Source organism: Lathamus discolor, chromosome 3 (genome assembly GCF_037157495.1).
Source record: "Lathamus discolor isolate bLatDis1 chromosome 3, bLatDis1.hap1, whole genome shotgun sequence".
NCBI lineage: Eukaryota > Metazoa > Chordata > Aves > Psittaciformes > Psittacidae > Lathamus > Lathamus discolor.
Genome location: NC_088886.1, coordinates 13,298,541 through 13,421,210, shown reverse-complemented (window position 1 = coordinate 13,421,210; position 122,670 = coordinate 13,298,541). Strand labels below are relative to the sequence as shown.

The window sequence follows — 122,670 nt, the reverse complement described above, 5'->3', positions numbered from 1 at the left end:
TGAATTCAAATTCAGTAAGCCTGGACAAACACTAGTGGCAGAGCAACTCACTGACTCATGGAAATATTGTTTAAAGCAAAATATTTTGCTGCTTCTATGTGACAGTTTACCTTCACCTTTCAGGTCACTAACTTAGAGGGTAAGTGGAAAGGAAGGGTAAAGCAAATAGAAACTCAAACCCAGTATACACTTTCCCTTTCTCTCTCACAAGAGAAAGCTTTTCCCATACAATCATAAACTCCAATAGGGAAAGAATTGTGATTCAGTGACCTCGAAAGTTCAAAGCTACTAAAGCAGCGGATCAGCACAAGTGAGCCAGAATCAGTGCTAACAAAGAACACATGCTACCAGTTACACACTTGGAGGCTAATTTTCAGTAGTGCTGAGCACTCACAATGCCAGCTGAATTCAAGTGGAATGGTAGGAGATCTGCACATCAGAAGATCAGGCTCTTTGATTTAAAGACTATATGGAGGCAAAGAAAGCCTACTAGTGGGATGAAAGAATGGAAGACAATGACTGTCAGTAAGAGTCAAGTATTCTGGGAAAACAAATCGAAGCCAACAAAAAAATCTCCTCCATGTCCCACTCTTCAGAAAGGCTTAAAACTCAGCACTCAAAGAATCCAGGGGTAAGAAATAGTTGTAGAAAGTAAAGAAGTAGTAAGTGGTGCAGCAGCATTTCAGAGCTGGGTTTTCAGGGTGACTGCTGAACAGATGCTTGATGGGAATACCTAGGGGAAGGCTATCGTTCTCCAACAGGTAGAACCCAGCTCTGCAAAGGGATGGTGTAGGAATCCTTCTGCTCCTGCAGGAGATAAAGAACAAGCAGATACCCACATACCCAGCCCTGTAACTTGATTGCCCAGCTGTTCAGCAATTTCCAAATCTGCATAAATATAATAAATTATATTTTATTATGAAATATATTCTCTCTAGTACCTATAAATATGACAGCTTATTGCAGAGTCTTGATTCAAGAGTATTTCTATGCCCTCATTTAGTAATTGCCTTGCTCACTGAGAGCTACAGCTCTATCAAGACGATTCTAGTGATATTCATTATGCAGCTTATACAGTATTAAAATACTAAATGCTTACTAAATACTAAAAACATGTCACCCTCTACTCTTTCGCCTTCTCTACCAAAAAGGAAATGTGAATAAAGCTTGATATTTTTGGTAACCACAAAGGAGGACTTGAATACATGTATATTAAACACCAGCAAAAAATCACAAGCGCTTTCAGTTTGTAAATTAGCACGTTCCCAGTTGTGTCAAACTGCAGGCTCAGGACTGGATCAACAGTCTCCAAAAACATGTGAAAATTAAACAGAAAATGAATGTTCCAGCCTGGTTTGCCAGACCAGAGAGATTAAATGCTTAACCTCTTTTTTAACTTTTCCTTTACCCTCCCTCATCCTAAAGACCATACACAGCAGGCATGGCCCTCAGTTGTATCCTTCTGATGTTTCTCTATCATTATAATCTTTTCCTACTTCTGAAAGTGCAGAGGTAGTCTGGGTGAACTGGGCCATAACCAGTGTGGGGCAGTAACAAAGCGACTCATTCTATGGAATGCAGAACATAAAATTGTGAGATACAACCAGTTTGTACCTCTTCTAATTTTAAGACTCCACCTCTCCTATCACTTAATAAGTAAGGTTGGAATCTACACAACTGGGAAGTGCGATGATCCCAGAACCTGTGAGAATCCACACAGAACTTTGGTGTGGGTTTGGTTTTTTTTTTTGAAGCAGGACCCACACTGTAAATGTTTCAAGCAGTAAATTCCCAGCGCTTCCCTGACTGTACCCGCCTTCTGAATGCAAGCACCTGCTGTAGAGGGAGAAAAAGCACAAGTTAACACAGCCTCAAACCTGTTTAGATACACAGAAGCTCTCACCTGGCTGGAGAAATAGATGGAGGCAAGGCATTTAACCTGGGAGAAGAACTGCAAGATAAACTTCCCCTCGGAGACTGGACAGAGGAAAACAAGGAGATTCTAAAAGGTAAGCAGAATATTCAGAAAAGGCTTAAAGGAAAGAAAGTGGAAAGGACATGTCATTTTCAAGTTCTTCAGGAAAGATAATCTTTAATGGCTCCCTAGTCACTGAATCCCAAATACTAGGATTGCTAGATTCTAGTGTACTAACCCCGCAATTAATAGTTTATCTCATCATGCCAATGTCCAGTCAAGTCTCATACACCGCAGTAGAACATTTTGAAAGAACATTTTTCAGTTCTCTGTAGAGAGGGGATGGATATAAATATGTATCATTGCTTTGCTGTGCTATGCATTAATACTAGTTATCAGTTATTACCAGAACCAAGCAATGTGTGAATATGTTATTTTAAGCTACCCCTGCTGCAACATGTAGATGCCTTGAGTTTTGCCTATATTTATGCAATTGAGCTACATTTAAGTTTCTACTGCAATGTGTTGTGAGCTTCTCTCTGGAACAGGCTTTCAGTAATACAGATCCTGATAAAGCTTTAGTGTAAACACACTGCTGAATATTGAGGATGAAATGCAGAAGATTTCAGTGCTGAAAATAAAGCCAGGATGTCTATGTCTTTTCCATTGTTGATAGAGCAAGCTTTTCTAAACAGGAAGTGATCTTGTTATGAATTTAATTGATGCTATGTGCAGTGCACCCTAAGTTCCACATGTCTTTCCATACGTTTACTGGCTATTATTATTTTCAGTAATAAGTGAAAAAAGCAAGAAAAAACTATATTCTGATAGTCTAACTCTTATATAGAGAGTGCTTCTCACATGCTTTAACAAAAATTTGGATTATATGGACTATAGGTCCTACTTGTGCTGCCTGTTCTTTGTAAGAAACTGAAAGCAAATGAATAATCAGAAAATAAACATAAGATACCTGGAATAAACAGCTTTCTCTTGGACAAAATAGAACTTAATAGTGTTGCCATTAAAGTTTGTACATGATTAATATTTACTGTGGATCATTAAACTGCATACAAATACTTGTGTGAAATTCCTATTGATACCTACAGAGGAACTAATCAGTAAGCCAATAAACTAATTACTTACTCCTTAAAATATTAGGTAAATGTCTAAGCACTAGTTATGCCTGACCAGACTGGAGATAGTGCAGCTTACTCTGTGCATGCAAGCTTTCAGTTGTAGTCCGGACCAGTCTGATTCACCTTGCCCAGTAACTAGAGCCCCAACTGAAACTCAAGAGAAGGTATTTGTCTTTCCTTAAGTTAATTAATATGACTAGTGCTTAGGAACGCTTGTAACTGATGTGTTTGAAAATGAAATATGGTAAGAAAATTATGTTCTTCTCCAGCTAGCATACAGGGAAAATTTCTGCTAAATATGAATAAATTTAAGATGCATCATGTAAAAAAAAAATCTTCCAACTGCAGTTAAAGAAACCAGATGCAAAATGTTTGCAGGGTTTTTTTGTTATGTGCAGTAATTACACTTGTTGTAGCTATGTCAATGTGTGCATTTCAAGGATATTGTAATCTCCTCTTTCAGGGAAGGAGGTTACAGTTTGCCAAAAAGTAAAATAATTGACAGGAAATCTGCCCCTTTTCTCTCAAAAAGCATCCTTTCCCTCCATGAGACTTGGATGGGCATATTTATAGAAGGGTAGCCTTTCATTCTCTGAATAACCCAATTATAGAACAGCAAGCACTGCTAAGGGCAAGAAATCAAACTTGATGATCTGATGTGACATTATTAAATCTTATTTGATCAAAAAAAATAAAAGCCCCAGCAGCTTCCAGGCTGCTATCAAAGTTTATGCAGCTAAAGTAGGCAACGCAGTTTTCTTCTAACAGTATATCACTTACATGGCATTTAAGATTAAAGTAGGCACTCTCCCCTGAGTTTAGCATCAGTTATCTCCACTTTAATGAAACTGAATGCTTTACAGACAAGAAACAGTTCTACTCTTCTAAAAAAGTGAACAGAACAGAAGCTGTTTCGAGTGTTCAATAACATGTGATCAACTTTTCCCTCCAAAAGAGTAGGCAGGTTTTAAGTCTATTCCCTAAACAGCAATATTCTATCAGAATACTTGTTAGGCAGGGATTGTTCCCCCCTCAGTTGTTGGAAAATATGCAAAACAAATATTGAAAAAAAACCCATAGCTTTCTTTTCACTACAGAGTTTACTGATTTGAGGTTTTAGCACAACTAAATTCTGTTTGAAGTATGGAGATGTCTCTCATTGGAACTCCAAAATAAACAAGAAACCCACAGCCAAACCTTAACAAAAGGAAAAAAATAAGATACAGAGCAGTTATCTCCCCATTAGCATGCTAAGCAAAGAATGCACCCTTGATTTCCAGCAAATATTTCAGCTAGAGCAAGATGTCTTTATGTACTGTGAGCTAAAGAAAAAATATGCTCCATCGACTGTGCTCTGGAAACAAAGTGAAAGGGCTTCATGCTTGTAAAAGTAAGCTAGATCATTTTGAAGAAAAGGGAGCATTGCAGAATCTAAGCTCATTTCCTTTGTAGAATCCACTCATCTATTTAGGCTCCATGCTTATTGCTATCTTTTTCCTTTTCGTAAGTATTGTCACATTTTTAATATCTTTTTCCACTTGTTTGGCTTTCAATCTATTAATACATAACCAGGTTGTGGACATATCATCATTGTATCGTGTATTCTACATGCCCACACAGAGCACCTAACTTTTGTCACCTCTTAAATGTCCTGGAAATACCTTTCTTTTTTTCCCCACCTCCTCTTCAAAGAATGTATTGTAGTAAAATATACTTCACAAGTACCAAAAAGGCATACTGAAGCACGCTGGCAGATGTTCTGTTATTCCAAAAAGCTGTCTACACTGTAGTCTGGACAGCATGTGCAATGAACCTGCCCTGGCAATGACCTTCTGGGAAGGCTGCCTTACCTTCACCTTATGATATTAGTACGCCTTTAGCAAGGGTTGTAGTCATTTGGCTGCCTTCAGCACTAGCTTCACTATAATCTGATGCTCCAAGGTGTATTGACAAATTTATTATGCAGCAAAAAACATGGCCAGCAACTCCTTTTTAATTTTAACTCCTTGCATTCTATGCTCATCAAAGCACTATAAGCTCTACTTAATGGGCTTTGCCTCAGCACTGCTCCTAGCCCTCCTTCTTAGGCACCTTTACGTCCTGTAAGTATTGTTAATACTTCTAGCCATGCTACAGCAACACTGAAGGTACTAAAGGATGGTACTGGTCTTGTGACTTCCCCTGCTCTTTCACATATATTTTGATCTTAGGAGCTCTCTAAACCATCACAAAGGCCCACAGGTGTATTGAATCTGGAAACATACTTGGTAAACATTCTAGATCTATGGCACTAGCATGGCTTGAGCTGGATGCATTCCTAATGGTTCAGTTTCTTGTGTTCTAGACAGAGTCCTTCAGTTTTTTCGTAGTTTCTACCTTAGCTTGATATCCTGCTCTCGTCACCCTACTTGGAGTTGTTACAAGTTGATGCAGCGCTGAATTCTTTCTTCATGGAGGCCTTCTGCTGATGCAGGAAAAGCAGTATCGAATGCGGTCTTTGTGCTTGAGACTCCCTCTAGCTCTAGTTTCTGTTGACAGTGAAATGCCTCCTCAGCCACACCAATGGCTTGTTGTTTGCGGGGGGGGGGGGAGGAGGTGTTTGTTTGGTGCAAACAAAACCAAACAAAAAGAAGACCTGAAACCCATAGCAAAAGTTGTCAAAGGGCTGATACTTATTTTTCATATTAGTGCCGTGCTCCTGAAACTTAGCACTGTAAAATTATCTCTACCTTATGGAAGTAGCAAATGAGCGCTACATTTAGGACTTTTTGCCTGCTATTTCTGACATGTTGCATTTTATGGAGGCCCTTGATGACACTCCCAAGACAAGGGTCGAAATGTGATTATCATTTCTTTTGGCAATATTTCTGTTAAATTAGATAAGCCATCAGCAGCAATATTTTTGACCTTGTACTTTTGAGATCCAAGAGTGCACAAGACTACACAGCAATCTGTCAGAAGTAATATTCTATCTGTAACATGAGATTGAAATTGTTTGTACATAGAGTAATTTTTGTCGTTCAATTTTAAAACAAGAAGAAGATGGATAATATTTATCCAAAAGTTTAACAGACAGCAATAATTATGGCTAATGGAGACAAAGGGACAATGTTTTATGAGAGTTTTGTATTTTGACCCAATTGAATCATATGATGTGTTCTAGTTTCAGTGTGGATTTTATGTTATAATAGCCATAGCTTGCTACTATCACAGGTAAAATGGTTGAGGTTATTGTAAGGTCTCTTTCATCTGGAGAGAAGACATAAAAAACCCAACTACTTCCAAACTTGGTCTTTTAGTACTAAATTCATGCTGGTAACATCCTTCTGCCTACTGCATTATGCATTGAAATCTAGCAATTAAATACTAGCTCATTGCTCAAGATTCAAGATATGTTTTAAACATTTACTTTTTATTATAGGTTGAAAGTACCTGGTGTTACAATGGTCAAATATTTTATTACAATATGTCCCACTAATCCAACACAAACATGAATGTAGCTTACCTGGAATGTTTTCACAGAACAACTTTAAGACCAAGACAACATCCAAGATCAATTATAAATTTTAAAAGCTATTTTTCTTAACAAAGTTATTCTTAAATTAATCCACATAAATGTTCTTCATATTTTATTTATTATATTAAATAAGTCTGTCAAGCCTTCATCTGGAGATATTAAAAAGATATGTGCTGCCTCGCTTTTATGGATTATTAGTTACTGGAATAATTTTAAGAAGCTTTACTTATGTTTTTAATGTCTGCCATCATCTGCAAAATACATTACATTCTCTCTAAGATGGTATTTCATGATAGGGAATTACAGATCTTTCAATAAACAAAGCAGGATCCAGAATCTTTGAAGACCTGGGCTAAATCCCAACACCAAACTTGCTGTACAACGCGGGGAAGGAAGAAATATGCATGAATATATGTACGTATAGAAAACTGATATTGCCTAGTGACTTGGGAAGAAAAGGTAGAAACTGTGATTCATTTACATATTTACCTACCTGTAGATAAAGACACACACATGTATTTTTAAAAATAAAGAGAATAAATAAAATCCAAAATGCCAAACTTTATATGGTTAAAAAAAAATAAAAAAAATAAAACCTTAACCAAATTTCTGTCAGGGGCATCTTTATCACAGCTCTGCCTTCTTACAGAAATATTGTAATAAACACATTGGTAAAAACATGTTAGATTTGGAACATTATAGGAACATTCAGTTGCCCATACATAGGCACGTGGTGCCATTCACCATGCTCTTGGTGCCTACTTAGCCTCCAGCTGCCATTCAAGAAGGCACCTCAGATTCTGTGTCACATCTGACAGCCCCTCTACGTCAACACCTGACATTAAAAAGCAAAATCAGATAGTGCAGTATTCACCAGTTATTACTGAAGTTTACTTTTAGACCTGTTATCATCTTGTTTTGCTTCCACAACCAATTTCATTAATTATATCTTAGTCAGTAGCTTAGCTAAAAAATTCCATCCAACATTCTTATGATCTTTAATAGAAACAAACATAAAATAATCATATAGGAAATAGTGAGATAGAGATTTTACACATCTAAATGCAATCTCTAGTAATCCAGGCCTTTTCCTATGCTAACAATAGAACTGCTTAGAGTTAGCAACAGAAGACAACTGCATGTCAGAGAGGCATAGTACAAAATGAGAAACTTTTAATACCTGTGAAAAAATGACATTATTAGCATTCATAGCATAGCCTATAATATACCACATTTCCATTAGTTAACAATAACATCTGTTTGATCTATACAGAGCAATTCTGGCTAGGAAGATCTAATTCATGGGCACAATCTCATTACAGCATTGAAGACCAACAGGACTATTCCTGCCCTTCCTGCACACCACAGGAATTCCAGGGACAGACTGTAAGGACACATTCACATTTAATTATTATGAAAATGTGACATAAAGAATAAGAAAGCAGTTAAATCAATGTACAAAGATTTAAACTAGAAGCTGGTAAGGCTTTAATAACACTCTGCATGTGAATTATGCTTCCAATAACACTCAAACGTATTATGAAGCTTTAGCTGGTATAAAGCAGTTTCTTATGGCTTACTGCGTTTGAAAAAAGAATGGCTGTACTTTGTGGTAACAGAAGTGCCAACTATAAATCAAACCCTCAGTTTAATTCACTTAATTATAGCTGCAGTTAAAGCAAAAAGCCATGTTTAAATATTTTCTCTTCAGCTGGTGGAAATGGAAAGACAACATTCATTTCCTCATATTTAGTGGAGCACAGTAATGGAACCCCAGCCATTCGTTGCACAGCCATGCATCCTGTTGGTGCTCCTTCCCCAGTGGTCATCTCCCTTTTTACCTACTGCAAAGCCTCCAGCCTTACCTCTGTGTTCCAGGACACACAACCATATCAATGTCACAAGCAACTACAGGAGAGGGTGAAGAAGCTAGAGAAGCAATTTTGGAGGAAGCCAACACACTCAACACTTGGTGTATCGGATGCCGGTGCCCAGGTGTTGGTGGGAGCCGATGAGGGTAGGGCATGGCTGCCCTGTGCCCAACACAGCCAGTTCCGACAGGTTCCACAGCAGCCCCACAGCAGGGCATGGCTGAGCCCATCACCAGCACCGGTGGTAGCAGGTTTGAGGAGGGAAACTGCATGAGGAAAAATGTGTGAGAAATGAGCCCTGTGAGCACCCGGGTTGGAGAGGGGAGAGGAGGAGCTCTGGCTGCCTGAGCCCACTCCCCTGGACACCACGGTGGAGCAGATGTTTCCCTGAAGGAGTGCAGGGCAGCCTATGGAGAAGATCCATGCTGGAGCAGGGGAAAACATGAGCTCTACATTGCATAAAGCCAAGAATAGAAAGTGTACTTGCTCTGCCACAAGCCATGTAAACAGCCCCTGAAAAAATCCACCCCAAGATTACCTTGCCTCAGCAAGTGCAAGCAACAGCATCACCAGCCGTTTTGAAGACAGCTTGTGGTGGCCTCATGCAAAAAGCTGCTTGCTCTTCAAATTCTTCATCATTTTACTTACTGATGACAAAAGAGTGAGCAGCTCTGTTCTTCCAGGATAGACACTGCAATAAACTAAAAAAACCAAAACAAACCGCAATACAAGTCATGTTTGTGTGCTAGGTTCTAGCTGTAGACTAGTTAATAGCCCTCTACAAGAAAAATTAGCATGCTACAGAGTATTTGGAAGTAGGGAATTTTATTGTATTACAAAATTTTTACCTCATATATAGACTCATAGAATGGTTTGGGTTGGAAAGGACCTTAAGATCATACAGTTCCAACCACTCCTCCATGGGCAAGAGCACCTTCCACTAGACCAGGTTGCTCAAAGCCCCATCCAGCCTCTCATTGAACAGGGATGGGGCAGCCACAGTTTCTCTGGGCAACCTGTGCCACTGTTTCACCACCCTCGTAGTGAAGAATTATTTTCCTATAGCTAATCTATATGTATGGAAACATTGTTCCATTTAAAAAGAGGCCTCATCACAATCTCGACTGCCAGGAAGCCATGACAGAACCTGACAGCTCAGATTTGTCCTGACAGCTCCTTTTAGGATTTAAATAGCAGTCTTCAGCCTCAGCCCTACATCTGCTTTAGCTGGAAGCTAGCAAAAACATCCAAAATTTACACAGATGGACCCCTTTTGGCCTCAGGACAGATGCCAACCCTTCAAAAGCCATTGCTATTCTGTTCCCACTGCTCCACCTCCGAGAAGGCAACCATGACATTCCATGTACATTTAATACCAACATGAAATATTTATTACCCTTTCCAGCTTTGAGTTCTATTTAGTGTTTCATCTCAAACCTCAAATTAGCACCAAAAAAAAAAGGCCCTGTACACCTGGAAATATGTCAGTCCCTAAACCCATGAATGCTGCAGTTAAGTAAGGTGCTTCACAAGATCACAATTAAAAGTTTATTTGCGTGGTACATAATCAGCTCTTACACTTGAAATTTTCTTGTCATTGCAGTGATACAGGAACTTTCTAAGAGATCTTAAAGGATTTGAACCTGCATTATCTCATTATTGTTACATAATCTGTCAATAAATCAGTACATTCTGTATAACTGGAAGTGCCTGAAATATTATTCTTTACTGTCTACCCCAACAATAAAACTCAGTCCATCATCCCCAAGCACTTAAAACCCCACATCTCAACCTCCAATGCAATACAAAGCCATTATACTGCAGCATCCCATCTCCAAAAAAAAACCCTACAAGAGTGCTAACTGGCCCCAGCCCAGCCCACTGGCCAAGCATACAGGACTTTAGGTTACCCATGGCACTTCCCTTCCTCCATATAAAACCTTGCCCTTGACATTTAGGGCACCCACAAGATCTGATCACCTGCACAAGGTGAAGAGGGACATGATGTCAGCAGCTGGTCTGTAGGACAACGTGAATGAAAGCAAAATCTCAACCCACAACAGAAGTGGAGGATGCATGCTGAGACCCAGCTGGAAGGATGCAGGAACATTGAGTGGCACAGAACAGAGGCTCAGCCAGGGCACCCACCACAGAACAGTGACATGACAAGAATGTTGAACAATGGGGACACTTGTCAGGGTAGAGCTGATGTGCAGCTGAGGGAACAAGAGCTGTTCAAGGAAAGGCTGTCAGCCTGCCACAGCTGCATGCCAAGTGTGGTGTCACAGGAGGAAAGGGCAGCATTTAGCCCACAGCCACCCCAACTGAGTGATGAGGGGGCACAGCCTGCAAGCTGACTGGAGGCAGGCCCTCACCCAGGTCTGGTAGGGGATCTGGGAGACACATGCCAACGAATCACACCTCAGTACACATCTGCCCAAGCAATGCTGCTTTAGGATGTCAGCATCCTCCTTCCCAGGCCCTCCATGTGGGCATGAAAGGTCAGGTTTCAGTTATTCCCCAAGATGGCCTAAGAATTTAATTCCAGTTCAAAGGAGCGGAAGGTGTTTTATAAAAATAAAAGGAAAATTTACAGACACACAGAATCTGAAAGAGCAGAGGTAATGCCAGGAACAGCCCGCAGTGAGGGGAAGGGTCTCACCTTCCAGACTGTAGCTCCAGATTCAGGTACTTGCACCTGCTCCCCAACAAACCTCTTTGAAGAAGCAATGTACTGATATGTTAAGAACTCCTTCTTAGAGTAAATATCTCAGAACAATTCTTACACTTCTGCCTTCTGCTGCTGCCTCCTCCAAAACTCTACCCCTCAAGCCCAGGGGAAAAAGAGAAAAAGAAAAAAGAAAAACCAAAACAAACAAAAAAAACCACACACACACAAAAATACCACAACAACAAAAAAAAAAAAAAAAAAATGACAACAAAAAAAAAAAAAAAACATTTAAAAAACTACACTTTGAAATCCTACCAAAGTCCATTTTCTGTTATGTTACCCCCTGGCTATTCAACATCCTTCCATGGCTTTAACAGTAGCTGCCGAGAAGTGGCCTTCAACTTGCTCAAGCTGCAGAGGCGAGTTCCAGCTGGATGTTGATATTTTACATCATTCCTGCTCATTAAGCATTTAAAAACACAAGTTATTTAAGCTTTAAGCAATGTGTCAAAGACCAAAGCTTCTCCTTTACTTCAAAAGGATGGTACATTAGTTCTGCTCATCTCTGCTTTTGCTGAAACAGGTGAAGTTACAGCTCACTTCACATGTCCTTGGCTATTCCCTATTGCACATTCAACTTCCACCTTATTAGTCAGACACAGTGTTTCCAGCAGGAACTCCTTCCCATTTCAGAAAGCCTCATGTGTTTAAACAAGAGGAGGCTCCTGCCAACACTCATATCCTCTCACTCTCTTCTATCTAATGGGGTAATACATCTTAAGGATTCTTGTAGTTCCATAATTATGGGTATAAGATGTAGGACTTCCTCCTATTTTTAAACAGTGCCAGCTCATCTCAGAAGGTTAAAAAAAATAAAAAATGTATCTTATTGCATGCAACAGACTGATAAAAAGGCTATGTATCAGCATAATAGGCAATGTATAACTGTTACAGTTCTGCTTGTGGAGGAAGTTATGCAAAGCACCCTGGCATTAAGCATCTGGAAGACAAGAACAGCCCAGCATACTATGAAGTGATAGCCCAGTTCCTGGCAGCTCTCACTTGCAGGAGAACCAGGCACATAGTCCAGATACTCAACACTGTTTTTCCCTTGTGCCAGCAGTGCTTGTGAACAGGTCCAATCCATCCAGGCAAACAGAACACACTCCTTCCATCTCTCAACCATTGTATACTTGAAGAAAGTCACACAAGTTTCAGTCTACACATGTGGAGAATAAAACACAACTAGGCAGACAGGATAGAACCTTGGGAAGGTCCCTCAGGCACACCTTGTTCAGTCATTTTGTTTGCTAGTGTTGCATCTCTGACATAGAAGTGCTCAAGACTGTAGGTACAGAAAGGAGCTACAGAAGCCTCCCAGATTTCAGAGACGTGAGACAAGGATATTTCTACACATCCAGAGTCAGCTGAATGAAGCAAACATCTAAAAAACAATTCCTTTGACTTCATCTGTGTTAGCAAATATACTCAATAGCATGATTGCTGCAGCTCAGCAGTCTGTGCTGATGCCTCAGAGGCCAGAAGAGCATTCTCAGCTGCATTTCCAGTTCTCAGTTTTCCTTATCATTTAGTGAACCCTGGAGGGGGAAGAGAGAGCAGAGAGAGAAAAATTAACGGAGGAGGGGGAGATTTCCCCATGATTTCTTGTGTGCCCATTTCCCCTTCAGTCCTTACTCCAAGGGAAGAATCGAAGACTCTCAACCACCCATTTTACCCACAGGGCCAGGCAGTGCTATATAATCCCAACACTACAATAGGTATTTTGCCACAAAGAACCGCCCCACCACATTCCCCCTCTGCAGTTTTATCTCTCCTTCTACTACAAGTTTTAATTTGAATGATCTTCCTTTGGAAAACAAAAAAAAGAAGCATCTCTGCACAAACATCTCTCCTCCTACCTGCACTAGGCAGGGTTTGCTAGCATGAGATATTTTTCTTTACCTGGGTTAGGAGTTGATGACGTCTCAGCTGTCTATAGAACTGCAATACAGAAGGATCGGCTCTCACTACTTTTGGGTCAAAATCCAGAACACGGAGACCTTCAAGGCTACGTGCTCGGGAGAGAGCTACATAAGCCTGCCCGCTTTCAAAGACACGAGACAAGGAGATTTCCACACAATCCAAAGACATGCCCTATCAAAGAAGAATACAGAGAAGCTTGTTACAGAACAAACAAAAAACACTGTGTTGTATAAACACTAACCTGCCCTGTGAGTCTGTCAAAGGTACCATCCTTGGTGTACAGGTTTGATAAAAAAAAGGAAGTCGCTTGTTTGACTAGGTCACTGATTAAAAGATGGGAATCTGTCAAAAAAAAAATTACAGTTTTCTGCTGTCACATAATTGCTAGCAGACAGTAGGGTCACCTAACTAGCTCCACAAATCCCATATAATGAATCCTGCTATTTTCATTCCTAGCACTTAGCTGGAGCGGCCACCACTCCCAAGCAATACTCAGGCATCCAAGACAGAGTTTGGGTTAGGCCTGGCCAGCCCTGTTTGCACCCAGAGACATTCCAGGAGGGAGCAGAATTTACAGCATGGCCTGGTTTAAACAGCAGCATGTGAACAAACTCACAGATCTCCAAGTGTATGAAGCCTTCTGAAAATGTAGGAACTGTATTAGTTTCACTGAAAAAAACAAGTGTGCACCACCAAGGATGCACAGATGTGACTCCTGCAGCTTGCACAGGTACACTGCAAATTTCAGGGTCACTCATGCTAATGACTATCAGGGAAACACTGATAAGCCAACAGTGGTAAACACCACTGCTTGAGAGTCTAATATTGACTATGCAGATGGCAGCACCTTAATGGAAACTTTAACAGTATTGCTAGCCCATCCTTGACCCTATAGACAAGTATCACAAGCAGAAGAGGTGCTGCCTTCTCTGCAGCTAGACACATATTCTAGAGGTCCCCCACAATGAGACTGTCAGTTTCCCTTCTTGTTTCACCAGAAATGGAAGCTCTCCCATGAAATAAGGCTTATGATGGTGTAAAAGTCTATCCACAGTTGATAAAAACACTCACCTGACTCTTGTGAATGGAAATGGCCCATGCCAATTTTAAAGGCAGCTGTTGACGAGTCAGATGAACCCCTGATGGTCCTTTGAAGACCCATTTCTCCATTTTTATGACTTGTGTGATCCCACAGAGAAACCTCACCTTAGGCAGCCCTGTAGGAGTGGAAGCAGGAAAGAAACAGGAATGTATTCCTGCCACACAACTGCCAGGAAGCCAGCAGCCTAACACCACTTATGTTTTTCCTCCTTCCCCAAGTCAGTCTTTCACGAATTTTAGAAGTACATTAAAAAATAAAATAAATAATAAAAAAATACCACACCAGAAACAAAAAAACCACATCCAACCAAAAAAAGGCTAAACCTACACACAGTAAATAGGATGTCCTGAAATTATGTTTGGGACCCACTTAAACAGGGGAATTAAAGTCAGGAGTCAGGTAATTTGTCAGTTGAGATGCAAAGAAAAATACACATTGCAGGTAGTGGAGCATCACTCTCCAAGTAAAATAAACAAGGAAAAAAAACCACACCAAGACTTGCTTCAACAGAACAGACAGGAAACATAAATGAGTACACAGCTAGAGAATAAAGGAAAGCAAACACAAGAGGCTCTACAGATAGCTACAACTGGTACAGCACATGACATCACAGCTCATAAGAGCCCCAAGCCTCTCACTGCAGAAAAGACTTCCTCCCTGTTATCCCTGAAATTATTCTTACCAAGCAGTAAACAAAATTAACAAGTCATCAGATGTCAATGAAGTTATTTTGGGTTCCCCCCCCGCCTTCTCCTTCAACAAAAGATCAAACACTTACCTTTCTGTTCATTTTCAAATCCTACAACAACTCCTCGTGCCCCATTCACCAGCCCTTGAGACACATCCAGATTCTTGGCTAGCATCACCTACAGAGAAAAAGAAAAAATCCCTTGGTGCACTGGCTTTATAAGCCTGCTCAACCACCTGCAGCTAAGCTTCTAGCCAGCAGGAATAAGCACAGCAGGCTGATATGGCCACGGCCACATCATCCTATTGCAGGCTAGGGCACCACCTCCAATTTGACTGAAATTCGCAGCCTTTCTTCCCAGGATTCCTAACTACATCATTCTGCAACATCGAACACTTCACTTGAGCTGCTTCTGCCCACAGTTGTGAGCTCAGGTCCAGGGAACAGATTGCCCTTCCCTAAACACCAACCAGCCTAGACATAGATTCTGGAAACACCCAAGGAATAACTTCCTGAGGCAAGCAGTGCTGCTGCTAGGCACAATCCTTTCCATTCCAACAGCCCTAGCTCGCAGCAAGGTGCCCAGTCCTGCAAAATTTAGCAAGCTGTGCTATACCCTTTCAGGTCAGGAGGGCTGCTGTACCTGGAGCTGAGACTGCAGGTAAGGAATGCCTGCTTCCTGAAACCTAAACCTAATTGGAAATGTGCATCAAAGTCATAGCAGTCACCACTGTCTATAAGACATAGACCTCAACTCAAATGAATTCTGTTAATAAGATTCAAAGCAGAAAGAACACGAATATTGAGATAGAGTCATCTGTCACCCTGGCATAGCCATTCTAACGTATAGAATGCAGATTCTGTACAATCTACTCTATACATTTATCTGCTATTCCTTTATTTTTCTTAGGCTGTTTAATCTGCTGGTCTTTCACAAACGTGCACACACACCTACCTGAGCTCCAGCCTTTAGCTCAACTCTACCACCCACAGGACATTGAGCATCAATGAGCTTCACCAGCATTGGGTCACTGTCCAAAGCCTCAAAAGCGTGCACTTCTCCTATTAAGAAAGGACATATCAAATTGCAACCATTTAACACACTCTACCCAGCATCACAAGGTGCTCAGCATTTATTTCTAATAGCTGTTCCTCTTTTAACATCCATTGTGTTCTGCTGGTAGGACATCTTCACACAAACCTTGTCACATCTAACAGCACAAAATTCACTATGCCTCTCTTCCCATCATAATTCCCAGAGCATGAGAAGGCTTGTGGATCAAACACCAGCAGTAAATAAGAATTGAGCAATCACCATTTTGAGAAAGTGACCCGTTTCACTTGCAGGCAACACCAGATCTCCCCAGAGGACTAAGAATCCTAGCGCCAGACAGGGAGGCAGAAATGAAATAGCCTTTAATTCAAGTTCTGGCTGGGTAGAGCATGGCCTTCCTAAGATGCTAGAGAAAGAAAAACCAGGAGTATGGGGGCAATAAATGACCCAGTCTACCTCTCAGCAAGCAATGAGTTATTTATTACACACCAATAAGTAGTGATGTGTATTTTTAAGCAAAAAGCTGTGAAGTTTTTCCCCAGACAGCTCAACTCCAACACACACAGCTTAGACTGATGCTGCTGCACATGGCACAACACCGGGTTCTTCCTGGCACCACAGCATCCCCATGGCACCCATTCAGAGCACAGCCCCTAAGCCAGCAGTTTCCTCCAAGGAGTTCACCTGATAGCTGTTGCAAGCGTCTCTCATTAGTTATTTCTACATCATCTTTATGGGTGCAGAGCCGCGTGGCCAGGATCCCATCACGCTCAGACCTGTTATCAGCGGTCTGCATCAGTTGTCTGGTAACCTCCTCTGTACATCTGGTAACCAGGAAAAAGGGGTTATTACTTAAAGTGATCAGGAACAGGTAATGAGCAGCAGTAACCTACATACACCTGGATCAGGCTGTGCAAGCCCCAGGCCTCTAGACAGGAGGACAGGGAGAGATAAACACACAAAGATGGAGAGCTGTGCCACTGTGTGAACCAGCCCTGCCCTGTAAGCAGCCAGGTGGGGACCCATTGAATTCCTATCACAAATTCCAAAAAGGAACCCTAGAAAGAGTCCTTCCTTACCAGAGCAGCATATATGAAGCCTCCTTACATTAACTGAAGGATTAATAGCTATTGCCCCCAGCAGTGCATTCCTGACAGAAGACAGAGAAGTAACCAACGCATTTTCCTCTGCTCCATCAGTAGGAAGCAGGGATTACAAGAGAGACTTGCTTCTCCTCACCTGCCTAAACGGATTGCACTCAGGAGCGAGACAAAGGTCTTGTCAGTCTGCCTCCGCACTTCAGTCAACTCCATGTTTATGTGGATGCATTTCCTCCAGCTTTTTGCCTGGCAAATTATTCTCTTGTTATAAAAGAAGCAAACTTGAAGTATGAGAAAGAGTTTAGGGACAATTTTGTACCTGGAAGCAGAATGTGGTTTCTTCATTACCCTTGCAGACTGGGGGTAGCTGCAAGAAGTCCCCACAAATGATTAGCTGAATTCCTCCAAAAGGCTCATCCCGTTTCCTGACTGCCCTGAAAATGAGGGAAGAGAGAAGTTCTGAATGCCCTCCTGGACATAGTCATGTCTTGGAAGTTACATCTTCACTTGTAAATATATTCAAACATATACCACTTGCAGTAAAAGATGATTCTATTCCCCTCTGCTGTGTCAGTAAAGCTCAAATAATTAAGCAATACTACCACAAGACATTAAACGTGCTTTGCTTACCCACCCAGACATCATTACCAGACTTGGCTCTTTAGTAGCTGTTATACTACAGCTGCTTCTCTGCAAGACAGCACTGCTGGCCACAGCACAGACAGCTGGATTCTGGACTTGGCTCTACAGACAACACTTAGCTCCAAAGATGGAAACCCAGGGAATGCAGACATGATCAAAACCTATCTAAAGATAAAGATCTGCCTGGATGCTGGCTATGATTTCATGCTTCCTTTCAGCCCTATGCCAGTGGTTATCTTACACCCATTCACATGAGCAGCTGGGATAGTTAGTATAATTTGTTTCTGTTAGTTGTTTGACCTCACAATTGCTCACCTTGCTACTGCCTCCAGCCTGTCAAAGAATTTGCCATCCACCATTGAGATTTCATCAATAATCAAATGCTGGCAGGACAGCCAGTGCTGGCGCACCCCAGGCCTCTCTGCCAGCTGAATACACTGCTCCAGCGGGGCCTTCCCAGAGCCGATCCCTGGCAGAAGAGAAGAAAGCAAAGCTTTGGGAAACTCCCGATTCTTTAGGAAGGGAACAAGAGCTCCCAGACCCACTGTCAGGCAGATCATCACCTGCAAAGGCATGGAGAGTGGTGCCACCGATGTGGCAAGCTGCCACCCCTGTGCTGGCTGTAGCATAGGTGGTCTTCGGAGGGAGGGAGCCCACTATCTTCTTCAGCAGGAACGACTTCCCAGTTCCTTGGAGGAGAGAGAAGCAGCAGGTCAGTGGTGATGCCAGAGGACTCCAACCGGCCACAGCCGCCCGGCCCCCTCACCTGCACAGCCGGTGAAGAAGATGCTTTTCCCACTCCTCACAACTCCCATCACCGCCTCCTGCTCCGCCGAGAGCCTCGCTGAGGGCCGCCTCTCAGCTCGTGGAACCTGTGGGACAGGAGGCGGCGCACCGTGAGAGCAGGGCCGGTAACCGGACCCGGTACGCAGGGCCACCCTCCTCGCCCCAAGACTCACCTCCACCGGCCGCTTCCCTTGAGCCTCGCCGCCGCGGAGGCTGCCTGGGGAGCGCAACACGTCCCGCTCCTGCAGCGGGCTGATGGTGGCGAAGGCCGGCGGCGGCCGGTCCAGCAGGCGGGGGACACGCGGGGCGCCCCGCAGCCCGGCTGCCACCTTGACCCGCAGGAGACGGAGAAAGCGGCGCAGAGTGTCTGGGGGGCAGTCGGAGAGGAGGACCTGGGCGCCGCTCGGCCCCACACGCACCGCCGCCCGACCCTCACCCGCGAACCGCGTGAAGAGCCGCACGCCGTCACCGGCCAGCACGAAGCTCAGGGCCGCCGCCCCCCCGCCGCTGCCGGCGACCACCCGCAGCACCGGCTGCCGCAGCTCGTTGCGGCCCAGCAGCACCAGCGCTCCCCGCATCACGCGGCGCCTCGGGGCCTGTCCCCCCGGCAGCGGCTGCTCCAGGGCCACCGTGCAGCGCAGCTCCGCGTCCTCCATCCTGCCGCTATCGCCGCCGGCCTCGGCCGTTCAAACTCGCCGCGAGCTGCCGGCGCCAATCAGCGCCAGGGGCTTTAACTCGAAGGCCAATGGGAAACGCGAAGGGAACAGCAAAGAGAAAAGAGGCGGAGCATCATCCAGACCAATCAGCAGCCTCATCGGGGACCACGTGAGGCGTTGCCAGGCTACGGAACGCTACGCAGCCCCCCCGGTTACCATGGCCTCCCGCAGCGCGACCAAGGCACAGCCGGACCCAGTGCGGCTGAACCAGCTCCTTTGTGAGCGGGTGCGGAAGGAGCTGAAGTGCCAGCGGCTGCACACGGAGTACAGCGTGAATCCGCTCCAACCAGGTGAGGCGGCGCACGGGCTGTCGCAGGGTCACAGGGAACTGGCGTGAGGCCCCGAGGGCAAGACGAGCACAGCACCCAGAGGGGCTGAGGGAAAGCTTGCGGGCCCGCCGGCCCGCGTGAGGCCAGGGCAGGCCGTGGAGCAGCAGGCTGCATGTCAGAGACAAGCAGCTTCACCCGAGAAAGCCAGCATAGGCCAGTGAGAGGGGCAGAGCTGGAAGGAGCAACCCCGTGGGCTTTTCTTTTGCCTAAGTGAACAATCTGCACCCTCAAAGGCAGATCGGCAGCATGACAAATTTGCCCGGATTAGACAGTGCATTATTAAACACGCAGAAGTGAGGCAACTATCTGGGATCCAGAACCACGGATCCTGAGCAAACACTACGGAGCTAAGATAGCGTAGCTAGCCTCAGCACTATACCATGTTTCTTCAGTTCCCGGGCTGATTTCTATCTGTCAATTCAGTTATACCATACTCTGTGCTGGCAGATAGGTGACATGAATAGATTCACACAGGTATAGCTTTTACAATAAACCAAAACCAAAAGAAAGAAAAGTAACATCCTGAAACTCTGCACTCTGCAGGCCACCTCTTGAGCAGAGTGGAAGTTTGCTGTGGTGAATGCATCCAGCACAAAACAGTAGGACCTTTAGCATCCTTAACCCCCTTCCCTTTTTAGACTTTAAGTCTCTGACCCACTTTGTTCTGTTCTTCCTTTACAACTTCAGTGAAGTAGCTGGGCCCAGGTTGGGGAATAACCAAAAAGAACATTTGCAGCGACAGACAGACTTACTTGGCTGTGATGCTACGTTCACATTAAAGTAATTAATCTGCACCATTTCTTTCCAGTTCACACGATCGCCAGGAAGCCTATGTCATGGCATGATAATATAGAAGAGCCAGCAGATGGTAAGAAATCTCTTAACAGCTTGTGTTAATTACATAAGAAAATTACTAATAGGATTTTAAAATTCCAATTAGTCTAAAAAATGACAGGGAAACACCACTGTGTCAGTGTAAAAAAGTGAAACTCATTTATGCTTTTGTTAAATGTAAGGCAGATTTTTTCCAGTTTAAGGCCCTTTCCTGTTACTTTTCATTATGAGTACAAGCTTGCATTCATGTAATTATGCTTTTGTTCCAGTTAGAAAATTCTGCTTGAGAATCTAAACCTCTTTCAGAAAAAAACAAATCTAGAAACATGTTTTATACATACATGTTGCCTGTTGTTGCAGATTCTGCCTAACCACCAACTGCTTAAGGGGCTGCCAAGTCTCATTTTAGAGCAGTCGTTAACAGGAACTCCTATAGCAAGTGCTCCCTTATTTCTAACATGCCAATTTTGTCTAAAAACCTTAACAGCCAGTTAAGATTGCCCTGCCCTAGTCAAGGACTGGGGGAAAGAGGAGAAAACCAAAACAGGGGAAACAGCAGGTCTCAGGCAACCAAGAAAGATGAGAGCTAACATGAAGTGCTGGTTGATACTAAATGTGGTGTAAGAAAATTAACATGCTACAATGCAGCAGATAGGGATGACAGAATTAACAGGACAGTATAGGCAGACAAATCTAGAAATTTCATCAAGATAAATTTGAGCAGAAATGTCTCCATCACACCATCATTTGCAGAAGCACAGAGGTTGCCTCCAACCTTGGCTTTCTTGTTAGTGTTTGGATAGCATTAAGATGTCCTAATGCACCCAATGGGTAACTGGTTTTTAAACATACTTTCATTTGTATTTGTATCTCTTAAACCAACAGAAAAGTTTCTGAATCTTATTCACCATGCAGCACTGGAACCAACAAAGAAATATTCAGAGCCACAAACTGAAAGTCAAGAAATTGGCTGGAACACAAAACCTTTGGTAAGGTGCTTAAGGACTCAGATCTTTGCAGGATTCAGAGAGGTCCAGCCCATCACAGTGGAAAATATTCATGTAAGAAAGTAACCTGTGACAAACATGGGAAACAGGAATGAGTATGATGAGCACAGCTATTCATGGATAACAATCTTTTAGAATTTACACCTAAGCTGACTCTTCACAATGGTATAGGCTTGTGAACACAGAAACAGTAGACAACCCCCTGAGAAACTTGCATGCAAAATACCTAGTCACAACTAACCCCAAGCACATTGCCAAATGCTACATACATAGTCATTAAAGCCTTCTGCCACAAGAAACGGCATAGTGAGCAATGTGAAGTGACATATGAAAGTACTATGAAAAGAAATGTGCTGCTGTACAAACAAATTGCAAGCAGAACCGTAAAATTAATAATCAGCTAAGTATACCTCAGGCAGAATACACCAGTGAGGATTCATTTGGGGAAGTGTGAATAAACAGGAGGAAAAGAAATCTTATTAACAAGCTGTATCAACCATATCTGACAAATGAATAGCTGTGACAGTAACTGACTTCGTAGATTTGTGTTTCAAGAAAGGCAAATGAAGGCCTGACTAATTTTGGCTTGTTAAGAGGAAAACCAGGATAAATGAGAAAATAAGAGTCTTCTGCAACTTTTCATACTGTACTTCAGGTAAACTACTGACTCATGACAAGGCTAGAGACAGACATCCCCAGCAGGGCTTTATGCTTCTAGATACTGCTAGTAAGATTAGACTGGCAGGAAATTCATGCTGGCAACTAAATTCATATGTAGAGAAGTAAGTTAAATTGAGAGAGTCAGGACTCATGATGCTGTTTCATAGTTTTCCTTTTTCCCCAGGCTCTACAATAACAAAGCAGTGAACAGTATAGTCTCAAATAAGCAGTATCCTACTTGTCACTTGGGCATTTCTTAGCAGCAAGAACACTGTATATCACTCTTCTCAGGAGAGACTACCACTACTACTAATTCTAGTAAAAACATGTGACTATTCACCATTTTTCCTTCCCAGGTCCCTATGGACCGTACTGATTGCAGATTCTACTTCCCACGCTGGAAAACTGAGGTCACTAAATAAACAGCTGCCATGAGCCATGGGGAGAAGCAGTCTGAGAACCTGCAGTAGTACAGTGGCAATGCCACACAACTTAGAAGCAGTTACTAACATCTAAGATATTAGGCCCTGCTTGTCATTAGCTGAGTCTGGACATTTCTGGCAAGAGAAAATGTGAGAAAAGGGAAGAGAGAACCTTAGTCTGTCCAGAGTTGCAGCCTGACAATAGCTACAGAAATAAACCTGTTTGTAAGATTGCTGCATTTGCCTTGCTGCTGTTTCCAAGCCCATCTATATAAATAGTCTAAAAACCACTTCAACATCTTGACAGGCTTCAGACTTCTTATTCTGACCATCAACATGATCCAGGATTCAAGTTCACCAAGTACATGTCAGCAGTAGTTGTGGAAAAAGTTGTCAGAACAAAAGGAACAAAGGGCAGAGTTCGGCAACCATTTGTAACACAGCTAAACATGAGTTAGACTTAGTTCTGTGTAAACCATTTAATGTGTACACACACCATAGGTTTAAGTAGAAAACAATCCTTCCACAAAACAGACAGTAAGAAGAAATTAGTGATAAGGCACTAGTTTCCACTTCTCTTCTTGCCGCTTGGAAGCATCCAGCTTGCTCCATGGTTAGCTGCTTGATGAGAACAGAAACACATCTTGCAACACACAGAAACATAGAAACCCCACTGGGGAGCAGAGTCCTCTTAGCGTGCTCGGCTCTTCATTTTCTGCCTTGCTCTCTTTCCAGGTCTCTTCTGCAAAAAAAAAGGGCAACATTTCTTTTTGTGTCCTCAATATCCATTCTAGCTCGATAGCTTGGGAAGGATACTTGTCAATAACTCTGGAGAGGGACATTTCGAGGCACAGATAGCAACAAACATTACTTGCTAATTCCCCCCATTCACTTCCCTTCCGAGATACGAAACCACCATCCTCAACTCTGTCTGCAATTGAATCAAGCTCAGCTCCCAAAGACAGGCAGTATCACTTCCAGATGCTGGAGGCACCCTTCACATACTCAGCTCTCCCTCCCAGACTAAGACGGGCTTCAAAGCCCACTAGGATCATTTGCATGCAACATTTTGCTTACATTGAGGGCCTTTTTTCCTCTTTTTCCTCCTTTTCCTGGGCCCTTGTTGTGAGCCACTTTTGAACTGAAGCTGGATACATCATTAAAACTCTCCTTTGTGTTCCACTTTGAGCCTTTCTTCTTCCCACCAAAACCAAACTTCTGATTCTTGTATCGTCTTTTGGCATTTGGTCTGAAAAACAATCAAACAGCATCAGTGCCTATATTCCTTTCCCCAGGAATACTCAAGAAGACACATGTATCTGCTGATGGACTCCCATCAGCCACCATAAACCTTTTCCCTCTTACTGAAAGGCAAAAAATTGCACATTTCAGTCTCAGTTCCATTCTAGACACAGTTTTCCTCTTCTGTTGGGTCCAGAAAACCACCTTGGACTTGTTTCAATGAACGTTAATCAGAACAGCTTTCTCATTCCACAAAATGATCCCCCAAAAGACTAAACAAAAAATAATCGGAGATTCTGCATTTGAATTTCTTTCTTTTCTGGTCTCACCCTTTCTTTGTCCGCTGATTTGCATTGCCTTTTTTATTCCCCTGAGATGACGTCTGCTCTTCATCTAGGAAATCCAGCTTGTCAGACAAACCTGCAAGAGCGAAGACATGAAAGCTACCACCACAGGAAATACAAATCTTCAGCTGAAGCAAGTAATAGTAACAAGTCACCCTCCCTGAAGAGCAGCTACCTGTGAGAATTTTCACTGGCATAGAATTTTGCACAGCAGCAGTCTTTCAAGCTCAGTGCCCAGCACTACAGATTGACACCACACATCACATGGCCATAGGCTTGCTCTTACATTGCTGCTCCTACTACACATTTGCTCTCTTAGACAACTTTACCTTTCTGGTATTTTTTGACTGCATTCAGCATATTCTTTTTCTCCTTTTGTCTTCTCTGCAGAACCTCAGTTTGCACCTGGATTAGAAGCAGAATGTTAGTGTTGTCCTTAGTAGTGTCCCACACTTCCATCCCCACCCCACACACACTTTTTTTTTTTAAGGTATCCCATCTTTTGCTCTGACTTCCTTCAAAGCAGCCAGACAGATCCCATATATTTTAGCCAGCCTTCTGCAGTCCCACTTTCTAATCTCTCTCAGGCTCTAGATAACTGACATAGATAAGTAACTTTAGTAGTTCCTCCTTACCTTCTTGCCATATTTTCTCATTGCACGGAGCTGTTTCGCTTTCTCAGACCTTTCCATTGCTTCCTGTTTACTCTTCAGTTTCTGTCGAATCTTGTTGGGGGAACAGAAAAAACAACATTTATCAGCAATGCAGAAGAAAATATGCGAATTTTATGATTGCTGTGTATTCCTGAAATCAATAATCATATGTGAACTATTAATGTGTAAAAAAAGAAAACATCTCTCAATCAGATAATGCGCTATAGGGCACAACACTGTTTCAGCTGAAGGCTGGAACAGTTATTACAGAACCTCCTGAACTGATTTGTAGCAAAATCTCATTAAAAAGACAAAACCTAGAGACAAGACAGAGCCTTATAATGGGCTCTACTGGAACCAAAAAGCAAGTGTATCTTGTCACATCATGGCAGCCTACTAAGGTCTATGTAGAAGATTTGAAAGTTTCTTTCTTGTCATTTAAAGCACTGAAGAAGAATCAACAATCTTTCCATGCTACATCTTTTTCGTTCCCTCCCTGTTCACAAACGTTTCTATAAAGATGCCGCACTACAAGGAATTACAATGATTTCAACCAAGATCATGTGGCTTCAGTCTGTGACTCCATTAACAGATAAAAACTCTGTTCTTGCAATAGAAGCCACCAAAAGAACAGTAATGTGCAGAACTGATTTAAGCCTCAGCACAACCTAATTATTAATATTCCTCTTTTCTAAGAGTCTATCAGCCATCAAAACAGTGACCAAGTCAGACACGAACCTCCAAGTTAGCTTCTAGCTCATGTATGTTTAACTTATACAGTGTAGTATCTTTTCCAAAACTAAAACAAGAGTTATGCTTCCATTTTGAACAAAGATCACAATCGAAAAGCAAGTTCACAAAATTATTTTCTATGCAAATCTGCCTTACTACCCAGGATAGATCAATTCAGCTGTGAACACACAGTTCAAAATCACAAAGAAACAAAACAGGCTGACTATCAACAAAGGGTGATACTTACTTAAACAGGTGAAAAGTATCATGTTAATGCCACAGTCCACCGCAATCTTGGGACAAAGAGCATAAACACGACCAACTTCACTACCACTGTTACAACTTCACTACCACTGTTACGTGTATGGAGAATTTGCCTCCACTTTTAATATTAAATACATTCAGGACAGAATATAGTAGAAAAGAATATATGGTTTTCTACTTTATGTTCCAACCTGTTATGGAAGTCCACACACTGCACTGAAATATCTATTCCTGTCACAAACAAACTTTCAAACACAAACATTGTCACGGGCACTTGTCAGAGATTAAGTATTCACACATCACACCTTCAAGTAAACTCCTAACACAGGCTAAAAGCAGCATGTAACACAGGACAGCAAGCCATTATTCACTGAACATACCTTCTGCATTTGTTGGTCTGATTTGGCCATCTCTGCAAAGTAATCATCCGGCCTTCTAGTAGGAACCTGGAGCTTACGTAGCCTTGGTAGGGCTTCCAGGACTGCTGCCTGTGCCTGCCGGTAACTGGAGAGACAGCACAGCACCAGCTCTGTCACTGGCATTGGGCATCTCACAGCGTCAACAGAAACTCTGCTCACATAAGCTAGCAGATACAGGGGTCTAGCAAGCATTGATCCAGAGTTATATCAACATTCCATGCTACTATAAGCAATTTAGGTGCCAGTACAGTATTAACGCTTATATCTTGCATATATACATTTACCTAGTTTCCAGTTACAGTTTGTATGGTGAATTATAAAGGCAAGGCAAAACAAGAGAACTGTAATAACACCAAAGCAAATTCACAAAGAAAAAGCCACACCCTGTGCTAAAACCACAGTGTTGCAACCAAGGAACTATTTAAATAAACTTTTCAGTAAAAGATGGGAGTCTGCTGTGAAGAGAGAAATTCTTTCCGGTGACAAGTTAAATACACTGTCAATGAAAACATTCAGAGCCATAAAATGTAAGATATGCGGCCCAAGAGTGCCATAGTGACAGCCAGTGTGGCAGTCGGCAACACACCTGCAAAACACAACACCCAAGCATGCAACAGTATGCCAACACCCTGCAAGAAACCTCTCTTTTTGGCACTTACAAGCTCATTTCTCTCTGGAAATCATTCTCAGGGTCAACAGCGTCTTTGTTAGAAGAACTCTGTGAAACGGGGTCCACGACCTGGCCCAAAGTCACATCCAGCCTTTCCACCCAAGCCAGATGCTGCCTGAATTCGGACAGGCACTGCTTCAGGCCTTCCTGCGAAAGAAGCACAGCCCTGCACACCTCCGCAAAGAACCAGCCCCCCAGGCCGAATGTCCAGGTCACACCCCGGAATGCTCCTCCAAGGTGCTCCCCCCCGATCCCCACGGCAAGGCTGGCATCCTCCAGGCCTGCCCTGCCCTGCCCCAACACCCCGGGCCCCAGCACTGGCGGAGGCTCTTGTGCCCCGCACCCGGCACTGCCCCGCCCCGCAGGCCCCGCTCACCGCATCGTTGCGCCGCTTCGGCCGCTCCTCGAGCACCACGTTGAGCCCCGGCTTCAGCTCGCCCCTCAAGAAGGCCTCTTGCAGCTGTTGGAAGGGCACCGTCAGGCCGCGCCGCCGGGCTGCCCTACACCGCGGAGGCCGGAGTAGGCCTCACCGCAGGGCCCTCGGCCCGGCCCCGGCCCCGGCCCCGCCACCGCGGGCTCACCTCAGAGTCCGAGAGCGAGGAGTCCTCCGAGTCCGAGCCGGAATCAGAGAGGGACTCACGCCGCGCCATGCCGCCACCACTGCCCCGACACTTCCGCCCACGTGCGAGCGCCGCAGGCGCCACTTCCGGGGGTGCCGGCGCCGCGGTTGCTACGGCGACGGCGGCGGCGTCGGCAGCAGCAGCCCCATGTCGGCCGCGGTGGCGCAGCCCGTGGCCGTCCTCGGCTGCCGGCCGGGGGTCGCCGGCGGCGTCTGCTTCTTGGAGGATCAGGTCGTGCTGCACGCCGTGGGGGCGGGCTGCGTCCAGCTGCACCTCCAGCAGAAGTGGCACAAGTTCATCCCAGGTGGTCCCGACCCCGGCCCCGGCCACAGCCCCGGCCCCGGCCCGCCCTGACCCTTCTCCTCCCCGCAGGCATCGAGAAGACCCGGGGCATGCAGGCGATGGCCATAAGCCCCGACCGGCGGTACCTGGCCGCGGCAGAGACGGTAGCTGATCAGCCGGTGCTGACGGTCTATGACCTGTCGTCGTTGCCGGCGCGGCGGCGGAGGACGCTGTCCGCCGTCGAGCTGCAGGAGCGTATAGCGGTGTCTCTGGCCTTCTCCCCCGACTGTCAGTACCTGGCTGCCGCCACGGCCCCCCCCGGCGGGCACCTCACCTACTGGCTCTGGGAGAAGCAGCGGCTGATGGCTGCCGTCCGCCTCGAGGCTCCGGGCAGCAGCGTCTGCCAGGTAACAGTGGCGGCTCTCGGGCTCCAGCACACCCTGCCAGCCCCGGGGCCGTTCGGGTCCCCGCAGCCTTGGCACGGGGGTGCACTCAAACACCTCCGCAACTGAGCTGGGCCAGCGTCTCTGCGGCTTATGTTTAACGTTTTGATTCCCAGTTGACTGGTTCTTTGGGAGCCTATTGCACGCTTTCAAAAATGTGGATAAAAAGACCAAACTTTAGTCCAACAAGTACTGGGTGTCAAGTAGGATGAGTTCAGCCTGCAGGATACATGCCCAGTACAATTTCCTGTGACCATATGGCTTCTATCCAGGGCAAGACAGGAAGGAGCGGGCTCCACACTGTAGATTTTATGTAGTTTCCATCGCCTTTCTTGGCATCTGCTGTTGGCCTTCGTCGGCAATAGGACACTGGGCTAAATAAATTTTTGCTTTTGACTCATAATGGACATTCTCATATCCTTGTCTCTTACATCACATGAGATCTACGGTGTGGGGCCAGTACAACTGGCCAGTGTGTGTGCAGCATATCCTTTGTCTCTCTGCAGAAACACTCATTAAATGTATTGTCTGTGTTCAGTAGGCATAGCACACATCTTGAAAGCTCTCTGCATGCTTGCACACCTTTTCCTTCTTGCAGTCTGTTCTATGGGCAGACCAGAGCAGTAGCCCAGGAAGAGTGCCTAGGAGCAGGCTGACAGCACTCAAACAGTTCCTGCGTCCTTTGGATGAGCTTTTTAGTATCTTTCTTGCAGGGAGGTAATAGGCTTTCAGTACCTGGATTGGCTGGACCCCAGCTGCTGTTTTTTCTGGGGTACAGCTACACAGAGAGTTTGTGTGAACTACTGACTTCATGAACTCAGTTTCTAAGAGGAGGAGAGTGACTTGAAAGACAACTACTGTCTGAAGTCCTGTTAAGCATGAAAAATGAGTTCTAACTACCCCTGGATCCTTTGTGTTGGGTATTAAGACGGCTATCCCACTTTCTCTACCAATAAACACCTAATTATGTGAATTAATATGTATAATGGGCAAGGTATGCCAGAAATAATTTATTCCTAGCCTTTAGGAATGAATGGTCCCACTTCTCATGAAGCTTGCCACTGGAATTAAAAAACATGCTACTCAGCAGTAAAGAGGTATTTTTGCCTTACTTTTGGCATTTAATCCTGAAAGTCAGAGACAACGTTTCCCTTTGGTATTGCATTGTGATTCAGATAGCAGCTTAATAGAGTTAACTTATTTGTTAATATCATGTAAAATTGATATAGACTGTTTTGAAAGGGGGGAAACTGCAATATGTGGTTATGATGCTTATTTCTTATTCTTTTCTATATTCCTATGTGTTTCTAAGAAACTTCTCCCCTTGTTTTCTCCCCTGTATCTATTATTGAAAGTCTTCAGAACAAGTATCATATTTGCTTATTTGTGGATATAGTTGTATAAAATATTTTCTCTCTCTTTTTGTTCCATAGGTGAGTTTTAGTCCTCAAGACAATGCACAGGTTTGTTTCACTGGAAATGGCTTTTTTAAACTTTTTAAGTACAGCGAAGGAACTTTGAAGCAGATAAATTTAGAAAAGGGAATGCCTCAAAACTACTTGTGCCATACCTGGCTGTCCAAGGAGGAAGTTATATGCGGCACTGACACAGGCAAACTTATCTTGTTTGAAACTGGAGATCTGCTCTGGGAGACAAGTGTAGAGTACAGAAAACCACACAGGGAATTAGAAGAAGATGCAATGACAACAGAATATGAGTGGTAAGTCTGTTAAATACTAATAATCTCATGCTTGTTCATGCAAATTAGTTGCAGGCCATTCATTTATTTCCTTCTTGTCCAGTTTGTGAATAATATTTTAATTGCTGCTGATAAGCATTTTTTTGGTTGTCCTTCAGCATTCTTAAGTCTTTATGCATTTCCTGCTTGCAGTTGTTCTGTTGGCTCCAGTGTTGATAATGGTTCACAACAGGATTCTTTGCCTCAAATATCTGCAATTGCAGCTTATTCCAAAGGATTTGCATGTTCATCTAGCCCAGGAATTGTTCTGCTGTTTGAGAAGACCAGGGAAAAGGAACTCTACAAGGAGAGTCAAGAAATCTGGGTAGGGAGAAGAAAAACTTTTCCGGGCAATAATGCAGCAGAGGCCTGTTTAGTGGGGAGGGGCACTTCCAATTCAGTTATTTATGATAAGTTTTAGCACACCTCTAAATTACATTTTATGCATTAGCTAACTTTCCTCATTGAAAGGAAAGGAGTTGCCAGAGGTCACGATAGATGAATTTTGTGAGGTAACTCAGCATGTTCCCTCATCTAAAATCTGCTTTGAGGCTGCTAGACATCAGGAAAATTTTAAGAAACTTTTATTTGTTGAGACTCTTGGAGCTAAGAAGTACTTTACATCAATTTTGAAGAACTAGTCTGCTTAGTTTTTTTCCAAGGCGAAGTTTCTGTCTCTTCAGATATTTATGAGACTTTTGCACTATTAAGTAATCCAGTAAGATTTGTAACTGTTCTATTGTGAGCTGTACGCATTGACTTATTTGCAGCTTCTGGATAAGAACATTTAGCTCTGACGACCTGGTCAAGCCAAGATGACTCTGGGCCTCAGAGGTCATATCTTCCCTATGTACTAGACTCTGTAATAAGGCTGTTATCAACCTGAACGATGCATTGCAAAGAACTGTTACTCTGACATCACAATTTTCAGGCCATTTTCATTCTGACACTTGCTATTTTTTTTCTCAATGTTTTTCTGCCACCTTTTTCGGTTTTGTTGAAAGCAGTGCTTAAGTTTACGGCTGAAATGTCTGTTGATACTTTTTTCAGCTGTAATGCTATAGATACAATTAAATTATCTTATCCTCTGTTCCCTGCCTTGCAGTAGTTAGATACTATTAAATATCTAAGTTTTCTCACTGATACTAAGTATATGCTTATTAGAGTAGCATTACAGCAAAAGTTTGTGTGTGTGTGTGCGCCTACTACTAAAACATGGAGACCTGAAATATCCCATGGGATGCATTACTTTTGCAGCTTCCTAAGGACCGATTCAGCAGTGATCCAAAAAGGTCAGGCAGACAGAACATTAGATGTATATGCTTCAGCCCCTCTGAGGAAATGATGGTTGTTAACACACATAAGAATCAGCTCTATGTGTTTACTATGCTCACCACTGATTTCATGAAGGTGAGTGCAGTCCTATCACATTCCACATCCCTAATGGCCAGTAAGAGGTATTGTAATGGCACAGGCTGTTCAGTGTCACTTTCTATAATGCATTCTCATAAATAGTATCAAACAGCATCTGAATCCTTAAAGCTCATGATATGATGAGTTCTGTGTGCTTCTCTGAGAGCTGTATTTCAGCAGCCCCTTGCTCAACCATCACTCCATATGAATACCTGATGTTATTCAGCAGAATGAGAGGGGACACTGTTAAGTCTGTTTAAGGGTGCTGAACTAGTTAAGTAAGTGTTGAACTAGTTAAGCAAAGCTTTAAGAGAGAGACTTTTAACAGAGAGAATTTTAACATAATAGTTTATGCTCCACTGTAACATGCAGAATTTTTAATCAATGATAAAGCTGGAACAGCCATGGGAATCTGATGTGACTCCAAAATAATAGTTGTTGAAGTCCTAGTTAGAAGTGAAACCTTTTTGTGAAGGACAAACATAATGAAAAACGTTCCCTACTCTGAAGGAATTAAATAATAAAAAGACAGGAGATAAATGTATTATCACGAAATAGACTGGCTTGGAGTTAAATACCTACACTGTGTACAGGCATATGGAAAGATCTTTACAGGAGGGGGTTTTGTAGTTATGAGTCCTTTTCCTGCATGTAGCCTAGAATTTTATTGGTGCTTCACTTCAGGATGTACTAACTAAACATTCTGGTTAAGCTGCTTATCACTCAGCACTGGATGTTTTTCAATATATGTCTGGCCAGGAGGTCTTAAATGAATTCTTGCAGGTCCAGTTTTATTTATTTATCCAACTTGCATTTCTTTGTACACCTAAAATTACATTCGGCTCTCACTAGTGTATGAGAACTGTGGAGCCTACATCTTCCCCTCCCCTCCACTCCCCATCACTTTTCTTGATTATTAATTATAAAGTCAAAACCAATTCTAACACTGTTATGTTTTCAAGATTGTTATGTTCAGACCTGTGCACTGAAAGGAGTAAGTGGTTTACTCAAATCTATTTGATTACTGCATGCAAAGAGCAATGATAGATTTCTTACCTGACTTACTGCTTGTAGTGAAATATTTGTGAATTTTTATGTTCTCATTGCTTCTCAGGAGAGGATTGCTTATTTTAAACATCTGACTTTCCCATTGCATTCTGCTTCCATTACTGGTCTGGACATCTGTGTTTGGAAATCCATTCTTGCCACTTGTTCCTTGGATAGATCCATCCGCATCTGGAATTACCAGACAAAGTAAAGATTTGTTTGTGTTTATTACTACCTTTTGCTTTTTTGTACATTGTATTTAGCAGGCAACAGCAGCAATCTCACATGAATGTGTTGTTTTGCTAAAATTCTTGTGTGGTGTGGGGTGTAAATGGTCTTACTGACATTATTTGGGGTGTGTGAATATGCAGTGCCTTTAAAACCAGTGCCAGAAGACTCCAAAGCCTTTTCTATTAAGCCATTTTTGTGTCAGACTTCTCGTGTGTATTGAGGAAAAAATCTTCAGGAATGTTTCATTCAGCTTTGCTTTAAGTTACTGCTGTCCTATCTCCTGCTTCATGGCCATAGTTCTTAAGCAAAATGACTCTAGTTTTTAAGGTTCTGTGGGAGGAGAGGGAGAGAAAAACAAATCTCAAAGAGATATTTGTGTAGGTTTGCAGTCAGCAGTTCATTTACCTTCTTAATCATATTACAGTAAACAAGGATTTGCTATTGACCTTCCACACTTTCTCTGTGAACCAGAAAGTTCAGATTTGCCTTTGTTTCCTGTAACATCTGTGTGATGATTACTTAACTGAATGACAACACACTTCCTCAAGGACAAGGCAGAGTCAGATTGTAGCTGCAGGTGTCCTTGCTGGGCCAGATAATGTCCCCTTCTGCATGCACAGGGAGTTCATACTATTCCATACTGCGTGGTGGTTTTCTCTTTCAGCACTTTGGAGCTGTATAAGGAATACTGGGAGGAAGCGTACACAGTATCACTTCATCCCACTGGCCTTTTCTGTTTGGTTGGATTTTCTGACAAACTACGATTTATAAGTCTACTGTATGAGGACATGCATGTTTTCAAAGAGCTTGCTGTGATAAAGTGTAGAGAGGTAAGGAGTGATGCAAAAATGAAATAGAGGAGTTATAAGAAGCAGAGTGGCAAAGAACATAACAAAATATAGAAACCTCTCTAACAGATACTGTAGGATTTAGGATACCAAAGCATAGAGAAAAGGAGTTTAACTTGAAAAATAAGCCTGGAGGCTGATGTGTAATGTGCACCTAGGAAGCAGCAGAAGGGGTAATTTGCTCAGAAATGCTCAAGGACTGAATTTTACAGGGAAAAGTACCAATTAAGAAAGCAGTAAGAGGCTAATTATGTCATGGGGGTTTCTTTTTGTGTAACATTCTGATTTTAGATGATGTCATTGGAATTCAACTCATGAATGTTTTTATCCCCTGCATCGGCAGTAATGGGTGGTTATGTTGTTTTTGTAGTGTTCATTCAGTAGCAGAGGACATCTTTTTGCTGCAGTTAATGGAAATGTGATTGAAATTTATTCCAGCATCACCTTTGAGAATATTAGTAATCTGAAAGGACATAGTGGGAAGGTTAGTAAACAAATCCTATGCAATACAACTCATTAAAGTATGAACTAGTTGGTAAGATGCATTTTGAAAAGGTAAAGTACAATTTTGGATCAGAAATGGGCCCAAAAGTTAAAATTAGAAATTCAAAAGTCAGTTTTCTTTAGTCAGAAGTCAATGTATGCATGTATTAGATGCATCTGAAGAGTCTGTTCTTAAACTGGAAGTGAGTGACTGGCAGGTAGCTGAACTAGGAAAAATATCCCAGTAATAAATTTTAAAAATGAAATTTACTACTCACTGTTGAAATGAGCTTTTTGCTGGCAGTGGGTTCATAAAGTGGTTGTTCCTGATTCTTTTTTTTTTTTTTTTAATATAATTACTTGAGAAGCATCCAGGGTTTTTTAAGTAAGTCTTAGAAATAGGATTATGAAGTTGACATGGATTTACCACTAAAATGACTCCGCACTATGTGTCTGTAATGTACATATTAGGCTCCTTGGTGTGTTTTGCTTTTGCCAGATACGTTCAGTTAAGTGGAGTGCAGATGATACTAAATTTATCTCCTGTGACACACATGGTGCTGTGTATGAGTGGAACTTGTCGACAGGTGAAAGGGAGACAGACTGTGTGCTCAAGTCCTGCAGGTACAGCAGCATTGACCTGTCTTCTGATGCCAAAGTCATCTTTGCTGTTGGATCTGACCAAACTCTCAAAGAAATTTCAGAGTCTTCGGTGAGCTAACAAGAACTCTAGGATTTTGCTAAGTTTTTGGGGGGAAGGTAGTAGTGCTTTGGTTTTCTTATCATCCATTTGATAAGTAGTAATCAGTCAGGATTTGAGAGCCGCAATATTTACTGACACTTTTCTTGTGTGTTCTTGTGTCCTTTATCATGAAACCTGAGATTTTGCTGTAATTTTATATTTTCATAAATTTACTCCAATTTACCTAGAAATCTTCTAATCCTGATAGCAAACTAACTTAGCAATGTTATATCTACAGTTTTGCTGAAATCTAAGTATATTGCATTTCCTACTGTAGGCTGCATGCGTTTATTTTTTTTGTCCAGAGAAGTAGTAAATTGTATTTAATAACCATTACATCTTTCAGAAGTGATCAATGTGTGGAACTTAGCTTGAAATTGTGCTTATCTATAAAGCTTAATATTAATGATAGTTATGGCTTTACTCCTAAAGGCATGTCGATTCTTTTGACTGCATTATTTGCTGCAGACAGAGATATGACAAATGCTCATGCAATAGCTAATCAAATACTATTGGGGAACTTAATGTAATGTGAGGCTTTTGTGTGGTGGTTTTATTTTGTCTTTTTTTTTCAGATCCAGCATGAAGTGCCTGCTTTTGGTGTTGTTTATACTGCAGTAGCTGTTTCTCATTCTGGGCACATGGTGTTTGTTGGTACGTCTCTGGGGACAATTCGAGCTATGAAGTACCCTTTACCTTTGACAATGGATTTCAATGAGTATCAGGCCCATGCGGGTGCTGTTACAAAGGTAATATAAAGTACTTTCTTTCCCCTGCGCTACAGGCTGCACATGTCTCCTTTAACACTGATTCTTCTTTGCATTTCATAGCATAATAAAACTGTTAAAACTGAGGTTTTAACTGTGGAGAATGAATATTACAGCATTCATGGAAGTCTTCTTTCTAGAAATAGGTGTCACTGGGTAAGCTGTTGTTGGCTAAAAAGTGGCTGGCACCAGGATACGTAACATGGCATTTCTCTGATGGTGAAGTTTAAAATATAGGTCTTTCTGGAAAGAGGGAGATAAAGTTATCGTAGAATCATAGAATTGTGGTAAGAAATGACAGGGAGTATATAGGTGGCGAATAAAATTGGGAATAAAATCCAACTGCTTCTATTCTTCCTTGTCTCTGCTATTACTTTGTTGTCTTTTCATTCTAAGATGTCCATAACAAATGATGACCAATTTCTGTTGACTGCCTCAGAGGATGGCTCTATATTTATCTGGAAAGTATACGAGAAAGGAGGTGGGATAGTGAAATGGCAGAAGGAAGCTGAGCATGCTGAGGAAGTGTTGATCCTGAGGTCAGATATAAAAGAGAAGGTAGGTGGAACAACTTGTGAACATGAACCATAGAATTCCTAGTGTACAGCTTATGAATCACATTTGCATGGTGTTTGTGACTAGCTGTTCCTATATGGCCTTCTTCTTATTAGGGCTTGCATGCCTTTCGTCATGAAAGAGGTTACAGTAAGTAGCTGCAGCTGCTTGTTAACATGCAGATTGCACTGTATGAACAGTGAGTGTGGATAAAGGTTTAGTTTTTTCTCTAATACTTTTCTGAATCTCTTGAAGGCAGTTTTAATGGAGTAGAGAAGTCAGAAGCTGCATTTCTATAAACCATCTTGTAAGATAACAAAGGAACCTTACTTCTAGAACGTCATCTTGGTCTGTCTGTCTGTAAATTCTCTGCAAAGACTGTCTTTTATAAATACATGCATGTAAATAATGTATCCTTAACAAGCTGTTGCTAAAGGTAAATAATCTCTCTGTTAATACTGTCTTCTTATCCATGTTCTAACAGAGTCAGGCAATGCTGGACCTGCAGATACGTGTGAAAGAGCTACAGACAGAAAATTATTACCAGCTAAGTCTCAAGGACATGTATTATAATGAAAAAATAAAGGAATTAGAAGATAATTTCACTCAGGAAATAAGCTCCCTTAAAACCAAACACCAGGTATGAATCATACTGCAGAACCAAATACCAAGAAATCTTTCACTGAAAGGTTGTATCCAAGCTTGCATTATATATGTATGAATGCCATAAAGCATCTGAAAAATGACGCATTCCTTTCCAATACAGATGTTCTTGATATTTGTAAAGCATGAAGCTACCTTTGAATCAACTATCTTGCAAGTACAACAGGATGCAATAGTTATCCTAGGGAGCCTACAAGTATCTTTACATAAAAACAGTTCAAGCAATAAATGCTGACTGGGACCAAGGACCAGTAGAGTAGAAATGGGACCGTGCCTTAAAACCTCCATCACATATGAAGCTGCAGCTGCTGCAGGATCCTACAATTATTCTTCTAAATGCTGCCTTTATGGTGCCCTGGCTGCTTAACATTTTTGAGAACATCTGCTGAGATGCCTTGAATGCTTTTTGAAAATAGAAGTAAAACACACTCCCTGAATTTCTTCCGTTTATGTATTTATTGATTTCTCTGTGGTCATGAAGCAGGAGTTCTCTGAAAGGCAAAAGCCACAATAATTCTTCCCAGTGTCTTATTTATGTGTGTCTGTTCATTCTATTCTGTCCATCTGTCTGTTGCACGCACCACATTTCTGACCTGTAATTCGCTATATTTCTGGACCCTTTTTAGAGTTAGAAGGCAAGTGATGCAGTACAATTTCTCTGGCAGTACGATGGCTTAAGTGACAGATTACATATCACATGATTCAATTCTGACAACCTCATGTTCTTTCCAAGCTTTTGGATGAATATTATCCTATCCTGGTGATTTGTTAGTGCTTATTTTGTTGAGTCGTACATAGTCCCTTCAAGCAGTATTTCAGTTTGACTCCACAGAAAGAAGGATTCCAGTATGAAAGCTTGCCAAGTTACTTACTAGATTTATTTTTTAATGGTCTTGTCATTTTCAGGTGCTCCTTTTATACCTTTCTTGTCTTTTGGCCTTACAAATGTTCTGGCAGGTTTCTGATTTTGATTTTTTTTTAGGAAGTTTAATTATTCATTTTACTGCTTTTTTCAAGTAGTTCCTCAGGCTCTTCGGCTTTTCTCATTGTAGTTTTTGCATTTAAGTAACCTGAGCTTTAACCTTTCTATTTCTCCTCATTTTTGTACAGCTTTACCTTTTACAATAAAACCTTTTCACTTCTTACAGATTCTCTGTCTTTTATCTGTGCTGGTTTTCTCTTCTGTGGTTCTTCAGGTCTTGTCATAGAGTTATAATAATCTCAGCTACACTGAAACTTCTTTAGGCTTGTTGATTATAAGCTTGCAAGCAAATGAGTTTGAAGGTGAATAAAAGTTTCCTAGGCAGGCAAGTTGTACTTTCCATCCAAGTATCGGTACCTGTTAAGATTAAACTGAATGACAGGCTTGGGGCTAACCTTTCTAACTGTTGTGGCCAGCAGGCAAATGAAGTATTTCCGCTTATACAAGACCCACAGAGTTGTTATGAGAAGAAAGTGAAAAAATTGTACCTATGGTACAATTCCCAAGTTTTCTAGGAAATTTCTCACCTGTTTTCTTGTTCCAGTTCTTTGTGATTTCTTAGAAGATTAAGTCATTTGTAGTTGTAATCGGACATTCCAAGCAAATGGAATTCAAAACTTGCTTTTGCTTAGGTATGTGTCATTCTGTGCAAATGACAGTGGTTTAGGCCCCCAAGATTGCTTCAAATGAGGCAGGGAGCAGCCTGAACTTTAATATCTGGACAACAATTTGTGGAACTGCAAATTCTTTTCACACGTTCACACACAAGAAAGTGGAGGCTTTTGTAGCTCACAAACTTTTCTTCTTAGATTAGTATCATACAGTACCCTCAATTATATGAACTACATTTGCTACTTCCCCTTAGCTTTCCATAGTTTTGCAACTTACAAAACTTAGCCATAACAAATTAATCTCCGGGAAGACTTGGCTTAGTGACACGTGGCATCTAAATTTTGGCAAGAGATTTCAAACGTAACTTCTTTCATGTATGTGTTCCCCAACAGGGGCAAGAGCACAGATGGTTTGGACACTGCTTTGCCTAGTTTCAAATTAAAATGTATTTGTCTTTTTCTTTTTTTCCCCCCAGAATTTACAGACAGAGAAAGAAAACCAGGAACAACAACACCAGTTGCAAGTGTCTGAGCTGATGGATAAACAGGCCAGGGAGATGCAAAAGCTAGGTTAGACTGCAACAAGTGTTTGTAACTAGAATCTGGAGGAAGCCATTAGGTTCATAGCAAGTAACGTGACAGGGAGGGATTACTAGAGTACAAGGACAAGGAAAAATGCATGAATATCATATAGGTATTACAGACCAAACATTTGCCTAAACTGCATTTGTCTAAACACACATGACCATGAAGAGAACATGCACTTGGGCACTGTATCTTAGATATTTGAGTTTTGAGATTAGTAATTTCTTCATTTATCTTATAGCTGACTGTGCGAGGATAGATAGTGAAGTCATACAGTTCAGCAAAGAGGCTAATATACAATGCACACAACATGGAAATACCTGGACCATAGATTCATAAATAGTGTAAGACAGAAGTATTGCAAATGAGTACCATAAAGCAAGTCCACCCAAAACTGAGTCCATTTCCTACTTGTACTCTGTAGCAGTTGTGCTTATACAGCTCTGTCATGGCTGTTATCTCAAGGGAATGCCCAAACTAGCTGTTATTAATTTGTTGTAATAGCAGAGTGGGAGACCTTGGTATAGATTTGAGACTTGTTAAAGCTGGAACAAACCACCATTCAGCAGGGATATAGCAGGATATTCAGAGATACAACAAAGAAAAGTGGATGGTAGCTTTGGAACAGGCATTATTAGTGAAGTGGTAAGTTAAAGGAAGAGCAGGAAACTCAAGAGATGGTTTCCTGATGTAAAATTTTGTATGTCCACAGAGTCTAAAACCCCTGTATATCTGAAGAAGAAAGTGATGAAGTGCATCTAGTGTAACTTATTGTAACCAGCTGCCAAAAAGATAGTACAGAATTAGACATTGATGACTGTAGAAGGATAGGATACACCTCTTTTCTATTAGTTTTATCCATTCTGTATGTTTTCTGTTACCAGAATCTGACAGTAATCAGAAACTCTTAATGGAAAATGAGAAATACCAGGAGCTGGATGAGAAATCCCAGAAGATGCAGGAGGAATATGAGAAACAACTACACAGCTTGGAAGAAAGCAAAAGCAAGGCTGTGAAGGAGCTAACAGAATACTATGAGGAAAAACTTAATGAGAAATCTGTTCTGCTGAAAGAGGTTGGAATCTTGATTTGCAGTTTGAGTTATTGACCAAGTTTATCTCCAACTCCAAAGATAAAATGTTCCCTAAGGCAGCAGAGGTGGGGTCCCTCCGTGCAAATCCTGATCTACCTGTAACACTGGGGAAGTATGTTGACAGGGAGAATAGTAATAAGGAAAAGCCATCTGAGTTACCAACTTCTCTCACTTCATACCTTGAGTAAGTAACATGCTAAGATTGATATCCTTGGGAATTCTCAGCTTCACCTCTCTTTCTCCTAGATCCCAGAACTCCTGTTTATTGATGTGGGCTAGATGATACATTTACTGTAATTACAGAATCATAGAATAGTTAGGGTTGGAAAGGACCTTAAGATCATCTAGTTCCAACCCCCCTGCCATGAGCAGGGACACCTCCCACTAAACCATGTCACCCAAGGCTCTGTCCAAAAGAAGGCTCTGTCTAATTGACAAAAGAAAGATTCAGTCACCTTGTTCTGGGGAAGAGATAACATTTCTAAAATGGTGAATTCTATTCCCAAGTCCCTGAGGTTCTTGCCGGCATAATTTGGGGGATAAAGAGAAATACCCTGAGTACTTCAAAAACTCCTGCACATTGAGGTAAGGACTTGGCTTGACAAAGGGCAGCTGGATAACTGATACCTATGTATCTAAAGTCAATAAATTCTACGAACATTCTGTTTGCAGCCCTATATTGCAATAACAATTTGGAAAGAATGTGAGGAATGACTGTGAGAAGCATACAGAGACTGATGCAAACCCGAGTGGTTATTTGACCTAATGCATCAGAAGCAGCAATTTTAAAAGATATTCTCTAGTGTTACCCATATTTGCATTTTCTGCAGCCAGAATGTTTGCTGCTGTTAGTGTTTGGGCCAGGTTCCTACCTTGAAGCATCCAAGCCTTAAGAATGAATTTTTCTTATTTCTTTTTTCTTTTTTTTTTTTAAGAAGAATCTTTTTTATGTTTGTCACAGCAGTCTTTAAAGCTACTTTAATCCCCTAAGAAGTTACCTTAAATGATATTGCTGCAACTGACAAATCCACAAAATATAGATCCTCCCAGAAGAAACTCAGTTACAGATAAAGAACCCTCTTCTTCTTTGTCCTTCTTCATTGTCTTCTCTAATGTTTGCTTTCCCTAACTGCAGACAGAGGAGGATATGAGGCAGCAGCTTCGAGCACATGAAGAAATTAAGAAACAAATTTATGAAGATGAAGACCAAGAAATCATGGAAATCAAAATTAAGTATGAGCGACAACTCTGGGAAGAAAAGGAGTCCAACATGCAACTGAAAGGAGAAATTGGAGTCATGAATAAAAGGGTATTTCTTATTCTGTGGTAGGATCAGACCTGCACTTGGAGACTTATAGCCAAGGATTGAATATGATGAATGACATGTCAAATTAGTCTGTTAATTTAATCTGTAAATACATGGCATTTTGTACAAGAACAGTAACCTCTTCATGTATCAGTTTGAATGTTTAGAATATTTGGGTAGAAGAAGCTGTGTGCTTATCATATTGCCTTCAGTTCCATTGTCTTCTAGACAGCAGGGGTTTCTTCATGTGTCCTTACAGTCTGAACAACACCATTCCTTGGTTCTGAATTTCTTGGCTTCAGATCTTAGTACTGAGGCAGAGATTTTAAGGGTACCCAAGAGCTATGAACTAGGCAGCTTTCTCATCTACTTTTGAAACCTCTAGAGATGCATGACAAATGACCACCTTAAAATAATTTTCCATGGCTTGAGCACTATTTGAAGCAGATGCTTGGGTATAATAACCATACCTTTCTTGTCCCGGATGCACATTTCTTGATTCCTTGTAGTGCAGTGAGTATTCTGTCAGAATATACAGAAAATGCAAACACAAATACTCAACTCCCTTTTGAGTTACAGGTATTTAAGTGATGTGATGCTCCATCAGATCATAGTTTTGTAGGTATATTTTATTTCACACTGTCTACAAGGTATCATGCAGAGTAGGATGGCTAAGTTGTGCACAGGTTTTGGAGACTGTGTTCTTTGGAGTTCTTACTTGTTTGCCTCTCTAGTTGAACAGCCTACAGAAAGAGCTCAAGGAGCGGAACAGGTGCATTGAGGAAATGAAATTGGCACAGCAGAAGCTGCAAATCTTCACTAAGTCACTGGAAGATGACATCTTGTCACTGAAGAAAGAGATTCAAGAGAGAACTGACACTATCCAAGACAAGGTGAGAAACTGGACAATTGTCTGAGATCAAAATCACGCTCTCTTCCTTTAATACAGGTATTTATTTTAATAGTATCATGTTGTGGCAATATCACATGACTGGAAACAGTTTTAAAGAATTTGGGGTCTTTAGTTTGGGATTTTAGTTTTTAGCTAACATTCTAAGACTTTCTTGGGGAGCTCAAGTTCAGGATGTTGAGTTTCTCGTGCCCTGTTCTGGGATCTGTAGATGGCTTTCTGCATTATTTGTCCCTCCCTTCTCACCCAATCTGTATGGATGTGCAACCGAAGTTCAGTCTTCCACTAGATCTGTGACTGCTGGTCTTGCCTCTATCGTATTTGTGCCTATGCCTGTGGGTCTGTTTGAGATGCTGTGTCTGATTCGCATCTGTACCTGTTTCTCCCAGGAGAAGCATATATATGACCTAAAAATGAAAAACCAGGAACTGGAAAAGTGCAAGTTTGTACAGGATCACAGAATAGTGGAATTGAAGAAGCTAATAGAGGCACGTGGAAATGATGTTAAAACAATGAAAAAGCAGATCTATGAGGTGAGTAGCACTCTCATTTGGCCTCTGCTACTAAGTCCTTTGTCTGAATACAAGTCCCGTGGAAGATTCTACCCTCTTTGTTCCTTGACATCTTTCAAGGATACACAGCATTGATTCAGTATCTTTACAGCTAATAAAAATATTTGTGCACAATAGCTGATATTTAATTTTCTATCATACGCTACCAGTGATCAACACAGTTATTTAAACTCCTGTTTCAGTATTTAATTCTAGGCTCCAAGTAATATCAGTTTAGCTTAAAAAATAGATCCTGTCCACTGTAGAGTTTGTAAGACAGTGCCTGGTTTACTGATATGGAGGAAGAGAGAGTGAGCTTTACTCAGAAAAGCTGCAGATTTATGCAAACATAACTCTGTTTAGGGGTTAGGTGCATGGACAAGTAACAGTTCACTAGCTGATCCATGGAAAAATTGCATGTATTCATACTTAGCTTACGGCAAATTCATTAAAGCAACTTATTTATGACAGAAACTTACTGTGACCTCTCCATAAATGTAGCTATAGATCAGCTAATCAGTGACTTCCTAGTTTTCATAAATCTGTTTATTCAGAACAAAAGCCTTTTAAATAAAATGCAAACTAATGAACAATTTTTATGTACATCAGACTATCATGATGAAAGCCCTGTTCTCTATTCTGGTTACCATCTTATGCGAGTAAATGCTGTAGTACCCTTATTACTTTTTTTCCCCCCTGTGTTTTACATAAATACGCACAGCTTTTCAGTGCATTTGTTTCTTTTCAGTATCAGGTGGTTCCTATCGTTGCACTTACTCTTTCCAGCATTGACTGTTAATTTCTATCTCAGGCAAACGTTTTTATTCAGATGGAACAGCAAAGCTCCAGTTCAGCGCAAAGAAACAAAAGGGCATCCCATCCCTTAAATGCTTGTTACTCAAAGGGGAGTTAAATATCCTTTTTTGTTTCCTGTATATTCTGACAGAGGGCAGTGTTGTTCCAAAATTTCCTTTTTTGTGTTGTAATTCAGCCTGAAGGGGGATCTATTCCCTCAATCCTATGTTTCCAGTCCCTGGTTTTCCTGTTTTTTGTTGGTTTTTTGCGTCTCCTTTTAGTCCTGATTTCCTCCTCCTGCTTCCTTTCAGACGGAGGGCGAGCTGGAACGATTCCACAAGGACAGCACAGAGCTGAAGCTGAACGTCACGCAACTGCAACAGAAACTAAAGGCAACTGATAATGAGATGCATAGGGAGAGGCAGAAGGTATGGGGTACAACCACTGTGCAGGTCCTACATAATGAAGTTTGTGGGGACAGAACACTGCAAACGCATTAATCTGAGCAAACAGGTACCTCAGGGATACTGTGTCCAAGGACCAGGAGAGTCTCTAGTAAGTTGGGACAAAGAAAACTTTCAAGCCTGCAACCAGCTTAGGAAGTTGATGTTTAAAAAATCCTGTTAATGATGTGTCAGTTTGTTCAATCAACACATACTCTCCAGGGTTTAACAGAGCAGTGAGGCAAATGTTTAACGCACTACCCTTTCATGCCCAAGCTTGAGATCTGGGAACACTTGGTCTAGGGAGCAGCACATAGGCTACTATCACTTATGTAGGTATTAGTAGGATGAAATGAATGGTGGGCTTATTAATGGGGGAGATAAGGGGCCCTTCTCTTTGACAGCAAACACATCAGGTGTGAGGGAGGAAAAGTGAAGGGGAAGGAGTTTAACAGGCAGTGCAGGACTGAGAAAGCAGGTAGAGGACCCTGGTGAGAAGGAGAAGGCAATCTTGATGTGAAATCATCAAGTTGTGCATGTGTCTGATAGGTGTTTAGTGCCTTGGATTCTCTTATTAACTGTTTGTGTGTTGTTTCTGAATAAGAATGTAGGTTGTTTTGGACAGGACAGTGAAGGGATAGCATGCATGATAGTCAGCCACTGGTTTTCAGATAAGATCTATGGATGCTGGCACTTACATTACCTAATGCAAGTATCTTGGATTATTATTGCTGCTAAGACTTATCACTGCTATTCAAAATGTAGTGCTTATATCCCCAGCTGTTATTTTAATGACTTTTTTTTTTCAAGTAAGTGGAAGTGAAGTATATGAGAGCTTTCACCAGCTCTATTAGACTTCCTAGAAAATTGCACATAATGGAGTGCTCTGATGAGCCAAATAAGAATGTACCGACATCATTCTTGCAGAAGCAAAATATGGAAGCTCTCATCAAACGATTTAAAGCAGACCTTCATAATTGTGCGGGCTTCATTCAGGAACCAAAAAAGCTGAAGAGTGGGATCCGTGAGCTCTACACCAAGTATGTGCAAGAATCAGACTTGGTGAGTAGGGGCCTTCACCTTCTCCTTGCAGATGAATTTCTCTGGTAGTGTAATTACTAAGACAACATGCTGTGCTCCCTCAGGAGGAGATTGAAATAGCACAAAAAGATTTGCAGCCCGAGTGCATGAGACAGCGAGAGTATCTCGAGAGGAATTTGGCAGCTTTAAAAAAGAAGTTGGTGAAGAATCAGGAAACCCACCGAGGTGCTTACATGCACATTATGCAGGTAATAAGCCTTTTCCTTGTGGTATGGAGAGGGAAAAAGGAAGCAGCTGCGCTGAAGATACTTCAGAAGCCTTACCACTATGGTTTCTTAGGACTTTGAAACAGTTTTAATTTGCTCCCTCAACAGAAATTCCTAAGTTTTTCAAGTGCTTCCATTCAATGATAATGTTCATTGAGCTACTCAAGTTCTATGGTTTTCTGGGCAAAAAGAGCAAGATCTCTGAAGTCAGAAATTGCTGCGCTTTCGTGGATACTTTTTGTTTACCTCTCACTCCCTGATATAAAAGGAAATGGAGAATCTCTGCTGCCCGGATATTTTTTAAACAGTTTATTTCCAACAGTATTTAGAATTGCCATTATAGTCACTTGGTAGCTGTCTGAGTGGCAACCTGAACTTGCTGTGTGTTAGTGTTTAGGAGGTAATTTTGGAGGAAGAAAAATAAGTCTTTGAAAAATACTTCTTTGGCCTCATAGTCCCACACCTACTGGTGTGAATTCTGAACTTTCTGCTTTTCAAATCAAGCTTTGCAAGGAAGTTCAGAACCATATGATGAACATGCCTATTCATACAAAGATCTCTTGCTCAGAAACTTTGTTCCTTAAAAGACAAGGTAAACTTGTGACTACTAGGGCCAAAGATCCAATCTGTTTTCATTTGGAGTGAGAGGATCTAAAGCCCCCCACCAAACATCATAGGAGGGCAGCTTTTTACAGTCTCTTATTACCATGATCTCCTTCTGCTCAGTCAGCATTTCCTTTTCCCCTCACTAGCACTTTCTTCATTGTTACTTTATTTTGCTTCCTTGGAATCATTAGATCCCAGTCCCCTCCTAAGTCATCTGCTTTCTGTCATGTATTTATAGTCTTTCTCCAGGTCTGGGCAGCAGCAACCTTCTTCCCTGGCCTTGTTTTAAGTTTTTTTTATTCCTTCTGTGAGTTAGATGTTTCCTTTAGCACAAAAGGAGATGGCTTCAGAAAATAACCTGAAGAATTTCCTTGCTGGAACAGGGTGACAGATGGTGCTCATAATGATAATACTTGATGTCTTGGATCAGTAAGCCTAACATAAAATGGTGATTAAAACTGAATTAATAAAACATCTGGAAGATGAAGATATCAAAGGTTCTAACCTGCCTGGTTTCTTCAAAGAAAAAGCAGTTCTCTGAAGTCTAGTAGATTGATGAGACTTTTCAGCCAGGAGGAATTATCAAGGTTTTCCAGTCCTTCTCAGGGGGCTTTTAAGACTAGCTAAGACAAACTTCTGTCAGGACTTGCTTTGAAAAAGTAAATGACATTCCAATGGCCGTCTAGCACTGTATTTCTATTATTCCTCAGCTGTGCTTACATTTTCAGAGCTGTGCATTCCTCTTTGAGTGACTACTCATAGGTACATTCCACTAGTGACTGCTGCAACATGATTTAAACTGTCAAGATAATTTTAATTAGTCTTACCAATTGGCAAGTTGCTTGTTGTTAGACTACTACTTTTTCCTCCAGGCCCCTGTATTTGTAATGGCTTCTTTGGTCACTTGGATACATAAGAACAGACACACTGAATAATCTCGAAGCAATGCTGCTTGAACTGAAGTATGTAAAATAGGATGATCTTTTCTGTAGTATGTTCTCCCTGTCTCTGACAGTCAGCACTGTAGGGACTTCCTAGGCTGTAGATTGCATCCAGACATCATAAGCGGTTGTACCTGATGGCTTCATCTTCCTTGCATTTATAATCAGTGTCAACCACAGCCTTTTAGCACCCAGAAAAACAAACAAGACATTTCTGTATAGCCCAGGCTGTTTCATACAAGATACTTTGCATTATACTGTCTAACAGATGAAAAGGAAGATCTTAATTTGATAGCAGCATGCAACCACTTGGAGTGAACTTACAAAGTTGTTCATGACTAAAGTACACATACATAAACAGAAATGCTCTGACCTAACCCTGAAAGCTGCTCAAAAGAAAATTACCTTGACTGATTCTTGGAAATCAGTCTTTTCACATGTACCTTTCAGGATCAAGCTCTGGGATAAACACATAGCAGTCAAATTTCATCTATGTTTAAAGACCTGAATTAAACAATTCAGAGTCAACAAAATATTATGGTTTCAGAGTAGGCTGCCTGAGCTCACCAGCTCCTGCTGCATTTAGAGTCCCACACAACCACTGCAAGAACAACTGTTCTTGCCCAACAAGTTCAGACCTTAACACATCCCATGATCTTCCTCCAGTCAGTGACTTTCAGCTGAGGGGGAAACTAAAGCAGAGTTGGTGTACTTGTCTTAGTGTGAAGTATTGAGTATCTTGCCACACGCATGCACCTTAAGTTGTTGCTGCTAGCTTGAACTCTTTGAGTGCATCTATACCAAGAAAATTGCAATAAGTGTTGTGCTTTGTTACTCGCCAGTTTTCAGTTGTGTGGTGCCAATACTTTATAAGTATACTGTAAGGAACCAAATTATACGCCTTGTGTAAATCTTTTATGTCAACATAATTATCTCAATAAACCAAAATTCTCATTTAAAAAAATCAAGGTTTGAAGACCCTTTTTTCATGGGAAAATGCCATTAAGCCTTGTTCTTATCTTCTTGGTTTAGTGGGCTCCCTATTGCTTGAGACCGGCATTATGTGAGGTATCCAAAGCATGCCTTTGGGCCATTTATCTTTTTAAAACATTGCCACTTATGACGAAATTCCATGGGCTGGAATCATGCTGTGTTCCAAAATTTATAAAAACCCACCACAGGTAGCTGAAAGCATTGCTGTTCTTGGGTCAAGTATAATGGCAGCTGTTTAACATTTGCACTAGCTGTTGACGTGATAAGGTATTTCAGCGTCTTTGTAAGAGGCAAATATACAGTTCCACTTCTCTTGAATTCAGAAAAGAAACCTTTAGTTAATTGTGCTCCTCTGTCTGAATCACGAGCAACAGTTTTATCATCCTGCACTAGCATTAGCCCATACTGGTTCTGCTGAAGTCTTTGAATCTGTTGCAACAATGGGTAAAATACACTCACTTGTACTTTCACAACTCCTTCAGCAAGATGCTTTGTGGTAGGCTATTAAAAAAATAATAATTAGAGAATTGAACTTTTATGGGTTGAAAATTGTCAAAAAGAGAACAAAAGATTAATACGTAGCTAACCTTTCCTCATAGCAGCATGTTAGCAGAAGATATCTCAAGTCTCTATATGCTTTATGTATTTCTTAATAATTTGGAAGGGATATTGGAAATTTATATCTGTCAGAACTAATGAAGAGGGGTTTGAAGATCAGTAAGGAGATACAGGTAATTTAAAAGTGAAGAGACACATAGTGGCAAGTGAAAAGCAAACTAATAAACGCTGGAGGGAGAAATGGAAATTCCTCCTATTATTTCTGAATCAATTGGATCAATCCAGGAAGGGACCTGAGCTTTCCTATGAAACTTGAAAGGAACAGGATACCTTGGAGTGCAGCTGCAGTTAGGAAAGCAAAACAAGTATTAGTTTATTTAGCTAATATGGTTTGAATACTGCCATGTTTTGTATCAAATCTACTGTGGCTTTATCTGAAATGTTGTGTACTGTCCTGATTGCCCTTTACTTTCTGCTTGTGATACTGATTCTATACTGTTCAGTGGCCTTCCTAATGATATGAAGATACATATTGCTGAGCCAGATAGTACCTGTGCAGTACTCAGAGGGAGTATTGTTTTTGCAGGAAAACATGAGTCTGATTAAGGAAATTAATGACTTGCGGCAAGAACTGAAGGCAGCCCTCACCCAGCTACATCACCTCAAGTCAACACTAAAATTAACCAAGAAAAGGGAAGCAATTCAAGACACAGGTGAATAGTGCTCCTTGTATGTTTTCCATGTTGTCAATACTCATTCCAGAAGCCCTTTTTGTCCTTGGTGAACAGTTCTCTTACGCTCTTGAAGCTTGTCTACTTGGTGAAACCTGTTATATTTTACAACCTATATATAGTATAGGTATAGTGTATATAGTACAGTATATATATATAGGTATATAGCTCTACTCCTTCAGCCCTGAAAGATGCATTTCCTTGTTCGTGCCAAAGAATCCTGCAAGCTGGACCTTTGTTACTCTGTCATGTTCTCTCTGATTTTATCTTCTAGCTCCCCGCAGTGAACCGCTGCCCGGCCCAGCTGTCCTGAGGTTGAACGCAGAAAAGGAAAATGAGAAAATCATAGAAATGCAGCAGCTAGAAATTCAATACCTGCGAAACCAAATCCAGGAGAAGGGGCAAAGCCCTGCAGTTCAGCCCCTCTTAGCCGGAAATCTTCCTGAGCTGAATCTGGAAGGAAGTCACAAGACACAGCAACAGTGATCTAGTTCAAGGATGTCTTGCATTATTGTATCATCCTGGCAAGATCAGAAATGCAGCAGCATAGATTAGACTTCCATGATTCTATACTCTTTCCACTAGAAGCATTCGTGCAGCACTCACTGCTCTGAACAAAAGGCAACAACTTCACTCCTTCCCCTTCTACTTTCCTGGAATCTTCCCTTTCCATAAGGCCAAGGAGCCAAGAGAAAAAGAATAAATTTATGTTGGTGCAAAACTGATCTTTGAGCCTTCACGCTAGGACAGGTATGCACCTTCCTCTTGAAAAATAACGTGTCCTAGTTCAGAAGAGCTAGTCAAACTCCGTAAACCTTTACTGCTAGAATTATAATTTGCTGTCATTGTGCTGCAAAACTCAGTAGCCTTATATTTTCCAGTATTGAGCTGCTTATGTCCATACAACAAACTGCCCACACTTAAGACAGATGTCAGCCTGACAGATATCAGATGTCATTTCAGCAGGACAAAAAGGCAGCACAGTTTCAGACTCTGAAATCTGGAATAAAGTCATAGAATCATAGAATCATAGAATAGTTAGGGTTGGAAAGGACCTCAAGATCATCCAGTTCCAACCCCCCTGCCATGGGCAGGGACATCTCACACTAAACCATCCCACACAAGGTTTCATCCAACCTGGCCTTGAACACTGCCAGGGATGGAGCACTCACAACCTCCCTGGGCAACCAATTCCAGTGCCTCACCACCCTAACAGGAAAGAATTTCCTCCTTATATCCAATCTAAACTTCCCCTGTTTAAGTTTTAACCCGTTACCCCTTGTCCTGTCACTACAGTCCCTGACAAAGAGTCCCTCCCCAGCATCCCTATAGGCCCCCTTCAGGTACTGGAAGGCTGCTATGAGGTCCCCACGCAGCCTTCTCTTCTCCAGGCTGAACAGCCCCAACTCCCCCTGCATCACAGCTCTTCCATAACTTTGATAAATTCATCTTTGCTTGTCTTCTTCCCAGCATCTGCAATCCCCTTAGTTCAGTTTTTCTGTGAAATTCTTCTAAAAAGTCACCCTACAAAGTACTCATGTATAGCAAAAGGCGGGGAATCATTATTTAATAATGGGAGGAGAAAAGTACTTCTTTCATCCGTTTTTGGCAGTGCATAACACAGTCTCACTGAGGAGTACTGCACATACATCAGAAGTTTAAGCTACCGATTGTGCTTAAACTCAATATAATACCATATATTGTTATAATACCATATATGGTTATAATACCATATATTGTTATAATACCATATATAGAACTACACGGTATTCTAAGATCCAGTACATTGCTGTTTCCATTTCCTAATCTGAATTGTAAAGAGGTGACAAGTGCTTTCTATGTTAAACAGAAGATGGTGATGCCGAATGCGGGATAACACATAAGCTACATTACCATTAGTGATGCTAGACTCGTTTCTAGGCTAACACTGTGGCAAAACAGACAGATAGCTCCACAAGCTCCTATGACCTGGGAGAATTCAGCGGAGTGCTTTGGCCAAGAATGTGCGATTAAGTTTCTTTAGTCTTACTTTTTTAATTTCGCAGCTGTAACTGGTACGGAGCATGGGTTTCACAGGAACAAAAGGAATAAATTACAATGGAATCGGTCTGTTGATGTGCTAACTTAGCACCCTTTCTTCCTCCTCCCCTCGCCATATAATCATCTTGATACTTCCTGTACAGAAAGAGGATGTAATTAATGTAATTAACAAATATTTTAGAAACTAGTTCCCTCTGAAATTTTCAGAACACACCCATTTTAATTTGCTGGACTCCCATGGGGTATAATTTTCCCCTCTCTCCATGAGAATGGAGTGGCAGAAGCCACTGCTTTAATAGATGTGTTTTAGAGAAATGGAATCAATCTTCCTGAAAGAGAAGAATCTTGTCCTCATAAGAGGAAGAAGCATCTACAGGTGAAGAATGATTTCTAAGTGGTGATTAATATGCTTGAAAGTACGCCCATGTGTCACCCACATTAGAAAGATTTTAAAGGCAATAGAAGGCTGTCAGATGAAGCCTGGGTACAGAGCTGGCAGACTAGGTTCAAGAGGATTTTGAACTTGATCTTAGTGGCTAAGAGGCAGCTAAAACACTGTTCATAAGGGAGAACTTCGAAAGGCAGGCACAGCAGAGGGTTTCAACTGAGGTTTATCACAAGCTTGCTGGAAGCAAAATAGAGGGACAAACCCCTTCTATACTCGGAACACTAGACCAAGGGCAGTTTCCCACACGTGGTGTAGAAATGTTTTCAGGATGAAGTTGTGACTGGATTATGGTTTTGTATGCTAATGATCTTCTGAATTCTCTCAGGGTGCAAAGACACTCTGCTTTCATCCTGTCTTGGTCTGCATTGTCTGTTTCTCCTGTTGATACCTTTCTGAAGGCACTAGTAAGCATCTCATGCGCTTACAAAGTTACAGCCCACTTTTATGGCTATCTGTAAAGCTGAATAATGTTTCCCCTTGGATAATGAGTTTGTTAACTGGCCCAACTGAAGGTTTTTCTTACCAAGTTTTTTCTTAGTAAGGGAAAGCTCATTGTTCAAGGGGGTTCGTATAGCAAAATCCACCCTGTTCTATTTGGTGTTTTAGGTTTAGGACAGGTGATATTTCATAAGTTTCAGAAGATCTGTGAGATCTTACTCAAGATAGATCTCCAAAGCTGTTGCACTATTTTGTGTCTATTGTATTAGCGTATCCTAAGCTTCCCTTCAAATAGCCTGCTAAAAAACTAGCATGTGACTTAAATAACTGAGCCTCCCTTTCCATTAGTCAGGCAAGAGCTGTTGTTCAGCCCCATTGTCTTCTTCCTACATCTTCCATGAGATTTTCTAGCTGCTCAGGCTCCCAGTAGTGATCCCCTCTGCTGTCATTAAGGCCAGCCACAAAGGAGGGGGTATGCCCTTAGTCTGGGAGTCCCATTCCCCTGCTGACTTCAGTGTTCCTGCTACTCCCTCTTATTTCTCTTCCTCTCTCAAAGCAGTCCTTTTCTGTTTCCCTAATTCCTCTCAGAATGGACACTTTTTACTTTCCACTAAATTACCAGGAATTCCGCTCTCCTGCAGCATGGTGGGCTCTGCTGATGCCACTGTCCCCCAGGGAGGGGGTGCTGCAGCTGCCTGGTGGCAGGGAGATGCCACCACAATGACATCTTGCCTCACATAAGTGCCTGCCTGGACTAACACCATGCAAAGATCCAGTGCTGATGTGGGCAGATGGCCCTAACCTATACAGCAGTGCAGGAGCTATTTTGTTTAACACCACACAGCGCCAAATACTTGCCGAATGTGTCAAATCTCCCCTGGTGCTGCCAACCTGGCTGCAGGCTTCCTCTCACCCACTGCCTGGGAGCTGCCCTCAGGCTCTGGCACCCCTTCACCTCCAGCTGGGAGGAAATGAGCCACCTTCCAGGATCGGTGTGCGGCCAGATCCTGCCCGGGGAGGGAGGGAGGGAGGGAGGGGTAGCGCCTGCACACCGACGCGGCTCTGGAGCCTCTCCAAGGCCAGCAGCAGGTTTGCTGAGACGCCACCCTGCTGGGGAATGCACCTGCCCCGGCGAGAGGTGAGGGCTCGCAGCCTACCGCTGGTGCTGCCCGCGCCGCACCAGGAAGGGGAGCGGGCAGCAGCACCTGCTCCTTGGCAGGCGGCTGCCGGAGGAAGGGAAGAGATTCTCCCGGTGAGCTCCCTCGTTAGGTCGACCCAGTGGAAGGAAAGCCAGGAAGAGCCACTGCTGCCAGCCAGGAGCAGGGGACAGTGCTGCGCTGCCGTGTGCGGGCAGCATCTGCCGCAGGTGAGTGAGCCCTCCTCTCCGGGACCGTGCTGTGCGGGAAGGGCCGGGCTGCATCAGTAGGTGATGGCAGGCTGGGGGCTGCTTCGGACATAGTCCTTAAGAGATCTGGCTCTTGCTTCCTTGCACCACCTTGTTTCCTCTCAGCACATAGGGGAGTTTCTTGTTCCTTCAGGACTCCCAGGCTCCCCCTGGCAGAGGCGCATCCGAACAGTCTCCATGGGGTGAGAATGATGCCTGCCTTTTATGAATACAGTGAGGAATGGGTACACGAATCTTTATAATGGAGCATGCCAAAGCTATCTAGATCTCTGTAAAAAGCATCTGTGTGCTGACCCTGCTGCAACAAGTCCTCCACCACCCTTACCCCTAGAGCCCCTAGGCTGGGTGGAAGGAAGGGACAGTCATCCATCACCCAGGGCTTCCGGGGTTCACAAATGATGTCTGGTGGCAGGAGCGCTGGTGGGACGGACTTGCTTCTGGGAAAGCATTATACCTCTGGTGGGGTAGGGAGGGCAGGCTCTCCCCACGAGGTACAGATTAGACAGCATAGGCTTGCATGGGTTTTGAGCAGCCCCAGAAAGGAGGAGCACTGGAATTGGTTGATGTAGCACCCAAAGGAGTGTGGATCTGTTGCTAGGATTTTGGGTGAGACAGACAGATGCCACATAAAAGCCTCATTACTCCCATTCCCTGCAGGTTCCTCTATCCCTACTTCTGAGTTCTTAGGAGAAGAGTGGGGACCCTCTCAGTCATCCTGAGGCAGCAATGTCCCTGCTCCCAGGGGCACAGACAGGCCTTGAGCTCCTCAACTTCCAGATCTTCTGATTTGTGTATTGACTGTAATTCAGCCATAAAACAAGATACATGAGCTTCAGTCTCTTGGAGCCTACTAGGGAGTTAGATTAGAATAGAATATGCTTAGGAAGCATTTCTTTACTGAGAGGGTGGTCAAACACTGGAACAGGCTTCCTCCAGAGGTGGTCAATGCCTCACACCTGTCAGTGTTTAAGAGGCATTGGGACAATGCCCTTAATAGCATGCTTTAACTTGGTCAGCCCTGAACTGGTCAGGTAGTTGGACTGGATGATCACTGTAGGTCCCTCCCAGCTGAAACAGAAGAGAGCAGAACAGAACAGGACAGATTGGAATAAACTGGACTAGACTGGAATGTAATAGGATAGGATAGGATAGGATAGGATAGGATAGGGTAGGATAGGATAGGATAGGATAGGATAGGATAGGATAGGATAGGATAGGATAGGATACTTCAGTTGGAAGGGACATACAACAATTCAGGGCTGACCAAGTTAAAGCATGTTATTAAGGGCATTGTCCAAATGCCTCTCAAACACTGTCAGGCTTGAGGCATCAACCACCTCTGTAGAGAGTTTGTTCCAGTGTTTGACCACCCTCTTGGGAAACAAATGCTTCCTAAATCACTGTGGCATCTGTCTGGCTGTCTCTCCTCCTAAAGCACTGGGAGTTGGAAAAATCACATAAAAGGATACAAATATATTTACGCCTTCTGGACTAGAGATTTCTGTGAGGCACAGAGTGGTGGCAAGTCCATCCCGAACAGGGATGGCTATGGCCAGACCTGCCTGGCCAAGAAGCACATAAGCTATGATGGACTGGAGAAGCAGGGGAAGGAGATGGCTTGTGTCTGTCTGAGATTGTGAGGCTCCGTTGATCTCATCTGGATCGCTCATGCAAATCATTGCATGTATTGTTACTTTACAGCAAATCCTGCCAGACCCTCCCAGTCTCCGTGGTGCTCACAAAGTCCGCATAGCTGCATAAACACCTCCAAGGCTGGAAGTGCTGCAGGAGCCTCTCCCACCCTTGGCTTCCCCTCCTGAACACTTTGGGTAAGCAGTGTCTCACAGGGTACCCCGGGTTCAGGGGGAGGAGGCAAGTGAGGAGTATTTCAGCAGCTGAACTTCAGTTGGCTCTGAACTGGAAGTGTTCATTAACACACATACAGCGCATGGCCCCTCTGCCAGATGTCAGACAGAAATAAATGTGTACACCATTCCCAGGGGTCAGCAGGAGTGTGCCTCCACACCTGCAGCCAGGAGTGACCAGAAACCAGTTGATGATGACCCACAATTCCCAGCTAAATGTTGTCAGAGTAGGCAAACGAAAAAAGAAAGAAAGAAGGAAAACATGACCACTGTTGTTTTCCTGCATTCCCAGCGCTTTCCTGTTCTTCCTCCCCAGCTGCCAGCCAGCAGCGGGAAGGACAGACAGCCTGTCCATTTCTTCCTGAAATGTGACCTTCAGTCAGAAAGCATTGTGTGGCTGGGCTGGTCCTCTCTTTCTTTTGCACACAAAGTTGGGAGCACTGAAGGTACTGGGTTCGGTAGTAAGTAAATGGTAGAGAGTAATGATCTGTGATACGTGGTATCAAACCGGCTGATCTGATGGGGTAACTGGCTTCAGCTCCCCAAGGGTCTGTGTTATGGTCTATCCCAGAGCAGTGAGATGAGGTAGCAGGTAGCCCAAAGCAACAGAAGGGGCAATTGCTGTGGAAAGGCTGCCCTCCCTCATGGCAGAGCAGGGATCCAGAGCCCTTCCTTTCTCTCAGTCTGACCTGGGCAAACTCATGTGCTGCATAATGCCAAGAAACCAGATCAGCAAAGTCGCTGTGAGATCCAGTTTCATCCCCCCTGCAAGCAGAGGTGGGTGACAGCCCAGGCTAGGGCTGCTTTGATTTAGCACAGTCATATGTTAAGAGGATGGAAAGCAATGCACCCACGCTGGGAAAGCGCAGCTAGATTTAAGGAAAAACTCATTTGTGGTGAGGATGGTTAAACACTGGAATGATCCCAGGGGGGCTCTGCATCCTCCGTCCCTGGCAGTATCTAGCACCTGAGCGGATGGGGCCCTGAGCAGTCTGAAGTTAACTCTGGTTTAAGCCTGTGGATGGACCAGGTGACTTCTCAAGGTCCTATCCCACCTGAACTATTCTGTGATTCAGATACTGCTATTAGCAGCACAAACCCTCCCAGTCTGGAGAAGCCCAAGCAAGTGCAGATGCTTAGAGCAAACGATTATGTTCCCAGAACACTGAACAGACACAAGGAAGCATGGAGGCACACTTCAGTGGAAGCCTTTGCCTCTCAAAATCATTCGTTCAATAGACCTTTAATATAACACTGGGAAATCAGTGCTCACAGACGTCACATTTTCCTTTGTTCTGCAGCCAGATACTGTAATGGCTTCATCTTGTTCCCTGACCTTCTTCTGAGCAAATAAAAGTTGAAATGGTAAATATGAAGCAGTAACATGTGAATGCAGTGCCGCAGCTTGATTTCTGGTTGCATTTTCCCTCACTGTGATTTGCGCTGCTGTGGGGTTTTTTGCTTACTGTTTGGCTCACAACTTGTGTGTGCAGCTTGGACCAAGCAGCAGAAGGCCACAGACTTTGCACTTCTCCAAGCTTTACTTTTTTTAGTTCAGACTCTCAATCTAATCTACAAACCTGCTGTCTATTGGACTCACCCATTCTCTGGTAAGGAGGAGATAAGGAACCTCTGCACTTGGAGAAGGAAAGGCAGGAGGAAGCAGTGATAATCACCGAGCTAGTCTGCACTGGCTGAGGAAATGTTCTCTCCCCTCTACTTTGAAGGTGCCCTGTGACATCCCCACCTTCTTGGGCACCTGTGTCTTGGGTACATGTGGACAGCACAAGGTATCTGCTGTTGGATGCAAGATCAAAGTGGGTCCCAGCAGTCACAGATCTGCACGCTCAGCCACAGCTTTTCCCCTCTCTATTTGATGCTTTCTGATTGTTCTGGCTCTAGCCAGGAGCTGCAGCTCTCCCATGGGCTCCCAGGCCAGCGTACCCTCTGGAGCCTGTGTTTCTGTGTCCAGGTGACCGCAGCACTGGGGGAGCAGCGCAGCAGCTCACGCAGTACCATGGGTCACGGGCCTGCAAACCCGGGCTGGTTAGAGACTTCCTGGACACGTGCTGCCAGCTGGCAGCAAGCCCTGAGCCACGTCCAAAGTGACCTCATGCTCCATCACAGCCGGGGAGTGACTCAGGAGGAGCTTGGGCTGACACTGTCAGGCGGTGTCTGGCTCGGACACCCCCCACACTATTGTTTTCCCTCTCCCCCCAACCCACATTGGCTTGCCCCCAGTGAAGGGTGATCTTGAGGTGTCTGCTGGTAGCAAAGGCGTTGCCATAAGGGGATGAGGGGGCTCTTTGAGGACAAGGAGAGCTGTGGGAGGAAACATCCCTGCTGTGTGCAGAGCTGCCATGTGTTGTGGTCACACATCATCCCCACCCATCTGTAATGAGCCCAGAGTCCCAGGGCTGTGCAGATCAGGGCAAAGTGTGCTTGGCACAGCCTGACGGGCTCCTGGAGAGCCAGTTTTATGAGGCAGGGTGCTGCGTGGCTGTCCCCACTCTGCAGAAGTGGCACAGCTCTGACACAGGGGATCTGCATCAGTTCCTGGCCCTGCCACAGGCTCCCATGGGATGCAGAGCTGTTGGTGTGTGTGTCTGTGATGGCTGGGGGTGCATCGTCCTGTCTGGGAGGTGACCGGGAGGCAGTTCGTGGGTCTGCAGGATCTGCTTCATGTCTCAAGGGCTCAGCTATAACCTGAAATGCTCCCATGCTGTCTTCATCGCCACCTTTCCTTGCTTTGGGTACTCGCTGTGCTGGGGGCTCCCTCTGGGACTGTGGGACCAGCCGGAGCACTCGTGTGCCAGGATGAGACATCATGTAAGAGACATGCAAGTGGTTTCCACTCTCGTTGTAAAACTGTACCCAGAGAAGCACTGAGGGGTGCCAGGACCCCGAAGAGGTGATGAGCCCCAGAAGCTGGGCTGTGCCAAGGGGGGCCCAGCTAAGCCCAGCACCACGGAGCCTGCCTCCACACTGCAGCCACCACTGCCCTTCCCCTGCTCCCCTCCACCGGTGAAGGGCTTCAGGGACCAGCAGAAAGAAGAGCTAAATCAGAGGGTTCCAGGTCCCAGCTGTCTGGGGGCTCTTCCCAGGGAAGTGCTGAGACTGCTGCGGATGTAACCATTGTGTTTCTGCAGGGAACTTGGGAGGGGGAACCACTGGCAGTGAACAGGGCTCAGAACATGCAGCAAAGGCAACTCTTGCTCTTCCAGGGACTGGACTGGAAGGGTTAAGCCCCGGTCCTGACCCCCACCTCCCGCTGTCCTTCTGGGCAGCAGAGCCAGTTGGTGACAAGAGGCTGATGCTGATGAAGGAGCATGTGAAGCCAGAGCTGTGAATGGGGCTTTATCCCCGGGGGACCTGCCTCTGCTCCATCCCTGCCCTGCTGCCAGCCCCAGCTGCAGGCAGAGTCCTGTAGGCAGCCATGTGCCAGTAGCCTCTGAGCTGGGCACAAGGGGCTGGGGAGGCAGGAGGCTCACCCTTGGGGCAGGCTGAAGTCCGCACACAGTGTGTGGAGGTCTCCCGGGAAGACGTGCGTGGCTGATCCATGCTCCAGCGCACCGGGCTTCCGTGAGGGAGGCAGGGGGAGCTCTGCAGGCCAGCCTGGGGCAACCGAGGCCCTGGGTTTGGCAGGGGATAGCTTGGACAGGGGAGCAGGGTGTCTCTTTAATATCTTCTCTTCTTGACTCTTTCAGATGAAAGACACAGGAAAGGAAAGACGCGGCCCCGGTTATTCCCTTATGGTGCTGCTCCAGGGATGCTCCACCACCTCCTGCAGCCCTGCCTGGGCGGTGGGCTCAGCCCCAGCACATGGACCATAGCTCTCCAGGTGGCACTGCTGCAGGGGGCAGCTCCAAAGAATGAGGCAGAGACGTCCCCGCTTCAGAAATGCAGCTGCCTTCGCAACCACTGATGTCTGGACCCTTCTCTTCACTGTAAGGGTGTAGATCCATCTGTGCAACCACCCCGTGTCCCCCCCACCCGGCCACGCACCATGCCGGAGCTGGCGGAACTGAGCAGCCCCCGCACCCCTGCGGACGCAGACCACATCCAGAGGAACATCCTGGAGGAGCATGTGGAGCTCTGGTGGTTCCAGGACCCCAAGAAGTCCATCCTGTGCTACGGGGTGGCCGTGGCGCTGATCCTGTCCTGTGGAATCGGGGGCATCATCCTGCTGTACAGCACCAGCAGCCGGTCCGGGGAGTGGCGGCTGGCCGTGGGCACCACGCTGTGCCTCCTGGCCCTGCTCGTGCTGCTGAAGCAGCTGCTGAGCTCTGCAATCCAGGACATGAACTGCATCCGCAGCCGGGATCAGATTGAGCTCCTCAAGAGCGGCGGCTTCTCAGACTGCCTGGTGCTGCTGCTCAGCGCCCTGGTGCTGCTGGTCTGCGGGGTGGTGCTCACCATCCTCTCCACCACGACCATGCAGCTCAGCCCCGCGCGGCCGCTGGCCAGCATGTTCACCAGCGGGGTTGTCCTCCTGACTGCTGGCAGCACCATCCTCCTCTGCCTGCTGCTCTACCTGCTCTGCACGTCCTGCCGCAGGGCTGCTCCTCGCAGCCTGGAGACCGGCGACATCCGTGTCTTCACCATCTCCGGCCGCCTCGCTCCAAGCAGGCGGCTTCCTCCCACCTCCAGCATGGCCAACCTGATCTGACCCAGGACACCTCTGCGTGAGCCTCTGGATACAACCCATCAGCAGGGCTGGTGCTGGCTTTTCCTTGAAGGAAAGGGGAGTGCTGCCGTGTGCCTCACACTTCTTTCGGAGATGACTGGCATTTGCTTTGCCCCAGGCTGATGGCACGGCAGGGACCTGGGGCACCTGGACAGGCTCTGACCTGGCACATGAGGAGCTCAGCACTGGCCTGGTTGGTGGTGTACCTCCACAAAGCCTCCTGCAACAGCTGCTGCCTGCCCGGCTGTGATGCCTCTCACAGCATTAAGGTGAGCCTGTCCCATACCTATGGGGACTCCGGTACTTGCTTGGTTCCTGCAGTTCCTGGAGCTGTTGTGCGCTCTCCTGGCAGGGGAGGCTGTGATTGAGGGTTGTATGAAACTGCCCTGTGCTTTGTGCAGAGCTGCCAGCTACCAAGCAAAGCAGAGCCTGTAGCAGGTGATCAATGGCAGGAAACACTCTGGATGTCAGCAGGCATGCAGTGCAAGTGAAGGGGGGTCGGTGGGAGGTGGGGCTGCTCCCGAGAAAGCACCTGGGTGTCTGTCGGAGGGAGTGTGGGATTTGTGTGGGATTCCATGTGCCAGAGCCCCGGCATGGCTGGACCTCACATGAAATGCTGTTTGTGTTTGCAATGCTGGGATCTGTTCCAGTATTACATGTCTGCAGCCCACCACCTTCTGTGGTTTATCAAAGGGGCGATCAACAGGTGTTGGAGCCAGGGCCCTGATGTGTTATCAGTGCTGTTCTGTGTTGGGGCTCTGCCCTCAGTGCCAGCGTGCTCCAGCCACGTGAGCCGGAAACAGCAAGGTGCAGTCACTGGGGATGGGATGCTCAAATCCTGGAGCTGGGCTGATGCTCGGCAAGGGCAGTGCAAGGGGGAAACGTTGTTACCCTCAGAGAGGAGCTTCTGAAGCAGAGGCACCCCTGCTGCTGTGGGAGCACTGCAGCTCATCCCAGTCCCTGTGCATTCCCATGCTGCGTCTGTCTCCCAAGTGCTTCTGCAGCTGCAGGGCGGAAGAGTTCTGCTGCCACTTGGCCTTTACCTGGAGCTTTTTTGGTGTTTTATCTCTACAAGGTGTCTGTCACCCAGGTGTCTTTCCCAGAGGCAGACTAACAGCTCACCCCTGGGAGCTTTTCCTGTGACTTTAGGCTAAGTCCCCTGTCAAAATTCTCACTTCCTCCAAAGACCCACAAACCATTTCACTGCCCTTTCCATAGACACAGATCGTAACCTCCTAGCGAAGCTGCTCCTGCAAACACTTCTCTTCTTCTTCCTCTTCCTGTCTGCTCCCATCTCCCCTCACCTGAGCTGCTCTGCCCCAGCCATTATTTTTGCTCATTATTTGCAAAGTTCCTTCTGTAATGGAACAAGACTGAGCTAGTATTTTTTGGTGCCTAAGTACCAAATTTATTTGGAAGAGGACAGTAGCTCATTCCCTTGGTAACATGAATCATTGTCCATGCTACACCTACACTGGAAGCAGTGTCAAAGCATCAGTGAACCCCACCAGGTATACACTGGACAATGAAGGCTTCATCCTTTCACAGCTCTAGACCACGTCATCTCTGATGCACTTGATCACATGTGGGCTCCCAAAGTATGGGAGCAGCATTTTGGCTTTTCTTTCTGGGCCTGTTATTTACACATTTTCCTCTGCCACTTTTACATCATCCATAGATTTTATTCAACTGCTGTTTCCTCCTCTCTCTCAATCATTTCCCTGAATCTGCCCAAGATTTCAGAGGGTGTTACTAAGCTCAGGTCTGTCTATGCTAAATCCTCAGCAAAGCAAATAGCTGTCCTACCCCTCTGGGCTGTTTGACCCTGGGTCCAGTAGGGACCCCTGTGCACACACAAGGGAGGAACAGGCCAGAGTTGGACAGTTTTGTGCCATCACCACTGCCACTGCTCCACACGCCTGCGTCAGTGCATGTGCAGTTGCACCACCTCTGCTTCTTACTCTTCTGCACACGCGGGCAGCCCGCAGCTGCCTGCACACCAGCTGTTTTGCACATCTGGGCATTCCCGAGAAGGTGCGTGACTGTGCCCAGCTCACAGCTCCACGCTGCCTACATTCCAATGTGAATCCTCCCCTCCACAGCCCCTTCAAAACGTGCCCCCAGTGCCCATGAACTCTGCCAGGAAAGGATGCTTGTGGGCAGTGTCAGCAGCACAAGGAGATCCTGTCTGAGAACGAGCTGTCCCTGAAGATGGCAGCTGGGGTGTCTGGCTGCCCCGAGGGACAGCCTGCGCTGCCCCAGTCACAGCCTCTGTCTGCAGCAGCGGTACTGGTCTGCTCCTTTCTTGGTTCCTGTGTTGTGTGTGGAAATAATAAAGTGTTACAGAAATCAACTGTGTTGAAGGCTGATGCTTGAGTGTTGGCCTCTCTGAAGAGCCAGGGATGGCAGGGCTATGCAAAACTGGCCTCTGCTCAGAGAGCCTGGGGCAAAAACCATGGCAGCCCAGGCTCCCTCCTGAAATTGTGATTTTGGTTTACCAGCAAGTGCGGCAATGCCTTCACAGCCCCCAAATGCACATACTTATTTCCTGCTACACATCTTGCACCTCCAGATCCACATGCATCTCCTTCTGCTCAAGGAACTAGACAGCCGGTCCCCCTTACCACCACTCTGTGAACAGATCTTGCCATGCCTCTGAAAGACGCTCACGTGGTGCATGCAAAGCCTCCTGAGGATGTCCATGCCAGTTTGTTTGTAGAGAAGCTGTTTCACCCTGTGGTGAGGCCGAGCCTTGTGCTTCATGGCAGCAGCTACTGCCTGCAGCGACCCTGGAACCAGTTTGCCTGCATACCTGCCACTGCTCCCATCCACCAGCCTCAACCATGGGGTCCTCTGACTGCTTCCTGGGGGGGACTCCCCTGAGAAGGCTTCTCTTTTTCTGCTCTGATCCCCTTGTATTCCCAGCTCCGCATGCCAGACGCAATTCCCACCACTGGGCTGCCAAGTTCCTGCCTGCTAGCACCAGAGCTGCCTGGAGAGGGGCTGCCACGCTCCCCTGCACACCAGAACAACAGGGTCAAAGTAGACAAGCAACCCACCACTGGGCACTGAGGGATGAGAGCGAGCAAGATCCTGGATGACAAGGCCTGGGCACTTGTATTTTAATCTCTTTTAAGGCATCACTGGGACCTAAATAAAATACTGAGTCTAGAGTGAGCTTGTGTGATTGAAAAGCATATTGAAAAGCCCAGAAATTGCCCTCCAAAAGAGAACTGAAATGCATTTTCCCAGCCCTCAGATTTAAGTACCCTATTTTCCCTGAAAGGTATCCATGATTTCAAAAAATGACAGCACATATTACATATATATACAGCGTGTTTACATATATATACAGTGTGTGCTATAATTCAAATGGAGCTGTTAAGATGAACCCAGAAGGCAAAACATGAGGCAATGATTGATTGCGAAAGTAAATCTCAGGTTAGAAATACATTCTTTAACAACCAAAACCGGATGACCGGTGAAACAAGCCAGCAGGTTTTCCTCCTTGTGGCTATAATGGCACATTCCCTCTCTGGAAGGTGCTCTAAATCACTGGCCCATGTTGCCCACGCAGCGCCCAACCCACTCGTTCCCTTTGGTTTCCATTCTCTGACATGTATTATTTACTTTTGTACATACTGTGCTCTGTAGATGTCTTCATGACCACAGAAATAGATATAGGCAGTTGACAGTACAATGGAGGTTTGAAGGAGATGGAGAATTGGCCGTGTGGCAGGGCTTCAGGAAATGCTGTCCCTGTGATGATGTTTCATGTTCTGGAGCAAGATAAGAGAGATTTCCAGGCTATTGGGGAAGAGAGCAGCCAGGCTGTGCTCTGGGAATTCTGCGGGATTCACTTAGTAAAGTGAATCACTTTACTAAGGAGGGTGAACGCTGCTGCTGCTTCCTGCTTTTAACTCCAGTGTGACCCACACAGACACGAGTGGCTGGGTCATAACTCGCAGTTACCAATGTCTCATGTGCTGTTTATCGTGCCACAAAGATGACAGGAATGCAAAAATTATAATGTTCATCTAAATCCATGCTTAGAGATACAGATGGGACGCTGCAACGGGTGCCGGGGGACAGGGCTGTCTCGCCCCAGTGCACGTGCCTGCCTGACGCTGCAAGCTGCTAACAAGTTTGCTCAGCTCTACAGAGCTGGCATGGTAAAGGTAAGTGCTTTCCTAGCATGTGCTGGTGAAGAGGGATGAGAGAAAAGAGGGAAGGGGTGCGCCGTAACGCAGCAAGAGGGGTGGGAAGCAGCACTGTAAAGATGTGCACAGAAATCCTGCAATGAAGCAGCAATCTGCCTGCGCCACAGTGGGTGACAGATGTGCTTGCACAAACGCACATGTGCCACAGACCTGTTCTTTTACCACCGCAGTTAACATGGAATGCATTTGTGGTCTTTGAAAGCACAAGCAGAAGAATCCGCACCCCAGCTGTGGGCTGACGGGTCTCCTCCTGACACTGTCACCAGGAGAGCCCCAACAAACCATCACAGAGAGAGTCTTTAATCACACTTTTAATCACACCCTGGAGTGACAACACATTGAAGGACAGCAGGGCTGTGTCTGGCACCATGGGGCAGTGGGGCTGATGCCTGAGACCTTGCAGAGAGCACGAGGGCAGGCTTCTCTTCCCACTCCACCAAATTGCCTGGGTGCAACAGGCACTATCTTCTTCATCAGCAGCACCCAAGCAGGGCTGTGAGAGCAGGAGCAGGTCCAGTGTCCCTGTGCTGTTGCATCCCCACTGCCATCGTACTGGGGTTGGCTGCCTTCAGCGTCCATCATCATTCCCAGCCCACCCTTTCTCTCCCCTCCTCTCCACTCCTTTCCTCCTGCCCCCAGCCCTGTAGGGCTAAATGCTGACAGAAGGTGGGAAAGGGCAGGATGTGGATGGAGGTGAGGGGACAGCAAGAGGCTGCTGGACTGCAGGCTCAGATGGAGAGGTGTAACTGCCGCTCCTCATCCTCCAGCACCTGCTCACTTGGCTGGATATAGTTGTCCTCGATGAAGCCATCATCATCCTCACCTTGCAGGTCGGCAGCACCAGGCATGGGGTGGCTCTCGCAGGCCCCCTGGCCTGAGGAGCCCCTGTCCCAGCTGCTGCTGTCCTCCATGGGGCTGCCTCCGATCGAGCTGGTTTCGGGCAGTGGCCGGTGGTGGTAGCTGATGAAGTTCTTGTGGAAGACCTTGCACTTCGCAGCCAGTGCGATCAAGATGGAGATGCCAATTGCTGCCACCACGAAGCCCACCAGGTATGGCCAGCTCCTTCCCCCTTTCCCGGTGGGTGGTGCGGCGGCTGCAGCGCAAAAATATCATCAGGGTTAGGGCAGGTCAGCCTGGGCATACCCAGCGCTCTTCAACAGCCAGCCCTGTATATGCTTCCAGCATGCAGCCAGCATAGGGTTGCTTCCATTAGGAGCAATATAAACGCTCTTCACCAAGAGCTAGCTACCAAGAACCTGTGGGAAGAACTGCTGGCTGGCTGATACTGGTCTATGCTCTGTGTTGCTTTGTGGCACCTGCTAACTTTTCTGTTGAAAAGCCAGCAAACACCTCGCAGGTGGTGGTCACCCTCCCCACCAAATCACTGCACCATCAGTGGCCCTCGGGAGTGGGGCAGAGCCACGGGTCCCTGCCTGGGGTGATAGAAGGGAGGAGGGAGATAGAGCTTATGGACACCTCTGTAGCTGCACAACTCACTGTTGCTGTAGGTCACTGTGATCTGCTGCACCGTGCTGACCTCCCGAGGAAACCGCTGCCTCATCCAGCAGCCCAGATCCTGGGAATCCAGTGCTGCGACCTCCCGGCCCCGCAGCCACGGGGGTGATGCACAGGTCACCTGCACAGCTGGGAGACACACGGGATAAGGTGGGACAGGGGGTCTGCCCCCATCCCCTCCCCAGTTTAGAGAAGACGATGCCTGCTTACTCCTGGGTTGATAGGACACCTCGCAAGATGCTCCTGGGTCTGACCTCCAGCCTCGCTGGCCCTCAGCACATCATAAGGCAGAACCAAAGGAAAAGTTCCCCGGCCAAGGAACTGTGTGAGTGTGTGACTTCTTTTTAGTCAGGCTTCTTTTAACTGGATAATGCCAAATTCATAGATACTGATAGAAACCCCACTGTCACAGGGCTGCTCTTTCCTGGGAGATGAGCTCAAGAGGGTTGGAGCCTAATCCAGCTCCACAGGAGGAGCTGCCAAGTGCTCAACACCTCTTGAAAATTTAGTCACTCCATGTGGATGCATATCCTATCCATACGGATCCACCTGTCCATATAGGTGGATTTCGGGGCTGAAGCATACATGCAGCCCCTTTCCCAGTAGAGCGGCTAAATTATCCTGCTGTCATTCCCAGAAAACTTTGGCATCATGTGTAACTGCAAGCAAGGACGAGACACGTCACCTTCCAGTCCACTGTTGCTCAGCAAGGTGGGAGAGGTCCCAGGGAAGCCTGCCCAGGGGTTGGAGCAAAAGGAACGAGTGGGACCCCTGCCCCAGAGTTCCTCCTCCCCAGCACCTCTTGTGCCACCTGCCCCTGTGTGCTCACCTTGCCTGCGCTGCAGCCACTGCTGCAGAGGGTGCGCGCTGCAGTCGCAGAGCCAGGGGTTCCCTTCCAGCCAGACCTGCGGGACTGCATCCATCAGCTGCAGGCTCCACGTGTCCACAGAGACCAGCGCATTCTGCTGCAGGTCCAGGTGGAAAAGTGCCTTCAGTGGCAGGAACAAAGAGACGTCAAGCTTTTGCAGACTGTTGTTCCTTAGGAGCAGTGTGCGCAAGTTTCCCAGGCCCTTGAAAGCGTCCATGTGGAGGTAGGTGATGCTGCAGCTGCTCAGGTCCAGCAGATGCAGTGCTCCGAGGTTGGAGAAGGCTGCTGGGCTCAGCACCCAAAGGGCATTGCTAGAGAGGTTGAGGGTGTGCAGGGAAGGGAAATGCATCAAGAGAGTCCTGTGATGGGGCATGACCAAGGAGTTGAAGGAGAGGTCCAAACTGGTGATGTTGTTTGGAAGGGAACTTGGAGCATTCTGGAGGCTTTTCCCATGGCAGTCGGCCCATCCCTGGGAAAAAAGCTGGTGTCTGAGGTGTGCTTTCTGTGGTGGGGAGGATCTCTAGACCGAGATTCCCCAGAAGTTCAAATGTCTTAATGAATTACCCTTGCAGAGTTTAAAAAAACAAAGACACAAACAGGTTTAAATAACATATGAGCTGCTCAAAACAGAAGTTTGGTGTGGGTCATGATAAATGGAAAAAGGTGAGCAGGACAGCCCAGCACTGAGAGCAGTGATGGAAGGAGTAAAGGGGGAACATGGAGAGCTGGGGGGAAACTCAAACAGATGAGGTGGATGTGAAGAAACCAGGTTGTCACCCTCCTGTCCTCCCTTTCAGGGCAGTTGTTATGCAGGGTCAGCTTGCAGAGGGCCTTCCTTTTCCTCCCCAGTCCCCAGGGATCTCCTGTATGACACAGGGCATCCTCCCAGCTGGGGCAGCGAAGCAGGCGAGACCCTGCCCGCTGCGAGGGCAGGCAGAGTGATGGCACCTGCACCAGGCACCCATGTCAAGAGCTGCTCCCAGGGCCTGTGCAGGATATGCCATCCATGCCTCCAGCCCTCCCGTGTTTCTGAGGATGCACTGTGAGTGGCAGTGGCTTAGTGCAGCCTGGCTGCAGCTGTAGTAGTAAACAGAACATACTGGAGACCAGCTCTCCCAAAAGACCAGCAGTGCATGCTGAATGGATCAACAGATCCACACAGATGTGTTTGATTTCCCTGAAAAACAGGGTGGCCAAATTCAAGCTGACTGCGGGCAGCAGTCCCCAGAATGTGTTACTCTTCCTTGGGCTTTATGTGGGGCCAAGCCAAGATTTTTGAGGTCTGTCTCAAGTTCACATAGGGCTGGGGTCGGGGAGGCTGGGAAAACAGGGCAAACCTTTTGAGGAACCATCAGAGAGCTCAGTGGGCAGCACTGCCCTGTGCCATCCTTTTCCTGCAACAGCCGCATTTCCTGCTTCCTCCCGGCTCCCTCCTGGTGCAGCCTAGCTGCTGGCTGCAGCACTTGTCCCAGTGACATGGTTTAGTTAACACTTCCTGCTCCTTGCCAGGCACTTGGGGATGCTAACCCCATGTTTGCCCTGACCCCTGGCTTCAGGCACTGCATCCCCCTGCACTGGAGAAGGGAGTGAGGGAGTGTCCTGGATTCAGCTGGGATAGGGTTAATTTTCTTCCTAGTGCTGGTGCAGCGCTGTGTTTTGGATTTAGTGTGGGAACAATGCTGATACCACACCGAGGTTTCAGTTGTTGCCAAGTAGTGCTTATCCTGATTCAAGGACTTTTCAGTCTCATGCTCTGCCAGTGAGGAGGGGCACAAGGAGTCGGGAGGAAGCAGAGACAGGACACCTGACCTTAACTAGCCAAAGGGGTATTCATTCCATAGAACATCACACTCAGTACAGAAACAGTGGATTTGGCCCAAAGGGACCAATTGCTTCTCAGGACAAGATGGGCGTCGGTAAGTGGGTGGTGAGCAATTGTATTGTGCATCACTTGCCTTTCTTGGGTTTTATCCCCTTCTCTCTGTTTATTATTATTATTATTATTACCTTTATTGCTATTATTAAACTGTTCTTATCTCAATGGCTGGGGTTTACATTCTTCCGATTCTCCTTCCCATCCCACGGGGGATGAGCAGAGAGATGAAGCAGCTGGGGTTAAACGACAACAACGGGTGGGAGTCCCTCAGGGATGTGCCTCCCTCCTCTCACCATGCATCCCTACGGGCAGCTGTGTTATGACTGCAACCAAGACACCCCCAGAAATGCCACAGCTCAGATAAAGCTTTGCCATCCCTGCCATGCCACAGTGAATGGGCAGGACAATGCGATGTGTTCAGCCGTAGCCTGGGCGCAGGGCAGCCAGGCTACCGGTGTGGGTGCCCCACCGCTGCTCGGTGGTGGCCTCTGGCACAGCACATCTCCCAGTTAACTCCGCTTGCTCCCGTGCGGTTTCCTTGCTCCTCATCTCTCCCGCGGAGCAGGAAAGGAGCCGCCTGGCAGGGCCTGCTGCCCGCAGGCTCATGGTGCCACAGCCCCAGCCATGCCTACCCCTGCCCGCTCCAGCTGCCCCTACCTGGCGGTCGAGGTTGCAGGGGTGTCCCGTCGCCATGGCCCAGGCGCACAGGAGGCTGCAGACCCGGAGCAGGCAGGCAGGAGCCATTTGGCTCCAGGAAACGGTGGGGCTGAAAAAGAAGCCTGGGGGAAAGCCGGGAATCCGGCTGAGCCGGCTGTGCCGGGCCAGGTGCGGCCACGGCCACAGGGCCCGGGGCCCCCGCCGACCCCCCAGGCCCGGCCACACGGCCCCCCAGACCCCCGGGAGCCAGCCCGGCTGCGCCCTGGCCACGCTCCTGCCGGCGGGTGAAAGGTGGCGGCGCGGGTTACACATTAACCACCACCACGCCCCGACACCTCCCACCCGCCGCAGTGGGTGACCGGGGACCAGCTTCTGCCCCACGCAGCATGGGAGCAGAGCACTGGGAGGCAATGGGGGCCGGAGGATGCGTGGGGCACCTCTGTGGTATCCCGGCGTTGTAGCAGCTGCCGGGCCCCTGCTCCCGGCACCCAGGACAGCGGCGTGCAGCAAGCCTCGGGCAGAGAAGCAGGGGCTGAAGCAGCAGGAACGGGTCTTCGGGAAAATAAAGTTTCTTTGGGATTCAGGTGAAAAGGTGTTTAAGACGTGCAGCAAATGGGCATGTCCCTGGGCCCGGCAGTGGCTCAGCAGTGTTGGCTTTCCAGCATTAGAGAGCCATGTGGCTTCCTTGAGCAGCTGCTGTGAAGGTCCCAGAGGATGCGGGTGCCCCACCACCTCCCGCAGCCCCACGCAGGCCTGCCGTTCATCAGCAGTGCTCTCTGCCGGTCCTGCCATGGAGCCAGTGAAAAATCTGGGAGACGGTGTCAAAGCAGCATCCCGTAGGTGTTCACTGGCACATGGCTGGGACATGCTCCCATGCCCGTGGGTACTGGGGCAGTGAGCAGGTGAGGGCTGGCAGAGCCTCTGCAGCAGGAGGGAGCCCCAAGCTCTGTTCCATGCTCCCTCATTCCCTGCTCCCTGCTCCCTGTTCCCACTGCTCCTGAGCAGCAGGAAGCCGCCTGCCAACAAGAGCACTGTGCATCTGCAGTTTGCACCCTGCCAGCGACCAGGACAGGGCGGCCCTGCTTCCCTCAGCCGCCAAGGGGCTCCTCCGCAGCCACGCGTCCCACCCTTTCCTCAGGGAAAGGGCTTCCCAGCAGCTTCTCCTTCATCCTGAGAGCGTGTTGTGGATGCCAACACAGCCAGGCATGCCTGCTCCCCTGCTGCCCTGCCGATGCCACCAGGCAGGCTGGGGATGCTCTGCCACCCCATGAGAGGGCTGCTCTTATGCCTAGTGGCAGCAGCCCTTAACCCAGCCTTGCAGGGACTGCCTGGGAGCCGTTGTGCACATAAAACAAACAAATGGCCAGAGAAGCAGGGCTAGACAATGCTGCAGACACAGCCCAGCCCATCAGTGCATTCACAGGGCGTTTGCATTTCCTATCAGGAAACGTATCGGTGCATTATGGTTTCTGGCATGCGGTGCCGTGCATTAGAACGGGCAAATGATAACAAAAAGGGGTATTTTTGTCACTCTTTTTTTTTTTTTTTTAGTCCATCATGATTCAGCAAAAAAAGTTGAGGTCTGTGAATTCAGCAGAAATTCAGGTGTTTTCAGCGCGCTGTGGGCTGGGCAGCTGGAGCTTCCTGTGTTACAGAAGAGCAAGTGTGGTGAGTTGCTTTGGCTGGGCTCAGCTGCACCCAGCTCCATGGTTCCTCCTTTGGAGATATATAAGGTTAAGCTGGCCCTGACTGGGTTTCCCCACAGAGCCTTCCAGGGAGGTTTCTTGCACCACCTCCAACCTAAGGGATCCACACAGAGACACCTCTTACCTAAGTGTTCCTAGAAAAACATGCAAGGAGACAAATCAGCTTTGGTCAGACTCCTTGATGGATCCCTGAGCTCTGAGCATCACCTGGTGTGAGAGCTGACTCTAAATGGCTCCCATTCCCCAAAAGAGCAAAGCAATGCGCCAGTTCCCCTCGGGCAGTAAGAGGAGCCATGCTGTGCTCCAGGGAGGAATGGGCAGTGCCTGCGGCTGCAAAGCCTTTCCAAAGTGTGTTTGTTCTGCGTAAATAATCCTGTCCTCAAATGGAATAATCCTGTCCTCAAACAAATCCTCGTGTTGGAGGCAGTGTGCACCATAAATGTGCATAACCATAATGCACAGCTCTGTGTGCTGCTGGGGGAGCACAGAATGAATTGCTTCCCCAGGTGCTACATGTGTAAGCATGTGGTGGCACAATGACAATATTGTTGTGACCGTGATAGGCAGTGAACGAGGGGAAGAAGTCATTTATTTATCTATTCATGTATCTGTCCCCTTCCTGCAGCTGTACTGAGTGCACGGATGAGTCCCTGACCCAGCACCCTTGCAAATGACTTTGGGGTTCACCAGGCAAACGGGGATGTGCGGGCTTCCCAGGAGGGTGCCAATGGCAGGAGGGACCAGCCTGGCTGCCCAGCCCCTGTGCGTCTCACTGCGGGATGGCCTCGTGTTCTGCATTTGCATTATGGTTGTGCCTCAGGTGCGCGGGGGGGCTCCCAAACCCAGAGCCCTTCTCCCATGCACAGCCCGTGGCAAAGCACCGTGCTTAGTTTGCCAGGCAAATAGGGACAGCTGCATCTGGTGTCCCTCTCTTTTGGATCCTCTCCATCCGCCCTGCAGTGGGGTGTCCGTGTGGCTGCTCTGGGGGAGCTCCTATCCACTGCCATCCCTCCCTTGGCTGCTGTGGGCACCACGCGGCCCTGGAGCGCACTGTAAATAGTCGGAAGCGATGAATGGATTTCCCCTTCCTCTCCATGTGTGCTTTAGATTTTTGGCCGGATACAGTACAGGCTTGGGACACACCAAAACATGAGGCTTGATCCCCAGCAGCCCTGGCTTTCACGTGGGAACGGTTTGATTTGTGAAGCAGTGGGAGGTTTGCTGGGTGAAGCTTATGCTGTTTTCCTGGGGAATGCTATTCATTCTCCAGGCGAGCCTGCCGGAGGCTGGGGCAGGAGGACTGGCTGTGGGGACAGCGGTGCCGTGCCGCGCTGTGCCTGTGCGCTGCCCATGCTGGCACTGCGCATGGGAAAGTGCTGGGGAAATCCAGGCTTTCTGCTGCTTTCTGCTTCCTCCCAGACATGTTTACTGCAACATGGAGGGGTTTCTCCCAGGGCAGCGGCCACCCTCCTATACAGGCTGGAGGCTTTTGGTCACCCTGCTCGGCCTAGACCCTTTCAACTGGGACAGTGGCCTCGCCACGGAACGCTGCAGGCGTGAGTCAGGCCCCAGCACAACACAGCGCCCAGATGGGGCCGTGCCTCAGCACCCCGGCTCGTGGCGGCGGGAGGCCGAGGTGTCACGAGGTGTGTATGGCCTCAGCATCGCCGCACGCTGCTCACCAGGGACAGCCTGTGCAGGGCAGCTCCCGCCAGCTCCTGGAGTCAGGGCCGTCTCCAAACAATGGGTGGAGAGCAGGAAACGCCGCATGGGAAACAGGATTTGGCTCCGCCGCCGCCACCAGCCACGGCCCCTTGGCCCCTTTCCTTTCCCTGCTCCAGAGCGTCCTTCCCACAGCCCTGAGCCACGGAGCTGCACCGAGGGGACGGGATGCTGCCACCCGGGCGGGCTAGGGCATGAGTCCCTCCGCACGGCAGGCAAGGAGGGGGCCTGGGTCACCTCCTGGCTGGGCTGGGATCTCAGCATGGCTTGGGAAGCCCTGAGCACGCTACCCTAGCCCCAGAGGGGTGGGCGCCTGCCCCCAAGGAGAGGTGCCACCAGGCAGAGGACCTCAGTGAACTCTTCGCCACCAAGCTTTGCTCCTGAGCAACCAGGTGGCAACCAAGCAAGCAGGGACAAAGGTACCTTCCTCGCCGTGCCCAGGCTATGCTCCAGTGGAGGTGGTCCCGGCTGCCCTGGACACTGAGCAGCAGGGCAGAGGCAAGATGAGGGGCACGGGCAGGGGCCAGGGGTCCTGAGCTGCTGCTCACGTGGAACCCTTAGAGCAGCCGCAGCCTCTGGCTCTGACCCCCGTGGCTGGGACATGCCAGGGATCTTCTGACCTCTGCCAGATTCAGGACACGCTCCAAGGACATGGGACTCCAGGTTTACCTTCTGCTTCTCCTCCCATGGCTGGCAGGTAAATCACCCCTTTCCCTCTGCCCCAAGAAGCAGCCCCTGCCCCATTGAGGCTTGGTGGGATGAAGCAGCTATGGGAGCTCAACGGCACCATCAGAGCAGGGTTTAGAGGGAGGAACATCCCTTTGCGATAGGCCATTTGGAGACCTCAGCGGCCAGCAGTGCCCTCCCTGCCTGCCTCTCCCCAGCATGGGGCTGGCGTGTGGGCAGCTTGTGGGAGGACAGGGGCCCAAGACCCATCCTGCTGCATGCTTGGCTCATGGCGGGGGGCTGTGCCCATGGGGATCTCCAAAAGGAGAGTGGAAATGCCCACTGTGTCATCCCCATGGGTCTGCACCCAACCTGGCTGTGTCCTGGCTGTGTGTCCTGGGCTGGGGGTGACAAATATGTCCTCAAAAGGGGGTAACGTGAGGGTGACAGGATCTGGCCCTGAGGCAGGGCTGGATGGCCTTGCCCTTGTCCTGCTGTAATGTGCCTTCATGCTCCCCCACCCCAGGGGCCATCCTGGACATCACCCTGATTGCCAATGTGCAGAGCCTGTCCCACTCTGACTTTTACCTGTCCTGCGTCATGGGGGAGCGGGACGTGAGCTACCTGCAGATCGAGCGGGAGAACAAGATCGTGATGACGCACCCTAAGATGGGCTTCCAAAACTACCGCAACCGCAGCAATCATGTCCAGGCCAGGGGCTTTTCCATGGCCGACCTGGTGGGGATCCTCTACTGCCTGGGGCGCACCCCAACCGAGCAGGCACAGGTCGTCTACGTGCACAACAGCCACAACGGTGAGAGGCTGGGGGGACACGTGGGAGCTACCTGCTCCGCGCTTCACAATTCCAGTGCCAGCCGGCACGGTGGCGGGGTCCTGGTGACCCACAGGCTATGTTTGGGGTTTGCCAGCAGCCACGGGATGGATAAAGGAGGGATGCTCAGCTGGAGGGGGGTGGCTGAGGCCAGCAGGAATGGGCAGCAGGACGGGCAGACGGCTGGGCTGGGATCCGTGCCCGGAAACAGAGCAAGGTCCAAGAGGAAGTCGGGCGCCCTTGGAGGAGGTGGTGGGGTCTGGAAATCATTAACTAGGGTGGGAGACAGCCCACTGGAGCTGTGCCAGCCTCATGCCCCCACCGCAGGCTCACAGGGAGGAGGCAGTGCTGGGGTGCACCTCCAGCAGCCCTCTGGGTGCTCAGTGAGCACAATGCTGCAGCAGCACTGCCAGGGCACTCCACAGCCAAGGGCAGTGCTGGGCTCCTGTCTTACACTCCCATTTTGGGCCATATGGCCAGTGGCAGGGGTAGCACCTGGAGCAGTACTGTCCCACCCTGAAACCCCAGCCTTCGCTGCCCTCCTCTTTCAAAACTGTTAGGACTGAAATTTTCTGTGGTAGGTGTTTGCCTTAGGAGGATTTCTAGCTCTTTTTTAGACAGGTTTGGCTAAAACAGTTAACCTCTTGCTGAGAAGGAGTGGTGGGGGATACAAGTTTCCCTGAGTGTGTTAAAACACGGCTTTAGCAAGCAGCTCTATTATCTCCAAGCTGGAGAACAGAGACTGTTGGTGGGGTCCAAACATCCCCCAGGGAGCAGGGATCAGCCTGTGTCTTTAGCAAGAGGCTCAGCATAAAAATGGCAGTGGTCCTATCAGGAACAGAGCCAGTCTGGGCAAGCAGAGCGGCACAGAGACTCCACTGCACACAGGGAGGGAGGCAGAGGCACCAGCAGAAAGCATAAGGGCAATGGGCAGCAGCAGGGCAGCGAGTGGGGGCTCTGCACCCCCAGTGTCCCTGTACATAGGTCGTGGAGGGAGGTGACAGCTCTGGGGCTCCATTGGCATGTCATGGTGTCCCATGGTGGGGGGGATCTCAGCCAGCCCCCTGCTTCTGGGTCAGCATAGCCAGGCCAAAATAGCACTGTGGAGGAGCTGGTCAGGGTCTGGGTCCAAGCCTCTGTGTGAGTTACAGATGGCAAAAAAGGGTCCCTTTTGCAAGTGCCAAACAAGCTGCTATTGCTCCGTTTAATTTAGAAAAGTAAAAAAACAAACAAAAAAATTACAAAAAAAAAAAAAAAACAACAAAAACAAAAGGGAAAAGTAAGCGAAAACATCACAACTTTGCAGGGGGAGGGAGGGCTGGGTACAGACACCTCCCCCCCACCCCGCCAAGGCTTGGCATATATCATCTCTCCCGTTCAGCCCAAAAGCACAGAAAAACAGGCCAGGGTGATAAAGCAGCGGGTGGGAATGCTGTTAGAGGAAAGCTGGCATCTCCCGAAAGGTCACGCTTGAAGAAGAACACAGGAAGGTTGATAAACTTTGGCAATTTTGCTGTAAAAACAAAGTAAAGTGAACCAAAGAGATCCTGAGAAGCAATCTCAGAAGGGTTTAAATCTGTCAATAAGCTATTTTTTACAATACCCAGAGCAGAAAGATGCCAGAATAACAATTGCAGAAGCCCAAATTTCTTTTCTTTTCATCCATGTGCACAATGGAGAAGTTGGGGAAACTTGTTGGGAATCTGCCTAGAACATCGGTGCCGGTAGCAAGAGACAGGCAATAAGCATCCAGACGGAGCAGCGTGGCATTGCCAGGCCAGGCTTGCTGTGAGCATGAGTGGAGGGCAGGCAGCGAGGCTTCTCTTAAAAGCTCTCTGGGGAGGGAGATACAGGTCTGTAAACCCCAATCAGAACCATGGAAATCAGAAGAAACTGTAATAAAGAGCAGTATTTGTGGTTATGTGGTCCCTGAGGAAGAGGCAGGGTGAGTTTGTAGCAGGAGGGTCTCCAGGGTGACTGTGGTGAGGATGCTGTGGATGACCCAGTTGACACCGTCTGCTTGGGCTCCTGGAGAAAACTGGGACAATTTCCTTTCAAAGGCTCTTTGGGAGCAACTCTGCACCTGGGGGGTGGCAGGGCAGGTCTTTGAATGGGTAAACAAATGACTAAAATAAAGGGAGCAAGAATAGGAGTTAATTTGTGGTTCTCGTCACACGGGGAAGTCCCCACTGGCATGGCATGGGGGCTGTGCGGGGACCCGTGCCACTGGTTGTGGGTACAAACAGCTGAATAAGTGACCGTGCCAGCTGCTGTCCCCAGGATGCCTGGAGAGATGGAGGGATGAGCTCTGGGGGGCTGCAGACACTGCTGAGCAATGATGGAGGACAGATACAATTCAGTGTAGGCAAAGACAAAGTGCTGTGTCTGGGGATCCCCAGGGGACATGGAGGGCTGTCGCTCCGGTGAGTGAAAGGAATGAGACAGGATGCAGGCCACGTCTGTGCGCCCTGTGCAAGGGACTGCAAAGTCCGCGGTAGAAAGATCCCACCAGAGGGATATGTGGGGAGGGCAATTACCGGGATGGGTGACCTGCGGTGCCCTTCCCTGGGTGTCTGCAGCCTCACCGGGGCAGGACACGGGGCTGGATGTGCCTTAGCTCCAGCCTGGTGTGGCTGCTTTTAGTGTACACAAGCTGGCGTGACGGAAGGATCCGAGAGCCAGTGCCCGCCTGTGCCTTCTTTTGTGTCTGTCCTGGCACACCCAGGGCTTGGTTTCCCAGGTCGTATTTATAGCCCCGTTTGTGCTCAGAGCTGAGCTCGGGCTGACTCACAGCAGTACTTGGGAGCTCACTGCTGCTGCACGCCCCAGCACCCGGGAAGTCAGGAAAACCGGCGTGACAGGGCCGCTGGTCCTGTGGGCTGACACGCAGCCCTCCACACGCCGGCTTCCCCTCACCGCCCCTCGCCTGCCCGCGCTGTCACTGCCTGACCCTGCACCCCCAGCGACAGCAGCAAGCGGGGTGCACTGTGCGGGTTTGTCCCAGCCATCACCTCCCCAGGCTGCCGCCACCCGCATCGCACCCCAGGCTGGCGCTGGGCAGAGGGCACGGTGCCATGTCCCACTTCCTGGAGTCGTGCCCACAGCGGCTGGAGGGGCCAGCAAGGCAGCACCTTCCCTGCAGAGCCTCACAGGGGTCCCAGCTCCCACGTGGGGCGGGCAGGGAGGCATGCACTGATGTCCCCTCAGAAACGCGTGGTGGGTGCTGGCCTGCACCAGGGCCGTATTTCGGGGTGGCTGGGGTGCTGGCACTGCCCTGCAGTGTAAGTGCCCTGGGGGGTGACCACTGCTCAGACTGCTTCTCCTCCGTCTCCACAGCCCATCTCTTCCCAGTGAAGGCCACGCAGTCTGTGAACATCGCGGAGCAGGCCACCTTCTCCGCCAGGGTCCTCAAGAGGAAGCAGACAGACGTTATGTGGAAAAGGAATGGCAAGTGGCCCCGAGAGCAGGCCAGGCGCTGGGGCTGCTCCCAGCCGGTGCCTGGTGCTGGCCCTGGGGGTGGGTGCAGGGGGGGCCCCGGGTCACCTTCTGCTCCCTTGCAGGCACTTACTACCAGACCACGGACCGCGGCGAGGTGCGGGGTGACCTTGTCGTCCTGACACTCCCCAACGTCAGCGTGAGTGAAAATGGTGTCTACAGTGCCACGTTCATGGGGGACAGCCCTCTGTGGAGTGCCTTCTACCGCCTGATCGTGAGAGGTGAGCAGGGCCCTGGCTCCCTGGCACGTGGGGACAGGCAGGGTCCCGGTGCCACCCTGAGCCCCGTCCGCTCTCTCTGCAGCCTGTCCCGCAAAGAAATGGGGACCATCCTGTGAGAAGGACTGTCCCGACTGTCTGAACGGCGGCATCTGCCACGACCACGTTGGTGAATGTGTTTGTCCTCCTGGCTTCATGGGCACCCGCTGTGAGAGAGGTAGGTGCTGGGCTGTCCAACACCGGGAGCTGTGGCCAGGATGTGCAGGGGGGCCTTCCGCACCCCCAGACCTGGGCACTGAGGCCGGACACTCCACTTGCATCCCCAGTGCCCCTCTGCCCAGAGTGCCCGTTTCTGGAGCCAGGCTGGACCATCCACCTCAGCAGCACATGGCTCCTCTGCCTGCTCAGGGTGGTGACACGGGCTTGGGGCACCCCAAGCCCCCAGGCAGTGCAGGGGTGAATGGTGGGTGAGGGCAGACCACACTTGTTTCTCCAGCCTGCAGGGAAGGCCAGTTTGGCCGCAATTGCCAGGAGACGTGCCAGAGAGCCCAGGGCTGCCGGGGGCTGAGCTTCTGCCTGCCGGACCCCTACGGCTGCTCCTGTGCCTCGGGCTGGAGTGGCTCCCGCTGCAGCCAAGGTATGTGTACATGGGTGTCCATCAGCTCACCTCTCCAGCCTTGGCTTCCTCTGGGTCCTGGCTCTGCTCCCCAGCAGCAGCAGCACCTCTCCCAGCCTGAAAATAGGCACAGGCTGAGCAGCGCTGCTGCCTGTAGCAGCTGCCTGTGGTCTCTGCCTGCACCATGGCCAGGGGTAGCAGCGAGCTCTCCTCTTCCCACAGCCTGTCCCCCGGGATACTACGGCCCTGACTGTGCCCTGCTGTGCGCCTGCCGGAACGGAGGCAGCTGCAACCGCTTCAGTGGCTGTGTCTGCCCGGCGGGCTGGCACGGGCAGCACTGTGAGAAGTCAGGTGAGGCTGGCATGGGGCTGTGGCAGGTTTCTGTGCACAGCCTGCGGGCCCCAGCTCCTTCTTCGCTGGTGACTGAGGGAGTCATCAGCTCCTGGCCTCACCAGCCAGCCCAGCAGCCCCCCTTGCTTGCAGAAATAGGCCCTAAAGCTATGGAAACCAGGGCACTGCAAGGGGGGCATCTAGTCTGGCCCCCAGGGTTATTAGCACTGCTGGACGTGGAGCATGGGGTGGGGATCAGCGCTGGACCACAGCATCTGGCTCAAGTCCCCTGGCACCGCGGTGCCAGCCCCTCTTGTGCCTGGGGAGGAGTGGGGCCAGCCCTAATACTGATTTCTGTGTGCCAGACCGCTTCCCCCAAATCATCCATCTGGCCTCGGAGCTGGAGTTCAACCTGGGCTCAGAGCCCATTGTCAGCTGCGTGGCCACAGGCAACCCACTGCCCACCAGTGACAGCGTGGAGCTGCGCAAGGCTGATGGCACTGTGCTCAAGGTACTGCCATGCCCTTGCCCCACCAACGTCCCCATGTTGCTGGCTCCCTCAAAAGCCCCCATCTCCCCAGTGGGCTGCTGGGCAGCTCCAGGCTGGTGGAGGGAGCCAGGCGGCTCATGGCACTCTCTGTGACTGCAGCTCATCAAAGCCATCATCGAGTCAGGGCAGATCACCTGCGAGTTTCAGGTGCGACGCCTGACAAAGGCAGACACGGGGCTCTGGGAGTGCCGGGTCTCCACAACCGGAGGCCAGGACAGCCGGAAAGTCAAGGTCAACATCCGAGGTGAGAAAAGAGCGGGACAAGATGGGGTTGCTGGGGGAGGTTGACAGCACGCTGTGGCAATGCCAGACGCACCGCATTAGACTGAGAGCCACCCATCATGTGTTGCCGTGCCAGCAGACAGGATTGGGTGGTGATAAAAGACTTCCTTGACAAAGCCGAACAGAGCCATGAGGTGGCAGACGTACCCACACTCTGTTCCTCATTGCTCCCAGTCCCACTGGTGTCATTCCTTCCTTCCCCTTCTCCAAGTGCCACCAGCGCCCCTGAGCCCTCCCAGGCTGCTGGCCAAGCAGAGCCGCCAGCTCGTGGTGTCACCCGTGGACTGCTTCTCTGGTGACGGCCCTATCGTCTCCATCAAGCTGCTCTACAAGCCCAAGGATGACACCTCAGCGTGGTCATCCATTGTGGGTATGTCCATTAGGGGCTGGGGGACACAGGTAGGATCTGGGTGGGAGGCAGTGGCTGCTCCAGCCAATGGGGATCTGGGGTGGGCAGAGGTGTTCATCCTGGGACCCACATGGTGATGCCGAGGAGGATGCTGGTGGCAGGGCAGATTGTGGGTCATGGGCATGGCTTTGACATGTCCTCTTGGCCAACAGTTGACAACAGCGAGAACATCACCCTCATGAACCTCCGGCCAGTGACTGCCTACATTGTCAAGGTGCAGCTGAGCCGACCGGGGGATGGTGGGGAGGGCAGCAAGGGGCCCGAGGCCATCATGGTGACCGAGTGCCTTGGTGAGCCTCCGTCTCCCTCAACTTGAACCCACCCCTAACCCTGTATGGTGCAGGCTCTGCAAGGCCCAAAGGCTGATGTGCAGTGATGTTTTGCTGCCTTTGTGTTTACAGAGCCCACAGTCAAGCCTGTGATCGAAGGCTGGTCCATAGAGGAGAAAAACACACTTCATGTCAACTGGAAATTGCCAAGTAACCATGAGCCAGCACACGGGTTCATCGTCCACCTCTTCGACTCTGCAAAGAGGCTGGTCTCTGAGAAGAACATCACTTCCATCTCTGTGCTCTCTGCCCGCATCGGGGACCTGGAGTTCAACAAGGAGTATGGGCTGGAGGTACTGGTGTACCACTGCACCAGCCTGGGGCCTCCCTCTGACCTCTACAAGGTCATGATCAACAGCAAAGGTGGGTCCAGCAGAACACAAGGAATTATTTCAGGGACTTACAATGATAAATCAGTCATAATTGTAACAGCAACCATCCCCAGGTCTGGCTGCTTCTGTATCCTGTCTCTGATAGAGCATGAACAGCTGCTTGGGGGAAACTGGGTCCTCCTTTCCCCACTAGACCCCACAGGCTTCAGCACCAAGCAGCTGAGAAACACCCTAAGCTGAACATGACATTCGGGCCGTCAGGAGTGATGCTCACAAACAGATGTGTCCTCTGCACCCTTGCCCAAGTACCTGTCTATACTTGCAGCCTTTACAACACCCTGTAGCAACAAGTTCCTCCATATAATTATACTTTGTATGAAAAAATATTTCCCTTTGGTTCACTTTAACCCTGCTGCCTGGTAATTTTGCTGGTCACTAGGGCATGGGGGACCTGCAGTCCCACTTGTGTGCACACACACACATTCACACAGCCCTTCACATAGGGAAGGTGGAGCATCAGCCTGATCAACCTTTCTGGCAGCCAAGGGGGAAGGAGTGTGTAACTCCTTTGATGAGGCTCACTGCCACTGCTACATGTTGGGAGGGCTGATGGGCATCAGGCTTGGAAGATGTGAGATTTTCTCCACTCAGTGCATGTGTGATTTGGGGTTAGGGATGTGGGCAGGCTGGAGGAGGCTCAGAGGTGGTGGTGGGAACAGTGTGTGAGAGAGGGTTGAAGAAATAAAATATCCTGAGGGCTAGTCAATACACAGACATCTAGCCTGACAGGCCAGTCCCTGAGGCTGGGAGCACTTGGGGTACAGTCCTGCCCCACTGTTGTACCTGGAGAGCAGCTCCACCTGCTCCTGTACCTCCTCCAAGCAGTGACCAGAGATCCCTGGGGGTCCCTCAGACCTGGTACAGCTTTGGTTGCCACTGGCATCCACAGGGCCCAGTCCTCACAGCACCATTCAGCCCCTGCAGCCCCAGGAGCCCTGTCCTGGGACCAACACTCTCCTTGCCTTGTTCCAGGTCCCTCCTCACCACGGTCGCTCTCAGCAGAATCCGTGTCCGACACCGCTGTCAGGCTCTCCTGGCAGGTCCCCGAGTACCCCAACGGGGGCATCACCAAGTACATTGTGGAGCTGCAGCAGGTGGGGGGCACCAGTGAGCCTCAGTGGATCGACACCGACAGCGGCGCAGAGACCACCAAGATCGTCGGGGGCCTCAACGCCAGCACCAGTTACCAGTTTCGCGTCCGTGCCAACTCCCATGTCCCAGGGGAATGGAGCCAGCCTGTGAAAGCCAAGACCCTGGGGGACGGTGAGAAGGGTGTACAGCAGGCATTTTGCTAACAGCTCTGCTGGAGCTTGGGCTCAGCATCTGGGTCAGCAAGGAGTGACCAGGGTGCTCATGATCACCTCAGAGACTGGCTCTGAAGCAGCACCCCAAGACCAGAATACCTGTGGGTGTCTTCAGAAATCCTGCTCCTCCTAGTCCTGATGCGGCAGGGGTGGCATGGTGACAGCACAGCACCCACAGAGTGGCTCTGCCTTGACCAGAGTGACATGGTACATGAGGGACTAGAGAAGCAGGGCAGCTGGCATGGGAGGAGTTGGTGGGTGGACCTAGAGCTAGTTGGAGGTCCAGAAAGCAGAAGGTTCAGTGGCTGGGCCCAGGCCTCATTTCTGTGCCACTATGGCACCAAGAGCTTGGGATATGGTAGAGGTGTCTTCATGTGGTCCCAGGGTGCTGCGAGAGGGCTGCCACCTGGGTGCTTGGCCTGCGCAGGGCTCAGCCATGTACCATGACCCTTCATCCCTCCTTTTGGCAGGAGCACTGAGCGTGCCGCCCAGCCTGGGCAGCCAGAGCACTGAGCAGGCAGGATTAGACCAGCAGCTGCTCCTGGCCATCGTTGGCTCCGTGTCCGTCACCTGCCTCACCATCCTCTTTGCCCTCCTGGCACTTTTCCTCATCAAGAAGAACTTTTTCCACCGGCGCCGCACCTTTACGTACCAGTCTGGCTCGGTGAGTGCCGCCTGCCCTGCCAGGACCGTGTCCCCAGCTCCCCTCGTCCCAGCCCGATCCAGGTCACGCTCTGTAGCCTCCAGTCCGGATGCAGCCAGACCTCACTTCCACACGGAGAGGGTGCGGAGCCTGCCCTTGCCCAGGACACCTGCCCTGCCGGGACTGCCGCGCGGGCAAAGGGGTGCCCGGTGCCGCTAACCTCACCCGCTCCCATCTGCCAGGGGGAAGAAACCATCCTGCAGTTCAACTCGGGGACCCTGACCCTGACACGCCGGCCCAAGCCGCAGCCTGAGCCCCTCAGCTACCCCATCCTGGAGTGGGAAGACATCAAGTTTGAGGACATGATCGGGGAGGGCAACTTTGGGCAGGTCATCAGGGCCATGATCAAAAAGGATGGCCTGAAAATGAATGCGGCCATCAAGATGTTGAAAGGTGAGCATGGCAGGGCTGTGGGATGCAGCTTGGTCCTGGACCGTGCCTGGGGCTGTGGGGGAGCATGAGCCATCAGTAGAGATGCAGAGGAAGGGCCTTTGTTGTAGGACTGAGGTGTCAATCTCTTCTTTGCTTCCAGAATTTGCTTCAGAGAACGACCATCGTGACTTCGCAGGAGAGCTGGAGGTGCTGTGCAAACTGGGCCATCACCCCAACATCATCAACTTGCTGGGTGCCTGCGAGAACAAGGGTGAGGGGTGACCCCCTCTCCCCTCTTCCCAGACCTATGGGCCCTGCCCAGATGTGTATTCCTCTTTGCTGGGGTGAGTCCCACGAGCCCAACCTTCTTCTGTCACCCAGGGTACCTGTACATCGCCATTGAGTATGCTCCCTACGGAAATCTCCTCGACTTTCTCCGCAAAAGCCGAGTCTTGGAGACAGATCCGGCCTTTGCCAAGGAGCATGGCACTGCCTCCACCCTCACCTCCCAGCAGCTCCTCCAGTTTGCTTCAGACGTGGCCAAGGGGATGCAGTACCTGAGTGAGAAGCAGGTACATCCCCAGCAAACCCATCAGAGCATCCTTTCTCTGGGGCCTGAGGACTCCCTATCAGGGTATGAGACCCCTGGGGCCAGCAGGAGGGAGCATATGGCTGCTGCTGACTGCTGGCCCCTTTCAGTTCATTCACAGGGACCTGGCAGCAAGGAATATCCTGGTGGGAGAAAATCTGGCCTCCAAAATTGCTGACTTCGGCCTCTCCAGAGGGGAGGAAGTCTATGTGAAGAAGACAATGGTGAGGCAGGAGCAAAGCATCTCCATGGGGCCTGCCTTCAGTGGGAACAACCCACTGTGCCAGGGTCGGCTGGGTAACCTCTGCCCTCCACCCACGGGGCATCCCCCCTCCTCTGTTGGTCGTTCCCTCTGTTTCCCCAGGGTCGCTTGCCAGTTCGCTGGATGGCCATTGAGTCCCTGAACTACAGCGTGTACACCACCAAAAGTGATGTGTAAGTCCTGCATGCAGGGGCACTGGAGCTGAGGCACGGATGTGGCCATCTCCATCCCTGTCCTGGGTGGTCAGTGCAGCGATGCTTTTGCTCTGGGTGCTGCAGAGGCTGGAGATGATGCTGATGCATCTCCCTGAGGAGCTGCCAGCTCAGCCCAAGCCCTGGCTGCTCACTCTTCCCTGAGCTTAGGGTGATGCCCTATGGCCATCAGTGGGGCATGGCGGAGGGCTCCATCACAGCATCGGCTCCTGCCTTTTCAGGTGGTCATTTGGTGTCCTGCTCTGGGAGATCGTCAGCTTGGGTAAGGCTCTTCTGTGTCCCCTGCCTCCACTCAGGGAGGAGGACTGCCCCCCCCCCCAGAGGGGACGCCCAAGGGACCATCCATCCCAGCCAGTTTTGTGTCTCTGGCCACAGGGGGGACGCCATACTGCGGGATGACTTGTGCTGAGCTCTACGAGAAGCTGCCCCAGGGCTACCGCATGGAGAAGCCACGCAACTGTGATGATGAGGTGTAAGTGTGCACAGAGCCCCACGTCCCCCTGACCCCACTGCCCCATGGGGCTCCCACCAACTTACAGTAGCTCCTGTCTGGTTCTCCTCTGCATTGTGGCTGGGGGATGACCTCGAGTCCCACACCCCAAACACCCTTCCTGGGCTTTAGTTTCCCACCTGCTTCCCCTCACCTCCCACAAATAGCTTTTCTGCCCTCTCCACCTCCACGCACGCTGAGCCACCACTGGCTCTCTGCTGCCAGGTACGAGCTGATGCGACAGTGCTGGCGTGACCGCCCCTACGAGCGCCCACCCTTCGCCCAGATCTCCATGCAGCTCATCCGCATGCTGGAGGCCAGGAAGGTGAGTGGTGACAGTTCAGCAGGAGGGATACCCACCCTCCATAGTGCTTGTCCAAATGCCAGAGCGTCCCTTGGGCTTGGGGGGGGGACGGGACGGGACACGACAACATCCAGTAGCAGAACCTGTGTGACCCCACCATGCATGGGGGTAACCCCCAGCATCCCTTTTTGGAGTGGTGAGCATGCCAGCTGGGATGGGAGGCAGATGGGGACACTGTCCCGGCTGGCTCCTCATTGGGGTTCCCCTGCAGGCCTATGTGAACATGGCCCTGTTTGAGAACTTCACCTACGCGGGGATTGATGCCACTGCTGAGGAGGCGTGAGGCTGCGCTGGCACCGCACAGAGGGGCCTCGCTGGCCCCAGCTACTGGGACAGTGCATGGGGACGAGGAGCTGCCCATGATTCTCCAGGGTCAAGCATCCAAACACCAGTGCCCCTTGCCGAGAGCATCTTTGCCACAGCAGGACTGTGCCATCCCCTCCCTGGCTGCCCGCCCAGTGTGTGCTGGCCACACTGGCATGCCATCAGCCACCAACAGCCCCGTGCTGCTGGGGGACATGCTGGGATGGCCCCAAGGACAAGCAGCAGCAGAGTGCTTGCAGCAGAACAGGCAGGAGAGGAGCTCTCTCAGGAGCCAGGGCACTGCTGCCTTAATCCACAGACACAAATGCTCAAGCTTTGGGGCAAGAGGGGAAGCAGTGACCCAGCAGCTGCCTGCCCTGCAGCTTTCCACATGCTCTGGACCTGAAGTGGTGCCAGTGGGACTTTGAACATCCCTGCCTGCCAGCATGGGATAGGGCCACCCCGAGTGGACTGCAAAGGCATAAGGGACAGCATCAGCTGTGAGCAGCCTCCAGCTCTGCAGTAACCCTTTGGAGGTGCCAGTTCTGCCTTATGGACAATAAACATATTGGAACAGACAACCAGGTCTAGAGAAGGGGAGGTGGGGATCCAGCTCTGCCCCGCTGGTGGCACTGGGGAACAGTATGCAGGGCCTCAGTGGTCTGCTGCTGTGACGGGCACTCTTCGGGATCCTGTCACTGCTGGGGTCTTCTGCTGATCCCCAAGGATGCCCCAGCACCCCCAGCCATGCCCCAAGTCTTATCATGCTAGGGGGTGGATTTTCTTAGATCTTTCTTAGATCCATCTGGGATCTTTGCCCCTGCAATTTAAGACTTTGTCCTGCTCCCAGGGGGTATGGAGAACAGATTGTGTTCTACCTCTGCGTAGCTGCCTCTTGCATGCTTGAAAACCCATTCCTGCAGCTTCCCGCTGGTTGGCTGCTCCTCTGGGCAGTCCCTGCTGGCTGTGCAGCTCTGCACCCTGCCCAACCAGGACAGCTGGTGCCTGTCCAGCACTGCCTGAGACCCAGTAACATGCAGCGTCTCACAAAGGGACTGTGGTGGTCAAGCACCCTGCTCAACCACGTGCCGCTGGGGTGATTCCCTCTTGCGTGCTGGTCCCTTGAGAATCCCTCCATGGGAGCTCCTGCCCCAGCCGGCAGTCCCTCATCCTGTACTGCTGCTGTTTGTTGTGGGCAGCAACAGTGTGTAGGCTTCATCTCTGCTGGCTTCAGCTTGCTAAACCCCAGCATGTCATCCAGCTGCCTGTCCAGCCATCTTCTGCAATCTGCAGGAAGCAAGGAACGGTCCTCTGGAGGCTGGAATCCCACCCAAAGCCAGGGGCATTTGCATTTGTCCTAGGCAAGTCTTTTTTTCCCCAGAAGGTATTTCAACCCTGTCAATACCATTTTGATTGCCCATTCTTGCCTCCAGTGCTCTTTGGTGTCAATTGCAGCCATCAGTAACCAGCCTCTCCACCCCATCACTGAAGGCCCCAGTGAAACAGTGATGGGCACACGGCCCTGAAGGCAGCCTGTTGTGTGCCACTGCCTTTGCACCTCCTCCACTGCCAGTGGGAACAGCATCCGGGACAGTGTCATCAGTCCTGCTCAAACCTGCTTTTGATTCCTTGATGGCAAAGCCCGGTAGCTGGATAGAGAAGGAAATGGGACCCAGTGCACACCACTGTCAGTCGTCACAGGGTGGGATGGAGTCGGAGCAGCCGCTCCACGTCCTTGCAGCCCCCAACAGCCTGCTCTGCCCTGTCTTGCCTTGCCCCACACAGGGGCCTCCCTGGTTTCTCAGGGGATGTTTTTCTTCCTACCCCAGCCTCCCAGCGTGCCGGTAGCCACAAGGGCAGGACGTGCTGCCTATCTGATAGGAGCAGTCTCTCTTGGCACTGTGGCTGGCGGTGGAGGGGCCGTGGCATGGTGGTTTTGGGCACAGGGAAGTGCCGGTGGTGGGGCGGGGGGAGCCTCCAGCCAGGCTTCCTGAGCTGCACAGCCGCCACTTCCCAGATAAAGGTATCACCCGGAGGAGCCGCAGCAGCTCCCAGCAGCGTGCTGGGAAGGGCCAAGAGCAGCACACACGGCCGCGGCACACGGGTTGCAGGATGGCAGCCTGCCTGCGCCGGGGCCGGCTGCTCCCTCTGCTCCCTGCTGTTCTGCTCAGCTTCCACAGGCCGCTGTTGGCCACAGAGCCAGTGACATCCCAAGGTAGGTCTTTGGGGCCATTTTCTTCCCCGAAGGATGGGCCAGAGATGAGATGGCACGCTGGGTACAGGCAGCGAACACCCCATGGCAGCCAAAATCTGCAGGGTTGGAGAGGGAGCATGCCAGGAGGGTGCTCAGGGTGAGCAATGGGGAGCCCTTCTGACCTGTGGGACACCCTGGGGTGCCCGGAGCAAAGGGACATCCCTGCTCTCTGCAGGTAGGACCTGGCAGGCCCGGAGTTCCTCTTTGGGTTGCCAGCCTGTGACTCCCAGTCCCACACAGGGAGCGGAGGGGCTCCCCACGCATCAGTATCAAGGTCTGAGCCAAATTCAAGCTAACATCTGACAGCACAGCTCTGTGCTGCGGGTAACACAGCGGCCCCGCCAGGCTAATCCCAAAGCTCCTCTGCCAACCCTACCGTGATCTTACTGCCCAGATGAGCATCCTCAGCTCAGCCCATAGCTGGCCCCAGCCTGGCCCCCGGCACCTGACAGAGCCACTTCATGGTTTCGCCCATTGAAGGCCAGTCCACGCTTTCCTTGAGCCCCTCCTCGGCCCTTCTATCACTTTCTATAATACCATAGAAAGCATTCACTGAACCAAATCCTGTTGATCTGCTGCTCATCTTTCCAGCTCCACCCCAGGTCTCTGTCCACAGCAGGCTCAGGAGCACATTTTGAATCAGCCCCATAGGGGCAGTGGGAGGAAGGTTGGAGTTGGGCTCATCCCTCTGCCCTCAGCTTGTGGGACATCGCTGTGCCCCAAGGGCTGCAGAGCTGTGTGGCCACTCTCCTAGGAAACTAAGCAAAGACGCTCTGATAGCCCACAGGACCAGTGTGGCTTCCCACTGATGCCATGGACCCCTTTGCACCAGGCTGCTGGGAGCCATCCATCCCAACCCCTGGTGCTGGGAGCTGAGGGTGTCACAGGGTTGGCAGGAGGCTGGGGTGGGAGCAGTGGGGTGCAAAAAGAGAAGAGGAGGTGAGGGGCTGTGGTCTGTGGGGATGGGATGTGGGCTGGGGGAGGAGGGCAACATGGCTGGGAAAGGAGGAACAGGGCTGGGGGTCGGGGCAAGAGAAGGGACAGGAGAGCAGAGGGACACTGACGTGACAAGGATATTTGGGGACTGTCACTTACTCTTTGCCCAGGGTGGGCCCAACTGGCAGTGCAGGGGGTGTGTAGCAGAGGACGGATGCACACAGAGGATGGATGCACATAGAGCACAGCCAGGCAATGGCAGGGGGTTTGTTGTGGGGCAGCCCCTGGGGAAGGGAGCACGTCCCAGGAGGAAGAGGAGGAGGAGGAGGGCTTGAGCAGGTCCCAGGGCAGAGGCAGTGGGGGAGAAAGGAGTGCTGCAGCAATGCTGGGGGCAGCAAGGCCCCTCCTGTGCTTCACACATCTGCATCTTGGGGCTGTCCTCTTTTCCCTGACAATGGGGACTGGCACCCATGTGTCAGCAAAGCCACCAGTGCTTGGGATAGGGATCCTGCAGGGTGTGATGCTCTAGTTTATCTCTCCAACAACAGGGACGGCAGCATTCTGAGTGGGGCAAAGAAACCTGCTGCCCCTCAAGCAGTCCTGGGGCTGGAGTTCAAACATCCCCCCTGCTCAGGACCACACATCCCCATGCCAGCCCAAAGGCCCTTTCCCTCTCCTGGGGCACTGCTCCTCCTTATCTCACTTCCGCGCACCTTCCGGCGTGAGCAGGGCAGGGGTGCTTCCCCTCGATCGCTGGGCCCTGAGCCCCCCGCCAACCACAGCGCTATTTTGGGATGTTTGTTTATCCCGAAGGACCCCGCGTGCTGAGGAGGGGGGAGCAGTGGGGCCGACCCCTGGGAGCCCTGCCACCAGCCAGGACCCCAGTGCGAGCCAGCAGCCAGCATGTACCCTATCCTTCCGCACTGTGCCAAGCTGTGCTTCAGCCGTGTCCATGTTGCCCCAGGTGCCCGCACAGACTGACCTCAGGTGGCAGCCAGCCAGTGAAACATGGGGCAGGGGGATGTAGGTGAGATGGGGACAGGTTTGTGCCCAGGGGGTCCCTCATGCCCACACTCCTCCCAGATGCTGAGCTGCTGGCAGGGGTGCCTGAGGACATCCTCTGTTTCACCCGCTCCTTTGAGGACCTCACCTGCTTCTGGGATGATGAGGAGGAGGAGGAGGAAGAGGACGCAGTGAGCAGGATGTGCCACTTCTACTACTGGTACAGCAGGTAGGAGATGGTGGGGACACAGCCCGATCCTCCTCTTGCCCACACAGACAGCAGCAGTGCTGCAGCTCTCCATCCATCCCACTCGCTCCCAGTTGCAAGGAGAGATGGTGGAGGGCCCACGAGGGCTACACAGCAGCCACCGCACACCCCTTGGCTGTCCCTGAGTACCATGGGGATGGTGCCCCGCAGTGGATGGGGTACAGGGAAGATGCTGGTGACACCGAAGGGCACTGTGCCCCAGGTCCCGTCTCCTCCAGCCTGGCCCCAGGCAGGGGGCATGAGGTGCTGCAAGACCCTGCTCTACATTCCTCAGGGACATGCCCACAGCATGCACAGTCTCCACATGGCGTCATGGGGCCGGCAGGACACGGCACGTCTGCATCTTCCCCAGCCAGGATGTGCGGCTCTTCACCCAGCTCCACCTCCGCGTCCTGAACGCCACCAACAACCAGACCAAGTACTGGCGGGACCTCAGCGTGGATGCGGTGGGTGAGTCCCTCCCACTGGGCAGTATCCCTGGGACACCAGGACAGTCCTTAGACCTGGATCCCCTGCCCTTCTGACCACCATGGGGGCTGGCAGCACCCTGCGTGCCAGGCATGGATGCAGCCCTTGGAGGACCTCCGCAGCACTGGGGGTGCCTGGACGGTGCCTGCTGCAGGAAGGCAAATACCTGGCACGTTCCCCACAGGTCTCATCGCTCCCCCAGTGAACATCACGGCCCGCTGGGCTGGGGTTGCAGGGCAGCTCTGCGTGTCCTGGCAGCCACCACTCGCCGACTTCCTGAACTTCTTCCTCTATGAGGTGCAGTTCTGCCCTGCCAGCTCCTCAGACATGTCCTGCAGCACCGCAGCAGGGCAGCACCCTGGGGAGCCCTCCGTCAATCCAGCCATCAGCACCCATGCACCCACCACCGGGGCAGCTGCAGCCTCCCCGGGAGCGGGGCAGGTACACAGAGGGGACACGGATGGGCAGGGGGATTTAGGGGGTGCAGCTGCTCTTCAGCCTGGCCCCTCTCCCATAGGGGCTGGTCCAGGCCAACACCTGGGTGGTTCTCCAGAACCTGCGGCCAGGGGTGAGGTACCACATCCAGGTGCGCAGCAAGCCTGACGGCACCTCCATGGATGGTGTCTGGGGACCATGGTCGCAGGCAGTGGCTGCGGAGACACCCCACTCCTCCGGTGAGCAGCCATCCCCACTGCTGCAGTGCTGGCAGGCACAGCAGGGAGGCACCCATGCCTGGGGCTGCGAGGGTTGGGGGGCCTGGGGCAGGCAAGGTGCAGCACACGAGTTTTGGGGGGCCAAGGGGTAGTAGCCCCCTCCCTCCTCTGGATCTGTCTGCCCAGGAGACATCGGGCTGTGCTGCAGCACCCCTGACCTGCAGCACATGCACTGTGAGTGGAGCTGGGACACTGCAGAGCCCCCCAGCTCACACCAGCTCTTCTACCAGCAGCCTCCAAGCGGGGCTGGCACAAGGTAAGGGGCATGACAGGGGCACAGTTCTCAGGCAGAGGGGTGGCATAGCCAGTGTCCCATATCCCACTGTGTGCCCTGCCACCATGGAACTCGCACCTCCCCACCATCACTCCCAACCACACTGCCTCTCCAACTATGGGCAGCACTGGCTGTGGGGACAAGGGCGTCCCCAGACCAGAGCTGGCAGTGGGTGAGGAGAGTTGGGCCACCACAGTGGGGCTGACCATCTCCCCGCTCTTCAAACAGGGAAGATGCATGGCAGCAGTGTAAGGAGGTGAGCGTGGGGATGCTGGGCTCCCACACCTGCACGTTCCAGCCCAGGGCTGACAGTGCCATCTCTGTCCTGGTGAATGTCACCCAGCCCCATCCACTGTCCACACTCAGCTACTTCAAGGAGCCCTTCTGGCTGCACCAGGCTGGTGAGTCCCACTGCCACAATGGCTCCTGACGTTGCCCATGCCTGGCTTATGGGGGACAGAGCATTCTATGCCCCATTCCATGGCAGTGGCACATCCCCATCCCCAACAGTGCTCACAGAAGCCCCACAGATTGTGCAGGCTACAGTGTCACAGGGCCGGCTGAGCCTGCAGTGGCTACCACCCCTGGAGGTCCTGGCAGAGCAGCTGGACTACCAGGTCCGCTACGCTGTGGAGAACAGCCATGACTGGAAGGTAAGGTATGGCCAGGGCTCCCCCAAGCAGCCCTGCCCACCTCTGCTGCTGGCACATGGGCCACATGGGGTCAGGCAGGATGGACCCACACCCCACTGCTTCCCTTTGGTCATCCCACAGCAACTGTCTCCAGCTCAGCTCTGCCCCACAGGTCCTGCAGGTCCCGCAGGCAGCCAGGAAAGAAGTCCTGGATTTACGTCCAGGCTCCCAGTACCATGCCCAGGTGCGGGCCCAGCCCAGCGGGCCGTGGTACCAGGGCAGCTGGAGCGCCTGGTCCAAGCCTGTTGTGGTTGATGCCACTGCCGATGCGGGTAAGGAACAGGGCAGAAGCAGAGGCTGCAACCATCAGAGCCACAGGCTGAGGGTAGGAAACTAAGGGTGCTGCAAATGGGACACGGAGCACCAGGTGAAGGTGGCAGGGCTGTGAAGGGCTCAGCAGGGGCAAATCTGGGGAGGGCTACAGTGCCAGCGTTCCTCCGATGCAGGCTGGACCATCCCTAGCGTTACGTTGGTGCTGCTGCTCTTCACAGGAGTGCTCCTGGGCCTGCGGTGCACCTTCCCCTCCCTCTACAGGTAAAGGCTGAGGCTGGGGCTGGGGCTGGGAGCGGGAGGGGTCCAGCACCAGACCAGGGGAGCACCAGGGCACCCCAGGGCTGTGGTGTGCCTTTCCGCACTCAGCAACATGAAGCAGAAACTCTGGCCGCCCGTCCCGGACCTGCACCGCGCTCTGGGCAGCTTCCTCCACGAGAGCAGCAAGCACGGCCAGGTGAGGGGGCCGGGGCAGGCCCACCGCGGCCGAGCCGCCGCGGCGCGGCCCCAGGCGCAGGGCCCACCACGCGCCTCCCCGTGTCCCCCAGGCCAATGCCTTCTACAAGCAGCCGCCGGAGGAGGCCGTCCTGCCCTGCCTGCTGGAGGTGCTGCCCGGCCCGCGGGGGGAGGCGGGCTCGCCGCCGCCAGAGCACGCCGCGGGCCGGCTGCCCAGCACCGACATCGCCAACCAGTCCTACCTGCTCATGAGCGGCTGGGAGCCCCGCGGGCCGCCCTGAGCCCCCCCGCCCCGACATAAACGAGACACGCAAGCACACGGGCTCCTCTCTCGTCCGCGGCACTACCCACCCGACCGGGGCGCTGACACACTCCCGGCACCCGTAGCCGCCGGGCGGGGAGAACCCCGCCCCGTCCCGCAGATTAGCCAATCACGATGTGGCGCGCGGTGGTCGCCATGGCAGCGGGGAGCGGTTGGGTTTGAAGCAGCCAATGGGAGGAGAGGCCGCGCGGGGTTTAAATGCCATCGGGGAGGAGGGCTGCGCGAGCGTCAGTCGCGGAGCGGAGGTGAGGGGCCGGGGCCAGGGCGCCGCGTCGTGAGGTGCAGGGGGGGCTCTGAGGCGCGGCCGTGGCGGGCGGGAGGCTGCGGTGGAGCGGCCCCTGATGGGTGGCTTAGCGGGTGTCCTGTGGTGGAAGGGCCCTGGGGAGTGGCTGGGAGGGCGTACTGCGGTGGTGGAGAGGGCTCCGGTGGTGGAGGGGGCCCTGGCGGAATAGGGCTGCAGCCCGGCCGGCTGATGCGGGTCCAGCTGACGCTGCGCTCCCGCAGCGCTCGCCATGGCACAGTTCGTGTTCGAGACGGATCTGCACGGGCTGCTGAAGCTGGACACGCCGATCCCCAACGCGCCGCCCGCGCGGTGGCAGCGCAAGGCCAAGGAAAGCGGTGACCCTGGGCCCGGCCCCGCCGCCATCGTGTCGCCCATGAAGCCGCTCAATCGTTCCCACAGCTCCAGCAGAACGCCGTCCAGAACACCCGGTGAGCGGCGGCAACACAAGACAGGTCGGGTCGGGGAACGCCGCCCTGGCTGCTTGCCTGCAGCCGTGGTGCTCTGAGCTCCGTGCCGGGCTGCCCTCCTGGTCAGGCAGGATGAGGTGGGCTACATGGCGTGGCTCCTGGAGTCGCCCATCTTCTCCTCTCCAGTACGAGGAGGGCAGAGCTGTGTGCACTGAGGCTGGGTGATCTCCAGTTGAGCCTTGCTGGCACAGATGAATGTTTAGACAAGTGTGGGCAAAACAGTCTGCTGACAGCTTTATATGTTATAACAGTATTTTTGTATCCTCCCCTTATCTGTGAACTCTAGGATTGTTTTTCTAGGCCCGAGGAGTTGCCTCCTGGCACTCCCTCACCTGAGTTTAGTGCATTTATATGGGGGGGAGGGTGGGACAAAAGTATGAGTTAACTGCGACTGGGTGGTATGACTTATCTTGAGTCCTGCTTGTCTGCAGCGTGTCTCACAGGTGTGATGTGGTGGCATGCTGAGTTTGCTGTCTCTTGAAAGCTCCAATATAAGCTGTTCAATAGCTGTAAGACTATATTTACATTTATAAATATAATATTTATGCATGTGAACACAGGTAAATCTGGATCCAAAATCCAGAGCACACCAACAAAGGCTGGGGGTGATCGCTACATTCCCAACCGCAGCACTATGCAGATGGACATGGCAAATTTCCTCCTAACCAAAGAGAATGATGCTGCTGAGGAGTCCCCCACCAAGAAGGTGAGCATGTTGCTAAGTTACAATTACTACAGTGATTACTACCAAACACCTAATTCCTCCTGGTCTTTTATAGATAACTTATTAACCCAAAGTTCTATCAAGTGGGCACATGGGGTTGATAGTCCCAGCCACCACTGCTTCCAGTTCTGTGCTTTAAGAGCCAAACATGAATGCTGTAGAGCCTGCAGATGGAACAGGCACTTAGTTGCTACACAGGAGCCTGAGTGTAGGTGCTTTATAGTGCTGTCTCCCTAGACACAGGGAAGAGCATAGTCTTACACCTCTGCTTCCACTCACTAGACTGTGCTGCTTCTGGTAGCAAAATTCAGCTTTGGGCTAATGAGGCTTTAAAATGTAGCAGGCTGCTACAAAGACACAAAGCTGTGAATCTGCGCAGAGAAACCGCTGGTGGTGCTATTCTAGGACAATGTCTACATGGGAGCTATTCTGGAATGTGTACACTGTGTTCTGAAAACTGTTTATGAAGCATTTAGTCCCTTAGGGCTGTGGCTTTCCCCACAGGCAACGAGACACTGAACTGGCTGCTCTTGTGTATGAAATTATTGAGCTGGACAGTGTGCCAATGTCTGAGGAAAAACTCCTTTGACGTGCCTGCCTGTGGCTGACTCCCACAGCACAGTTTTATACCTCCTGGTTTTAGGAGAAAGGGGCTTGGGTATATGCCTGCCAGCTGCAGTTGAAGTGCAGCATGGACTTTGTGTTTTCAATGCATCTCACTGAGGATGGTTTGTCTCCAGGAACAACAGAAAGCCTGGGCAGTGAATCTGAATGGCTTTGATATAGAAGAGGCAAAGATCCTCCGCCTCAGTGGAAAGCCACAGAATGCTCCAGAAGGTATGAGACAGGGTTTGTGTGAGTTAGCTCAGCTGGAGGGTTCTGGGCAGAAGAGCAGCAACACAGAGGCCCTCTGTGTGGACATGGGAGACATCAACTGGCTGCTTCTCAAGGTTCCTGTGCTCAGTGGAGTCTCCTTTCTTAGGGTTCCTGAGGTTGTGGGGTGGGATAAAGTACAGTGAATTTCTTTACAGAAGTTGAAAGGAGTGTTAATTGCTCACTTGTACAGTAGGTGGCAAAACTTCCTGAGGTCTGCAAAAGCTTCAAACTCTGCTGTGCACTGGTAGTTGAACTGCCAGTAAACATAATGGGATATAGAAAGCCAAGTGCTTGTCAATTAAACCTGTTCCTGTGAGCTAGAGAATCAGAGCTTACTCTGGTTCAGCAGTTCATGCTGCCAGTGATGAGTACAACTGCAGTCTTCTGAGTGCATTTCTTCCCTCAGGATTTCTTTTTCACTGGAAGGGATTTCTAGCTGGGTGAACAGTGCTCAGCTGGGAGGAAACATTAACTCGGGTTAACAAATCTGTTCCTCTGCACACAGGCTATCAGAATAACCTGAAAGTGCTCTACAGTCAGAAAATAACACCTGGATCCAGCAGGAAGAATGGCAGATACATTTCCTCAATGCCAGACCGGATCCTGGATGCACCAGACATCCGCAATGACTATTGTAAGTAGGCTGCAATATCGAGTGCTGGGCGTTGAGATCATTCCACACTAGAGCAAGATTCCTAGGTCCTGGTTCAGTACCTTATGCACCCAGATCAGCACTGACCACTTCTGAAGTGTCCCGCTGTAGCCTTTTAGAGAACAGTGGTCCAGAGTGCTGTGTAGGTGACTTGGATCAGGGCTATCTGACCCCATTACCTGGGCATGGTGACACTTAGAAGGCTGGTGAAGCACTGGTGAAAGGCAGGGCTCTCTAAACACAGTGTGACCTGCATTGCTCTTCCAAATTGTAGATCTGAATCTCATTGACTGGAGCTCTCAGAACTTCTTGGCGGTGGCTCTGGACAGCTCTGTCTATCTGTGGAATCACACCACTGGTGAGATTATCCAGCTGCTGCAGATGGAGCATCCAGATGATTACATTTCTTCTGTGTCATGGATTAAAGAAGGAAACTACCTTGCTGTTGGCACAAGTAATGCTGAGGTCCAGGTGAGTGCAGGAGTAAAACTAGAGCTGCTTCCTAGGGACTGCCAGAACTGGGAGGCCTTGGGACAAAGGCTTGGCTAGCACTAGAAGAATGCGGTGCATCCTGACTTGCCTTGACTGGTGTGGCATGGAGATGTCCACATCCAGTGACCAGCTGCAGCATGCAAGGCACAGATTGGTTTGGGGGTTTTTCTGACACCTGGAGTTGCCCTATACTCTGTAGGCATGAGACACCAATTCTCTCTGCCCCTGTGCAGATGGGGTTGAAGGCCAGAGCCTGTGCAATGAGGTTCCCGAGCAAGGCGATAGAGCTGGGTTTCCTCATCCTCCAAAGAATTTCTTGCTCTGCCTCTCTAGCTGTGGGACATACAGCAGCAGAAACGCCTCCGAAACATGACCAGCCATTCTTCACGCGTGGGCTCCCTCAGCTGGAACAGCTACATCCTGTCCAGGTAAAGCAGTGGGTGAAGGGCAGCATCCAACTGTTGCAGATTCCTCTCCTAGATCTGATTGGTGCATGTTAGGGATGGCAGAGAGGAATTTCTGTCCTTGCTTGGGATTCTTCTTACTCAGCCAGTTCTGTCAGGACAGTGGGGAGAAGGCCTCTCTGTTCTCTTGCCTTTTGTGCTGAAGTTGTGAAGAGCTTCTGTGGCTGCTTTGCTCACTCCAGCAGGCCAGTGGCAGGTACAACAGTCTTGGAACAGCTCAAAAATGGTCTTTGGTGAAAACCAGCCTGATGCTGCAAGTCTTTGCTTTCTGCAGTGGGGCACGGACTGGCCACATCCACCACCACGATGTCAGAGTGGCTGAGCATCATGTGGCCACACTTGCTGGCCACACGCAGGAGGTGTGTGGACTCAAGTGGTCTCTAGATGGGCGCTACCTGGCTAGTGGTGGCAATGACAACCTGGTGAACATCTGGCCATGCACCCAGGGGGACAGCGGGGACTTTGCTCCTGTACAGACCTTCACTCAGCACCAGGGTGCTGTCAAGGTGAGTGCAGGGCTGCTATGGGCACATGCCTGTGTGCAAGGCAGGTGTGCAGCACAGGCTGCCCCTTGCATGCCTTAAGATGAACCCTTTTTTCTCAGGCTGTGGCGTGGTGTCCATGGCAGTCAAATGTTCTGGCCACCGGCGGTGGAACTAGTGACAGACATATCCGCATCTGGAACGTGTGTTCTGGCACCTGCCTCAGTGCTGTTGATGCCCACTCCCAGGTGAGACATGGACACCAGCTTGGAGATAAACACCTTCTGGCAGGACACCTGTACAGAACTGCTGGCACCTGAGGCCCAAAGGCATGGGAGAGGAGGGGACCATGCTCACCTCTGGGCGGTTAGCATTAGCACAAGCAGCCTGTCTTACCTGCATTACTGCCTCTTCCCAGGTTTGTTCTATCCTGTGGTCAACAAACTACAAGGAGTTCATTTCAGGCCATGGCTTTGCACAGAATCAGCTGGTTATATGGAAGTATCCAACAATGGCCAAGGTCACTGAGCTGCGAGGTAAGCTGGGCCCTCTGCCTTTGGAAGAGATGGGTAATAGAGGCTGAAGGCAGGTGTAATCCTTGGTTAGAACAGACTCGTGGTCTAGCCTGGAGCATTACTGATGCAGAATGGTGTCCAGGAGCATGCTGCTAGGAGCAGCTGAAGAAATACTGCTGCTCCAAATGCATACCTGGGGTGTGAATTGATGCTGCTGCAGTATGGTGCAGAGATGGCTATGCAAGCTGGTGGGGAGTAATGTCATCAGCCCAGCCCTAACTGCACACCACCTCCTCTTCAGGTCACACCGCCAGAGTCTTGAACCTGACTATGAGTCCTGATGGTGCAACAGTGGCCTCAGCAGCTGCTGATGAAACGCTGAGGCTCTGGCGCTGTTTTGAGATGGACCCCATAAAGAAGAAAGAGAAAGAAAAGGCAAACAGTGCCAAAAGCAGCATCATTCACCAGGGCATACGCTGAGTGCACAGGGCTGTTGTGGGGATAGGTTGTTGTGGCTTAGCTTGTTGTACAGTATTTTAAAAGTTAATAAACTGTTCTAGTTTGCCTTTTTTTGTTTCTATGGAGTCTGATGGAAGAGAAGGCCATGGCTCAAAGAACTGAGGTCTGCAATCTGGGCAAGTGGTGAAGCTCTTGTTCTTTAGGGCCAGTTTGCAGAAACCCTCAGCCTAGCAAAGGTGTGAAGTCCTGGGAGAAGGAGGATGCTATGCAATGTCTAAGACAGGTATGACTCCTGCCATGCCCAGCAGCTCCACCACATGGGGAAGCTGTAGCTGAGGTGACTTCCTACCTCTCCAACATTCATTATAGTGTTTTAATTGCACTGGGGCTTGGAGGAAATACCCCTGACTTGTCTCAGCTTCTACAGAGCAGTGAAGCAGCTCTGAACTGGCCCCTGCCTAAGGAAGAGGGCCCTTTGCCAGCTGCTGCCTGCTTTGGAGGGGAGAAGCAAGGGCCAACTGACAATACAAAATACCTGTGTCCTGCTTCTTGGCCAGCTGGGTCTTATTGTGCCTCTGCAGGCACTTATTAGCAGTGATGACCTGTGCCAGAGCAGGCTGGGGAGTTGTTCTTGGCAGTCTGATCTGCAGTGTCACCTGCACTCAGCAGTTAGTCTTGTTCTGCTACACAGCCACAGTGCTGCAGCCAGGGTACTGAAGTGGCATAGCTGCCTTTGCAGTGAGTTTAGTGCTGAATTTAGGAGCCAAATGCTACCGGGGTGGGGGGGGAAAGGTGGGGCAGGAGCTGTAAACATAGAGCAAGATGCTCTGTGTACACTCATGCTAAAGGCCAGAAAGGGATTGACGATGGCATTGAAGACTGATGCAAACCAGAAGGTTAGTTTACATTGCCACAGCCAGCCTGGCTGTCATGCAAGAGGCTCCCAGTGTGTAGCCCTTAGTCATATGTTGTTCCAGCATACCTGATCCCTGTCCTGCCTTTGTGCTGATGGGAAGCCCTATTGCCTTGATGCTGCTGCATGCAGATGCCTGGTAGAGCTTGACTCCTTAGCACTTGGAGAAATGCATTCTTTCCAAGCTCAGTTGTGCTGGTGGGAGCATATTTGAGCTTTTAACAAAAGCCAGTGCAGCCACTGCAGTCATGTTGCTGTGCATATTGATTGGAGCTGAGATGTCTGAGGGTGTGGGGCTGCCACAGACCCATCCAGCCTGTCCTTCAGCAGCACCAGGGGCTGCCAGGGACACTACATAGCTTATTAGCACCTCATCTTGGGTAAAGTAGCTTGACAAAGCCTGTGCTGTGATTAGCTGAGCGTGGATTGTTATTAACTGTTTCCACCTTCCCCTCAGCACAATATTATGCTGTACTTGGCACCAGGCTCCTGCCCTGCTTCCAGAGCTTTAACCCAGAGGGAGTCCTCTAAGGAGAGGTCCAAGGGAGGAAGAGGCAGCAGCTGAATCTAAGGGGGAAGAGGGCAGGGCCCTATATGCAAGGTTAGACTCTCTGAGGGCTGTGCTGCTGGTGTAGGAGCCATGCCCCTGCAATGATCCAGGATGCAAGGAACCTGCAAGAAAGGCTTTTATGTCTGAAAACTGGTGCAGTTTTTGCTGTGGAAGAAAGCAGTTCACCTTTCTCAGACAGAGCTTGTCTTGCTCCTTAGCACATACCCACCCTGTGAAAACCCCTGAGCATTACTAGAAGGTGAGGGTACTGCAGTGTCTTCCTTCGACCCCACACTGTTCCTACTGCCCTGGAGCAAGGAGGAGCAGAGGAAAGAGCTGGGCACTGAGCCAGCAGGCCCAGGAAATGCTGCTATATATGGTGTGGATTCAGTTCATTAGCAACAGCCCCAAATGACCATGACAGCATGTAAATTACCAAGGGCCACAGCCAGCCCATGGGAAGATCTCAGCTAATGGGAACAATTGGAGGAAGGGAAAGCAGAACACATGCAGGGGACAGCCCCTTTTAAAAGGCCAAGCAGAAGTAGTTCAAAAGTATTGTTACTATTTTGGGCAAAAGCAAAGACAGGGCCATGTTTACCAAAAGCCAGCTGAGGGAGGGGAAAGGAGGCTTGATGGGAAAAGCTCCATCTTCAGCTGGACTGTCACCTACAGCTCCTGAAGAGAGGGCTTCTGAGCACCTAACTAGGGTTACACACCCCTTCATCAGGGACCAGAACCAGCACTCCTGACAGTTCTTGCCCAGAGGAGCAGCAACTGAGACACCACTACACAGTGCAGCAGCCAGATCCAGTTTAAGGCTTCATACATACAAGAGCACTGAGCCCTATAAAATGTCGTGATGCCCACATGCAGTTTGGCTTATTCGATCACACCAGTTCAGGTCAGTTGATGGTTTCCTGTTTTGGAGCATGAGTATAGTGTACGGTAGCTCAGGCACAGTCAGCAAAGCTTTCCCTCACATCCAGCCGTGCTCTAGGTCCAGCATTGGCTGGACAGCTACTAAAGCTCTCCCCATTCCCCAAACAAACCTATAGTGAAACAGCTTTCCTCCTGGCCACAAGCAACCAACCCCTCTGCCCAGGCTTGACTCAGCACCTTTGCTAGCCTCTTTACAACAGCATGGGGAAGGCAGCACTGCACCCCAGCAACCCTGCAGGGAAGCCAGACTGTCTCAGGTGGTAGAAACAACAGAGCCCAGCCAAGGCATGGGGCACTGCTGTAGCAAGAGGAAGACAGCAGGAACACAAACCTCCCTCTGACCTGCCTGAGCTACATTCTGCACAGATCTGCACTGCAGGGGCAGTCACAGCTGGCAGCAGCTGTGGCTTCAGCTGGCGAAGGCAGCAAACTGCTGTTTCCCCATCACCCGGGGTTCCAGGGTCTTTATTCCCTACTCTACCACACCTCAGCTCCCTGGGATGTCTGAAAAGCAGCAGCACCTCCTGGGCCGGTGCCCAGGTCCCAGCACACACCCTGCTCCACCCCAGCCATTCTTTGACAGGGTGGAGCCACTTTCACAACAGGAGCTTTGACACATTTCCTGCCATGAGCACTGCTCTACCAGAACACTTGGGAACGATCTGCCATCTGCTTCATCAGCAGACTGCTACCGCCCTCTCCCCCCAACACAAAAACCTGCCATGCCAGCTGCTGCTCCCAGCCCTGCCTCAACCACACTGGGCAGCACCAAGCACCTGGAACAGCTTCTGAGGACAGCAAGCCAGGAAAAAAGAGGGCTGAGCCATTTCTCCTTCTGTCTGTTTATTTGTGATAGAAGAGCAGCCCAATCTGATGGGGCCTGGCTCCTTCACCTCAACCTCAAGGCCATCAGCACAGTTTTGGTTACAGCCTGAGCAAGTGATGGGCACCAGTACCAGGAGAGCTGCTGCACTGCTCTGCTGGTAGGGCAGGGTACACCTTTGGATGCACGGGGGCAAGATGTGTTCACATACACCACAGCAGCACAGGCTACAACCATCCTCTGCTGTGCTCACACTGGGCCAGAGCAGAGCTGGGCCCAAGCAGGAAAGCCCAAGAGCTGATTCTAGGGGCAATTATTGCTCAAGTCTTGAGTATGCAGGAATGGAAGTGGTCCAAGGCAAGGCTGAGCTTGGCCTCCCCAACTCTGGAGCAAGGCACCAGCTGCCATACAGGATCACGCAAGTGTGGCTGAAGCACACACTGAGCACCTAGCTCAGGTACAGAAAGGCAAGGCAACCTGAGCTTAGTGTGTGTGAGAGGCATTTCAGGCTGTCACAACCCACATAGTAGGCACAGGACATGTGTACTGTACTGGGCAGGTCTGGGCCCTTGAGTTCCATATACACCACCACTACATTCTCCATCGCTACACCTGAGCACAGCTATGCCAGGGCAGGACCTCCCACCCTGGGCACACAGGGATTAAAAGGGACATGCAGCACTGTGGCATGGAACAAAGTGGCACAAGGCACAGTAGAGCAGGAGCACTCACACTGGAGCTGGCAGCAGCAAGCAGCCAGGGACAAGCCTGCTCATCCACACAGGCGCTCATGAGACAGGGAAGAGGAAGGGGCATCAGGACAGGGAGCAGTCTCTTCTTTTGGTCCTACTCAGAAGGAATTGGGCCCCAGGCAGGAGGGCCAGATGTAGGCACTTGGGGAAGGTCCTTTGGAAACACTGGAATGGGACTGCAGCCCCACAGCTGTGATGCAGGCAGCTGCCTCTCTGCTCAGCAACACTGAGAAACAGCACAAGCCCTCCAAGGAGAAGTTGCCCATAGCTGCTCAGAGCAGAGGGGCTGGGCATGCAGACAGAGGACAGCAGGGCTTGGGCACAGGGGTACAACAGTCTGTAGGCACTTGACTTGGCTATGGCACCCAGGAGCAGGGGAACAGGTCCCAGCTGCCTCTGCCCCGGGGCTCTCATTGGCTCTGGGAGGGCCTTGCCCTCTAGTTGGCTTTGACCTTGCCATTGGTGACAGTGCCATTCTCATGGATGCTGCTACCGTTGTGCTGGGCTGCTTGCTGAGCCACCCTCGGCAACCGTTTGCCCTTTGTGTAGGACTGGTACCAGAAGTTGGAGAAGAGGATGAAGAAGATGGTCCCATAAATCCAGATGAGGTGGACGAAGATGGGAAACTGGTACTGACAGCTGGGCATGAAGTAATACTGAGAGATGTGGACAGAGACAATCACGAACTGCGCCTGGGAACAAGGCAGAGCAGGGACAAGTTATTCATGGGGGCAGGGTTAGGGACACGGCCCACCCCCCACAGACCTTTCTAAATTAAACCAATAGGCTCCTCTCCCACTCTGCAGTGGAGTGTGTGCCTCCTTACATCGAGGCACAGTCAGCAGCTGGACAAGGCAGGCACAAGCCTCAAGGCAGCACATGTCTCACCCTCCCAGTGTGAATGAACCCAGGGGCAGAAGACTGAGCAGCACCCATACCCTAACCAGGCTGGTAGGGTTGTCAGAGGTCTCAGAGCTGTTAGAAACCCAGAGAAGCTACAGAAGAGACAGCTACAGCTGCTGGCTGCACCTTTCACAGGTACAGGGGCTGGCCTGCCCCCCCAGAAGAGGATGAAGGCACATGCTCTCCTCCACAGCAGACTCACCAGCTGGATGGCTGTGATGTGCTTCTTCCACCACAGATACTTTTGGAAGGCAGGTCCTGCTGCTGAGAGCCCATAGTACAGGTACATGACAACATGCACCATGGAATTGATCATGGCATGGAATGAGCCCATTCCCCCTGTTCAGAAAGATTTTCATTAGCGTAAGTCAGTCCTCTGCAGCAGTCAGTGCTACAAGAAGTTTCTAAGAGCCCAACAGGGCCAAAACCCCTTGTCAGCATGCTGCGGCTAAACCCAACCTCTCCCCAAGCTGTGCACCCCTACAGTTTCCATCTTACCTGGGCCAAACCTTGCTCCCCACCACCAGCTCCAAGGCAGAACAGAATGGTGGAAGAGGTGCAAGAATGTGACCTGTTCATTCTTCTTCCGCAGGACAAAGATCACCTGCAATAAGAGCCCAGTAACATCAAGGATCTGCAGTCCTGGGAGCAGGTGGGCCAATAATTTAGTGTCTGATCTCAGTGACAGTTTCCCTCCCCCCCCCCAACCAAGCTCACTGCCACTACCCATTAGGTCATTCCACAGCTTCCAGAGCTATAACATGCCAAGAGTGTTCTCTGCAATAATCCAACATGGCCTTTTTGGTAATAAGGCCAGACAGAAGCACTACCAGGTCAGACTGGAAGGGCTGAAGTACACACCTATCCCAAGTACACTGGGACTCAAGTCCCTGCCCAGAAGGCAATGACAAGGCTTTCTCACAGTAACTTACTCACCGTGTCTGTCAGTTCGATGAACTTTGAGAAGACAAAGAGCCAAGCAACACTGACCATCTGTAACAGAACACGTTAATATTAGAGACCCACTTAGACTTGAAATGCCCGTTGACCAAGAGCACTCATACAGTAACCCTGGGGTGAAACCAAGAGCCAGAGACTAAGTCCTCTGCCTCAGGAAAGGCAGGCAGCCGTGACCTTGCTGTCCAAACAGAAGGCCATCCCCATTACTGGGAGAGGGGCAAGAACTTACCCTGAGGGCCTTGGGGTCCTGTGAGAAGTCCACAGGGTCACATCTCCAGGTGTACCCAGTAAGCCACCCTGCCATCAGGAACTGCAACAAGAGCATCACCAGGGTGAGGGCCCACACATCACTGACTGCACTTCCCAAGCCCTGCACAGAAGCGCAGGCAATAGCCTGCAGAAGGACTCCCCACCACCTATGCAGCCTGCATGCAGGTTTTTATACACCAGACAAAGCCTGCCATCAACAACTCACCTCATAGACTATGTACAGAGAGAGGCCCACCAGAAAGAAGTTGTACAGCACCATGAACTTCTTTAGGTTTAAAGGCTTCCTGTTGGCCATTAGTCGGGGACCCAAGGATAGTACAAAGTAGACATATGTCAGGAGGATGCCCAGCACAAGGAACGGGGACTGCATCAGTGGATAATCAGCGATGCGGGGGTCTGCAGAGAAAGCCACAGCGCAGAGTGGTTAGCATCCTCACCCCAGGCTGCTGCCAGCAATGCTGCTGCCGGGGCGGACATAAGGAATGGCAATTCTGTTCCCCTGGGACAGGAGTGCAGGTCCGGGGGGGGCAGTCTGGGAACTGAGGCTGGTAAAGCCAATCAACCTCAGTAAGGTACAAGGGCATGAGTGCCCCAAAACAGCCGGCACACAGGCCCTGAGGCAAAACAACCCAGGCAGCCCAAAAACCCCGGAGCTGCATCTAGACAAGGGAAGAGGCAGGACGTAGCCAGACCCAGACTACTTCAGGGCTGACAGCCACCCCCGCAGTGCCTGTGGCAGGAAGGCACGAGCTGGACAGAGCCGAACACTCACCTGCTTTCTTCATGAAGTCCTGATACATGGTCACAATCCCCTCCATGGTGGTGGCAGTATCTGTGGAGAGAAGAAGGGCAGATCAGGCGGCTGTTTTCCCAGGAGCCTACCTGCGGAGCACAGGCCTGTGGATCAGAAGATCAAGTACAGCTTCAGAGATACAGTCATGTGTATCTGGCCAGCACTGCTCTCAACTGATCATGCACCAGGATCTACTTCCCAGTGGAACCACATGCTCCCCACTTCTCACTAATCCTGGCCCTGCCTCCTGAGCTCTGCTGGGAACGCCATCATCTACTACCAGCAGTCCTTCCAAGGCAGATCCTAACATTTCAAGCTAGCTAGGACAGCTTCCAGCCTCAGCACTGTATCTTCAGCCCCTTAGTCTTGCTCCTGCTGTACAGGCTCAAGCATTATCACCCATAACCACAATGTTGCTACCAGCCTTGCCTTGCCTCCCATACCCACCTGCACAATGCTCTCTGCCTGACCCTGGTGCAAGGTCTTCAAGATGCAGAGCTGACCCACAGCCTCCACAGAGCAGTGCTTTACAATCAGCTTTGGGCTCCTGACCACTGACTGCCGCCAGGGAAGCCACACGGCACCACTGGCAGGCCCACTGCATGAGGAAGGAAAGCCATCAGTTCAGAAACACATGTTTCTGGTGCTAGAGTTCCTGGTTTCACATCCTTGCACAAAACTCTCCTGACATGCGCTACCATCCCATAACCCAGCACCTCAGGGGCGAGGTGCAGCTACTTGGCAACGACATTTCCACTCCCCTTCCAGACAGGGGACAGTATCTGTGGTGGAAAGGATATAAGGCTGCAGAGAGGTAGTCTGGTTCTCCCCATACTTGCTCAGCCTCACTCTAAGCACACACCAGTGATCAAGACAGATGCTCTCCATAAAAGCAGGAAGGGTGCAGGCTCTTGCTGCTGCAGGCAGGCTTTAAGCACGTTCACCCAGCCCCCTGTGCTCCCCAGCCCAGAGAGCAGCAGAAGGCAGGCAGAGCACAGGCCTTACCTGATTCACCCTGCTGCAAGGGAGGAATCCCCACAGCTGCTCCCAGACCTCCAAAAGGCTGTATGGGAACCACTGCCCATAGACAGGCCCGGAGAAACAGTCCCCAGCCCAGTCCCCAGCAGGTTTGTTGCTGCCACCACCAGGAAGCATGGAGCCTCTCCCAGACCAGCAGCCAGAGGAACCTCCCTCCCAGCAAGGTCCCAGCTGGGAGCATCCAGCAGCCATTGCCACCTCAAGCCCCCATCAGCCAGCACCAGCATCACTCTTTCAGCTTCACTGCAAGAGTAAGAGCTCAGTAAAGTCCTCTTTCATCTAGCTGGGACCCAGACAGCAGCAGCAGCAGACACTACCAAGCACCAACATGACCGGATTTGCTGGCAGCGGTCCTCACAGGTGCCTGGCACACAGCATTCTGCATCGCCATTCCCTACACCTCTCTTGAGTGCAGCAACAGTGTTAGCTCTGTGCCTGCCCAGTCATACCCTCTGTGCTCCTCCAAAATGAGTGCCACCCAACCTCTGCAACAGCACTGGAGTGGAAGAGGTCTTCTCCTTCGCACCCAACCTTCCCACAGTACCCATTCTTCCAAGCAAGGCCCCAGAGCAGCCTGCACAGCCACACACCCCAAGGACAGAGCCTAAGATGTTTTGCTTCAAAACCACAGAAAGCAGCTCCTCATGTCACCATGGAAGCAGCTGCAACCCTAGGGCAAAGACCTAGGGTTGACCCCCCACAGAACTGACCCCCACACCTCATGGGTGTCAGCAGCGGAATAGATGCTCATCATCCCAGCCCAACATTAAAGGGGTTTAACAGCAAGTAAATACTCACTTGTAGTAAGTAATACTTAAGGTCCTGGGCACTGCCAAGGTTATCCACTCTCCACATGCAGCAGGGGCCAGGAAAATGTAGCAGGAACTAGAGCATCCTTGAGAGCCACTCAAAGCTCCAGCTGTGGGAAATGCAGTAAGTACAAGTCCTGAAAGCTGCAGAGCTTTATGTTGCTTTAATGGCTAAGAGCAAGCTCCAAACTTGTCCATCTAGTTTCAGCTTTCAACCACTACATCCAGCTACACCTTTGTTTGCTGGATCGAGGAGCCCTCAAGAGTTAGTTCCCAGCACAGGTACCTGACTACTCAAGCTCAGTGTTTATCTTATCAAGCTGAATGAGTCACCTTTACTACAGGTCCAGGGCAGACAGAACTCTTGCAGAGTGCTTGCCTATTTTAGGCAGGCTGGGATGAGAAGATGGTATCAGTCACCCACGAGCTCAGAGCTCCATCTCACTGGAGGGAAACACCTGAGCTCAGGCACTACAGGTTACTGTACTGACTGCGATGCCAGCAGGGCTCCAGCACCGCTGGCCAACGAGGACCCCAAGTCAAAACAACTCGGGGAGATTTGAGTGAGAAGACTCGCACTGACAGACCTGCTGAAGGCTGCACAGAGCACACAGCAGACAAGGGTCATCCTGGCAGCAGCCCTGAACCCAGACAAGCATCCCACCCAAGCAGTGGAAGCAGCCTGCTTCCACACGGCACTAGCACAGAAGTTCCCACCAGTAGGAACAGAAACAAGTCCCTCCTACTGCTCTGCCTTGTGAAGCACCTCCAGCACTCCATGCATGCCAGGCAATCGACCTGTCCTGACCATGGGCTCTGGGCAAGCACCAGGACCTCTACCAGGGCAGAACTAATAGAATCACACAGCAGGCCCTTATGAAAAGCACCTATGCATGTCCCACAGCTTCTTGAGGCAGGTCATCCTGATGCATTCAGCTAACTGAGCTGCCCATCTTCCAGGAACCCCCAAGGTTCTTGAATCTTTGCAAGGGCTGGTGTCCACACTGGCATGCTACACAGTCCTGCGTTAGACAGAGGCTGAGCAAGGCATACTTCAGCGAGTAGATGCAAGTATGTCTCACCCTCCTCTGTCTCCCAAGGGAGAGCCACTGGCCTTGGGGCATTGGCAGTCAAGCTGCAAAGGGGGAGTTGTAAAGCAGGGCTAAGCATTACCTTCACTAAGCAGGTCTGTCTGAGCCATGATGGCTCCACACCAGCCTTTTTGCTGCAGGCAGCGTTTTTCCAGCACAAGCATCTTGGGAACCTCAGCTCACCTCTGTCATTTCCTCTGTGCACAACACCAGCACTTGATGCCTCTGCCCTTGAAGAGGGGTTCACCATCTAGCCAGGCATCAGCTCTTCCTGCCCTCCACACTACGCACTGCAGATGTTTACAGCTCAGTGGCTGGCATCTGTCCTCTTTGTACAGGGGAGAAGCTCTCCTTTGACTCCTCCTGGATCCTGATCCTCTTGGGCAAGGAGCTGGGAGGAGATGGGGAACCCAAGCCTGAGCTTTGCACAGCTGAAGTCAAGCCAACAGGCCCAAGCATCCCAAAGCACCAGGATCCCTTGGGGCCCAAACACACCCTGCACAATACCTAGAGACCTTGCAACACAACTCTTTCCACTTCTCACAGACAAGAGAATCACTTCCCCATCTCAGCAAGAAAGTTCCCACTATTTGCAAACCAGAGCATCAGGCCCTACTCTGCCACAGCAACCAAAGCTTAGATACTTGGTTACACTAAGCAATGCATACACTGCACATTCCCAACAAGCTATACAGCTATTAGTGCAACCTCAGCAAGAATAACGAGGCCCTTTATAACCAGCCCCAGCAGCCAGACAACATTGTGAGCCACGACAGAGGCCAGAGCTCAACCCAGTTAGTTTTGTCAATAGCCCCACAGGGCACATCTCTCCACACAGCAGCTATCGGCAAGCAATACTCAGCCCAGCCACCCAACACTCCTGCCTCCCCATCAGCTTTTGAGTCAGAAATCAGTCCTCTAATAAGTGTGAAAGCAAGCACCCTCATCTCCCCACTACTTTAATTACAGGCAGCACCAAAACAGTCTGGTAGGTGGCCACAGAGCTACCACTGCAGGGTGAGCTGGCACAGGGCCCTTGCTAAACTGGCTAAAGCAGGCCTGGTCCCTGCAGGTGTCCTAAGGGAGTAGCAACCCTCAAAGTTCAGGAGATAAGCAGATATCAAGCTAACTCACATCCCTGACACACAGGCGGACAGCAAGGCTCGACACAGCTCTGGGAAAGATGCGTCTTCCTCCCCCAGCTCCCCACCACAGCACATTCCTAGAGCTCCAGAACATCACTGTCATGTCCAGCAAGGCCCATATGCAGCTCCATGTATCCAGGGAATGTTTTCCAGCAGAGATATGGAGACCTGTGGTTCAGAAGCATCTGGCAGCAGCAGCTGCTGCTGTGGAAGGAGTGGGATTGATCAGCCCAGGGTCTGGTGGCCCCAGACCAGGCACAGACAGGGCTGTGCACAGAACACACTGAGGCTGGCACCTCAAACCATCACCAGGAGGGGTCAGTCACAGCTGCAGGAGACACCTCCTGGAAGCTCATGCACAAATGAATTCAACAAGATGAGGAACGCAAAACCATATCTGCCATCAACAACACACAAGCAGTGAGGCAGTCAGAGCAAGAGAAGAGTGAGAATGAGGCCAGCCAAGCAAGGCCTTCTTTATCAACTGCAGCACGATCACTAAAACTGAAGTTTATCATGAAACAGAAAAGCGGATTTGTCTTTCCTCCTGCTGCTCTGTGCCCAGGTGAAAAGGAGACTGTAACCAGACAGTGCATGCTTGCTTCACATCTCAGGACACCAGTTCAAGCACATGCAGCAGACAGCTGTATTCAGGTACATTGCATTACTGCTAACCATTTCAGCCATCTTATTAAAGATTTAGTTAAGGTACTGTTGTCCACATGGTACCTAAGCAACATTCCCCCACACACACCCCGAAGAGAGATGCCCGTGCACCAGTCCACAGAGTGCAGAAGATGAGTCTGGAAGGAAAGCAGGAGCTTCTGTGTTTCAAGTGCAGAACACCATCCCAGCAGAGCAGGGCAGAGCCAGAAAGTAGCTCCCCTAACCTGGCACCTTGGCTTTGAGAACTTCGAACAGAATCTGTCAGTTTGAGGACAACCAGTTCCAGAGCTCTCAGCCCACAACATAACTACAAAGTCTACACAAAAACTTCATGCTAACACCACCAGATAAATTTTCCTATTTGAATCACATCCATTTGTTACTTCCTCTGGCTTGGCTACTTCATGCTCAGCATCAAAGGACACAGCTAACAGCCTGGTACCATATGCTCTGCATCAGCATACTTGGAAGCCAGTACAGGAGGACTGTGTTCACAAGACAAGGGACGCAAACTCTCAAACCCTTGATATGCAACAGCTCTTGCAAGAGCTGCCACTGCAACTGGTACAGGAGTTACACTGGCATGTGCTGCTCCTGGCACACAGGCTTCAAGCAGCAGGAAGTGACCTGTCTGAAGCCAAGGACTTTCTCCATCTTCACCAAGTGTGTGTTAATACCCTACCACTATCTCACACTGTGTCTGTAAAACCCTGAGGCCTTTGGATAGCATGCTACAAACAGATTAGGCTCTCCCCTTCCCATGGAGAGCTGGAAGCAGGGAGACTCCCAGATTAGCAGGCAAGCTCTGCAGAGCCTTTGCAGTCAGAGTGGCACCTCACAAGCTTTCAGGGGAAGAAAGTCCGTTGCAATAGGATAAAGTAACCTTGTACAAGAGGCAAGGCACGTCATGAGACTGCAAGGTCTCACAAGAGCATGCAGTAAAAGATCTATATGCACAGCACAGTGTTTTTGCAGGGACAGCACCTCCCCCAGCTGATCAGGCAAGCTCTTAGAGTAGGCTTACTCCTTATCACATGCCACACTGGTGGCTGCATGTGCAGGGCACTGGTGTCAGTACAGATGAGAGCAGCTGGAGAAAAGGCAGCACTAGGCAAGAAGTCCAACACAGCAAGGAACAAAGGATAAAAAAAAAAAAAATGGAGAAAAGAAACCAAGGGCAAGACACCTGCAGAAGGGGAAAATGAAGCACTTCCTTCCTATGCTAACAACACTGAGCTATGTCTGCTCCCTCATGCTGGGAAGCAGATAGCTGGGCTCCTCTCTGAGGGGATGGCACCCAGCAGCCCCCCAGGGTGCACAGGGGAGCACACCCAGACAGGACAGAACTATGCAGGCAGGGCTGAGCCAAACCAGCTCCTAACACCCACTTCAAGAAATAGGTCAAGCCTTCCAAAGCCCTCCAGCACAGGAATACAAAACACCCCTATCTGGAGGTGGGACAGACTGTACCAAAGCATTCATCCCTGGGTTTAATCACTATGCAAGTGCCTCACTACAAGGCTTCACCTCTGTTCCCACAGCAGTGTCTGTAATCATTACTGTGTAATGATTACATTGCTCTGTCCCATCCAGGCCTGTACATTAATTGGAGAGGCACATCAAGACAAGATGGATATTAAAAGTCTACAAAGCAAGATGCAGAAAGACTAAAGTCCCTCCAACAGCTTTATCCAGATGATTCAAGAAACCCAATGGTGAACCCAGAGCCACTTCTCATTGAGACAAGGGGCTACTGCCTGGAACCTGCCCTCACATCAGCATTGGGCCACCCATATGCTCCACACCAAGGCAGCAGCACAGTCACACAGCCACCTCCGAACAAGAGAAAGGCATGTTATCTGACAACACTAAACATGTTACACTCCAGGAGCACAGTATATGCACCACAGATCCCCCAAAGCGTAAGGCTTAATAGATACCACCTTTAACAGGGTTCAGATCCCTCCACACACAAAGAGAGCAGCACTAGGCCTGATTATCTCCACAAGGCATACATGGACCACTCAAAGCCAGGGCTCTTGTTGCTACTGCTGGTCCTGTACAGAAAGGGAAAGCCTCTTAGGGTTAAGTATAAGCAGAACAAAATATAAATCTATATACAGGACAAAGCTATAAACAAACCATGAGAGCAAGCTATCTGATCTGATCCACAGGGTAAGAGCACTCCTTGCATCAGCCCTGCAGAGCTTGCGGCCACAGTGACAGCTTACCACCCCGACCCACCCCACACGAAAGAATCAACCAGAAATTAAATACCCTGTGAGACTAAGGGAAAATCAAGCACCATCAGACTCAGTTACCACCTCCACAATCACCAAGCCACTGAAGTCTCAGTTCCATCCAGACACAGGCCTCCTGATATGGAGCCGGCTGGGGCAGCTTGTCATCTCTGAGCAACAACAGCCCCATAAGTCCTGCAGGGAAGAACTCTGGCTCCTGGGGACCAGCTCCTCCCTGCAGAGCCCAGGCTGCCTCACCTGTCTGACTGGCAAGAACCAGACTTTCCAGCCCAAGTACTCCCACCATCTGACAGCCAGCAGGACACACGCTAGCATAAGTCCAATACAAAAGCACAGGAATACTGAAGATCTCTTGGGCCATCACAGACACCACTCCCAATACCTCCTGTAATCTTCTTCCTAAAGGAGAGATCTCAGCTTGAGTGTTGGCTGCCCTGTAACCCCAACAGGAAAGGGGAAAGCATTCACTGCAACCTTCAAGGACAGTACCAAGCCAAGCATGCAGCAGTGCACCTGCTTCTGATGTCAGCTTCAGAGCTTCCTAGGGATGCAAAGCTTTTTTCCCCCCCCAGGGAGAGAAAGGAGACACTATGCACCTTGAATAAGCTCGCTCATTTCAAAACACAGTAACAACACTTCTAGATCAGAGCGAGTTTCTCCTCCCCTATCCTTAGTTTTAACAGTACTTTCATATTACATTTCTACCATCAAGGATCATAAAATCCCTCCCCCACTCTCCCCTTTCAGGAAGCAGAGGTGACAATACAGAGGGCAGGACTGCAGAGGCCCAGGCTGTGTGTGTGGCATGGCTTAATCCCCACAGCGAGATGCAGCAAGCAGATGCTGCAACACCTGGCATCATGCTACTTCCCACAGGAACGGGTTGTCAGCAGCTGCCCACACCCATGAGCTAGAGGGGCTTCCTAAGAAACAGACAAGATACAGCAGCCCCAGTCAAACCCCAAGGGTTTCGCCAACTGTTTGACTCTCTAAACCATCCTCAAGAAGCTGCCCAGCAGGTCTGGTGGGAAGGTCAGCTCCGTCCAGCTAGGAATCTGCCCTGGCTGCATTCTGGCAGAAGAGAAGAGGGTCAATTTGGGGCAGCACGGGATGGATGCGCTGCTGCACGGGCAATCCTGGACTCCAGGAGGGTAAGAGATGCTCTGAGGGAATGCACTAGCAAGGAAAGCAGCCAGTGTTATCCCACACTACGCCAAATGCGCACAGGAAGGGGTATTTCCTCCACTCCCTGTCCTTAGAACTCCAGGGCCAAGGTGGTCTAGAAAGCACCTGACAGTACCCCTGCAGGAAACAGCCTGAGCACCGGGGCATACAGACCATCACCCCCAAAGCCTCCCCTCCCGTCCCAGTGCTCTCTCATTCAGCCTGTTACAGAGATCAAAAGGCAGCAGTTTTCCCAACTGTCCCTTCATTACAAGGGAGGAACAGGCCCACATAACAGACAGCGAACCCAGCACTGCCTGTGGAAGGTTAGATGAGCCATTTGACCATGGTTATTAAATCTGCAGTTGCCCAGCAAGTGTAGACCCCGTGTATGACCACACATCAGTCCGGGATGAGCTTGCAACAGGGCTACTGCTGCCACCAGGAGGGTGACAGCGACCTCCTCCTCCCACCAGCGTTCCAGAGCAAGGGCCAAGCACCTACACGAGCCGGCACTCAAAGCTAACATTGTGTCGCAGCAGCGGGGGAGGCCTGGTACTGCCACCCTGCCCGGAGGAGGAGGGAAGAGCCATCTCAATGGTACATTGATGCCGAGGGATGTGTAGGAGAAAGATCTCCGGCCACCAGCGCCGCCGCTGAAGGCTCTTCTTATCCCAACGCAGCCAAACGCCAGCGGACCACAGCCCTTCCCAGCTGTTCAACATCCCGCAGCCTGCAGCCACGGCCGAACGCAGCGGCCGCGCCAGGCCGGAGGGTGTCAGGGAGCCGAGCGGGGTCCCAGAGCAGCCCCAGCACAGGCCCGCGGCCCGTATCCCGCCGCTGTGCCCGGCAGGGACCCCCCGCCCGGGAGGAGGAAGCGCGTCGGCTCCCGGCACGGCCGCGGGGTGTGGCGCCGCCGGGGCCTACCGCCGCTCCGGGCCCCGGAAGCGCGGTGCCGCGGCCCGGCCGAGCGCCGGCATCACCGCCAGCGGGGCCTGTGCGGCCGGGGCTGGGGAAGCGCCGCTGCGGGGCCCAGGGCGGTGACTGCGGTGAAGGGGGTGAAGCCAGCTCCCAGCGAGCCCCGGCCGAGGCCTGACCGGCTTCTGCAGGCCGGGAGCGGCAACGGCAGCTGCCCCAGCACCACCGCAAGTGTCAGCTGCGTGATGCCGACCCCCTTCCCCGAAGCTGTGCAGCCCTCGGCCCGCGGAGGCAACAAGCCCCTGGCACAGGGCCCGTCACCGCCAGCAGAACGGGGGCCGCCTCGGCACTGCCGGGACACTGACCTCAGCATGGCCCCCGGGCAAAGACCTGCGGGGACACAGGCCAGGGTGCGTGTGCCCTGGTGCACAACCAGCGGGGAGGGACAGCCCTTCCTCCTGGCAGGCTGGGAGGCATCCCAAGCACCGCACCAAGACGGTGCGGAGGAGGCGGCTCTGGCATAGGAATGCCCCAAAGGAGGGCAGCCCAGCCCCGGGAAGGGAATTGCACCCTTCCCCGGACACCGGGGACCATGCCATGAGCCGGGGAGCACCACGAGGACTCAGTAGCTCTTACAAACTTCAACAGCCCAACATAGACCCCACTTATCTCCCTCCTTCTGACACAGGCAGGTTTGTGCACTGCTGGCCTGTCACGCACTCACGCTGCTGCTGTGGTTATCTCTCCCTCCAGCAGAGTGACAGCCTCACTAGCGCCTTCCTGCCCGGTAGCCACCGCACCCAGCCTCACCCCCTGCCAAAGGCATGCCACAACACCCATCCCGCCCATCAGGCCATGGTCTCTCCAGACTCATCCCTCCACCCCCTCAGCGAGGGGGCATCACCCGCCTCCTCCCATGCCCCGGAGCACCCCGGGTGACAGAGACACAAGCACTCACACGAGAGCCTCCTCCGGCCTCTTTCCCCCTATAGGCTGTTGAGCAGGTGCCAAGCGGGCACATGGCCTCAGCAGGGCAGGGCCGGGCCCACCACAACGGCAGGCAAAGCTTCAACCTCAAAGCAGCTAAACCCCACTCCGGCAAAGCTTCAACCCCAAAGCTGGCCTCAGCACTCCCCTGCTCTGCAACGACCTTCAGCGATCAGCCATGAATCACCCCAAAAAGCACTCCCCAGCCACCACCAAGTTGAGATACCTTTCCCCGGCAGAAAAAACACCGGAAGAGCCCTGGGATGGAACAGGCAACCCCAGCCCACCCCCACCGGGCAGGGCCGCGGCCAGCGCCCACCGCCGCAGCAGGGCCCCTTCCCCCACGTGCACTCAGCACGCCCAACCGCACACTCACCAATGGCCGCACCCGCTCTGCCCGCCACCACGGCTGCCCCCGCCCTTAAAAAGCGCTGCCCTACCCCCTTTGTCGCTGCTGATTGGTCCTGGGGGCTGAGCTCCGCCCCTCGAGGACCGATTGAGGGGAGGAGCTCATGCCCTGGGCCAATCAGCAGCGGCGCAACAGCCCTTCCATTCCACAGCCGAGCCCCGGCCGGCCGCTCTTGAGGGGCTGTGGCTGCGCAGCGCCCTGGCGTGGGGGCTCGCTGGGTTTTGGGTGGGTTTAGCTGGCTTCCAGGGGACAGGCAGCTCGCCGGGGAAGCCGAGGGAGTGGAGGGCAGCAAGAGCAAGGAAAAGATGGGAGATGGGCTGGGAAAACGGTCAGGCAGGGTGGCGTGTGGAGGGGTGGTGTGAGAGTGGCGGTGAGGGCATGAGGGCGATCAATACAGATCGATAAACAAGTGGCACATATGGTCATGGTTTTTACGAGTGACACCACAGCAGCTACCACAAGCATCTGGAAAGAGGACAGGACGCCGCAAGGAGGTTACATGGGTCTGCATGCTGTTCCCAGCACCACTTCATCCCTTGGTGTCCTCACAGACTATCAAAAATGGCTTGATCTGAAGCTGGTTTCAGAACTCACTGCTCTGATTATTAGGAATCACCCCATTTCCAGCTTAATTTGATGTACAGCAATCCATTAATATCCATTTGCTTCTGTGCCAGCATTGTCTTTTATCTCACATAGGTCCTTGCCTTGGTATTTATGCTCCAATGTATCTGTCGACAGCAGTCATCTCCCTCTCAGCCATTACATGCAAGACTAAACGAGTTTTTCCAGCATTTTCTTCCTAGCCAGGCTGTCCCCGCTCCTGATGCCGTGGTAACTCTTCTGGCCATGTGGCTGATCAGGTTCCCTCTCCTGAAGGCAGGTGACCAGGAGTGGTCACAGACTGGGCTCACCTGGTGAGAATTCCCTGTCTGGATGCAGCCAGGGCTGCATTTGCTTCTCTGTCCAGCTTTCCAGTGACCGCTCAGAGTCACTCTGTGGCTCGTTACTCCTTTAACTCCTCTCCTTCTGGTGCTTGCAGCTAACAAAGTCCTCCAAATGAAGTAAAGAAAGAACTGCACTCCTGGTGACCTAAATGCCTTATTTTTGGTAGTACAGCATTCCTTAACATTCCCCTACAGTGCTAATGCACCACAACATAATGATTTCAGCAGATCACACCTAATATTTGTGCCAGTCCTTAGGGAAATCAGTTTACAAGAAAATCCACAAAGTACCTTAGTAGTAACCTTATGTGTGTCCTGATATGCTCCCTTTCACGAGGCTCTGCTTTCATCTCGACCTTAACAACTCCTTCCCACATGGAATTCCTGTGCTCGTTTCAGCCCCAATAGCTACTGAGGTTCCCAATTGGTTCCAAGGTTCCTAGCTGCTTCCCTGAAGCCCACACAGGGCCTATGGCTTTATAGAATGGGTTTTTTTAATTACCAGGTTAGTCAGACATGCTAAGCTGTATTTTATCCCACTTTCCATTTCCTGTCCATGTGCTGCATTACTCTTTAACTGAATACTATCAACATCAGACTGGCAGGCCTGCAGCTGTCTGGATCACTGTTTCTCCCTTCTTAAGTGTAGGCATCAGTCTTGTTTGCAATTCTTCCCTTCTTTTTCTCTTTGTCCTCCTTTTATTTTGCTCCATTACTCTATTTTTATTTGTTTCATAGACCCATTCAGTGGAAATCTTGCCATGTTGTCATGATATGAGAGTTCACCAGTGGATTCCTTCACACTCCCTACTAGACACTTTTCCACCTTGTATCCACATCTCACATCTTTCTCTGAGCATTCCGTCTCTCCTCTGGATCCACCCTTGCTGGCAGGCTTGTCAGGCTCTAACTATAAGCCCTAAATTGCACAGCCCAGTTTCTTCCTGCTTTTGGAATAGATTTCCAGGTCACTCTCTTTTCTTCTGCTCTGAAAGCAATTTGTTTCTCCACTCTCTTGGTCCTGGACTCTTATTTCCCTGTCACATCTGCCATCTCCACCATTATTGCTGTGCAGTACTTTCCCTTCAGTTTTCCCTTGCTACCACATCTTGTGTTTCTCTCTTAATTCTTAACACATCAAATGTATTTTTTCATTTCATTTCTCCTCTATTAGTTGTTTTTTTTCTTTTCACACTCACTTGTTTTGATGGGTCACCTTTGTCTGTGTGTCTGCCTGGCTTTCACTTCTCACGCTCAGTGGGCGTCTGCAAGGTGTTCCCCCTTCCCACCATGTCCTGGAAGCAGCAGCAGCCTGGGCAGGAGCTCCAGTGGGTGCAAGGACCTTGATCTGCTGATGTGATGGAGAGTCTCCTAACCCTGGGGACAGGGCTCCAGCAAGGACTTGATGAATCTGCTGCGTGTTGTGGATCTGGGTTTTTGTCTTCCCGTTTCTCTAGAACTTTTTTAGGAGTGGTAAATGCTCCATCCCTGGCAGTGTTCAAGGCCAGGTTGACAGAGCCTTGGGTGACATGGTCTAGTGTGAGGTGTCCCTGCCCATGGCAGGGGGGTTGGAACTGGGTGATCTTAAGGTCCTTTCCAACTCAAACCATTCTATGATTCTTTGGAAGCAGGGTAGCAAAGAAAATCCCTCAAAAATAAGGGAGGTGAGGGTGCAGGAGACCAGGCCAGAGTGATGTGACCCATTGTGTACACCCTGATGGTCCCAACGTGTCTGCAGAGATTATTTGTATAAATGGATAACATCCTTCATTCATCTTGAACCCTGCCTGCGTGACAGGAACTCTGGGACAGAGGCTGTTTGCAGCGTGTCGCTCTGACAGCAGCCTGGACTGCTGAACCAGAGATGATCATGTCACACGCCTGCACAAGGGTGTCTTTCCTGCACCAACCCTTCCTGCAGTGCGCAAAGCTGTGCAGGTCATTAACTCTTCACCTGCAGCTCACGAAACAGCCTGGCTGTTGTGCTCTTGGTGGCAGCAGCCTGAGCTGCACCAGGCTCCAGGCTGGGAGAACCTAAGTTCCTTCCTCCATTGCTTGTTCTGGAGAACAACAGACCATTTCCACTGTAGCTTTGGTGAGGTCTTGCTGATCCTTCTCAACGTGGAGATCCAACCTGCTGGAGGTGGGTGAGTCTCTGCACTCCTCCTTTCTGATGTTCTCTGCATCAGTCTCTCTCTCCTGCTTTCTCCTTGCTTCTCGCAGAGCCAAGTGCACCTCTTTCTCCCTGTTGCTCTGTCTTGGTGCAAAAAGCAGGCGTGCACTAATGTAACTTGCTGAAGGCACAAAGATGAAAGCCATCATCAGTGCACAGGATTATCTGCAGACTATCAGATGGGAAGGTCTGGAGAAACTAAGCAATGAAAAAGGTTCAGTGAAAGGTTATGACCTTAGGGATTAGTAACGATCATTTCGTCTGCATATGATGAGAGATGCCGGTGCAGTTTTCTCAGTGTTGCGCCTTTTCTGGTGCCAGTCTTAGGAGTGTCTTAGGCTCGCCATCAGTGGGGAAAAAGGGGGTTTCAGCCTCTCCAGATACCAAGTTCCTCCATTTTTCTGGCAGAGATAGAAATTCTCAAAACTCTGGCTTTCTGGGGAGCTGAGATATCTTTTTGATCACATCTGATTTATAAAATAAGTTTGTATTCTCTAATTCACTGAATTTATAACTGTGAAATAATTTTTTAAACACTTGAAAAATTGAATCGTGGGATTTTCATGTGGCAAAGCCACTGACATTGTCCAATTCGAAAAAGTGAAAAGATAATAAAAAGCCCAAATTAATCTAGTGAAATTAAACACGTGTGCCCTGTAATTTTTCAGTGATGTATTTGATGTACATAGTTAACAAATTCACCTGCCTTGTTACACTTGGGGTGTGAAAAGATTTCCAGATCCTCCCATGCTTTGCTTTTTAATCCTGGAAAGCCAGCAATTTTGCAGGGGATCAGATAAAAACACCGAATGTAAATTGTCTCTCTAATGTTGTTTATCCCTTTCTCCTGAGGTTGGACCTTAAAGCACTATCACCCGCACATCACTGCTGCTTCTTTGTGACTCCATGACAAAAAATGGCAACTGCAAAGCATCCAAGAAATGTTCCACACCACCTCTGTCTATACTGGGAGAATAGAACAAGGCTTTCATGGCCACTAAACGTGGAGACAGATGGCACTACTCAGAGCCTGAAGGAGCATTAAATGCCATAATGCCAAGTTTGTGATTTCAGCAAATGGAGATGGGCAGACAGGCCGCGCCTGAGTGAGCCTGCTTCGGTAAGCTCAGGCTGATGTGCTGCTTCCTTCCATGGTTGATATCAACATCAAGTGACTCATCTTGTGCAAACTCTTGTCTGTTATTTATGCTGATTACATCATGCTGGCAGTAGAGGCCGGTTACCCCATCGCTGTCGGTATTGCTGTCTTCCTCCTCAGCCAGAAGAAATACCTTCACTTCAGTCCTGGAATCTGAAGTTCCTAGAAGCCCCTCAAGCTACCAGGAAACAACTCACAACATTTCTGTAGCCAGCAGGCATGAAGTGACCCCGCTGGAATCCCTGCTGTAACATGAAACTGTAGTTTTACTCTAAAACATGACTTGAGAAAGGCATACCATGGGATAAAAGGAAAGGTTGTAGCCTCACCCGGAAGCTTGGTGGTGGTGCGCTGGAGTGCAGATGCTTTGATGGCAGACTTTCACCCTGTTGTGTTTAACTGCTGGACTTTGCTTGCCAGCCAGAGTGGGCAGCATGCATGACCAAGGTTTCCTGACAGGATGAGAGTCCTTTATCAGCTGCGTAAAAGCCAGCAGTCTCTCTAGTGAACCTTGACAGCCACCTCCGCAGGCTGGCAACATCACCCCAGCAATGTGCAACACCCTGGGGTCTCCACAGACATGCCAGAAGTCTCAGCCCACTCAGGACCTGCTAAAGCATCCCTATTTGTTCCTGTGGCCTATAGGATAACCTTTTGGATAATGGTGCTTGTTCCAAATACACACAAATCTTGGGTGAAGAACAGGCAGCAAGAGGCTGGAGGAAGGTGCTTGAGGAGACTAAAAGCTTGGAGAAGCTGTTCTTCAGTGCCCCTGCATGGCAGCAGGCACAGCAGGGCCAGCTCATGATGTAGAATGGACTGATGGGAGGCTGGAGAGGGTCAGGATGTTTGGGGGTTTCAACACATGCAGCACAACAGGAGTCCTTGCTACCAGTGCAAGCGTTTGTGACTGTCCATATGCTACAGGATATGGGAGAAGACCACAGCAGCTTTGTGAGCTCTGTCTCTGGTAGATACTTGAAAACTGCCCCTCCTCGGGGAGCTTTCAAGGCTGTTGCATGGGCACACATGCTCCTGAAGAGAGAAAATGCAGGTGATGGGAAAGCCCTCATCCTACTCATCCCCACAATCTCTCTGAAGCCATTTCATTTATCTCTGTGTTTTAAAGCCCATAGGACTTGATCAGCTTTTGCAACCTGTCCCAGACTGCCTGGAGCCTGAAGAGAGCAGCTTGGCAAAGCCAGGTAACTTCTCCAACCCACAGCAGGCAGTTGGAATTGGAGACAGATTTGATGACTTGACACCCACATGCCACACTCCATAACTGCGTCCCAGGGCTGCCCTCCTGGCATGTGGTGCAGCGGCGCCATGGTGCGAATAAAACCAGAAGAAAAACCCCTCCCAGGTGCTCCAGGCTTTGCTGGCGTGTTTCCTGGGAAGGCTTTGCCTTGACCTGAAGTGGCCACCAAGTCCCCAGCAGAGGATGCCCAGGGCAGGGCTCTCAGGTGCTACACCTCAGCCATGGGGCAGCAGGGCAGGCGCTGGTGCGAGCTGCCAGGCGTCAGGCTGAGCACGCTGCTGGTGGCTCTGCGGGACTAAGCCACAGAAAGGACATTGTCAGAGCAGAGGATTGTTCTGGGAGAACAGGCTGCACAAAGAGGGATTGTTTTGCTGTGAAATGAAGGCCGTGTTTTAGCTCCACCCGGGGCTGGGCTTTCCCTGCCCATCAGGGCTGCAGGCTGGTGAGGGACCCTGCCTGCTCCCAAGTCACTGCTGTCCTGCCTGGCATCTTCTCTGCTTCTGAGGTTCTTCACCAGTGCAGGTCCTGCTGCGGGCCCACACACCTGCCCATGTCCAAGGAGCCTGGGGGAAAGGGAGAGCAGCAGTGGGGCAGCTCCCACGGTGAGGGGCTGCGCTGTTTCTCCTTGATACCTGGGGGCTACTGTCCTCTCTTTAAAGGACAGATATAACCAGGAGGGAAACAGACATGCAGTAAACTGCTCCAAGATGGTGGGCAGAGATAGTGGCCTCCTTTCTGCAAATACTTACTCTCCAAAAATTAGTTTTGATGGTGAACATCACATCCTCCATGGATGCCCTCATGCCTGCACTCTGTATGGGGACAAGCGTCTCGCACTCAAGCTCCAGCAAGGAACCACAGGGAGCACAAGACACAGAGAAGCAGCATGCTCAAAATACGGGTTGGAGCATTCCTGTTCATTCCTCATTCCCTGTGTCCCTGAATACAAACAGTTAAGACTGACTGTGGGCACACCCACAGAGGCTTCATGTGACTCATCCCTGGCTTGGCAGCTGCTGGGCTTCAGCAGCTCAGGGCTTCAGGTCCTGCTGCCTGACTCCTCCTGCTCACAGACCCGTGCTGCCCAGCTCCATGCCCGGCCCTGATCCTGCGGTGTGGGGCTGACATGATGGGTGCCCCCAAAGAGTCCCATGCAATCAAGTCATGAACTGTTGCATGGTTCCACTGGCTGGAGCAAAACAGACTGCACTACGATGATGATGACGACTGTGGTTGTTTCTATTGCTGCGATGCCCATGGGAGCCTAAATATACATGGGAGCCAAAATTATGGCTCCTCAGCCCCACTTACTCAGAATGCTTTTCTCAGGGGGGATATAAACCGGTCCTGTATTAGCTATTGCCATTACCACTTTGCTTTGAAGTCCCACCACGCTGCTGCAGCAGAGCAGGAGACAAAAGCCGTCTCTCCCATCCCACACAGCAGGATCCCAGCTTCAGAACTGCATTGGTACCAAAAATAAACCCCATGTAAACATCCA

General features: G+C 49.8%; 10 protein-coding genes across 19 annotated transcripts; 6 read left to right on the top strand and 4 right to left on the bottom strand.

Annotated features, from left to right (window-relative positions):
• Positions 1-11,375: 11,375 nt before the first annotated feature.
• Positions 11,376-19,121, bottom strand: PIF1 (PIF1 5'-to-3' DNA helicase). 3 transcript variants are annotated; one of them, XM_065672582.1, is made up of 12 exons: positions 18,639-19,121; positions 18,446-18,551; positions 18,243-18,368; positions 17,995-18,148; positions 17,357-17,471; positions 17,177-17,283; positions 16,622-16,761; positions 15,839-15,945; positions 14,974-15,061; positions 14,165-14,310; positions 13,073-13,264; positions 11,376-12,708 (listed from the first exon to the last, which is right to left on the bottom strand). In XM_065672582.1, exons 1-12 carry the CDS (start codon positions 19,119-19,121, stop codon positions 12,682-12,684), a joined length of 1,791 nt encoding a protein of 596 aa, XP_065528654.1. In that variant the 3' UTR covers positions 11,376-12,681. The 3 variants fall into 3 exon arrangements, 2 of the variants coding, with proteins under 2 accessions (XP_065528654.1, XP_065528655.1); XR_010611032.1 differs by lacking the exon at positions 11,376-12,708 and adding an exon at positions 13,335-13,435 and having other exon boundaries at positions 13,224-13,264; XM_065672583.1 differs by lacking the exon at positions 11,376-12,708 and having other exon boundaries at positions 13,200-13,435.
• A 217-nt stretch (positions 19,122-19,338) lies between these two features.
• CFAP144 (cilia and flagella associated protein 144) lies at positions 19,339-22,666 on the top strand. 2 transcript variants are annotated; one of them, XM_065673599.1, is made up of 4 exons: positions 19,339-19,471; positions 20,319-20,378; positions 21,230-21,333; positions 22,368-22,666. In XM_065673599.1, exons 1-4 carry the CDS (start codon positions 19,339-19,341, stop codon positions 22,431-22,433), a joined length of 363 nt encoding a protein of 120 aa, XP_065529671.1. In that variant the 3' UTR covers positions 22,434-22,666. The 2 variants fall into 2 exon arrangements, with proteins under 2 accessions (XP_065529671.1, XP_065529670.1); XM_065673598.1 differs by lacking the exon at positions 22,368-22,666 and having other exon boundaries at positions 21,230-21,476.
• On the bottom strand, positions 21,184-27,447 carry EBNA1BP2 (EBNA1 binding protein 2). 2 transcript variants are annotated; one of them, XR_010611421.1, is made up of 10 exons: positions 27,339-27,447; positions 27,134-27,217; positions 26,747-26,904; positions 26,049-26,172; positions 24,655-24,744; positions 24,349-24,424; positions 24,005-24,095; positions 23,511-23,682; positions 22,930-23,175; positions 21,184-21,418 (listed from the first exon to the last, which is right to left on the bottom strand). XR_010611421.1 is itself a non-coding variant. In XM_065673597.1 (9 exons), exons 1-9 carry the CDS (start codon positions 27,405-27,407, stop codon positions 23,125-23,127), a joined length of 915 nt encoding a protein of 304 aa, XP_065529669.1. In that variant the 5' UTR covers positions 27,408-27,447; the 3' UTR covers positions 22,898-23,124. The 2 variants fall into 2 exon arrangements, 1 of the variants encoding a protein (XP_065529669.1); XM_065673597.1 differs by lacking the exon at positions 21,184-21,418 and having other exon boundaries at positions 22,898-23,175.
• Positions 27,448-27,479: 32 nt separating this feature from the next.
• On the top strand, positions 27,480-50,183 carry CFAP57 (cilia and flagella associated protein 57). 2 transcript variants are annotated; one of them, XM_065673595.1, is made up of 22 exons: positions 27,480-27,681; positions 27,750-28,066; positions 29,536-29,822; positions 29,994-30,165; positions 31,098-31,250; positions 32,368-32,507; positions 33,196-33,361; positions 33,750-33,863; positions 34,362-34,574; positions 35,180-35,353; positions 35,768-35,929; positions 36,411-36,566; positions 38,659-38,752; positions 39,652-39,842; positions 40,996-41,169; positions 41,901-42,059; positions 42,466-42,609; positions 43,734-43,850; positions 44,793-44,927; positions 45,011-45,154; positions 48,857-48,983; positions 49,276-50,183. In XM_065673595.1, the coding sequence occupies exons 1-22, from the start codon at positions 27,525-27,527 to the stop codon at positions 49,485-49,487; spliced, it is 3,708 nt and encodes a 1,235-aa protein (XP_065529667.1). In that variant the 5' UTR covers positions 27,480-27,524; the 3' UTR covers positions 49,488-50,183. The 2 variants fall into 2 exon arrangements, with proteins under 2 accessions (XP_065529667.1, XP_065529668.1); XM_065673596.1 differs by lacking the exon at positions 33,750-33,863.
• A 2,834-nt stretch (positions 50,184-53,017) lies between these two features.
• TMEM125 (transmembrane protein 125) lies at positions 53,018-62,205 on the top strand. Of its 2 annotated transcripts, XR_010611031.1 has the most exons (4): positions 53,018-53,293; positions 55,034-55,161; positions 58,905-60,153; positions 61,987-62,205. XR_010611031.1 is itself a non-coding variant. In XM_065672581.1 (3 exons), exon 3 carries the CDS (start codon positions 59,204-59,206, stop codon positions 59,864-59,866), a length of 663 nt encoding a protein of 220 aa, XP_065528653.1. In that variant the 5' UTR covers positions 53,018-53,293; positions 55,034-55,161; positions 58,905-59,203; the 3' UTR covers positions 59,867-62,205. The 2 variants fall into 2 exon arrangements, 1 of the variants encoding a protein (XP_065528653.1); XM_065672581.1 differs by having other exon boundaries at positions 58,905-62,205.
• Positions 62,206-64,397: 2,192 nt separating this feature from the next.
• Positions 64,398-69,812, bottom strand: C3H1orf210 (chromosome 3 C1orf210 homolog). The gene is made up of 5 exons (XM_065672991.1): positions 69,021-69,812; positions 66,449-66,956; positions 66,305-66,352; positions 65,602-65,748; positions 64,398-65,197 (listed from the first exon to the last, which is right to left on the bottom strand). The coding sequence occupies exons 1-5, from the start codon at positions 69,810-69,812 to the stop codon at positions 64,833-64,835; spliced, it is 1,860 nt and encodes a 619-aa protein (XP_065529063.1). The 3' UTR covers positions 64,398-64,832.
• Positions 69,813-72,560: 2,748 nt separating this feature from the next.
• TIE1 (tyrosine kinase with immunoglobulin like and EGF like domains 1) lies at positions 72,561-85,747 on the top strand. Of its 2 annotated transcripts, none has more exons than XM_065673594.1 (23): positions 72,561-73,145; positions 73,641-73,928; positions 77,283-77,393; positions 77,507-77,662; positions 77,745-77,876; positions 78,156-78,296; positions 78,498-78,626; positions 78,971-79,116; positions 79,255-79,399; positions 79,649-79,807; positions 79,999-80,136; positions 80,248-80,538; positions 81,540-81,830; positions 82,342-82,535; positions 82,757-82,967; positions 83,107-83,217; positions 83,328-83,518; positions 83,646-83,759; positions 83,900-83,970; positions 84,231-84,271; positions 84,385-84,481; positions 84,725-84,824; positions 85,075-85,747. In XM_065673594.1, exons 1-23 carry the CDS (start codon positions 73,100-73,102, stop codon positions 85,144-85,146), a joined length of 3,375 nt encoding a protein of 1,124 aa, XP_065529666.1. In that variant the 5' UTR covers positions 72,561-73,099; the 3' UTR covers positions 85,147-85,747. The 2 variants fall into 2 exon arrangements, with proteins under 2 accessions (XP_065529666.1, XP_065529664.1); XM_065673592.1 differs by having other exon boundaries at positions 82,342-82,655.
• A 1,365-nt stretch (positions 85,748-87,112) lies between these two features.
• On the top strand, positions 87,113-92,816 carry MPL (MPL proto-oncogene, thrombopoietin receptor). The gene is made up of 12 exons (XM_065673590.1): positions 87,113-87,381; positions 89,440-89,587; positions 89,901-90,076; positions 90,279-90,535; positions 90,612-90,768; positions 90,934-91,063; positions 91,310-91,482; positions 91,592-91,734; positions 91,886-92,045; positions 92,220-92,307; positions 92,413-92,500; positions 92,592-92,816. Exons 1-12 carry the CDS (start codon positions 87,279-87,281, stop codon positions 92,778-92,780), a joined length of 1,812 nt encoding a protein of 603 aa, XP_065529662.1. The 5' UTR covers positions 87,113-87,278; the 3' UTR covers positions 92,781-92,816.
• Positions 92,817-92,968: 152 nt separating this feature from the next.
• CDC20 (cell division cycle 20) lies at positions 92,969-98,345 on the top strand. Of its 3 annotated transcripts, none has more exons than XM_065673586.1 (11): positions 92,969-93,066; positions 93,326-93,556; positions 94,132-94,277; positions 95,036-95,132; positions 95,677-95,805; positions 96,098-96,294; positions 96,649-96,743; positions 97,054-97,285; positions 97,384-97,509; positions 97,680-97,797; positions 98,078-98,345. In XM_065673586.1, the coding sequence occupies exons 2-11, from the start codon at positions 93,334-93,336 to the stop codon at positions 98,254-98,256; spliced, it is 1,542 nt and encodes a 513-aa protein (XP_065529658.1). In that variant the 5' UTR covers positions 92,969-93,066; positions 93,326-93,333; the 3' UTR covers positions 98,257-98,345. The 3 variants fall into 3 exon arrangements, with proteins under 3 accessions (XP_065529658.1, XP_065529661.1, XP_065529659.1); XM_065673589.1 differs by having other exon boundaries at positions 92,970-93,066; positions 93,326-93,532; XM_065673587.1 differs by lacking the exon at positions 92,969-93,066 and adding an exon at positions 93,069-93,100.
• A 3,121-nt stretch (positions 98,346-101,466) lies between these two features.
• On the bottom strand, positions 101,467-115,670 carry ELOVL1 (ELOVL fatty acid elongase 1). Its single transcript, XM_065673591.1, is given in 12 exon segments — positions 101,467-102,907; positions 103,321-103,457; positions 103,617-103,722; positions 104,055-104,111; positions 104,308-104,388; positions 104,554-104,744; positions 105,121-105,180; positions 105,589-105,632; positions 105,634-105,667; positions 105,670-105,739; positions 106,978-107,098; positions 115,597-115,670. Coding segments are annotated over 11 exon segments (1,092 nt in total). The 5' UTR covers positions 107,035-107,098; positions 115,597-115,670; the 3' UTR covers positions 101,467-102,652.
• Between the last annotated feature and the right edge of the window lie 7,000 nt (positions 115,671-122,670).

What these genes read in the sequence shown, in the direction of transcription:
- CDC20 (XM_065673586.1), top strand. Translation starts at nt 93,334, where the DNA reads ATGGCACAGTTCGTGTTCGAGACGGATCTGCACGGGCTGCTGAAGCTG. An exon ending in GCCACAGAATGCTCCAGAAG is followed by an intron (nt 95,133 to 95,676) that starts GTATGAGACAGG and finishes CTCTGCACACAG; the next exon opens with GCTATCAGAATAACCTGAAA. An exon ending in CAAGTAATGCTGAGGTCCAG is followed by an intron (nt 96,295 to 96,648) that starts GTGAGTGCAGGA and finishes CTGCCTCTCTAG; the next exon opens with CTGTGGGACATACAGCAGCA.
- TIE1 (XM_065673592.1), top strand. Translation starts at nt 73,100, where the DNA reads ATGGGACTCCAGGTTTACCTTCTGCTTCTCCTCCCATGGCTGGCAG. An exon ending in TGGCTCCCGCTGCAGCCAAG is followed by an intron (nt 78,297 to 78,497) that starts GTATGTGTACAT and finishes CTCTTCCCACAG; the next exon opens with CCTGTCCCCCGGGATACTAC. An exon ending in CTCACTTCCACACGGAGAGG is followed by an intron (nt 82,656 to 82,756) that starts GTGCGGAGCCTG and finishes CCCATCTGCCAG; the next exon opens with GGGGAAGAAACCATCCTGCA.
- CFAP57 (XM_065673595.1), top strand. Translation starts at nt 27,525, where the DNA reads ATGTCGGCCGCGGTGGCGCAGCCCGTGGCCGTCCTCGGCTGCCGGCCG. An exon ending in ATCTGGAATTACCAGACAAA is followed by an intron (nt 32,508 to 33,195) that starts GTAAAGATTTGT and finishes TTTCTCTTTCAG; the next exon opens with CACTTTGGAGCTGTATAAGG. An exon ending in ATGTGCAAGAATCAGACTTG is followed by an intron (nt 44,928 to 45,010) that starts GTGAGTAGGGGC and finishes GTGCTCCCTCAG; the next exon opens with GAGGAGATTGAAATAGCACA.
- TMEM125 (XM_065672581.1), top strand. Translation starts at nt 59,204, where the DNA reads ATGCCGGAGCTGGCGGAACTGAGCAGCCCCCGCACCCCTGCGGACGCA.
- MPL (XM_065673590.1), top strand. Translation starts at nt 87,279, where the DNA reads ATGGCAGCCTGCCTGCGCCGGGGCCGGCTGCTCCCTCTGCTCCCTGCT. An exon ending in AGAGCCAGTGACATCCCAAG is followed by an intron (nt 87,382 to 89,439) that starts GTAGGTCTTTGG and finishes CACTCCTCCCAG; the next exon opens with ATGCTGAGCTGCTGGCAGGG. An exon ending in CCAAGCGGGGCTGGCACAAG is followed by an intron (nt 91,064 to 91,309) that starts GTAAGGGGCATG and finishes CTCTTCAAACAG; the next exon opens with GGAAGATGCATGGCAGCAGT.
- PIF1 (XM_065672582.1), bottom strand. Translation starts at nt 19,121, where the DNA reads ATGGAGGACGCGGAGCTGCGCTGCACGGTGGCCCTGGAGCAGCCGCTG. An exon ending in AGGCTGGAGGCAGTAGCAAG is followed by an intron (nt 17,472 to 17,994) that starts GTGAGCAATTGT and finishes CCTCATTTTCAG; the next exon opens with GGCAGTCAGGAAACGGGATG. An exon ending in ACGCTTGCAACAGCTATCAG is followed by an intron (nt 15,946 to 16,621) that starts GTGAACTCCTTG and finishes CTTTCTTAATAG; the next exon opens with GAGAAGTGCACGCTTTTGAG.
- CFAP144 (XM_065673598.1), top strand. Translation starts at nt 19,339, where the DNA reads ATGGCCTCCCGCAGCGCGACCAAGGCACAGCCGGACCCAGTGCGGCTG. An exon ending in CGTGAATCCGCTCCAACCAG is followed by an intron (nt 19,472 to 20,318) that starts GTGAGGCGGCGC and finishes ATTTCTTTCCAG; the next exon opens with TTCACACGATCGCCAGGAAG. An exon ending in TATAGAAGAGCCAGCAGATG is followed by an intron (nt 20,379 to 21,229) that starts GTAAGAAATCTC and finishes TTAAACCAACAG; the next exon opens with AAAAGTTTCTGAATCTTATT.
- EBNA1BP2 (XM_065673597.1), bottom strand. Translation starts at nt 27,407, where the DNA reads ATGGCGCGGCGTGAGTCCCTCTCTGATTCCGGCTCGGACTCGGAGGAC. An exon ending in CCTCGCTCTCGGACTCTGAG is followed by an intron (nt 27,218 to 27,338) that starts GTGAGCCCGCGG and finishes CCCTTCCAACAG; the next exon opens with CTGCAAGAGGCCTTCTTGAG. An exon ending in GAGGAAAAAAGGCCCTCAAT is followed by an intron (nt 23,176 to 23,510) that starts GTAAGCAAAATG and finishes TTTTTTTTGCAG; the next exon opens with AAGAGACCTGGAAAGAGAGC.
- C3H1orf210 (XM_065672991.1), bottom strand. Translation starts at nt 69,812, where the DNA reads ATGGCAGGACCGGCAGAGAGCACTGCTGATGAACGGCAGGCCTGCGTG. An exon ending in GTGGCTGCAGCGCAGGCAAG is followed by an intron (nt 66,353 to 66,448) that starts GTGAGCACACAG and finishes ACCCCTGGGCAG; the next exon opens with GCTTCCCTGGGACCTCTCCC. An exon ending in CACAGTGACCTACAGCAACA is followed by an intron (nt 65,198 to 65,601) that starts GTGAGTTGTGCA and finishes TTTGCGCTGCAG; the next exon opens with CCGCCGCACCACCCACCGGG.